The sequence below is a fragment of the Indicator indicator genome, chromosome 29 (genome assembly GCF_027791375.1).
Source record: "Indicator indicator isolate 239-I01 chromosome 29, UM_Iind_1.1, whole genome shotgun sequence".
NCBI classification, from domain to species: Eukaryota; Metazoa; Chordata; class Aves; order Piciformes; family Indicatoridae; genus Indicator; species Indicator indicator.
In genome coordinates, this window is record NC_072038.1 from 3,003,370 (window position 1) to 3,145,142 (window position 141,773).

General features: G+C 50.7%; 1 protein-coding gene across 2 annotated transcripts; it reads left to right on the top strand.

The window, feature by feature from the left end:
- The first annotated feature begins 31,897 nt into the window (after positions 1-31,897).
- On the top strand, positions 31,898-82,861 carry HS3ST3A1 (heparan sulfate-glucosamine 3-sulfotransferase 3A1). Of its 2 annotated transcripts, XM_054393824.1 has the most exons (3): positions 31,898-31,923; positions 37,814-38,365; positions 82,220-82,861. In XM_054393824.1, exons 1-3 carry the CDS (start codon positions 31,898-31,900, stop codon positions 82,836-82,838), a joined length of 1,197 nt encoding a protein of 398 aa, XP_054249799.1. In that variant the 3' UTR covers positions 82,839-82,861. The 2 variants fall into 2 exon arrangements, with proteins under 2 accessions (XP_054249799.1, XP_054249798.1); XM_054393823.1 differs by lacking the exon at positions 31,898-31,923 and having other exon boundaries at positions 37,803-38,365.
- The last annotated feature ends 58,912 nt before the right edge of the window (positions 82,862-141,773 follow it).

A 141,773-nucleotide genomic window follows, 5' to 3' on the forward strand; every position in this document is an offset into this window, starting at 1 on the left:
GCTGGGCTGCTATTTGGACTCAATGACCTTGGAGGCCTTTTCCAACCTCAGTGATTCCATGATTCCATGCTTGGAGATAAAGGCTTTGCTAGCCTGGGCTGTACATGTGCAGCTCACCATGGCCACAGCTCTCATGGGAGTGTCCAGCTGACATCAAGTGGTCCTCAAGCAGCCTAACTGTAGCTGCTTTCTCTAAACATTTACAACCAGCACTATGTCCATGTGTAGGAGCAGCAGCAGGCCAAGGAGAAACCCAGCAGCTGCTGCCTGCATTCCTGCTGGAGCTTGTATACATCCCAGGGCTTTTTAAAGCATCTGTTTACATTTGCATTTTGGATCCCTCTGCACTTCCTGAGCAGACTTGACCAAATCCAACACTGGTGCAAAGAGAGGACATTGACCTGACATCAGCACAGCCATGCTCCTTGCAGCTGGGTGGAAGGATGACCTCTGTTCTTCCCCCATGGCACACACATGGATCTTCTGCTTTGTCCTGATGAAACCAGGTGCTGCTGCAACCCAAGCCATGGTCCATGCTGGAGAACCCCATCTTGTGGACACCCATGGGGCACTGTAGGCTCAGAGAATCATTTTGGTTGGAAGGGACCTTTAAGATCATCCAGTCCAGCCATTAATCCAACACTGCCAGGTCACCACTAAACCATGGCCCTCAGCATCACATCTAGATGGCTTAGCAGTGTGCCCAGATGGCCAAGAAAGCCAATGGCCTCCTGGCTTGGATTAGAAATGCTGTGTCCAGCAGGAGCAGGGAGGTTATGGTCCTCTTGTACTCAGCTCTGGGGAGGCAACACCTCGAGTGTTGTGTCCAATTTTGGACACCTCAATACAGGAGAGATGTGGAGGTGCTGGAGCCAGGGCAGAGGAGGGCAAGGAAGCTGTGAAAGACCTGGAAAACAACTCTGATGTAGGAGCTGGGGATGGTTAGTCTGGAAAAGAGGAGGCTGAGGGGAGACCTCATTGCTGTCTACAACTACCTGAAAGGAGGTTGCAGAGAGGCTGCTGCTGGTCTCTTCCCACAGGTAATTAGTGAGAGAACAAGAGGGAACAGCCTCAAGCTGCTACTGGGTAGGTTTAGACTGGACATTAGGAAAAAAAAATTCACTACAAGAGTGGTCAGGGTTTGGAATGAGCTGCCCAGGGAGGTGGTGGAGTCACCAGCCCTGGATGTGTTTCAAGGTGGTTTGGATGTGGTGCTTGGGGAGATGGTTTAGGGGTGACCCTTGTAGAGGAGGGTTCTGGGTTGGACTTGGTGAGCCTGAGGCTCTTTTCCAACCTGAGTGTTTCTGTGGTTCTGTGAATTCTTCCAGGAATGAGGACTCCAGCACTACCCTGGGCAGCCTGGTCCAGGTTTTGAGAACCCTTTCCAACCAAAACTGTTCTGGAAGGACTTTGAAGGGAAATTCTCCTGAGCCCCAGCCAAGGGATTAAACTCCTTCTGAAAGGCAAAATGGAAAGTTATAGGTGTGGGCCATGAGGAGCCATAGATGTTGTCCACAAGGTGAATGCTTCACTTTTCATAAAGATTAACATGTGAGGATGTGGAGGTTGGTTTTGATGTCCCAGCCCTCTCTCATTTTTGCTGAGAACCTGTCGTGAAGCTTCAGGTCAGGGGAAGAGGGAAAGGACATTCAGCTGCTGTCTGATGCCTCCCCTTTCCCCCCCTGCCCTTTTCTCTGCCCTTGTATGGACAGGATCCCTAAAGCAAAGGGCAGAATTTCTTTCTGGTTCATTCCAGATGTTTTTCCTTGGGTTGGGAAGACCAAAAGCCCTTAGCATATAGCAAGATACTTAATGATTTTATGCATTAAACAAAGTCAGCTGCAAGGAGGTGTATTTAAGGCATTTTTTAAAGCATTGTCCCATGACCAAGAGAGGACTGGAACATCTTGTACAAAGGGTTAAATTATCCAGTAGCTCCTTCTGCACAGGCATAATCCCAGAAGCCCAGGTGTTGCCCTGGTACACCACAAGGACCTGCTCCTCTCTCTCCCAAGCTCCCTCCCATTCACTTTAATTATCTGGTGCACACCACAGCAGGTATCTTGCATGGTTGGTCACCTTTGATGGCTCCTCCACAGCAGAGAGTTAATTAAATTAACAAGTTCAATAACAAATCTGGAAATGAAGAGAAAACAGAGTGTTAAGCATTAAAAAGAAAAAAAGTCTCACTTCACAGTGTCATTAACAAATGATGTTTATGATTTATTTTCCAAATGACCAAACCTGAGCTCTGATGGAGATGTAGGGAATTCCAATGGTTCTCTTTTAATCATTTCACTTTTACAGTCTCACAGCATATCAGAGGTTGGAAGCGACCTCAAGAGATCATCAGTGCCAACCCTCCTGCCAGAGCAGCATCACCCAGGGCAGTCTGCACAGGAATGCATCCAGGTGGGGTTGGAAAGTCTCCAGAGAAGGAGACTCCACAACCCCCCTGGGCAGCCTGCTCCAGGGCTCTGTCACCCTCACTGGAAAGAAGTTTCTCCTCCTGTTGAGGTGAAATCTTCTCTGTTCAAGTTTGAATCCATTGTTCCTTGTCCTATCACTGTGCACCACCCAAAAGAGCCTGGCCCCCCTCCACTTGACCCCCACCCCTCAGCTATTGATAGATATTGATCAGATCCCCTCTCAGTCTTCTCTTCTCCAGGCTAAATCACTTTGCATGATGGAAGATGGGAACTGCTCCCCAGTAGCAGTGTGCTGGGCTGAGGAGGAGATGCAGTTTGTCCTGAAAGATGAATGTGTGTTTTGTCTTGCTGCTGCAGCATCAGTGTGACCAGAGAGTGAGCCAGAGGGAGAGCAAAGTGCAGCAGAGTCTCCATCAGGGAGCAGGTTTTCAAAGAATCATAGAATTGTCAGGGTTGGAAGGGACCTCAAGGCTCAGCCAGTTCCAACCCCCCTGCCATGGGCAGGGACACCTCACACTACAGCAGGTTGCTCACAGCCACATCCAACCTGGCTGCAAAAACCTCCAGGGATGAGGCTTCCACCACCTCCCTGGGCAACCTGTGCCAGTGCCTCAGGTTTTAGTTCACAGGTTCAGAAGAGTCTGCTGGTCAGCCTTGCTGCTGTGTGGCAGTGATGCCAGAGACGAAATAAAGAACCAAATGCTGTACTGAAGGTATTCTTCTGGCCCTGAGCTACACCAGGGGAGGTTTGGGTTGGATGTTAGGAACAATTTCTTTCCTGCAAGAGTGGTTAGGCACTGGAACAGGCTGCCCAGGGAGGTGGTGGAGTCACCATTCAAGAAGTGTGTGGCCATGGCTCTGTGGGACATGGTTTAGAGGTGGTGTTGGGTTGCTGGCTGGACTTGTTGATCTTGGAGGTTTTCTCCAACCAAAACTGTTCTGTGATTCTATGAAATCCACAGTGAAATATTTCTGCCCTCTCGTAGACAACACATTCAGCCCAGACACAGGGCATGGGTGTTGCAAAATCCTCCCAGCCTTTCTCTGAAGGACTTAGCAGAGGATGGGCATTAAAATCCGGGAGCCCATCCCCTCTGATGCTGATGGGAAGCCAGCCACCCAGCTCAGTGGATTACATCTGCACTCAGCTTAGCAGAAGCAGTGTGGGAGTACCAGCAGAGCTCTCTTAATGTGCTATTCTGGTCCTGCTACACTCCATGTGTGGACAGACAAACCCCTCCCTGCCATATAAGGGGCCAGATGGGAGCTGCAGCTCTGCCAGTCTAGCTGTCTGTGTGCTGGCATGGACTGGACACTGTCCTGTCTGTCAGTCACACCAGTCAGGCCAGCAGCAAAAGGCTAATGGGTTCACAGAATCCCAGCATGGTGGGGGTTGGAAGGGACCTCTGGACATCATCCAGTCTAAAGCAGCATCACCCATAGCAGGTTGTCCAGGATCAAAATGCCCAGGAGGGTTTAGAATCTCTTCAGAGAAAGAAACTCCAAATATTTCAGGGCAGCCTGCCCAGGAGGGTTTAGAATCTCTCCAGAGAAAGAGACTCCAAACATTTCAGAGCAGCCTGTCCAGGGCTCCATCACCCTCACAGCAAAGAAGTTTCTTCTCATGAAACCTGCAGTATTCCAGTTTGTGCCCACTGTCCTTTGCTCTGTGGCTGGGCACCACTGGCAAGAGTCTGGCCTCATCCTCTTGCCCTTCACCTATTAGCTATTGATCAGCATTGGGAAGATCCCATGATGTAAGGCTGAAAAACCACAGTCACCTCCCTCTTCTTCATGACAGCTCTGGGGAGAAGAGATTGATTTTGGGAGAGGGCAAAGAGTGCCAAGGGGACCCTTGCTGCTGAAGAGGCCACTAGGCAGCTGAAAGGTACAAAGGGTGACACACAGCAGTGTCCCAGCACCAAATAATCCTAAAGGACTTTGCTTTGGTGTGTAATAAAATCCCCTAGTGCCCTCCAGCCAGGTGATCCATGCAGTTATCTCTGCTCTACATCAGGGAAACTGAGGCACTGCCATGGCAAACCCAGACTGCACATCACACCAGGGAATGGAGCTTGGAGTGGCCCCAGGTGACAGCCCCCAGGTTGTTTAAAATGAAGGAAACAAGGTTAGAGTGTCTGGTTCTCCAAAGCAGAGACATCCACGGTGTGCTCAGGGCTGACAGGAAGCAGGGACAAAGGCACTCCCTCTCTGGAGAGATTCAAAACTCTCCTGGGTTGTGTTCCTGTGTGATCTGCTCTAGGTGATCCTGCTCTGGCAGGGGGAGTTGGACTGGATGAGCTTTCAAGGTCCCTTCCACCCCCTACCATCCTGTGATGCTGTGACACTTGAGTTTCCTTGCTCAGGAACATGCCAGGCAGAGCTTGAAGCTCCCAGAAGGTCCTGAATTCCCTGTGGAGAGGATCATGGCATCTCAGATACTCTATGTTTACCAGGAGGACCTTATGTGATGACCCCTCATGAACACTAAAGAAGAGCAATCAGGATCTAGTGCTTTTCTCCCCCAGCCACCATTACTCTTGCCCCTAGTGGGAGGAAGCCTGTGTCACTGCAGGAGCCACTGGTGAGCTTTGGGTCACAGAGCACTGGAACAGGCTCCTCAGAGGGGTTGTGGAGTCTCCTTCTCTATAGACTTTCAAGCCCCATCTGGATGTGTTCCTGTGTGACCTGTGCTGGATTCTATGGTCCTGCTCTGGCAGGGGGGTTTGGACTTGATGATCTCTGGAGGTCCCTTCCAACCCCTAACATCCTGTGATCCTGTGATTTCTGGGAAGCCCAGCTCAGCTTCCAAGGCAGGGTCACTGTGCTGCCTGCAGTGAGGCTGGCAGAGCTGGCAGCAGCCTGTGCTGTGTGCAGGGCTCAGCCACAGCTGCACCCTTGCTGGCACTGATCACGAGTGGGGCAGCTTCTGCTCTAAGCCTGAGTTTGGTTTAGTTTAGGTTTCAGAGGCAACATATAAACATTCCCAGTGAAGACACTTCTTCCAAGGGGCTCAGCCAAGTGGGGTTTCCTCCTCCTGTTTATGGGAAAGCATTTTGTTTAGCTGGAAAAGCAAACCAGCAGATCCCCACATTCCTCCCCGGCACATCTCAGCCAGCTCAAGGGCCTCTGGGATGGGAGATTTAGCACAAACTTGAGGGAAATTTGCATTAAAAGTCCCTTCCTTAAATCCCAGCACTGTGTCTGTGGGACATGAGGCACCACAGGCTGGCTCAGGAGCTGGGAGAGGGTGGAAGACACCGGTGGTAATGAAGCCTGCAAATCAAGAGTCATCCTGAGGTTCATTACAGCAGATAAATGCTCCTCCTAAGGACTTCTTACTCAATACCACAGCCCACTTCCAGCCCAGGAAGGCTAGAAAATGTGGTATCACTTGTGTTGTACTCTTGGGAGCTGGGAAAGAAGACAGCTTGGGTTTTGCCCTTCTTTTTGGCTTTTTCTTTTCTTTTCTTTTCTTTTCTTTTCTTTTCTTTTCTTTTCTTTTCTTTTCTTTTCTTTTCTTTTCTTTTCTTTTCTTTTCTTTTCTTTTCTTTTCTTTTCTTTTCTTTTCTTTTCTTTTCTTTTCTTTTCTTTTCTTTTCTTTTCTTTTCTTTTCTTTTCTTTTCTTTTCTTTTCTTTTCTTTTCTTCTCTTTTCTTTTCTTTCTTCTTTCTCTTTTCTTCTCTTTTCTTCTCTTTTCTTTCTTTCTTTTCTTTCTTTTCTTTTCTTTTCTTTTCTTTTCTTTTCTTTTCTTTTCTTTCTTTCTTTCTTCTTTTCTTTCTTCTCTTTTATTTCTTCTCTTTTCTTTCTTTCTTTTCTTTCTTTTCTTTTTCTTCTCTTTTCTCTTTTCTTTCTTTCTTTTTCTTTCTTCTCTTTCTTCTTTCTTTTTCTTTCTCTCTTTCTCTTTCTTTCTTTCTTTCTTTCTTTCTTTCTTTCTTTCTTTCTTTCTTTCTTTCTTTCTTTCTTTCTTTCTTTCCTTCTTTCTTCCTTTCCTTCCTTCCTTTCTTCCTTTCCTTTCCTTCTCTTCCTTCCTTCCTTCCTTCCTTCCTTCCTTCCTTCCTTCCTTCCTTCCTTCCTTCCTTCCTTCCTTCCTTCCTTCCTTCCTTCCTTCCTTCCTTCCTTCCTTCCTTCCTTCCTTCCTTCCTTCCTTCCTTCCTTCCTTCCTTCCTTCCTTCCTTCCTTCCCTCCTTCCTTCCTTCCCTCCCTCCCTCCTTCCTTCCTTCCTTCCTTCCTTCCTTCCTTCCTTCCTTCCTTCCTTCCTTCCTTCCTTCCTTCCTTCCTTCCTTCCTTCCTTCCTTCCTTCCTTCCTTCCTTCCTTCCTTTTCTCTCTCTTTCTCTCTCTCTTTCTTTTTCTCTTCCTTTCTTTTCTTTCTTGTTTGCAGCTAGGTTGAAAATTCACTTCTGTATGAACAGCAGCAGAAAGCTTTGCACCCATGAAGTACCACTTGAAATAGGCTTTAAGTGAGAAGTAATTGGCATCTGCACCTCTCAGCAGGGTGAATTTCCCCTGGGCCTGAAGAAGTTCTGCCTGAGCCTTTCATGGGGTTCTTCTTTCTTTCATGAAAGGGGGAGGGAAAGGGATGGAAAGCTCCACTGTGAACAGCTGGCTGACTTTCACTCTTTATAACAAACTGGGGCCAAGATCTGGTTGCTGGCAAGCACAAACCCAACATCTGTAGGAGGAGAAGCCTGTGGCCTCCCCAGCTCGCTGGAATTTTCCAGCTGATGGGAAATAACTCCCAAGTTAAAAAGAGCATCTGTGGAGGCAGGGATGGGGTAGCCAGGTGGACGTCTTTTTGGTACAGAGCTGGACAGCACAGAACAAGAGGCTGAAGAAAAAAACAACCTTGTGCAGAGCTGGGCTCCACAACCACACTCCAAGGGGTCAAGTTTTCCTTCAGGGACTGCTCTGAGGAGCAGGAGCCTCCTACTCTCATGTTGGCCTGGCCCAGCTGGCTCCTTGATTTGGAGGACCAGTTTCTAATATCTAATATCCCTCCCATGTCACCACTGACCTCATAATATCCACTGCCAGTCTCATAAATGCTGACACCATGGTGTCCTCATCCAGAAGATGCCTAAGAGCTTTGCACAGAAGGTCAATAAAAGCTGTTTATCCCTGTGCACCCCTTGGGGAGCTGAGGCCCAGTGCTGCCAAGTGACTTCCCAAGATCATAGAATCATAGAATCATAGAATCAAGAAGGTTGGAAGAGACCTCAAAGATCATCGAGTCCAACCTGTCACCCTACACCTCATGCCTATCTAAACCATGGCACCAAGTGCCACGTCCAATCCCCTCCTGAACACCTCCAGGGATGGTGACTCCACCACCTCCCTGGGCAGCACATTCCAATGGCCAACCACTCTCTCTGTGAAGAACTTTCTCCTCACCTCCAGCCTAAACCTCCCCTGGCACAGCTTGGGACTGTGTCCTCTTGTTCTGGCGCTGGTTACCTGGGAGAAGAGACCAACCCCCACCTGGCTACAACCTCCCTTCAGGTAGTCACCCATCCAGCAGCACCATCAACCTCCATGTCATAGAATCACAGAATGCTTTGGGTTGCAAGGGACCTTTAGAGGTCATCTAGTCCACCCAACCCCTGTGGTCAGCAGAGACATCTGCAGCTAGAACCAGGTTCCTAAGAACCCCAAACAAGTGGATTTGAAACAGCTCCATGTATGGGGCAGCTACATATGGCCTTGCTGTAAAGGCTCTAAACCTTTGTGATTTGATTCCAGATGCTTCCAAAGGTCCTTTTGGGGCTGACCAATGGTTTTAGCATGGACTGAGACAGTGGGATGCAGCCAGGTTACCTGCAGAGCAGTGACTGCATATCCATTGGTACTCAACAGGACTGGCACTCAGGGAGAAGTTGAGGAGTGGAAGCATCAGGACCAGTCTCAGCTCTAATTCTAATCAAGCTAACTGGAAAGGTCCCAGCCTAGCTGCCATCAGCCTTGGTAGCCAACTGCCCTGGAGTGGTGATCCAGCAAGTCCCACTCCCTAAAAACCCTCAAGGTCATCTTCAAAGCTCAAGCAGAAAGCAAAGGGAGCCACTTGCTGCTGGGTGACACGCTGGACACCCACGGGAGGGAGGCAGCTCAGGGGTTAATGCTCCTGGCAGCGTTTGCACCATGCCATAAAACATTTTATGACATTTTTACAACGCTGTGCAATGAGGGTTTGGGACTTGACAAGAAAACATGATGTCAAAGGGAGATGCAGCTGAGTGGAGCCAGCCCAGCAGGTACAATTTTCTCTCCTCTCCTCCCCTCTCTTCCCTTTCAGCCTCGCTGCAGGCAGGAGCAGTCCTCCCCACCCCACGGGCCAGCCCAGCATTCCTGGTGCTCCTCAGCACATCTGTGTTGGGTTTATGTGCATGCCACATACTTCCACAGTGAGCACATATCACATGTTGCTACAAACAGCCCCAATAAACGTGGGAGCCAAGTGCACCCAGATCTTACCACATATTAAACACCTTTCAGCCTGATCCATAACCCTGTAATTGGTAGAAAAATAACAAGGCTTGTCTTTAAATGGGATTCCATGGTTGCTATTGTCCATTTGCTGGGTGACATTATGGCCTTGGGATGCTGGTGGCAGGGCCAGGAGAAGCAAGCGTGCAGCAAGCAGCTAAAATCCTTTAGGTCACTAACTTGGTGGCCCTCCCTGGCCCCCAAACTGATTCAACTGATTTGAGTTGGACTTGATGATCTTATAGATCTTTTCCAGCCTAAACAATTTGATGAGTCTATGAATCAAGGACAAACAGGATCATTTTGATAGGACAGAGCTTGGTGAGATGTAGAAGGCAAGCAGATGTGTGAGAGGAGGCACTGGAGGTTGTCAGAAATAAGGCTTATCCCAGTGGCTCAGCATCTTTATAACCACATGGAGGTCATCAGCATTGCAGAAGACCAAGATCACTTCTGGGCAATCTTTACCCTCCTGGAATAGCTGCAGCAAAGCTGAGCATGGCTGTAACTGGTGGTGAACTGTTAGTCCTTGCAGGAGATGCTGTAAAGTCCATCTGGGGTCCATCTAAGGACTGTCTAAGGTCCATCTAAGGTCCATAGGAGATGATTTGTCTCCTAGCCAGCCACCACTGATGCTGAAAGAGCCACTGTCTAGGGACAGAATATTGGTGAGCTCAGCCTGGTCAGGACCAGCAAGGTCATTCTGATGCCTGTCTATTAGTGCTCCAGAAATGGAGCTCCCTTTTGAACGCACCAGAGAGGTACAAAATATGTCTGCAGTTCCAGGGCAAGATTGAGTAGGGCTGCTCCAGACACTCTGAGATCAGAGGTCCATAAGGAAAAACATTCAGGAGATTTAACACAAATCCCCCAAACTGGGTGGTGGAGGAGAAGTCTTCAGCTCCCCTCTCACATGCTCTTCTTTCCTTGCTTCCACCCTTTCTGGTGACAATGTGGGACAGGAATGTGCTTTTAGAAGGGAGGCAGCCACGAGGTTCTGCTGTAATCACTTTATTCCAGGAACTGAGGCCCTAAGGAAAATCCCAAATATCACAGGACTTGGCACAAAATCATCCAGCTTGGTGACACTAGGTTTGGCAGGAGGCAAAGCTAAGCCAAGCCTAATCCCATCTTCTGCTTTGGAGTTAGCAGCACAGAGGCAGCAGATTGCCTGCAGTGGCTGGGAAAGAAATGTTTCTCCCCGTGTGGGATGTGGCCAGGCTCTCAGCTGAGCAGGGAGGGGGTCTTAGAGGAAGCCCCAGTCTCTGAACCTCTGCAGGAGGAGACATCCAACATCAGGGCTGATTTGTCTGATCAAACAGAGCAAATCCCTCGCTCTGATCCTGCTGATGGCTCGAAATTGCTTTAGCCATTGTTAAATCAACCGCACCATGGATCTTCAATGGAAGCAAGTCTGCTTTTTTTCCCTTTCAAACAGCTCTTCGGCTCTTTGACTTCAGTAGGTGTTTCAGCTCCCTTGGAAGGTACTGCTGAGACACTACATGAAAAGTCACCTGGGCTGGTTTTGCTCTTTTGTTTCCTCCTCTTGACTATTGATATGTTTTTTTCTTACATGGTTCCAGCCATGCCTGGAGCTTCTTTGCACCTGGAGCTTCTTTCTCACCTGAAGGCACCTCTGTTCAGAAGTCTGTAATTACAGAGTAATTAGGCAAGAGGGAGAAGACTGATCCACATGGGGCCAACCACTGAGTTGAGGCTGGACACAAGCTCTCTGGCCCCACCTCAGATGGGAAGCCCTGGCTCTTCCCAGACAGAGTCCCTCTTGGTTGCACTGTGAGAGTCCTTCCACAGAGGGGAGATGCAGAAAGTGCATTGGGAAGAGTTGTCAACCATCCCTTGTCAGTGGTTCCTAGCAACAGGACAGCCCAACAGGCAAAACTGAAACCCAGCAGGTTCCATCTGAACAGGAGGAGAAACTTCCTCACTGGAGCAGGCTGCCCAGAGAGGTTGTGGAGTCTCATTCTCTGGAGAGATTCCAAACCCTCCTGGCCATTGTGCTCCAGGGCAAGCTGCTGGGGGTGCCCCTGCTTTAGCAGGGGAGTTTGGGCTGGATGATCTCCAGAGGTCCCATGCAACCTCCACCACGCTGGAATTCTGTCATCCCACAAGTCCTGGTTGTGTCAGCCCCTGCCTCTCCACGACCCCACCTTTTGGTGCCAAAGAAATTCCATGAATAGAAGCAACTAGAGAAGTTGGGTGTTGAATTGCATTAAACCACCCTCACATTTGCTGATCTACTACTCTGAGAGTTTTCCTCACCCCTTCCAGTGAAGGCCTCCTGTTTCCCTCAGACTTCACATTTCTTGCAGTAATTTTGGAACTGGGTCAAACCTGGTAAAAATCTAGGTAGCAAAAGTTGAAGCCAAACCAGCCCTTGGCACCATCTGGCAATCACAAGCAACCTTTTTGCTGCTGGGAAAGGTATTAGCTGGAAGCCCCAAATTTTCTCACAGTGTGAATTTTTCTAGCCAAGTGGCTCCCAATCCAAAATTGTCATGAAATGTAAAAACAAAAGAAACCAAACCCCAAACCAACAGCAAGAGACACCAGAAGAAATCCTAATTGTACCTGGCTATATCCTCTTTAAAATGCTGAGGAGGAGCTTCTTTAATTTAAAGGTGAGAGAGCCCTGGAGCAGGCTGCCCAGAGGGGTGGTGGAGTCTCCATCCCTGGAGACATTCAAAACCCATCTGGACATGCTCCTGGGTGACCTTCTTTAGGTGAACCTGCCTTGGTAGGGGAGTTGGGCTGGACGATCTCCAGAGGTCCCTTCCAGCCCCTTACCATTCTGTGATTGCTCAGATTTGTAGCAAGTATCTCAGATCAGGAGGAGTTTGCCTGGGAGGTGGTAAGGAGATTTATTTGACACTACAGACTTGCTCCTGGAGCCCATGTGTGAAATCCTGGAGGGATGCTCTGCTGGAAAACACCATCCTCCTCAGCAGGAGTGCTTCCTAAAGTGACACTTCAAGCTGTGGCTCCTCACAAGTCAAAGGACCATTCTTCTGGGGAGCTGATGTTGGGCTGAAGGTGCTTTATGGGGAGTCTGGGCACAGACCTGCTCACACCTAAATATCCTGGGTATTAGTGGGTATCACAGGTGATCCAGTGAGTGAAGGGTCTTAGTGTTCATCCAGCTTTAACATGACCTGTCTCTCAACTTGGTATTTCCCATGGGGTTTGGGGGGAAAAGTCTCCCAGACCTAAACGGAAGGAAGGAAGGAAGGAAGGAAGGAAGGAAGGAAGGAAGGAAGGAAGGAAGGAAGGAAGGAAGGAAGGAAGGAAGGAAGGAAGGAAGGAAGGAAGGAAAGGAAAGGAAGAGAAGGAAAGGAGAGAAGAGAAGGAAAGGAGAGGAAAGGAAGAGAAGAGAAGGAAGAGAGAAGGAAGAGAAGAGAAGGAAGGAAAGAAAGAAAGAAAGGAAAGAAAGAAAGAAAGAAAGAAAGAAAGAAAGAAAGAAAGAAAGAAAGAAAGAAAGAAAGAAAGAAAGAAAGAAAGAAAGAAAGAAAGAAAGAAAGAAAAGAAAGAAAGAAAGAAAGAAAGAAAGAAAGAAAGAAAGAAAGAAAGAAAGAAAGAAAGAAAGAAAGAAAGAAAGAAAGAAAGAAAGAAAGAAAGAAAGAAAGAAAGAAAGAAGAAAGAAAGAAAGAAAGAAAGAAAGAAAGGAGGAAAGAGAAAGAAAATCCATCTTAGTATCCTAGAATCATGTAATTGCTTATGCTGGAAGAGACCTTTTAAGATCATCAGGTCCAACCATTAGCCCAACACTGCCAAGTCACCACTAAAGCTTCAGCACCACATCTACACATCTTGCAGCAGGAGATCCCCCTGGAGTCCTGAGAAGCTTCGGATGGAGAGCAGGAGCTCTGTGAAGGGACAGGCTGTGTGCTGAAGCCCAGCTGCATCAGGCTGCAGCACACTGCTGGGTGGTGAAAGGTGACAACTGTCCTCACCATGAAGAGAGCTCTTCCCTGGGCTGATTTCCTCTGCCTTCAAAGCCCTGTCAAGCCACAAGCCTCAAGGCCCTAAAAACCTTAAAGGAAACAACAGAAAGCCTTGGCTCAGAGGGAAGAAATGGTTTTTGCAAGTGATAGCAGCAGCAAAACTCTTTCTGAAGCAGCTGTGACTCCACCAGTGAGCAAGTCCAAGCTCATAATGAGGGATCTCCACAACAGCTCCCCTTCAGCTCATGTAGGACCAGTGAGTGGAAAACCCTTCCCAGCTGCCTGTGTGTTTCTGCAAGTCCCCCTCCAGCACCTCACAGAGTGCCCACCATCACCTCTTAGTAGTTTTTCTCACTCCAGGTTTTCCTGACACATGAAGCTTCTGGTGGCCCAACTTAGGCTCCCAAAGCACCTGCAAGTCACCTTGAAATCTTCTTTCAGGGACCTTGCAGGATCAGAGGGTGTTAGGGGTTAAAAGAGACCTCCAAAGATCATTGACTCTGACACCCCTGCCAAAGCAGGACCATAGAATCCAGCACAGGTCACACAGGAACACATCCAGATGGGGCTTGAAAGTCTCCAGAGAAGGAGACTCCACAACCTCTCTGGGCAGCCTGTTCCAGTGCTCTGTGAGCCTCACAGTGAAGAATTTCCTCCTCAAGTTGAGCTGGAACCTCCTGTGCTGTAGTTTATATCCATCACCCCTTGTCCCATCACAGGGTGCACAGCATCTCTTGGTGACCCAGGAGAGCTGAGTGTGCCTGGACACCTCCCTGGGCTTCCTGGCTCCTGGGGCAGCTGCTATCGATGGCATCAGACCTTGGATTACATCAATTCTTGTGACATTGCCCAAGTGAAACCCTGCTCCCCCAGGGAGGCTCAGCTTCACTGGCTGTGGTTATTAATATTGCATTGTCAGCAGCCAGATGGGCTGGGGACACTTCTCATGCCTTTTACTGATGTCCTTCACTGGAAAATTATTTCCACTTACCTTTCATCCTCATCTGCTGCAGGTAGAATGAAGTGTTACCAGCAGCACCTTCTACCCACAACAGTCCCCACCAGGAAGGGCCTGGCTGGAGAGCAGACACAGGAAGGTGTCTGTGCTGCTTTAATTAAACAGCTCCCTGGAATGGCTGGGGGGCAGGGTGGGGAGGGGGGTTAGGAGGAGGTGGTTGGGACCTCCCTGCCAAGCCTGGAAAATACTTTGCTGGCTTCCAGCTTTTTTTTTTTTTTATTTCCCTTTTCCTGACTTTTTGAGTGGTACTTGAAGAACTTGCAGCAGTGGGTGTTCGAAACACAAAAGCCCCCAGAGCAGTGGGTTCAAAACACAAAAGCCTCCAGAGCAGTAGGCTCAAAACACAAAAGCCCCCAGAGCAGTGGGTTCAAAACACAAAAGCCTCCAGAGCAGTGGGCTCAAAACACAAAAGCCCCCAGAGCAGTGGGTTCAAAACACAAAAGCCTCCAGAGCAGTGGGTTCAAAACACAAAAGCCTCCAGAGCAGTGGGTTCAAAACACAAAAGCCTCCAGAGCAGTGGGCTCAAAACACAAAAGCCCCCAGAGCAGTGGGTTCAAAACACAAAAGCCCCCAGAGCTATCACAGAAGGTAAAGACTTCACACACGGACAGGCAGGGTCTATCCAAGTCCCTGAGCCCCTCAGAGCCCAAAACTCATGTGCTGAGGAGTGAGAGGAGGAGCATCTCTAACATAGAGTCATAGAATACATTGGGTTGGAAGGGACTTTTAAAGGCCATCTAGTCCAATCTCCCTGCAACAAGCAAGGATTTCCCCAGACCCCCATCAAGCCTGACCCTGAATCTGTCCTTAACACCACAGGCCTGGGTGGAAAAGTGACCACGGTGAGGTGCTTCAGGGAGGTCCTTAACCAAAAGGTTTTCTGTCTCCCAGGGGAGAATGAATGTGAGGAACAGCCAGCTGGGTGCCTCTTCGTAGGTCGTTTCACTTGATCCCAGCTCTAGCTGTTATCTGTTTGCTCCTGCTACACTTGGGATGCAAATGATGGTTGAGATAAACAGAAAGACTCTGGGCTTTGTATTGCCAGAGGAAATTGCCCTGGACCACTCTGTGTGCCCCATGGTGTGCAGGCCTCCCCCCACCTGAGGTCTTCAGAGGTGAACCCAATCCTGGCTCTGACCCCACAGCTCTGGAGGTGTCTGCAGCACATTGATGCTCACATTGATACTCCAGCACCATCCCTACCTCAGACTCTTGCAGCACCATGGGGTCTGCCAAGGCTTGTCCTGCAGGAAAGCATCTCTCCAAGGCATGGTGGTGACAGGGTTATCTGATGACAGGCTAACACCTCCCTCAAAGTGTCACCAGCACGTCAGATTTGGAACACAGACCTCCGTCGTTCACTCCCTTCCTAATGAGCATTGCTGCTGACAGCTCCAGCGTGACCTCAGGGAAGGTTTGAGGGTGGGCTGGAGGCTCAGGGGGGTGTGGATGGGGGCTCAGGAGAAAGTGTGGTGGTAGAAAGAGCTCTGGGGAACAGGCTGCACTCAGACTCTAGAGATGACATAAACACAAGGAGTCTGCTGCTCCTGTGCAAATTACAGCCTGGGCTCAGTCGCTGCTGGCAGCTCACAGCAGGAGGGTGCAGTTTGGGGGTTTTGCAAGGCTTGTACCCAGCCATGTGCCCAACCAGCCTCCCTGCTGGGCAGCCCTTTAGTCCCCTGAGTGTGGCTTTTGGGGCACATCATGCATCCACCCTGCCTCTCCAGCTGGAGAACAGATCCTCTCCACCATCCTCCCCACAACACCTGAGGGTTGGGGCTGGTTCTGGTGGCTTGTGGTCACTTGTGGGCTTTGTAGGAAGGAGAGGGATGGTGAAGTTGAAGGTGTTGGTGTGGCAGAACCATGGGAGGATCCTGGCAGCACAGTTCTGGCCCAGGGGCAGGTCATCTGGTGATGAACAGGCCACCAAAGAATAGGTAGGAAGCCTCTGAAGAGAGACTGGATGTGTAACAACATTGAAAAGCTCTATGGCAAGCCATGGATCCTACTAAGCATTGTTGTACCCTGGGGTACAGCACAGGGCCCCAGAGAGAAATGGGCACTTCTGGATTGGAAGTTTCATCTCAGGCATGGATTTGGGTACAAGTTGCTCCTTGCAGACAGCAGAGGAAGGGCCAGATCAATAAACACTTATTTAGGAGTCACAGGGAGGTGCTTAAAACAAGGTGAGCTCAATCCTCTCCAAGTGAAAGTGCTCAGACATTCGTGATGACAGTTTGGGGACACTGGATGATGCAGGGCATTTTATGATTTGCTACAGAGACTTTCACTCCATGGCCAGCAAGGTGATGTGGCTGAGCTCAGTGGAGGTGCAATACCTCCTTCATGACTGCTCCTTACTCACCTGGTGCTGTGGCATCCCCAGCAAAATGGATCCATTTCCTATGGGCATGGGCTCCAACCACCTTCTCCCCTTGCTGGGCCACTGTACCTGGGAGTGTGAGGCACAGATTGGTGCCAGCAATGTAACTCTCATTCTTGGCCCAAAGGCTTTGGTGCTTGGCCATGATATTTCACTGCCTTGGACAAGATATTTCACTGCCTTGGACAAGATATTTCACTGCCTTAGACAAGCCTCTTACAGCTCACCCTTCAAATATTTGCTTCTGAGATATTTCTCCTCCTACAACGACCATCTGATGAAGATACACATCTCACACAACCAGAAGCAGAGCCAGCCAAGAGCACACTGCTGCTGCAAACAAAACCAGCCCTGAGCTGGACTGAGCCCCAGTGTCCCCAGTGCTTCGTGCTGAGCTTCAGATACATCATTCCAAATGATGCTCCTCCAGCCACACACGGCTGGGCCAGCCTGGGGCCACGCTCTGACCCAGCAGCCAAGACCTGCTCTGGGATGGAGTGGCTGAGCCCCTGGCTTAGTTTCTCTTCCCACTGATGGACCAGGGAGGGCTCACCTGACGCCTGCCCTCCCAGCACCAACATGTGCTCCTCAGGCTGGAGGAACATCAGCAGCAAAATAGCAACCAGATGTCATCCAAGAGCCTTCATCAATATTTCATAGCAGGCTGGGAGCCACCCGCTGAAAGACAGAGAGCTCAGCACCGGCTCTGAGCTTGTTATGAACACAACAAATGCTTCTAATTGGGTTGGTGGCAACGACAATGTCACTGACAGCCACGGAGGGGACAACCTGCTGCTCTTTGTTTGCTTTGCTCTGGGCACCCCTGTTAATAAAATGTAAGTTGAGGGTGAGGGATAAGACCTTGTGGAGAGCTTCTTCTCCGTCTTTATGAGATTAACGCAGAAACTGAAGCGAAGAAGGAGGTGTCAGGGGAGGTGGTGAAGCCTGTGGAGGTGAGCACTGCTCTGAAAAGCTGGGCAGGCATTGGAACAGGCTGCCCAGGGAGGTGGTGGAGTCACTGTCTCTGGGGGTGTCCAAGAAATGTGTGGCACTCTGGGTCATGGTTTAATGGCTGTGGTGGTGTTAGAATCATAGAATTGTTAGGGTTGGAAGGGACCTCAAGGAGCATCCAGTTCCAACCCCTCTGCCATGGGCAGGGACACCTCACACTACAGCAGGTTGCTCACAGCCACATCCAGCCTGGCTGCAAAAGCCTCCAGGGATGAGGCTTCCACCACCTCCCTGGGCAACCTGTGCCAGTGTCTCACCACCCTCATGGTGAAGAATTTCTTCCTAACATCCAGTCTGAATCTACCCACTTCTAGTTTTGTTCCATCCCCCCTAGACCTATCATTACCTGACACCCTAGGCTGAAGGTTGGACTCGATGGTCTTGGAGGTCTTTTCCAACCAAAACAATTCTGTCACTCTATGAGGTGCAGGTAAAAGTGCAAAGGGAGTCACTTGTCTTTAAGGTGTTGGCTGTTTTCATCCAGCTGTACCCAAACAGGAGCCATGGAGTGAGGAAGACAGAGGAATAATTCCCAGAAATCCAACTTGTTTGCTGTTGGAGTGAGGAGCAATCCTGCAACCCCACCGTGCCTGTATTCGTTGGAGGTATACAGTGCCACACATGAACACTGTGAGCAGGGTGTGTTCCCAAAGGGCTCCTACTGCAGCCAGAGCAAAAATCTCATTTCCTCAACCCAGCAATCTCAGAAAATGGGAGAAATAAAATGAAGTTGGAGAGGAGGCAGGACTCAAAAAGGTTTTTTGGCTTCTGCCCCTGTTTCGGCCATGGATTTGCCACATGCTGCTTGTTTCCTGGAAGCTGCAGTGCTGTCCCTGTGTCACTGGGGATGATGTGGCACACAGCAGTGAAGGGGAAAAGGACCTGGGGGTCCTAGCTCATGGAAGGTTAACCATGAGCCAGCAACGTGCTCTGGTGGGCAAAAAGGCCAATGGTATCCTGGGTTGTATTAGAAGGGCTGTGGCTAGTAGGTTGAGAGAGGTTCTCTTCCCTCTCTCCTCTGCCCTGGTGAGGCCACATCTGGAATATTGTGTCTGGTTCTGGGCCCCTCAGGTCAAGAAGGACCTCAGGGAACTGCTTGAGAGAGTCCAGCACAGAGCCACCCAAATGATGAAGGCAGTGGAACATCTCCTTTATGAGGAGAGCCTGAGGGAGCTGAGGGCTCTTCAGCTTGGAGAAGAGGAGCCTGAGAGGTGACCTCATTGTTGTTGATGAAGATGTGCAGGGGCAGTGCCCAGAGGCTGGAGCCAGGCTCTGCTGGGTGATGCCCAATGCCAGCACAAGGGACAGTGGTGGAAATTGAGGCATAGGAAGTTCCATGGAAACATGAGGAAGGATTATTTCCCTGTGAGGGTGACAGAGCCCTGGAACAGGCTGCCCAGGGGGGTTGAGGAGTCTTCCTCTCTGGAAATATTCAAAACCTGCCTGGATGCATTCCTGTGTGACCTGCTCTAGGTGACCCTGGTCTGGCAGGGGAGGTTGGACTGGATGATCTCTCAAGGTCCCTTCCAGCCCCTAACATTCTGTGAATCCCTGATTCTGTGATTTGTGGCTGTTTGCAGAGCATTTTGAGGTCTTTGCTTGAAAAAGGAGCTTTTATTCAAGCTTCTGCCTGCTAAGAACTGCCGAGGAGTAATAAACACAGTTTAAAAAAAGCAATTTGGGGACATGGCAGCAGCTTGGTTGTGTGTGCTGCTGGGTGTGTAATCGTGTGCCTGTGTGCCTCTGTGTGTGTGTAGGAGCACAGGGACCTCACCAATCCTCCTGAGGTCTCCCCTTGACATTTGGAAGCCAAAAAATCCCATGTGAACGTTAAGTCCGTGGCAATATTTTATATGCAAGCATTAATCCTTTGGGGTTTCTTTTCTTGATTTCTTTTTTCTTGATTTTTTTTTTTTTTCTAAGCAGCCCATTTATTAAAACTCGGCAAGTTTCAATTTTTGAAGCTGGTTTCTTGAGCTGTCATTATCCTGCTGCTGGAGCAGATTAGCGGATTGCTGGGAGGATGCAATTTGAGCTCAATTAATTCTGCTTCAAGTCCCAATTCAGTGTCGCTAAATAGCTCTCAAAACCTCTCATCAGGCTTCCCAGCCCTCAGCTGCCTGGTGAAGGCTGCCCTGGGATTGCAGTTCTGCCAGGGCAGCCCTGCCCAGCTCTGCCCACCACCAACCCACCCCCCCACCCCATCACTGGCAGATGCTGGCTGTGTTTGCACCACCACTCCCTCTTTCCTAAGAGGACTTGTCCAAGAATTTGTGCTCAGTTACTCTAAACTGTTTTGTGTCCAAGGAGAAAAACGCTGAGCTGGTTTTGTAACATCACAGAATCACAGAATGGTAGGAAGGGACCTGCAGAGATCATCGAGTCAAGCCCCTCCCTGCTTCTGGCCAGCCTGATCTAGTGGGAGGTGTCCTTGCCCATGGCAGGGGGTTGGAACTAGATGATCCTTGAGGTCCCTTCCAACCCTAAGGATTCTGTGATTCTTTGATTAAACCCCTCCTGAGACACCTGCCTGCATGTTGCTCAGCCAGCCTGTCCCCACCTCATGGACCAGAACTCTTTTTCCCTGTCCACCCCATGTGGCTGTTCATTTACAGAGTCACAGCATGGTGGGGGTTGGAAGGGACCTCTGGAGATCATCTTGTCCAACCCACCTCCTAAAGAAGGGTCACCCATGGCAGCTTGCCCAGGATCAAAATGCCCAGGTGGGTTTGGAGTCTTTCCAGAGAAGGAGACTCCACAACCTCTCTGGGCAGCCTGCTCCAGGACTCTGCCCCCCTCATTCTCCTCATGTTGAGGTGGAACTGGGTTGCAGTTTGTGTTCATTGCCCCTTGCCCTATCACAGGACACCACTGGAAAGAAACCAGCACCATCTTCTTGACATCCAGCCTTCAAACAAATGCCAACCCTGACACTCAGTCCTTCTCTCTTCTTCTGTTAGATCACTGACACCAGTGGAGCAATCATTTGCCTGTCCACTTGAATACAGCACTGAGAGGGAATGGCAGAGCAAAGCACACAAACTATAAAGCAGTGAAATAAAAAGAATCAGTTCACAAGGCAGGGCTTGGGATTGTTTTTCCCTCCAGTAAGTCTTGCCTTGACTGTCACAAGTAGGATTAAACCAGAGACTTCACTTAACCTGCCCTGCCCAGAGCCTTCAAATCCTCACTCATGTGGTTAAGGTTGTGTGGGTGGGAACTGGGCTCCTGGTGTGTGCAAAGTGAGGACTGTGTAAATCACAGCCAGGGCAGAGCCATCCACTGCCTGCTCTTCTTTATGTGCCTTTGCAAAACCAGTAAAAATGGGCCTGGATCCAAGACTATCCAAATCATTACTGATCTTGACCTAGTTTACAAACAGGTATCAAGTCCATTTCCTTCAGTCCTGTCCTTCCTCTCTTCCTTCCTTGCTCTCCCTCTTGTGCTCATAAGCACATACTGCACGTCCTCAGCTAGCAGCACTTACAATCAAGCCACCTGATTTAGGTTTTTTTAGCATAAGCATAGACCTTAGCATCCTCTTTAGCACCCTCCCAGTCTGCTGTATCTGAGGGGAGTTTAGGTACCAGGACATCATCTAAGGTATCAGCAGCAACGTGAAGAGGAAACAGCCTCAGGTTGCACCAGGGAGGGGTTAGGTTGGACATCAGGAGCAATTCCTTTCCCAAAAGGGTTCAAATCAAGCCTGGAACAGGCTGCCCAGGGAAGTGGTGGAGTTACCATCCCTGAAGAGATTTAAAAGCCATGTAGATGGGGTCAGGAGGGACATGGTTTAGTGGTGGATGTGGCAGTGCTGAATTAATGGTTGCACTGACGACCTTAGAGGTGTCTTCCAACCAAAACAGTTCTGTGATTCCATGAAAACAGAGCAGATGACTCACTCTGGTAGCTGCTTCTATTGCAAGACAAGGAGGTCTTCCAAAAGGACATCTGAAAGAGAAAGGACTGGAGCAGGTGAGGGGCTGGAGCTGTTTTCTTGACAAGGAAGATGCAATGCACAGGATGCTTCCAGCAGTTGTGGAGAGGGAGGTAAAAACCTGTCACAGCTGCATCCTCATCACCCACAGCCTCCCCTCTCCAAATGCCTAAGCTGCAACGTGACTAAACAGACTCTGTACTGGCAGGTGAGCCCAGCAACAAAAGCACTTGCCTCAGGCTCTAAGACACCAGTGGAAATGCCCACGTTGCTGTCTACTTCCTGATGAGCTTCTAGATGTCTCAGAGACTTGTTTTTGTGCTGCCATCCCCCTACCCAGATCCTTTGGAGCACCACCCCGGGGCAGTTACACTGAGACAGTTCAGTCCTCTGGCATTGCTGCAAGCACAAAGATGCAAACCAGACCAGACAGTGTCCCATGCCCTGTGCATGAAGCTATCATTCATGCCCAAGTGAGCATGCATGCCAGCCTGTGGAGCTGGCAACGTTTTGCATGGGAGCCAGGGACTGTCCCAGGCACTGGCAGCACAGCTGAGCCTTTCTGCACAAGTCCCTCCAATGAAAGGCAGAAAACGCTGCTCCCTGAGAACTCTCAGCTTCAAAGGGATTCCCCTGGCACATTCCAGACCCTTGGCCCACCAGGCAGCAGCCTGAAAAAATATTTGGTCCCTAAAGGTCAGCAATTATCACAGTGGTAGCCTAGCTGGGGAGTGAAGGGCACAGCTGAGGGATGTGCTGGGAAGGTCGTGCCACTGGCCACAGGTGCCACACCCCAGCAATCCCCCACCAGAACACCTCCATTACCTCTCTTTTCATTGCCCTTTGCATTCAAGATGGGACAGAAAGCCCTGGCCCTGCTCATGCTGTGCACCCACAGCTGCCTGTGGAGCTCCCAATGCAGGAATGTTGATGGCAGAGACCTTGCTCCCTCTCATGGATGGGGAAGGGGAACCTTGGGGAGATGCCACCTCCTTTGCAGCTGGTGTCTGAATGCTGTGGACCTGCTCAACATGGACCAGAACACACAGAGCCACCACCTTCTGTGTTCCATCAGCCCTGGCTGTGACAAGGAGGTGACCTGCATCCCTGCACTGTCCCATCTCACACAGCCAGCAACCAATGCTCTCTTCCAAAGAGTTCTCCTTTCCTGCTATGGAGTTTGTGGGATTGGTGCCAGCTGCCCTCTCACCTGTCCCACATCTTACAGGTGGATTAATTGGCTTTCACAGTGCTCTCCTTCATACATGGTGATATTAAAATGTTGGGTGCTCAGAGAGAGGTATGTCAGGGTGTAGTATCCCAGAGATTTGGTCTGACCCACTGATCCAGCCGTGCCCTGTGGAGATGCTACCCAAGCAGTGAGATCTGCACCACCCTCCATGTCCCACAGCACCAGGGCTGGCTGTGGTGAGTCTGCACAGTCATGGCAGCACTGGGACAGGCAGCTCTGCATGAGGGCAGAGAAGCCAGGCCTGTGCTCCATCTCCTCTGCCCAGACCACCACTTGTGGAGATGCTCCTGGGGCTGCTGAAGGCATCCCTCTGCACTGCCAGCTGCCCTGGCACTGGCAGGTACAAGGGGCTGTCTGTTTTCCCCTGCACTGCCAGTGCCAAAGGGCAGCACATCCACCTCTGCTGGGGCTTTGCTGCAGGTATGGGAGGGTTTGAACCTAGTGCTGCTAACAGAGCACAGAGGAGCAGCAGAGGGCCAGTCCTTCAGCTCTTGTTTGCTCTTCCACTGGTGTGCAGAGTGGAGAAATGCAGCCCTTTGTGTTGCTAAAATGCCCTTTCTCAAAGCCTGTCCCACAGACTGGAGGTCGAGGTGGGCACAAAGTCAGTGCAAGTTGCTCAGGTGAGCCAACTGCATCCAGTTCACCCCCATGGGGCTGAGCCTGAGCCTTGTGGCACATTGTAGCTGGTGGGGCTTTGCTACCCCTCTAAGACAGCATCAGCTCATCCCAGCCCTCTCAATAACACTGAGCAGCTCTTTTCTGCTGCTCCTTGCCCTGGCTGTGGGTGGTTTGTAGCTATTGACTGGAGGGAGCTGGATCGATACACAATCTGTATTGCCTTTGTGGCTGGGAGTTCTCCAAAACACAGTTAAATGCTTGGCCAGGCCCAGAGGAGGATGTTGCAGCTGGGGATCATGACCCCAGCAGATGCCTGCCCCTCTGGGGCCACCCTGCCTTTCCCAAATGTCCTCACGGGGTGATGATTCACAGCCCATGGGAACGGCTGTGAACTGCACAGGGAGGGCTTGGATGCCAGCACATGGCAGTCAGCTTAGCTTACCACCCTGAGGCAGGACAGCCCTGTGCAGAGACCCAGGGGGATGCACCCAGTAACTGCCACCTGCAATAACCTTCATTTTGAAGCATGATTCCAACCTTGAAGCCTTGCAGATGCTCAGGTGGTCCCAGCAGAGCTGAAAGCACCAAGCCACCCAACATTCCCCATGGCAAGGCTGAGCTGCAGGAGCTGCTTGGAGGTCAGAACCTTAACCCAAGAGGCCCTGAGGACTGTGTTGCCTTAAAACTTCTCTTTCCACATGAATCTTCCTGAGAGGACCCCATGGCTTGGAGGCTTAATAAGAGCATCAGCTACAGGGGGAGGCAGATGGATGGTGTGGAGGCACATCAGTGCTGCACTGCCCTGCTGCAGTTTCTAAGGCATTTTTGCCAGCTTAGGTTGACAGCTTGAGTCCTTCATCTGCTGCTGCATCACTCAACCAGCAGCTCATAATGTCCAGTGTGGCTGGAAAGAGAACAAGCAGCTTCTGAAAACCACAGCCTCGATTCCCACCACCAGCTCTGGTGCTGAGAGAAGGGGCAAGAGCTGGGCAGGCCTGGAGAAGGGTCAGGGGATGCAGGGGAAGAGCAGGAGGGGAGGAAGATTCTTCTGGCAAGCATAAAAAGAGCAGGTTAGTGGGGGGATTGTTATGGTTTTATCATGGCAGCTCCCTGTGAATCATAGACTCATAGACCTGTTCTGGTTGGAAGAGACCTTTAAGATCATCAAGTCCAACAACCAACCCAACACCACCATGGCCATTAAACCACATCCCAAAGTGCCCTGAAACAAGGACATATTTTTTAAGGACCTTTCCCAGTGGTGCCATATCACTGGACCTGATCTACCACTACAATTACCATTAGTGACTGACTGAACACAAACCACCCCTGCCCCAAACCCTATTGATACATTGGTGATGGTGATGTTGGAAAACCACCACATCACCTCCAAACCCCTTTTAAATGGGAAGTTCAAAAGAATCACAGAAACACAGAATCAACCAGGTTGAAAGAGACCTCCAAGATCATCAGGATCACCCAACCCTAACTAATCAACCAGACCATGGCACTAATGCCTCATCCAAGCTTTTCTTGAACACCTCCAGGGATGCTGACCCCACCACCTTCCTGGGCAGCCCATTCCAAGGGCAATCTGTCTGGGAAGAACTTCTTGCTAAGATCAAGCCTAAACTTCTCCCTGCACAGCTTGAGACTGTGTCCTCTTGTTCTGGTGCTGGTTGCCTGGGAGCAGAGCCCAACCCCCACCTGGCTGCAACCTCCCTTCAGGTAGTTGTAGACAGCAATGAGGTCTGCCCTGAGCCTCCTCTTCTCCAGGCTAAACAACTCCAGATCCCCCATCCTCTCCCCATAGGGCTATGCTCCAGACCCCTCCCCAGCTTTGTTGCCCTTCTCTGGACATGTTTGAGCAACTCAACATCTTTCTTGAATTAAAGAGCCCAGAACTGGACACAGCACTCAAGGTGTGGTCTAAGCAGTGCTGAGTACAGGGCAGAATGACTTCCCTGCTCCTGATACAGTCCAGGATGCCATGGGCCTTCTTGGCCACCTGGACACACTGCTGGCTCATGTTCAACCTACTGTCAGCCTGTACCCTCAGGTCCCTTTCTGCCTGGCAAAAAGGTTGACACCAGGTGAGGATCATCTCCACATCACCATCCAGAAAGAAAAATCTACCCACGTATCTCCAGAGCAATTAGATCCCCAAAGAAGGTGATTTGTTAACACCCCAGGTCTATCTCTTTTGTGCAGTGCTTGGACATCTGGCAGAAGCATGAGGGGCTGGTGGTGCCCAGGTCTGTCCCTGCTGCTGGCCAGGGAGCTGTGCTCAGTGAAACACTGACCACCATTCTCATGCAAATGGCTGGACTGCCAGAACAGATGTGAAACATTTGGTTCTGTTCTTGTTGGCTTGTAAAGAAATAATGCTGCTGGGAGAAGAGGGGGGTGGGAGGTGGGAAAGGGGGGCAAGCAGAGTTGGGGAGGGTAGGGGGAGAAAGTTTATAACAATGGTTCTCCCTTGGTGGCCCAAAGAGATGGAGTTTATGTCAGGCTGTGCCAAATCTGTATCTCTAAGTGAATGGGACAAGCTTTGAGGTAGGGGTGATACACAAATATTATAAATACAGGGAAATGTAGAAGCTGTGTCACATCCAGCATGGAGCCATCAATCACCTCCTTTCCCATCCTGAGTTTATAAAGTGGTTTCTGATGGTACTTAGACAGTTTACGCCGGCGGTGTGGACCGGCTGGAAAAGCTGACTGCATGCTCCAAGTATGTCGCCTTTGCTCGCAGGGAGCTCTGGTGATGAGGTGCCCTGGCAGGTTTTGTTGATGTTAGCAGATGGAAAGGAAGAAAAAAAGAAAAAGAAAAAGGAAAAAAAAAAAATCCACCAGCTCAAAGGAACAGGCAAGCTGCAAACACAACCCACGGGCCGGGCGCTCCCTGGCTGCGAGGAGCGTGGGGTGTCTGTCACCTCCCTTCCACACGCCCTTGGTCAGCACAAGGGGTTGAGAAATGGGACTGGGTGGGAGAGGAAATCCAGTACTGGCACAGATTCATGATGATGTTCCAGAGGAGGGTGGTGGAACACTGAAATAGGTTGCCCAGGACAGTGGTGGAGGTCCTATCATTGGAGACATTCAAGGTCAGGCTAGATGGGGCTCTGAGCAACCTGCTCGAGAATCGTAGAATCGTTAGGGTTGGAAGGGACCTCAAGGCTCAGCCAGTTCCAACCCCCCTGCCATGGGCAGGGACACCTCACACTACATCAGGTTGCTCACAGCCACATCCAGCCTGGCCTTAGAAACCTCCAGGCATGAGGTTTCTACCACCTCCCTGGGCAACCTGTTCCAGTCTCTCACCACCCTCATGGGGAAGAACTTCTGCCTCGCATCCAGTCTGAATTTACCCACTTCTAGCTTTGCTCCATTCCCCCTTCTAGTTGGGGATGTCCCTGCTGACTGCAGGAGGGTTGGTCTAGATGAGCTTTAAAAGACCCTTCCAACCCAATCCAGTCTGGGCTTCTCTGATTCTCTGCCATTTTTCATCCTGGCTTTGTAGCTCCAGGGTCACTGCTGTCTGTTGGCACGGGACGCCCGTCCCAGACAGAGAAGTCTCTTCCCAAATGGGCATGAGGCCCTTCTCTTCTGTGCAGAGAAACCTATGAAGGCAGCCCTCAGTGACAGACACACATGTTGTGCAGCTGCACAGAGCTGGCACGTTGCAAACATGCAGATGCCTCCCCCCCAACCATGTGCATGTCCACAGGGCTGTCTGCTCTCCTCTGCCATGCAGATGCTGATACTCAGACAAGAGCACCTCTTTGCACACACATACACAGGATGCTGAGCTTGACCTTCTCCTTCTCTGTTTGGATGCCTCTGAACTGGGGGACACAGGCTCACAAATAGAACCATAGAGTGAATGCCTTGAGTTGGGAGGAACATTGAAGGTCATCTAGTCCAACATCCCTGCAGTCAGCAGGGGCATCCCCAAGCAGATCAAGTTGCTCAGAGCCCCATCCAGCATGGCTTTGAATGTCTCCAGGGATGGGTGTTGTGGTGTGGTGGGCTGAAATTCCCCTCCCACACTAACAATAACCACAATGGGCATCAACCTTCTCCCTGGGCAACCTGTTCCTGTGTTCCACCAACCTCATAGGAAGGAACTTCCTCCTAACATCCAATCTAAAGCTCCCCTTCTCTAGTTTAAACCCATTGCCAAAGTAACACTTTGAAGAGGAAACCTCAAGATTGAGTTTTTCTCACTTTCAGTAGTGACTGAGCCCTCCCAGCATTTTGCTGCAGATGCCTCTGACAGCTCCCAGGAGGGAGGGAAGAGCTCATTGGTGACTATGGAGGTGAGGGAGGGAGTCAAGAGAGTGTGATGAGGGAGTCTGAGGCCTGGGGGTGCTAAGAAATGACAGATCTGGTTGGTGGCAGAGAAATGTGAAGGACAAAAAGAACCATTTCTGGCTATCAGTATGTTCAGACTAACCTGACCTCTTCTCAGCCCTTTTCTCTGTGTAGAGGAGATGACCACGACTCCCTGGACATACCAGGCTGGTCAGGTGGACCTGTCTAACCTCCACTGCTTGTCTTAGCCAAGCCTCACACCCAGCTGCATGGAGGGGAAGGTGTCTGCTCATGTTTCATGAAGCACTGGAGCTCATGTTTTGAGAGAGTCGAGCTGTCGAGTGCCTGCACAGCTCCCTGATCACACCCCCAGCACTGTGCTCCACAGGCAAATCAGGACTAAAATGCTATTGGGATGGTGCTCCCAAGTTGGTGAAATCTCCTTCCTGGGTCAGCCTCCAAATCCCTCCTCCAAGCCTGGGATGCACTTGCTGGCTGGGTGTTCACCAAAGGGATGGGGGGGGGGCTGGTCTTTGTGGTCATGAGTTGCACCCTGCTCTGAACATACCCAGGGCTCATCCCAGCAGGGTGATGAACTTATCATAGAGTCATAGAGTCAGTCAGGGTTGGAAGGGACCACAAGGATCAGCCAGTTCCACCTCCCTGCCATGCCCAGGGACACCTCACACTACAGCAGGCTGGCCAGAGCCTCATCCAGCCTGGCTGCAAACACTTCCAGGGATGGGGCCCCAACCACCTCCCTGGACAACCCATTCCAGGCTCTCACCACTCTCATGGGGAAGAACTTCTTCCTCACATCCAGTCGGAATCTCCCCACTTCCAGCTTTATTCCATTCCCCCCGGTGCTATCACTACCTGATAGCCTGAAAAGTCCCTCCCCAGCTTTCTTGTAGCCCCCTTCAGATCCTGGAAGGCCACAAGAAGGTCACCTCAGAGTCTTCTTTTCTCCAGACTGAACAACCCTAAAGCTGTTGTCCACGAGCTGCTGTGTAGGTGAGAATCATGGAATGAGAGAATGGCTTCCATTGGAAGAGAGCTTCAAGACCACCTAGTTCCAACTCCCCTGTCATGGGCAGGGAGCCTCCCACCAGCCCAGGTTGCTCAAATCCTCATCCAGCCTGGTCTTAAACACTTCCACATCCACAACTTCTCTGGACTACCTGTTCCAGTTTCTCACCACCTTTAAAGAACTTCTTCTTAACGTCCAATCTAAATCTACCCTTCTCTAGTTTCAAACCAGTGTCCCTTGTCCTAGCCTCTTGTGCTATCACCACACATCCTTACAAAAAGTCCCTCTCAAGCTTTCCTGTTGGTTCCCTCTCCTGTAGGCCCCTCCAGGGGGTCTGCACCTCAGTGCACGCCAGCAGGTGGGTGCAGACACGCTGCCAAACACACAACAGGGCACCAAACCCCTCTGCGGGGTGTTTGTGGTGGGTTTCACATGGCCATCACCGCTGCTGGGCCACCACCCAGCCCCATCTCAAAGCTTCAGCCAGTCAGCCAGGCGTGACCTCACTCTGTGCTGAGGAACAACCACCCCAGGGCTGGCAGCTGCCTCAGCATCGCCTCGCCCGAGCGCAGGCTGCCCGAGGATGGGATGCTGAGAATACAGGATTCAGCCCAAACTCCTGGGGTGATGCAAGCAGGCCACATTTCCCATACAAGGCAGGAATCTGTGTCTCTCGTTCCCCCTTGCAGCAGGAACTAATGCTCTGTTGTTGCTCTGCTTCCTTTTAAAGAGCTCTCCTCAGCCCAGCAAAGCCAATAAGCAGAGCTGTCACCAGCTCCGCTCAGCCGGCATGGAGCGGGAGCGGCAGCTCAGGGTGCCCCAGGGAGGGGGGCAAAGCCCTTCCCCTCACCACTCCCCAGCGATTTCCCAGCTCTCAGGCTGGGCTTGCTGGTCTGCATCATTGCCCCTTCTCTGCCTGCTGCTTACACCATAGGGCTTTGTTGTTTTCTGGGTGCTACAAACACCCTAGGAGCACCATGGGGCTCCGGGTTTAGGTCCTGTCACCGGACCAGTGGTTTCCAGATGTGGTTTCATCTCTCCTGAGTGGGGGGTGGGATATTTCAAAGGAAAAGAAGGAGTCATGAGGCTCAAATTGGTGCCCTCATGCCTCAGCTTTCAACCTCACATGTACCATCACTGTGGAAAGGACAAATTACCCTTTAAAACCTGCTGTGGAAGGAGAATCTCAAGCACTTTACACCCAACCCTTCACCAGTGGGTATCTGGCTCTTCTGTCCAGCACAGCTGCTCTGTGACAGCCCTTTGGGAGCTTGATTCAGCCTTCAGTGCTCTCCAAACTTTGCCTAATATCCCATAAAGTCAATCAAAAGACTTCCCTTAACTTCAGAGGTGCCCAGCTAAGTCTTTACAGAGAGCCAAGGCTTTGCATGCTCTCTCACGAGGAATGAAGGGAACCAGGACATAGAATCATAGAACTGGTGAGGTTGGGAGAGACCTTTGTGACCAAGTCCAGCCACTCACCCAGAGCTCACAACCCCACCACTACTGCTAAGCCAGTACCACTAAACTATGTCCCTAAGCACCACATCCACACATCTTTTAAATACCTCCAGGCGTGGTGACTCCACCACCTCCCTGGGCAGCCTGGTCCAATGCCTGAGAACCCTTGCTGGGAAGGAATTGTTCCCAATATCCAACCTGAACCTTCCCTGCCATAACTTGAGGCTGTTTCCTGTTGTCTTGTCCCTTGTTGCATGTGAGAAGAGACCAATCCCCCACCTCACTCCAACCTCCTTTCAAGGAGTTGTAGAGGGTAATGATGTTTCCCCTCAGCCTCCTCTTCCGAAGACTAAAGAACCCCAATTCTCTCAGCTGCTCCTCACAAGGCTTGGGTTCAAAACCCTTCCCCAGCTCAGTTGCTCTTCTCTGGACACTTTCCAGACACATGAGCATGGGCAGCTCCCATCTCCACACAGGATGCAACTTGTCTCCAACCCAGTTCTTGGAGTCACTCTCTCCATTTGGCCTGTCCATCCTGGACTGGGCAAACCTTCCCAAGTATACCTTCATCAAAGCCAACCTTTCTGCACCAAACACACCCAAAAGCACATTTTTAACAGCAGCAAAAACGTTTTATCAAGAGTTTGTAACCAGCCTTCCCTGCGTGTTTTATGCAGAACCATAAATGCAGATTTAGGGTTTAATTTCCCCAGGTTTTTCACTCTCTGGCTTGGAATACTTTTAAAAATGGAGAATAATATATATAAAAAAAAAAAACAAAAAACACAAAAACAAAACAAAAAAAAAAACAACTCACAGAAGGTATTTATTGTTGTTCCAGCCTGTAGCCACTCACAACTGTATCCAAGCCAGCACCATGAAGCACAAATAAACCAAGACACAAACAAAGGTAATAAAAGAGACAAATATCTGCTCCAAAAGCACTGGAGGAACAGCAGGAGTGTAACTACTTCATGTTCCAGCTAATATAGCTGTCTGGAGCGATCCTCAGAAAGCTCTAGCAGGGAGCAGTTTATGAGTTTCCCTTGGAGAGCTCGGGTAAATATTTGCCTGTGGTGAGTGAGGAGCACTGGGGAGGTGTCTGGTGTTCAGTGTGCCAGCCCAGCTAACAAACCTGCTGTTTGGGGTGCACCATGGGCTATGAGCATGGAGGTGGAGACAGGACATGACATCATTACCCTCAGGACATGCCCGATGGTGGCTTGCTCCAAGAGTGATTTTTCCATGGGTGAGAGGTGCTGATCATAGAATCACAGAATGGTTTAGTTGGAAGGGACCTTTAAAGCTTATCCAGTCCACCACCCCCCTGCCTGCAGTCAGCAGGGACATCTGCAACTAGAGCAGGATGCTCAGAGCCCCAAACAACCTGACCTGCAATGCTTCCAGCCATGGGATACCTCCCACCTCTCTGGGCTATCTGGGCCAGGGTCCACCACCCTCAGGGGCAAATTTTTTTTCCTTCTCTCCAGTCTGAATCTCCCTCTTTCAGGTTCAAACCACCATTCCTTGTCCTGTCACAATAGGCACTGCTCAAAACTCTGTCCCAGTCTTTCTGCTCAGCCCTTGAAGCACTGAAAGGCCACCAGAAGGTTTCCCTGGAGCCTTCTCTTCTCCAGACTGGACAGCCCCAACTCTCTCAGCCTGGCTTCACAGCAGAGGGCTTTCAGCCCTGCCAGCATTGCTGTCTCTGGCCCCACTCCAGCTCTGTCTGTGCTGTGCTGAGGACTCCAGAGCTGTCCCCAGCACCGCAGGTGGTGTCTCAGCAGAACAGATCAAAGGGACAGAATCCCCTCCCTGCAGAAGGAGCCAGGGTGAGCAGGCACTCAGCTGAGCATCTCAGCAAAGCATCAAGGCTGCCAAATTCACCCTGCTTGACTCCAAGCCTCCCAGCCTGTCCCACCATCACAGCAGCCAGAAGCAGTGGTAGGCTACCGAAACCACAACTTGGAGATGTGGCTTAAGTAAAGAGGGGAGAGGCATGATGAGTCCCATGGGTCCTGGAGGTCTGTAGCCCATGCCAGTCCTTAGGAAACACTGCTGCAGCTGCTTTCATGGGAGGCTGAGCCCTTAAGGAGCTATGGAGGCCCTCCAGATAAATCATCATCCTGTATATCCCCAGGAAGGACAAGCAGAGATCATTTAACCCTCAGCCCTTTTGGCCCCTAGATTATATTGCACATGACAAAGCACCCTGCTCCGGGCTGTGCTCTCCCCTCCTCCATAGCAGAGGCATCACCCTGAGCATGGTGATTGACCACGTTGGGAAGGGCAGGTCCAGAAATCAGGACCCTGCCTGGAGCAGCCAGGCAGCCACTGCTGGCAGCCCTGAGCTGCCCTCATGGCTTTCAATCCTGTTCAGTCTCCTCTTACTGGTTCTTATTAATTCATGCTCCTGATCTGAGGCCTCCCAGATGTCCTGGCATCTTGTGCCAGCTCTCTAATCAACTTGGCCTGGTCTCCATCCTGGCTGAGCAGGAGGGATCAGATAGAAGGTGGACAGAGTGCCACGGCCAGGCAGCAGGCACACAGACACGTAGCCTCCTGCCTCAGCCAAAGCAGCACCAAGAATTCATCTGCTCTCTGCTCACAGCTCTGTTTGCTTTTTGGGTGCAGGCATCACACGTACTGCAAGAGGCCAAGTGATTTTGTCAGGTTAAGGAAGTGCAGCCTGAAAAGGATCCCTCAATTTTTGTATTTATTGGTGGTTTTTTTTTTTTTGTCCTGATCTATATGACATTTCCTGTGGATACTCCTGTCCTTCAAAATCAAAAATATTAAAAACAAAAGGGAAATCCTATCCCTACCTTCTTAGTGTCCATGGCTCAATATTTCAGGATACCTTTTCAACAAACCAGAGACACTACCTGGCTCCCTAAGATGTATTTAATGGCCATGGGGGTCTTAGGTTGAAGGCTGAACTCAGTGATCTTAGAGGTCTTTTCCAAACAAAACAATTCTATGGTCCTATGTCTCCACCACTTGCCCCTACCTGCTCATTCCCCTGGCGATGCTCCATGGGGATGCAGTTCCCATTCCCAGTGCTCACAGGTCTCACCTCCCCACAACCCTGTGCATGCTCAGCATACACTGCACCTAAGGAGAGCTTGGCAGAGCTAATTAAAGAAGGATCACAATTCTTTTTTAAATAATACAGGAGCAGTCTGGTGGAGCCTGGCTGTGCTAGATGTGCATCCACATGGATTCTGCCCCAAAGAATTCCAGTGGAGCCAGCCAGGAGTGAGAGCACACTGGGATGAGCCCAGAAGCTGTGGTCCTCCTGCCACCACTCCCAGCCTGGGGTTGTGGACAGCAGCAGCTCATCCTTGACACCTCAGCCTCACTCCAGGGCACTTCCCAGCAGCCTTCCTCGCTCCACACCTCGCTGGCTCCCAGTCCTGCCAGCTCTCAAGGACAATGCATGTCCCTACAATCCCAAGGCAAAAAGTCCTTGAACTTTCTGTGTGATTTCAAGGGGGGAAAAACCCAGGAGATTACAGAGATCAATAGAGGATTTGGGTCAAACAGGACCTGCCATTGACTCCTTGGGGCTCTCAGCCCCTGTGCTGCTGCTGGCCTGTCCTCAGCAGCTATTGTTCCCATTCACTTTAGATGAAGAGGCTTTTGTTGTAGGATCCCATGCAGGGTCACATTGCCCCTCGGTTATCAATCTGTTCCTCTCTCCTCTGTCCCATACTCCATCTCCCTGCTACAATGGGATGTTTTCTTCTGTAGCAGCTCCCTGACAGGCAGCAGCTCCCTTTGCCTTCAGGCCTTATAATCACTTGTTAAGCTGTGCTAGCCTCAGGCTCCCCAATCCCTTTTCCAGCATACTCCCAGTTTAACCCCTGATCCCATTCATGCTACGGGTCACCGGGAAAGGGGAAAAAAAATCCAGCTGTCCCAACGGGGCTGGGCTGGGCTGTGTGTGCATGAGGCATCTGAGCTGGAAGCTTTCCACATTCCCAATTGTATGGGAGCACCTGGAAATATCAGCTGGTGAAAGCAAAGCCATCAGCTCTTGTTTGCCAAAGCAGCAGAAGATTTGGGCTGCTGAGGTCAAGCCTTGGCAGGCTCGCTTGCCAAAGGGCTCTCCTGGTAAGCAGATCTGTACCTTTGGTGTCCCATGAAGGGATTCCCCAAAGAAAGGCATCCTAAACGTGTCCATTTGGAATGGCAAACCTTGCTAGTGTGGTGGTGGTGGTGGTGGAGGGGGGATTTTGACACCAGGCATGCTGAGAGAAGAGCCCTGCTCGCTCCCATAAGTAGCACCAGCAATAAGTTATACAGGAGAGCACTCCTAGGCGAGCGGAGGCAAGAGGGGGGCAAGCAATAAAATAATAAATAGATAGAAAGAGAAAGGGAAAATGAGCACAGTAAAGAACGAGTGCAAACAGGATCATGGAGCAGAGCCTGCCAGCACCATTCCTGGGCTGAGCCCCATGCCAGCAACAGTGCTGGTGCCAGGGAGCCATGAGTCATGGGCATGACTTGCAGCTCTGCAAGCTGGAATGGCCATGCTTGCCTCTGCCCTGCCAGCCCACCAGGGAGGGTGATGGCATGTTTCCATGCCCACCATGGCACCCAGAGCTCCCCTGGGGATCCCAGCATGCTGAAGCACCTCACTGGGATGGGGAGTGCGTGCTGGTGTCCATGATGGGCTGTAGTGCAAGGCATTGGAATAGGTAGATCCATCCACATGGAGGAAATTTAAGGGGGAAAGAGAGAAGCTGCACTGAAGATGTTAACTCAGTTGTGTTAGAGGCTGAGTAAATAGTAAATGGAAAGCACCTTTTGCTCCAAGCCTCCAAGTCATTAAAACCCCACCACATTCTCCCTCAGAAGGGTTCTTTTTGCAGTGGGGCTAAAGCAGATAAGAGATGTGCAGTCTCAGAACTTGGTGTCATGACGTCAGCCACCCAATTTTTCTGGCTTTATAGTGCATGGCTCACCAAAGGGACTTTGTACCAAACAAAACTCCTCTGAAAATAGGGACAAACCCAGGCTGCTAATGGAATCTCACATCTGCAGCTGTGTGGGCAGAGTCTGCAGCAATGTGGGGTGCAGAGAGGTGAAGCTATTCCCTAGGTGATTTCCCTTTCTAACAGGTAAAACACCTTCGCTCTTGTGGAGCAGTTGCTGACTGTTGGAGCCACCAGAACCTTCAGCTTCAGTAAGCAGAAAACAATGAGTCAGGTTCTGAAAGAAAAAGTCACAAGAAGTGCCTTAAATATTGTAAGGCTATTTTAGATGCAGATAGATTTGGCTTATTGCTTTCCAGATAGACTCTGATCATATTTTCCCTGGGCAACCAGTGACTTTTAAAAAGGCAAGCTGAGATTCTCACCAATATTTCCAGGGGAAAAAAAAAAACCACCAAACAAACCAAAACCAAAAGAAAAGCAGCAAAAGTGATACAACCACAGAGGAGACACACCCCCACCACCCCCTCCCCCCGACCCACCTCGCTCCTGCACTTCACTCCTTTTGTTTTCTCTGCTTGAAGTGACCATTTATTCAAACGGAAAAAGCAGCTTTGTTCTAAGGGTCTAGGAGAAAAGTGTCATAATAACCAGCATAAAGGAGTCAAAGCACTTTGCATTGATCCAGCTCCTTGTGCAGGGCCCACTCCAAAGCCCCATTGATGTCAGCAAAGTCTTTTCTCTGACTTCAATGAGCTGCGGATCACAGCTCAGATTTATAAAAGCATTTAGGTTCCTAATGATGTAAGTAGTTGCCTAGAGGTGTTAGGGGCCTAACCTGCTTATAGCCTTTTGTAAATCACACCAGGCATCTACTTACACATCCAAGCACTGAAATACCTGCAACGCTACAGTATCCTAAAGTCACCAAACAGAGGAGGTTGGAATTGTGCTCCCTGATGTGAGATGAAGTGGTCTGCCTGTGCTGCAGCTGGGGTGGGAAATCCATACGTGCAGGAGAAATTCTGTTGCTTAGAGAGGGGGGAAAAAAAAGTCACTAAGTTGGGAGAAGATCTAATAGAATAATTCATTACAAATAACATTTGTTATTAATTTGGGCCTGTTTACTATTTGGAAACACATTTTTATTAGGCAGCCAGCTCTGCAGATGGCTGATTATTATTCATTGCAATTTCCTTCCCCACCTCCCCCCCCCCCACACACACACACACTCCCTTCTTCTTTTCATTGAATAATTTCTGGATACACCAGCTTTATTTCCAAGGATTTGAAGTTTAATTCCTTAGCTAGGTCCACACCAAACAGAAATGAGAAAAAAAATAAAAATATATCTAAGTCAAGTGTTTCATGTGCAAGTTTGTTTAAAAATTCTATAATCTATGACAAACATTTCAAATTAAAAGGGCATTCCCACAGGCAACGAAATAATGAAGCCCTTAGAATCAGGCAGCCGAGGCATGAAGCTGATAGCTATTTCCACATTTTATGTACTCTCCAAGGAGGAGAGCAAATTTGGAGAGCAACAGTGTGTTGTGTTTGTAGATATTTCCTACCAACTGCTGGCCAGATTCTGCACTCAGCCTCGGGGTGGTTTGTTCAAGTGAGCAGGGAAAAAGTCTGATTTCAGGTCTTTCTGTGCCGTGATCAGCCCAGTGCTTAGTGCAACTGTTGGCTGGAACCCTGCAAGTGTGTCTTACACCCATGTCAGTGGTTTCTCTGGTTGTAAGGGAGACTGTTCTGCCATGTAAAGGCATTTGTGTGTGTCGGGCTGGGCATGGCCGCTGGGCAAGGCAGGAATTTGCTCAGGTGATGGGGAGAGGGGTAGCGCAAAAATCAGAGTGGGTAGACAGAGAGGTGGACCTAGTGTGGTCAGACGTTGTGGTCTCATCACACTGCACACGCTGAACGGAAAAGTCCCGAGGAGCTGCTTGCCAAACGAGCCTGTCTGCTGACAGTGGGGTGGATTTCCCACTGCGGCTTCAGTGGGCAGCTGGAAAGTAAGTCAGTGTCTGCAGAGAAGCTGTGGAGGATCGACACCTCCTCTCTGCCCCATGGGGCGTCCCCGCACCCAACGGGACAGCCTCCGTGGCTCCCCCACATCCCTCTACCTTCCGGGCACCCCTCTAGCCCCGGGATATTCCCCCGGCACAGCCTCATGGGCATCATCGTATCCCTCTGAGCATCTTCGTATCCTGCTGACCCTCGGACACTCTTCTGGACACCCCTCTACCCCCAGGACACCTCCGCACCCCCTAGGGCAATCTCTGGGACACCTCATTATCCTTCTATCCCCTAGTATAACCTATGGGGCATCGCCGCATCCCCGCACCCCCCAGGACATCCTCCAGGGCAGACCTCTATCCTCCAGGAGGACAACTGCCCGGGGCATCCCCGCATTCCCCGGGACAACGCCTGGTGCATCTCCGCATCTTTCTACCTCTCCGGGATAGCCTCCCGGGGCACCCCCTCACCCCGCTCCCCGAGAAGGATCTCGGAAGAGGCTTCCCCACGTCCACCCTCCTTCCCCTACCCGCACCCCTGGGCTCCGCCGGGACCGGTCCAGGGGCGGCTCTGCCCCCCGCCCCCGCCGCGCCATTGGCTCTCCCCGCCCGCCCCGCTCCGCCCCGCTCCCGGCGATGTCTCCGCCGAAGTTTGCGGCGGCGGCCGCCGCACGTGGGAGCCCCGCACCGAGCCCCCGGCACCGGCGGGTTCCCGGCATCGCTTCCCGGATCGGCAACAGGGGAGGAGGCGACGGCGGCTTCCCCCCTTTCCCTACCCGCCCCCCAAAGGGGGATGCCCCCCTGAAGCACCGCCGCGGCCTGGCCCCCGCGCTGGGGATGCGGCAGTACGCAGCCCCCCGCCACCGCGGAGCGCTGCGCGGAGGGGCCGCGCCGGGGGGCGGCCGCGGAGCATGGCCAAGGAGCCCGGCAGCCGCCTCGGGGTAGCATGGCCGTGAGCGCGGCGGCCCCCCCCGCCGCCGAGCCGCTGCCCCGCAGCATCTTCAAGAAGTTCCTGGTGATGCTCTGCTCCCTCCTCATGTCCCTCTACGTCTTTTACTGCCTGGCCGATCGCTGCCAGACCCTGCCCGGACCCATCATCGCCGCCGGTGCCGCCTCGGAGGAGGAGGAGGGTGGCGGCGGTGGGTACCTGGGGGGGTCGGCCGAGTTGCCCCCCTGGCAGGCGGCGGCGGCTCGGCGGAAGCGGCTCCTGCAGCGGCTCAAGCAGCAGCAGCGGCGGCGGCGGCAAGAGGCGGCGCCGGGCGTGGAGATGCCGGCCGGGGGCGGTGGGAACCGGGCCGGCGGCTCAGGCGGGGGTGGCACTGCCGGGACCCTGACGCTGCTGCTGGGCGAGGGCACGAAGCGGCTGCCTCAGGCCATCATCATCGGCGTGAAGAAAGGGGGGACCCGGGCGTTGCTGGAGTTCCTGCGGGTACACCCCGACGTTCGTGCCGTCGGTGCCGAGCCCCACTTCTTCGACCGCAACTACGAGCGGGGACTCGCCTGGTACAGGTACGGGACAGGCTGTGGCGGGCGGCGGCGGAGCCGGGGCCGTGGCCGTGGCCGAGCCGGCAGTGCCCCCCGCTGGCCACCGAGCCCCTTCGCCACCCACCCGCGGATCTCCGATCCCCACACCCTCCTCCTGTCCCCTAAACCCCATGGCTGCTCCTCGAAACCCTGTCCCCGCTCCCCAGCCCCACCCGACGATCTTTTTCTCCCCCAGCCCCGCTGCCCTTGTTTCCCAGTTCCGCATCCCCTGTTCCACATCCCCTCTCTCCACGCGTTCTCCCGTTCCTGCTCCCAAATCCCCCAGTCCCTTTCTCTCTCCCCGCATCCTCCTCACTGCCGCCCTATTCCTTAATCCCCCCACCTCCCATCCTCCTTCCTGCTCCCCACCATCACATCCACTAATTTGTTCCCCCACCCCACATCCCCGCCACCCAGTCCCACTGCCCAGGGCATCCCCCTGCCCCAATGCTGAGAGTCCCCCGAGGGTACCTCCCTGCACCCTGGGGTGCTGCTTGTGGGGAGGGCTGGGGGACGATGGGAAGTGCGGTAGATGCCACATAGCCCTGGGCACTGCACGGGGATGCTGAGGCAAAACTAACCCCTCCTGAGGAGCTCACCCCCGCTAACACCTTGCTACTCCCTGACTCTTTGTGGAGGTGGGGGGAGCTGCAAAACCTGTGGTTCATCTGAGCTCCCAGCCAAGCTCCCCCCATAGCCCGGGGGGGCTTTCCTTTGCCGACTATGGTATCATCACCTCCTGCAGCTCCCAGCCCAGAGATTCAGCATTTAAAAGCAGCTTTTCTGTGTTCGGTGAGGAGAAAACCCTCCGTTATTTCCCATGCAAATGTTTCAGCATCCCTGTAAAGAACAACCCAAAATGTTAGTTCCAGGAGCGCAAGCCACCCGTTCACCTTGCCTAAGCAGCAGCAAAAAGGCAGATGAGGTTCTTCTTGTGATTAATTAGTGTTCCATTGAGCCAAAGAAAAGGGATCCCCTTTTAAAACGAGATGGTGAACTCCAAAGGCAAGGGGCAGGATTCTCGTTGCTGTTGTTTAGGTGTTTTCCTGGTGTGTTTTAAAGTTACCAGAGGAGCATCTTCTGGCAGGCTCTGATGGAAAGGACTGGTTGGGGTGGGGGTGAAACTGCTCCTTTTTGCAGAGTGTGTGTCTGTCTGTGTGGCTTTCTTGAATGAACACGGCAAAAAGGAGAGGATTTCGGGTACCCCTGGAGCTTGCTTTCCTTTCCTGCTAATCCCAGAGCTCGTAGCAGAGAGGAGAGGATGATTTTTTGGCTCAGCTTGCAGTGACAGTATGGAGATGTGGAGTAGGATAGTACTGACAGTCCGAGTGTTTGTGTGAAAGTCCTAACACGTGGAAGCAATGAGCTTCCTTCTGCATCCGCCGGTGTCAGAAGCGCGCCGGGGTTGTTGGGGTGGTTTTTGGTTTTGGTTTTTTTTTTTTTGCAGGCAGCAGAGTGTGGGTTCTCCAAGAAGAAAGATTTCCTTTCGTGTGGGCTGGAGCTGTCTACAGAATTATATTTTTAGCGTGTGCCTATCCAATTTCCACATGCTGACCCCTCTATCAGAAAGGAAACGTTAAAAAAAAGGGATCTGAAAAACCTCAGGAACTTTCATCAAGGCTTGACTATGAAAAATAAACACATGGCTATGGGGTGGCATCGACTGGAATTTATGGTGGCTATGCAGAGAAGCTCATTTATCAGAGATGCTCTCCAAACCTTAGGGAGCAGATGGTGGTGAGGTAGACCCGCTGGCTGGAAAGGGTGCTTGAGTGAGGAGTGCAGACCCAGGCAGAGGAGGAGCCAGGGGCAGTTTGGGCATAGCACAGCCCTCACTGGAGGGGATTTAATTACCCAGGGGTTTGGTCGTGATCTTGCAGCTCTCACTCATTCAAGGTGCTCCCTGCGGGCTGTTTGTGTAATCACCGTGCTTTAGCATTTGCTACATGAGCTCTGCCATTAATTGCTGCAGTTTGTTTCTTCTGGGTATTTGATGTACTGAATTTCATCTCCTTTTTTTTTTTTTTCTTCTTAATTTTTTTTTTATTTATTATTTTTTATTAGCCCAGTGGAGGCTGAGGTACAGTGAATTCTTTGTATGGGATTATTCCTTTGAGACCTAATCTTGCTGCCTTTGCTTGTATGAGTAATTTTTACTACCACACGGAGTCCCGGCGTGATGGCAGAGCTGTGGTGTCAGCCTGTTGGTAACCAGTTACCAGCTGGTTATAAATACTCATTTAAAAATAAAATAGAATAGAATAAAGTAAAATAAAGTAAAACAAAACAAAATAAAGTAAAATGAAATAAAATAAAATAATAAAATAGAATAAAATAATAAATAAAATAAAATAAAATAATAAAATAGAAAAATAAAATAAAATAAAATAATAAAATAGAATAAAAATAAATAAAATAAAATAAAATGAAATAAATAAAATAAAATAAAATAAAATAAAATAAAATAAAATAAAATAAGAGAGAGAGAGCTGTCTCTCTCCATGAGCTTGCTGCAACCTTTGATGAGGGTTCAGTGCTGGGGAAATGGCCAGATGTTTGCCAGGGGTTCTGAGTTCTTATCTTTGGCATCAGAGGCTTGGGTTTCACGTGCATTGCTGTTTCCCAGCAGGCAGACTAAACAGCATCATTACAAGGTATAAACACTTGGGTTCGCTTTCAGCGCCCGCAGGAAGCCCTGGCCAAGGGAACCAGAAGCTGCTGGCTGTTTGCAGCAACCTGGGCTTGCATCAGCCCTCGTGGCTGGTGATGGGCAGTGCTGTTGTCCCTGGAGCACGGAGTTGGGCTGTCACAAGGATGCCACCCCAGGAGTGTGGCAGGGTGGCTGTGGGGTCTTGGGCACGGTGAGGTTTTCCTTCTGGAAACAAAAGAGCAGCTCCAGCAGCTGCTGCTGGTTACAGCGTGAGCATGGATCAATGGGGCTGAGCTGTGGCAGCAGCAGCAGCAGGATGATGCTCCTGGAGCAGCTGCTGAGGTGCTGGTACCTGTGGGGCAGCAGCTTGTGAGGCATGGGCTGGCTAGGTGAAAGCCCTGTCACCTCCTAGGGTGCCAGGTGCCCAAACTGCTGTCTGCTCCGTCGGGTGGAATAGCCATGGGGCTCTTACAGCCTGTGCTGTGCCTGGGTAAAAGGCAGCAGTCCTGCCCAGGGGCTGCTTTCACCAAGCCCCACCCGAGTGGGTTAATTTGGTAAGGGTGACACCTCCCGGCGTTCTCCTGCGTGGGTTGGGTATCGAGGGGGGCTGTGTGCCCAGGACAGCTTTTGCTGTTCCACGTTTCCGAGCCTTCCCTTTGCACGGGGACAAAAGGAGGGAAGGGGCAGCCCACAATGCTGGCATTGACTTCCCAGCACAGGGATCTCAGCTCCAGCCCTGAACAAGGCTATTGAGGCTGCAGAGTTCAATAGCAGGTGATCATGGGCCTTAAAAGAGCTCAACTGCCACCCTCAACCCCCAAAAGGGCTGGAGAGAACCCCTCAGGGACAGGAACTAAGCCACTCAAATGAAAAAAAAAAAAAAGTATAAAAAAAATCTGGATTAAAAACAAACAAAAAACCCCAAACCCACAACTCTCTGTATTTGTGAGTGATGCTGTGAGCCTGGCTGGTTCCCTCTGATCCTTTGTTAGTCTGGTGCTGATTGAGCTGCCTGTTGGAATGTCATTATACTGTCACTCACCCCAGGAACATTTATTTCATATGTTTTAATCTCCCTGCCACTGGAGCACTGATGCCAATGTCACTCGAGCGAAGCCAAGCTAATGTCATTAGATTGCACCCGATCCAGGGGAAGATGAAAGATGATTCAAAGTTACTCCATCAGCTTGGGAGTTTAAGTATCACCCCTCCCAGATGCTTCCAGAGCTGGGGAGTTCTGTCTCCTAATTAATGTCCTCTTGGGATTTTTTTCCAAGGCTGTTGTTTTTTTTTTTTTTCTCCTTTCTTTCTTTCTAATCTAGGCAGCTACTGACGTTCCTGTATCAAAGGGAACGTCTCAGTTGCTGAAGAGGTCTGGAGTGGAAGAAAAGGAGATTTGTTTGGGGAGGGGATGAGCTTACAGCAGCTGTTAGCAGCTGCATCCCACCTTTTCCCATCCTCTGTGCCTCAGCTCACGGTGAAATGGGAGCCCTAGGGATGGAGGAGCTGGGCTGCTCCTGTAGAAGTGGACGGCCTGGAGGTCCTCAGGGTTTTGTGGTCACCACAATTCAGCAACACAGTCTGGGAGTGCTTTGCAAGTGTGGAAATGAGAATGGGAACATAGACATGGGAGGCAAGTGTGCATGGGTGATGCCAGAGGAGACTTCAGTGAAGTGAAAACAATTCGTGGAAGGTGGAGCAGGACCAAATGGCCATCAGGAAGAAAGATCTCATTGCAAAAAAAAAACCTGTGGGTGGGAGATGCTGTGGCAATAGTTGCCTTAAAGTGATCTTCTCTCCCAGCTCTCTTCAGCCATCCTTGCAGCTTCTGCAAGGAACACCAGGTCTTGGTCTGTGTTCTGGATGTGCCCAGCTCAGAACATGGGTTGTGCTGTTGGAGTTTGAGCCACTTTGGGTTTCCTGCTCCCTGCTGTGTGCAGGCCTGGAAGGTCTTGGTTTAGCCACGCCTGTTCCTCACCCTGGGAACATCTAGTCTCCCAAACACATCTGAGTTACTAATAGCATCAAGCTCAGCCTGCAGCAGTTTCTCTGGAAATTGCAGCCTTGGACAACCAGACGTTGAAGAGGATCAAGGTCCTTGTTTATTTATTAGCTGTGTAATCAGACACCTCCCCACACTGAGCTCCTGCTGCCAGGTGCTGTATAAAAAGGGAACAAAAGATGATCTTGGCCCCAAAGTGCAGGAAATTCACTGTGAACAACAGGTGGAGATAGGGTGAGACGGTAGAGAGGGGTGGTTGGTTGGGCAGTGTGGATCTCCTGGTCAAGGATTCATTGGAGATGGAGGATAAGGTGGATTTATGGGTGGTTGAAGGAACATCTCCTTGCAGGGAAGGGCAATGAGGAAAAGGAGCTGGTTGGAAATGCTGATGGGATCATTGATGGGGTCATTGAGTCTGTTATAAAGAGCCAGTAACTGGTTCTGGTGCTCATGTGCTTTGCTGCTGCCTTTGTGCATGATCTGAACTTGGTGTTTCAGTAAAGATTTGAAAGAGTGTGAAGGCTGGCACCCCACTGCTGGGGAAATGTCTTAGTGGGCCTCAGTTTGCCCATCTGTAAGGTGGGAGGGAAGTCCTTGTCCCTGTGCTGCAGGGGTGGACAGCAGGGTTGTGACGTGACAGCGCCGAGGTGAGGTGCTATGTGGAGTCTGAGCTTGGGCTGTGATGTGGGTTAAATAACAACCAAACTGAGTGAAACCCATCACCAAAGCTGATGGCAGAGTTCTTGCAGCCTTGACACAGCTTTGGCTCCTGTCCTCTTGTGGTGGAGTGGAGCTGTGCCATCCGGTGTGTACGCTGGATGGATGGCACCCTCCAGTGATGGCATCATCCTGACACACCCCCCAGCAAGGTCTAACCACAAGGATCTGGGGCTGGGCTCTTTCCTCACTTATTCCTTAAATGAACCCCAAAGGGTTATTATTTTTGGTGGGTCTTTCAAGCATTTTGTATCTACACATATCCTGCCAGTAGAGAGATTCCTATCCAGGGCTGAGCTCCTGACTCAGCATATGAGGACACATCAACCCAGCCCCATTCCCATTAGAAGGCATCAAAATAAGTGCATGAGATTTTATTGGACTCTTCTCTTGGCAGGTCCTGTGGTCTGCATGGGGATATACCAGAGAGGTTCAGAAGTCAATAGACCTCATCCTCCTCCTCAATACTGCTTCATTCTCTTGGGGCACAGGAGCTGGGGGTGGGGTGGGGGTTGTCACCTTCCTCATCCACCCTATGGCTCTGCTTGGGCTGGGGAACTTGGGAACCAGGGCTCAGGAACTGGGGCTCCCCTGCCTCTGCCTGCTGGTGCTGAGCAGTGATGAAAATATGGCCTTGACTGTCCAAGCTCTTGTCAGTTACATCCATGGAGCTGAGTCTTGTGGAAAGCAGCACAAAGCTCCAGCTGCCTGGGGCGAGAGCCCATTTATGGCAAAAGCTTTGATACTCTTTCAGGAGCAGCAGATTCACCCTGCTGAATCCACTTGTCCTCCTTTAAGGTCAGACCTTGCAAATCCCCACCTAGGCATGTAGCCTGCCCTCCTGTCATCAGCTCTGTCAGCTTCAGGAGGGTTCCTGGGAGTGATCACAATGAGTCTGGGGTCCAGGGCTGTGTTCTGGCCACCCCATCACCACCACTATGTCTGTTCACCGCAGCTGAGCTAGGATTTCATCCCGACCTTTTGAAGTCTATAATAAGAGCAGCTAGGTCTGGGGAGGGGGAAGGGATCTGGTGCCTTTCCAAAGAGTTCAGAGCAAACAACAAGTGATCAGAAAGCCTGAGAACAACCCCCCCCTCATCTCCCTGATGTAGGCATTAAACCTCCTGAGCTGCTAATTATGCTTTTCCCTTGGAGAATACGGAGGTAACCCAAACTGCTTTTGCAGAGGCTGGAGAGGGGGAGCAGGGGTGGTTGTGGGGGCCATAAATCTTTGCAAATTCTCATTAGGTGCAGGTATTCTGGAAGTGAAGTGGATTAGGTTGCAGTTAAAAGTTGCTGGGAATGGATGTTTGGCTCTTACCCTGTTACAAAGCCCTATGTGGGTCAGTGGGGCTGTTCACAGAAGGCCTGTAGGACTGGGGCCATCCTGAGGGCTGTGGCAGTGTCTCTGGCTGTCTCCTGCATACCCCATCTCCTGGGAAATGCAGTTGTTCCTGGGTTGGAGTTAAACATGTTAGCCTCCTGAGCCGTGCAATTCCCTGGGGACACAGGAGCAGGCTGGTGCCCGCCGGGAGAATATAAATAGAGTTGCTGGGGGAAGTGAATTATTCTTGGTGTTTCTTTCCTTGGATGATGTGATTCTGCAGGAGGAAATCTTTCAGCAAAAGAAATAGCTGGTTCCTTTCATGCATGGCAAGGCCCATCCTTCTTGCTTCCTGGAAGTGAGGAGATTCATAACGTGCTCTTTCTGTTGCAACACCATCTGTTGCAGAGATATAAAGATCCCTGCTCAAACTCCCCCAGGCTTGAGGCTGCTGCTGCTGCTGACTATGTCTCTGATGGGAGCTAGAGGAGAAACTTCCCAACCCTGCCCCCAGGGGAGCTTTGGAAACCTTGTGTGGTGGTTTTCTCTGCTGTCGAGCAGCCATACCCAAGCATCGCATCAGATCTCACCTGGGTGACTCCAGGCCTCTGGACACCTTCTGTGCACAAAGCTGTGCAGATCCAGCACAGCATCTTCATCAGGATCCTGCCTGACTCCTGCCTGTGAGCAGGAGATGGAGCAGCATCCCCTGCCCCACCAGTGACTGGAAACTGGGATCATAGAATCATAGAACTGTTTGGGTTAGAACAGACCTCTGAGATCATCAAGTCCAACCTTGAGCTCACAACCACTACTGCTAAGCCACTACCATTATGTCCCCAAGCACCACATCCAGGTGGCTTTTCAGGGATGGTAACTCCACCACCTCCCTGGGCAGCCTGGTCCAATGCTGGAGAACCCTTTCTTGGGAAGATACTCTTCCTGATGTCCAACCTGAACCTCCCCTGCCACAACTTGAGGCTGTTTCTTTTTTTCCTGTCACTTGTTGCATGTGAGAAGAGACCAATCCTCACCTTACTCCAACCTCCTTTCAAGGAGTTGTAGAGGGCAATGATGTCTCCCTTCAGCCTCCTCTTCTGAAGACTAAACAACCCCAGTTCCCTCAGCTGCTCCTCACAAGACTTGTGTTCAAAACCCTTCTCCAGCTCAGTTGCTCTTCTCTGGACCTGCTCCAGCACCTCAAGGTCCTTCTCGTAGCGAGGGGCCCAAAACTGAACCCAGGATTCAAGGTGTGGATGTGAAGAGTCGGATCAGCTCTGACCACAACTTCCCTTCCTACACCTTGCCATGGTGAGAGGTGTCCAGGCTCAAGCAGAGCATCGAGATGGGAAGCTGACTATTTATTTACCTCTTTCTCTCTCTCTCGAGCAGGATCTTTTCTTGCTGAAAATTTCAGAAGGGCTGATTTGTTCTGACAGTGCCCGGTGGTAACCAGCTCCCTCCTGCAGCCTCTGCTCTCTGGGGAAGCCTTTTATGGGAAAATATCAAATCCAATTGTTTTGACTTCTGTGTTTATCTGCTGGTTTGTGTGTGGTGCTGCTCATGTGTGCATCTTGGGCCTCTCAACTGCTGCCCTTTGCTGTTAACATTTAATTTCTGCATTCCCAGTGTCACATTATAATGTGGAGTAGCCAATACCAGCAGCTTCCAGTGTTATTTAAACACTTCTGGGCTGTATGAAAAACCTTTTTTTTTTTTTTCTTGGGGGGGTGTGTGTGTGTGAAATTCTCAAGTGTTTGACATCTTCCAACTCAGAGTAAAACAAGTGAGGAAATATCTGGGGAGAACTCTGTCCTAACCTTCTCCAGTGCAGGGTTAGCAAGTGAAAAGAGGGAGGTGCAATGTGGCATGCAGAGAGCATGAGGAGGTAGCCTGGCTCTGCTGAGATGCCCAAAAGCATGCTCCAGGATCAGCAATTCCACAATGCTGATGTGCTCTGAGTCTCTATAAAGCTGGAGATGCCATCTTCTCCATTTTGCATCTGGACTTTCTTTGCTCCAGCATCCTTCCCCAGCTGGAAATTTGCTGCTTAAATCCCTTTGGTCTCAAACATTGCAGGACTCTGGGTTGTGCCTTGCCAAGTTTTGCTTTAAACCTCCAAAAAAAAAAAAAGGTGTTGGGCAGGACCCTGGATCTCCCAGTGCAGCAAGACATGGCTTTCCCCTGCTCCTGCTGGACCTGTGCCCATGGACTTGGGCAGCAGTTGGTTGCCCTGGGTGCAATTACCATTGTGCCACTAACATACTGGGATTTGCATAGGCAAAACTGGTGACATCAGGAGGAGGGTGCATGATGTGCCAAAGCCAGAAGTAGGGGAGATCTCCTTGCTCTGGGACACAAATGCTGGGTCAGTGGTCTCAGCTGTGGTGTTTCTTGCTTTCCAAAATCCTGCTGTTAGGAGGTGTTGGCAGAGCCATGGCACAGTGGCACGCCCCAGATCTGGCAGCTGGTCCCTGGGTTAGTGCAGTGCCATGGCCATCAGCAGCATTGGTGGAATGGAGGATGCTCTGCTCTGCTGGTGGGGAAACAGGCAGAAAGACACCCAGGCAGAAAGCACCCAGAGCAAGGCTTAGCACGGAGGACCTCTTGGCATCTAGGTCCATGCTGCTGTTGATCTCTGACTGTGTTAAGAATGCAGGCCAGGTGGGGCAAGCACCAGTGATAGGTGTTTAGCTTCCCTCTGCATCAGCTACAGCCCCTCCTGGTGCTGCTCTGCTCCTCAACCTGCTCCTTGTGCTGAAGGTCATGGAAAGTTCCCCTGACTCCTCTTACAAGGGCTGAGGGCGCTAATCCCCGTGGCCGGGCTGACTTCCAGCTCAGGTAATTCTAGTCTCTGCCCCTAAAAAGTGATTCTGCAGCTTCAGCTGGCTCCAGGCCTCTTTGTTCCCCATCCACAGACCTGCTGGGCACTGTGCTGCTGGCACAGACCCACCACGGGGCTCAGGGTGTTTGGCTTTGGGTGGCTGGGAAGGTCTGCAGATGATTTAGGTGTTCCCTTGTGCAAAAGCTGTGTGCCACAGCAAGGGCTAAAGCTGGTGTTGTGCAGCACCCCTGCCCTCCTGTGCTGCTGAACTGGTTCACAAGGGTTTGTGTTTGTGCATCATCCACAGAATCCCAGCTTAGATCTGAAGGGACCTCTGGGGATCATGCAGTCCAACCACCATGCTGAAGAAGGGGCACCCAGAGCAGCTTGCCCAGGATCACAATGGCCAGGAGGGTTTGGAATCTCTCTAGAGAAGGAGACTCCACAACATCTCTGGGCAGCCTGCTCCAGGGCTCCAGCACCCTCACAACAAAGAAGTTTCCCCTCATGTTCAGGTGGAACCTCCTGGGTTCCAGTTTGTGCCCATTGCCCCTTGTCCTGTCCCTGGGCACCACTGAGCAGAGTCTGGCCACATCCTTTTGCCCCACCCCCTGCTCCTCGATCCCCCTTTAGCTGTTGCTGAGCATTGCTCAGCTCCCCTCTGGGGCTGCTCTTCTCCAGGCTCAACAGCCCCAGGGCTCTCAGCCTTTCCTCCTCACAGAGCTGCTCCAGGCTCCTCAGCATCTCCCCAGCAGTTCCCTGTCTCTCTTGAACTGGGGAGCCCAGAACTGAACTCAAGACTCCAACTGTGGCCTCCCTGTGGCAGAGTAGAGGGGGAGGAAGATCTCCCTCTACCTGCTGGCCACACACTTTTCCATGCACCCAGCAGAGGAGCTGGGCTCAGGACTCCAGAGCTGCCTTCACAAGGAGTTGTGATGCTGCTCCTCCTGCTTGCTCCTGGCTCTCCACCCTCCCTTCCAGCAGCAGCAAATCCCCTGGAAGAGCTTCGGAAAGTAGGAATTTAGTAGGACACAGAAGCAGTTAGCCTGGGATGCTTCCAAGGGGCCAAGACAGGGGGAAGGGGCTCCCAGCCTGACCCAGATGCAGCCACAGCATTTAATTGAGTTTGACCAACTCCAGTGCCACAGGTCGGGGTCAGCCCTGACAGCAAAGCTCACTGAGGCACTGGAGCAGAGTCATTTGACACTCAGACAGGTTGAACTCTGCCCTGCCCACACGGGGGGTCACAGCCTTCTGTCACATCCTGGGGACCCCCTGCCTCTGTGGCATGGTGTGGCTGGGTCAGTGAGCCAGGCCCTCAGCTGTGGGTCTGCAAGGGACTGAGCTTGGAGTTCAGAGAATCACAGAATGTGAGGGGCTGGAAGGGACCTTGAGAGATCATCCAGTCCAACCCTCCTGCCAGACCAGGGTCACCTACAGCAGGTCACACAGGAACACAGCCAGGCAGGTTTTGAATATCTCCAGAGAGGAAGACTCCACAACCCCCCTGGGCAGCCTGTTCCAGGGCTCTGTCACTTTCACAGGGAAATAATTCTTCCTTCTGTTTCCATGGAACTTCCTATGCCTCAGTTTCCACCCTTGCCCCTTGTGCTGGCATTGGGCATCACCCAGCAGAGCCTGGCTCCAGCCTCTGGGCACTCCCCCTGCACATCTTCATCACCAGCAATGAGGTCACTTCTCAGGTTCCTCCTCTGCAAGCTGAAGAGCCCTCAGCTCCCTCAGGCTCTCCTCATAAGGAAGATGTTCCACTGCCTTCAGCATTTTCTTGGCTCTGTGCTGGATTCTCTCAAGCAGTTCCCTGAGGTCCTTCTTGACCTGAGGGGCCCAGAACTGGACACAATATTCCAGATGTGGCCTCACCAGGGCAGAGGAGAGAGGGAGGAGAACCTGACTTACTGACCACAGCCCTTCTAATACAGCCCAGAATGGCATTGGCCCTCTTGGCCACCAGGGCACAGGCTTCATCTGCTCCTTGCTTCCTAATTGCAGTTGAGTTGTTTTGGCCAAGGGATAGCAAACTGCTGGGTCACAGCTGATGTATGGATGTGTTCCTGTTTCTGCTGCCCCCATCCCTGCAGCCTGGCTATCCAGGAGTCTTTACAGCAGCATTCACAGAATCATAGAACTGCTGAGGTCAGAAGAGCCCTTTGAGATCATCAAAGCCCAGCTGCTTGCACAGAGCTCACAACTCCACCACTACTGCTGAGCCACTGCCACTAAACCACATCCCTCAGCACCACATCCACTCATCTCTTAAATCCCTCCAGGGATGGCCACTCCACCACTTCCCTGGGCAGCCTGTTCCAATGCATGGGAACCTTTCAATTGCCCTCCCTCCCTGCCTGCTCCAAAACACAGGTGGGAGGAAGAAATGGGTGCTTCCCCATCACTGCCTGCCTGCTGGGCTGTGTGGTGGGGCACCAGCTCACCTGCCTAGCTGCCAGATCTGGGTACCAGCTTTGCAGGCAGTTTCCTGCAACAGCTAAGAGGAGAAGCCATGGGTTTGATTTATTCCTCATGACCCACCAGCCTTCTCAGCCCAGATGTAAAACCTCTGGCTTGCTGGTGTACCTCAAGGTTCTTTGGTACATAGGAAATATGCTATTGTAAACCTGGTTTTTTTTGTTAGGTAATTATTTCTTTTTGGACAATCTCAGCATCTCTCCAGCACATGCTTCAGCTGCTATCTCAGCTCTCACCCCAGAGTAATGTCCTAAAACTGCTCTCACTAGGAAGCTGCCTGGGCTTGGTCACATTATAGTCCTGGGAAGAGATGGGAAAGACATCAGGGATGGTGATTGCAGAGGCAAGGAAGGAATTTGGGTGTGTTTCCTCTGGAGTAAATCTGGCTTAAAATTCTGAGAGGCTCTGGATTTCATTAAAGCCTTGCAAGCAGCACTTGGCTTCATTAGCCAGAGCCAGCAGTGCTGTAAAAGCTGCTGTAAGCCCACACCTAAATGTTGGAGGCCAAACCTAGGTGACCTGCTCAGCAGTGGCTGCTCCCAGGAGCTTTCCTGGCTATCACCCTGCTAGGGACATCCTAGGGGGAGTGGGACCAAGGAGTCTGAGCCCATATTGGGGCCCAGTGGTTGCTTTGGCATGGATAAGGACACAGCTCCTCTTCTCCCCTCCATCCTTGAGAGTTTCTGCTGGACAGCCATGGTCAGCCCAGGGTGGGTGGGTCTGGCCTCTGCTCATGGTTACCTTTGTGGTCACTTTGATTGTTGGGAGCCAACTCTTCCCTTAGCTTCCTACAGATCCCCAGTATAAAGCCAGATGTACCAGACCAGTGAGTTTTGCACCTGTTCTGAGCCTGTTCTCACAGAAGTCTGTCTGTCTGTCTGTCTGTTTGATCAGAGCTGTGCCTGGGACTGGCACCCCTGGATCTGCAGGTGGCTGTGCCCAATATGAGGAATGCATTTAGAAGATGTTTGAGCTCTTGGCTTCTCAAAGATGTATCAGCAGAGAACCCATAGACTGTTTTGGGTGGGAAAGGACCCTTTCAGGTCATCTAGTCCAACCTCCCTCCAGTGTGCAGGGACATCTTCAACTAGATCCCAAGGAAGCCCTGCTCTGTCTGATCTCCTAAGCCAGACATTAGCTGCATGGCATGTCCTGGGAAAGGGCTGGGAAGGAAAGGGCCTGGAAGGAAAGGGCACCATGCACTCAAAGCCATCCCATCCCTGCTCTGTCCTCAGGGAGGGGGCACGTTCTCCACCCCTGTACTTAAAAGTGGAGCCCTGAGATAGTCCCACTCCCACCCTGACCAATCTCTCCCAGCCAGTTCCAAGCTCTCAGGTTGCCAGAGCTGTAAAGTGGATTGCAGTGGGATCCTGGGGATGAGGAGAAGGGAGAGAGCCTGGTGCTATCCCTGCAGGCATCCTGGCAGACCTGTTGTGGGCAGAGCTACAGCCAAGAGGCACATCCCTTGCTGGAAGCCATGGGCTGTGAGGCTCTTGGGGTGGGGGGTGGGGGGGAAGAGTCAAGAGGGAACCTTAAGGAGTGATTAATGGCCTCAGTCATGGCAGGGCCACGGGTCAAAGAGGCCCAATTATATCCTGGTGATATTCCTGCTGGAGGGGATGATAAACCTACATGGCTGATATGGGCCCACCTGACCCCCTGGCTTTGGAGCAAAATGAGGGCAGGGACAATGGGGAGAGCCCTGAGCGCTCTCCATGCTCTCCACAGGAGGACTTGGAAGCAGGAACCCATAGGTCACCCCAACACTGCTGACTCAGGCACAGCTCCCCCTCTCTCAGCACAGATTTCTGGGAATTCCATCCTCACCATCTCCTGCTAGGCAAACCACAGCCCTTGTGTGTTTAGGGGGAAAATTGGATTTGCCTTGTAATCTAATCAATGTTAAATAACAGTAATTCTGACTCCCAGGCTCTGTGTTTAAAGTGCTGCTGCTCTCTGGGGATCATTGGAGTTATTTAATCTAATGAAATCACCATTAGTGTCTAATGAGGGTGCACCATGGGGATGGCTTTCCTGGGAAGGAAAGCAATGGTTAAATAATTACCAGGCAGGGCCAAATGTTCAGCAGGAGTAAATGGGCAGAGTGGAGTAAGTTGAAGGGTTCACCTGGTAGGGACCCAAGACCCCTTTGCTTGCTTCTTACTAGAATCATAGAATTGTTTGGGTTGGAAAAGACCTCCAAGATCAACCCAACACCACCATGGCCATTAAACCATGTCCCAGAGTTCCATGTCCATTAGACCATGTCTCAGAGTGCTATGTCCATTAAACCACGTCCCACAGTTCCATGTCCACACATTTCTTGAACACCTCCAAGGATGGTGACTGCACCACCTCCCCTGGGCAACCTGTTCCAATTCCTGACCACTCTTGCAGCAAAGAAATTTTTCTTAATCTCCAACCTGACCCTCCCCTGGCACAATTTCAGGCTGTTTCCTCTCTTTCTGTCACCTGATTCTATGATTCTATGATTTCCCATGTTGGCTCTGCAGCAGCTTCTGAGCCACCAGCCCTTTGCACCCTTCCTGAGGAAGCCCAGCCCTGTTGAGCCAGCTGAACTGATTGTGTTCCAATATGCTGGAGTCAGACCAGCAGCAGGCAGGGGCTCTGCTGCTGCCAGATGCCAGCACTGCTGAACCCCCTGTGTGACAGGGGGGAGTGTTCCTTCCCTGGAGCACGTGCTCTGCTCAGCTGGATGTGAGGAAGAAGTTCTTCCCCATGAGAGTGGTGAGAGCCTGGAATGGGTTGTCCAGGGAGGTGGTTGAGGTCCCATCCCTGGAGGTGTTTGCAGCCAGGCTGGATGAGGCTCTGGCCAGCCTGCTGTAGTGTGAGGTGTCCCTGGGCATGGCAGGGGGGTTGGAACTGGCTGCTCCTTGTGGTCCCTTCCAACTCTGACTGATTCTATGATTCTACTCTGTCTTTAATAGAACTGATACTCACTGTACATCACTCATTTCCTGCTAGAATTGGGGCCATTAGAGCAATAAGTGGCAATTCCCTCCTGAGCAGGGTGGAGCCCAGCACAGTGCCTGCCCAAAGGAGGAGGCTCAAGCCTGCCTTGGAGGAGCAAACACCAGCAGGATACACAAGAGGCAGCAATGTGTGCAAGAGGCTGAGAAGGCCAACAGCATCCTGGTCTGGATAAGGAATAGTGTGGCTAGCAGGACCAGAGAAGTGATTGTGCACCTGTACTGGGCACTGCTGAGGCTACACCTTGAATCCTAGGTTCAGGTTTGGGCCCCTCACTACAGGAGGAACACTGAGGTGCTGGAGCAGGTCCAGAGAAAGGTGGTGAAGCTGCTGAAGGGTCTGGAGAACAGGTCAGGTGAGGAGCAGCTGAGGGAACTGGGGTTGTTTGGTCTGGAGAAGAAGAGGCTGAGGGGAGACCTCATTGTTCTCTACAGCTCCCTGGGAGGAGGTTGGAGTGAGGTAGGGCTTGGGCTCTTCTCCCTAGTATCAGAAACAAGATAGAACAAGAGGAAATGGTCTGAAATTGTACCAGGGGAAGGATAGCTTGGATATTAGGAAAAATTTATTTGCTGCAAGAGTGGTCAGGGATTGGAACAGGCTGCCCAGGGAGGTGGTGGTGGAGTCCCCATCCCTGGAGGTGTTCAGAAAACATGTAAACATGGCACTGTGGGGCATGGTTTAATGGCCATGGTGCTGTTAGGTCACTGGTTGGAGTAGGTGATCTCAGAGGTCTTTTTCCACTGAAACAATTCTGTGATTCTTTGAATGCTGGAGTGGCTTTGTAGGGACTGCTGGGATGGCTCATAGAGGTCCCCAGCATCCTCCAGAGGGAGGATTGCACCCAAGGGTGCTGGGAGAGAACACATCTGGCTGGGAGAAAACACATCTGGCTTGGTGCATGTGGATGTGGGGACCTAGAGGAAAGCTGGAGAAGGACTGCTTGTGGTAATAGAAGGGACAATGATTTTAAACTAGAGCAGGGCAGATTTAGATTGGACATGAAGAAGCAGGGTGGTGAGACACTGGAACAGGTTGCCCAGAGAAGTTGTGGGCACCTCTTCCCTGGAATTGTTTAAGACCAGACTGGTTGAGGCTTTGAGCAACCTGGGCTAGTAGAGGGTGTCCATGGCCATGGCAGGGGGGGTGGAAATGGGGGTTGGAAATGGATGAGCCTTAAAGAAACCATTCTATGACTCCATGATGATGGGGATGAGGCAGGATTGTGGCTCTGTATATGCTGCTCAGTTACCTCAGGCCATATTACCATGCAGCAGTCAGGCTCCTCTGAGCAGCCCATCCCTAAGGAGTGGCTTCTCTTCTGGAAAAAAATAAAATCAATCTCCCTGCTGGGGAAAAAAAAAACCAAAACAACAAAAGGGAACATGTCTGGAAATTTAATCATATTAATTGCTCCTAAACCCACATCTGTCCTGCACAACAGCATGCCAGAGGTCTCAGGAAGAGCAAATGCAGCAGGACTGGATGTGGCACATCAGGACATGGTTTAATGGCCATGGGCCTGTTGGGTTGACAGTTGGACCCGATGATCTTAGAGGTCTTTTCCATCTGGAGTTATTCTGTGATTAGGAGAAGAAAGACCATGGTGGTCTTGGGTTGATGGTTGGACTCAGTGACCTTAGAGGTCTTCTGCAAATGAAATGATTCTATGATCCTATGATTCTATGATTAGGAGCAGAGAGATCATGGTTGTACTGGGTTGATGGTTGGTCTCAATGATCTCAGCCGTCTTTTGCAAATGAAATAATTCTATGATTCTATGATTAGGAACAGAGAGATTGTGGTGGTGTTGGGTTGATGGTTGGCCTCAATGATCTCAGGGGTCTTTTGCAAATGAAATGATTCTGTGATGCTATGATTTTATGATTAGGAACAGAGAGATTGTGGTGGTGTTGGGTTGATGGTTAGGCTTGATGATCTTAGAAGTATTTTCCAACAGTTCTATGATTCTATGATGCTATGATTCTATGATTCTATGGTTCTATGATTCTATGATTCTATGGTTCTATGATTCTATGACTCTATGATTCTATGATTCTATGATTCTATGATTCTATGATGCTATGATTCTATGATGCTATGATTCTATGATTCTATGATGCTATGATTCTATTATTCTATGATTCTATGATTCTATGATTCTATGATACTATGATGCTATGATTCTATGATTCTATGATGCTATAATTCTATGATTCTATGATGCTATGATTCTATGATGCTATGATTCTATGATTCTATGATTCTATGGTTCTATGATTCTATGATTCTATGATGCTATGATTCTATGATGCTATGATTCTATTATTCTATGATTCTATTATTCTATGATTCTATGATTCTATGATGCTATGATTCTATGATGCTATGATTCTATTATTCTATGATTCTATGATGCTATGATTCTATGATTCTATGATGCTATGATTCTATGATGCTATGATTCTATTATTCTATGATTCTATTATTCTATGATTCTGTGATTCTATGATGCTATGATGCTATGATTCTATGATTAGGAGCAAAGAGATGGGGCAAAGGAGGGATTTCAGGAGGAGGAAGGGTGAGACATGCCATCAGGCAGGTCTGATAGCCCCACGCTGCATGAACACAGCTCAGTCACCACAGCCATACGCCAGCCCTTGGGAGCAGCACTCAGCACCAGCCTGGCTGAGTCACAGCTCTCCTCAGCGCTGCGTGGGAGCACAGGCAATGCCCTGTGTGCTAACAAGAAGGCCCAGGAGCTGCTGTTTGGGAAGGAGGGTCCCTGTGGGCAGCCCCTCGGCGACAGCCGGGATGTCTGTGTTCATTATGCACATCCCCTTCACGCCGCCTTCATTATTCGCCTGCTATCTAGTGTCATTAAGATATCAAGTTCATTTAGGTACATCCACATTGGCAGTTTAATTATGTCTGGGTACCACTCCGTATTTTATTCATGGACTATCTGGGGGCGGTTGTCAAACACAAGCCCAGGAGATAAAGGGGTTGGTGGCTGCAGAATGCTAATGCCCTGCTGGTTCCCCTTTTGACAACTCCACGCCGCCGCTTATTACCCAACTGATTATTTCGTTCATTAACACCACATACATCAGCTCCCTTCAGCCACCATTATTGTGGACATTCATCTTTTCATAAACAATTACCTGACATGGTTGGGAAAAGGCAAGGGCCGGGGAATGAATGCTCTGATGGGAAGTTCCTGGCGTGGGTTAGTAACAAGGTGCTGGGCAGGGGGTGTGTGGGATGCCCGGGTAGTGTGAGAGCTTCATTAATCAAATCAGGGACAAGAGCACGTCACATGTGGGCCATGTTTCCCCACAATGCTGCACCCTTCTGTATTGTGCTCCCCATCCAGTTTGTGGTGATGGGGAGAGTGTGAGGGGGAGATGAAATGAAAGCTGGGAGAGCCAGCAGGATGGATGCGGCCAGCCCCGTGTGCTGTGTGTTTCTCATCTGCCCTTTCCTTGGCTTTATCATCATTCTTATTGTTGTGAGGAATCTTTGCATGAGAAGAGGTTCTCTGTTTATGGTTTGTGCTTGCTTAGTTTTTTTTTTTTTCTTTTTTTATTCTTTCCCCAGCTTCCTCATATTGCTGTCCTGGAGCTGTAATCCTCCACGATAACATTAGTGGTGGTGGTGGGAAATGATTAAGACATCATGAGCATGCAACCAGCTGGGGAACAAAACCCCTCTGGCTTTTCTTTTTGTGTTGTTGTTTTGGTCTTTTTTTTTTTTTTTTTGGTTGTTGTTGGTTGGTTGGTTGGGGGTTTTTTTGTTTGTTTCTTATTTCTTTTTTTAACTGTAAAAGGATAGGGATGAAGGGGGACAAAAAAAGTACAGAGACACAAAGAGTGAAGGCTAACCAAATTCATGAGCTAAGTGATTCCTGCAGCTTTCTTGGAGATGGTGGTGAAACCCTCTGCAGAGGGTTCATGATGCTCCTGGCCCAGCTGGGAGGTTGGTCTCAAAGCCTGGACCTGCCATGAGTAGCATCTCCCAACACATTCTGCCTGGAAGGAAGCAGACTTGGAGCTGCTGTCAGTGGTATCTCCTGAGCACAAAGCCCACAGGGTTTCAGTGTGGTGTTGGGGCCTTAGTTATCTCTTTAAACACATTGCCCTGTTTTGTGCTGGGGTTGGTCTCTTCTCCCAAGGAACAATCGATAGGGCAAGAGGAAATGGCCTCAAGTTGCACCAGGAGAGGTTTAGGTTGGACACTAGAAGAAACTTCTTCACTGAAAGGGTTCTCAAACACTGGAACAGGCTGCCCAGGGAGGTGGTTGAATCCCCATCCCTGGAGTTGTTTAACAGACAGAGAGATGTGGTGCTGAGGGACATGGTTTAGCACCAAGTTTGGTGTAGTTAGATAATGGTTGGACTCAATGATCTCAAAGGTCCTTTCCAGTCAAAGTGGTTCTGTGGTTGTACCCTCAGCTCTTTCCACCACCAAGCTCACTCCCTCTGACACAGAGAGGCAGCAGCTGCAGGAGGCCACCAACACAGCCAGAATCACTTCAGCTTCTCACTCTAGCAGACACACTCAGCCAGCAGTGCTTCAGGGTCACACTTCTGCACTGCTCCAGCACAGGACCTGCAAACTAAATAAAGGATCCAAGTGTGCTGGAAGTGCCTAAGTCCCCTTGCCCCCTCTGAGAGAAGCCCCTCTGGAATAGCTAAGAAGCTTTACTGTTGCTGTTGTTAAAGCATTACTCCTCTTTGCTTTCTCCACCAGTCTCTCTGATCACACTTCCAAATCTTCATCTCCAAATGGCTTAAGAGCTGATCTCTCACTGCTTCCTGGGGAGACCTGGGCTCCCAAGACACAGGGACTGTTCAAAGACTCCCCCATAGCTCTCCATATTGGGATGGAAAGATCACACCATGCCAAGGGTCCCAGCCCTGCAAGGTGAGACCCCCAGGCCCCAGCCACAGGGTGATCACAGAATCCCAGCTTGGTGGGGTTGGAAGGGACCTCTGAAGATCATCCAGTCCAACCCCCCTGCTAAAGCACCCACAGCAGATTGCTCAGGATCACAATGTCCAGGCAGGTTTGGAATGTCTTCAGAGAAGGAGACTCCACAACCTCTCTGGGCAGCCTGGTCCGAGGCTCCATCCCTCATGGCATAAAAAGTTTCTCCTCATGTGTAAGGGAAACCCCTTGGGTCCAGTTTGTGCCCATGATGCCCCACTGTGGTTGTGAGCTGTGGTGTCAGGATGGATTTGAAAGCCCTGCTGCTGTTAAGTGTCAGAATGGGCTTGGCCAGGTTTTCTCCTGCATTTTCTTACATTTTCCTGGGGGAGCAGAGTGAAGGAGAGAGCACACTCAGGCTGGGCTTTTTCTGTGGATGCTGAGGAATGAAGCAAGAAGGAGGGTTGGTCTTGCTGAGCAGGGCATTCCTGAAAAACAACAGGCTGGAGATCATCTGAGCCTGGAGGAGAGAAGGCTGCATCCAGGGAGACCTTCTGGTGGCCTTTCAGTACTTCCAGGGCTGAGCAGAAAGCTGGAGGCAGACTTTCGAGCAGGGCCTGTTGTGATAGGACAGTGAGTGATGGTTTGAAACTAAATGAGGCAGATTCAGACTGGAGAGAAGGAAGAGATGTTTGAGGGTGGTGAGAGCCAGTCCCAAGTAGCCCAGAGAGGTGGGAGCTGCCCCGTGGCTGGAAGCATTGCAGGTGAAGTTGTTTGGGGCTGTGAGCAACCTGCTCTGGTTGCAGATGTCCCTGCTGAGTGCAGGGGGGTTGGACTGGATGAGCTTTGAAGGTCCTTTCCATCCCAAACTATTCTGTGATCTTCAGGAGCCAACCTGAAACCCCAGCCCATGCCAGTTTGGTGCTGTGTGAGGAATATGAAGATTTATTGGCCTGACTCCAAATGAATCAAGATGAGTCATGAAGCTGAGGTCACTAATTGTTTGTTGTTGTGGTTGTTGTTGTTTGTGTTGGTGTTCTTTTTTTTTTTTTTTTTTTCATCCTTTCATATTCTGGAGAATGTTCTGGAGAATATTGGAGGTTTTTAAGGCCAGGCTGGATGTGGCTCTGGGCAACCTGATCCAGTGTGAGGTGTCCCTGCCCGTGGCAGGGGGGTTGGAACTGGCTGATCCTTGAGGTCCCTTCCAACCCTGACAATTCTATGATTCTATGATTTTTTTTTTTCTTGTGAATTGTATATTTTACATAAAGAATCTGAATTCAGCCTTAGGAACCTTGGTGTCACACTAATGCCCAAGCCACAGCCTCCTTGTCCCCCTTTCAGTGGCAAGTTTGACTGTGGGACAAACCCAAGGAGCAGCCAGACCTGTGCTAGATACTCCACAATTTTCTCATGAAATTTAGATCTGCTACCAACTAAAACTTCCTGCAGTGTGTCAGGTGGCTCTGTCTGCTGTGGGGTTAAGACAGAGATGCATTCCCAGGGAGGAGGTGGAATAGCTGAGCACAGAGGAAAAAAAAGAAAGCAAGCTCTCAATGAGTGACCTTGTGAGCTGGGGCCAGAATCCCTTCCCAGGCTGGAGGAGGTCAGGGAGTGATTGCTCAGAGCTCTTTCCTCAGCACTAGCCCCTGCCTTGCCCTGAGCTTGCAAATTAGGCAAGGAAGAAGCTTTTTAAGCTTTCTATTTTCTGGAGGCCTTTGCCCTTTTTGCACTTGACTGCTTTGCTGCAGGAATGAAAGTAGGGAGCCCTTTGGAATGAAAGCAGGGAGCCCTTTGGAATGAAAGCAGGGAGCCCTTTGCAATGAAAGTAGGGAGCCCTTTGGAATGAAAGCAGGGAGCCCTTTGGAATGAAAGCAGGGAGCCCTTTGCAATGAAAGTAGGGAGCCCTTTGGAATGAAAGCAGGGAGCCCTTTGGAATGAAAGCAGGGAGCCCTTTCCCAACCATCAACGTTGCGTTGAGCCAAAGGACAAAGGATTGGCACGGGAAGGGTGAAGAATGACTGCAAGGGTAAACTGGTGTGACTCCTTATATTTTAGATCACAGCCTGAGGTCAGGCTCTTGGGTTTTTTATTATACAGATAGAGGATTTTGTGGCCTTGCAGCAGGAGGCAATGTGTAGAGATACATAAAGAAGTTGCTTCTCAGCATAATGTAAGAAAGAAGCTCTGTTCTCGTAAGGGAGGTCCTTTGAGGTGTCTGGCTCTTTGACAAAGCTCTTGTTGATGTCCACACCCTCCCCTCCCCTCCCCTCCCCTCCCCTCCCCTCCCCTCCTCCCCTCCTCTCTCTTCCTCTTTCTCTTCCTCCTCCTCTTCCTCCTCCTCTTCCTCTTCCTCTTCCTCTTCCTCTTCCTCTTCCTCTTCCTCTTCCTCTTCCTCTTCCTCTTCCTCTTCCTCTTCCTCTTCCTCTTCCTCTTCCTCTTCCTCTTCCTCCTCCTCTTCCTCCTCCTCTTCCTCCTCCTCTTCCTCTTCCTCTTCCTCTTCCTCTTCCTCTTCCTCTTCCTCCTCCTCTTCCTCCTCCTCTTCCTCCTCTCCTCTCCTCTCCTCTCCTCTCCTCTCCTCTCCTCTCCTCTCCTCTCCTCTCCTCTCCTCTCCTCTCCTCTCCTCTCCTCTCCTCTCCTCTCCTCTCCTCTCCTCTCCTCTCCTCTCCTCTCCTCTCCTCTCCTCTCCTCTCCTCTCCTCTCCTCTCCTCTCCTCTCCTCTCCTCTCCTCTCCTCTCCTCTCCCCTTCTCTGTCACAGGATTTCCCAAAACTTACTAATTGAGTGGCTGAGGACTCCACAGCAATATGTTGGAGGACAGATCTTTTATCTCTGCAGAGAAGGGAGAGAGTCCATCTCTTTGCTGCCAGCAAACCCCAGCAGCTGGTCCTTCAACCTGCATGGACACAGCCATGGATGAACACCTTTGTTTTGGTCCTGAATCACCTCCATTCAAAGGTTTTCTGTTTCCTTCCAGTTTCTAGACAACATCCAGAGGAGGGCCCCAAAGATGATCAGAGGGTTGGAGCACCTCTCCTATGAGGACAGCCTGGGAGAATTGGGTCTGGAGAAGAAAAGGGTCCAGGGAGACCTTAGAGCAGAATTCCAGTACCTGAAGGAAAGCTGGAGAAGGGCTGCTTGTAAGGGTCTGGGGTGATAGGACCAGAAGGAAGGGACTGAAACTAGAGCAGGGTAGACTTAGATTGGACATTAGGAAGAAGTTCTTTACTATGAGGGTGGTGAGATGCTAGAACAGGCTGTCCAGGGATGTTGTGGAAGTCTCATCCCTGGAAGTGGTTAGGACCTGGCTGGATGAGTCTTTGGGCAATGTGGGCTAGTGGAAGGTGTCCTTGCCCAAGTCAGGGGGGGGTTGGAACTAGATGATCTTTAAGGCCCCTTCCAGCTCAGCCCATTCTGTGCTTCCACGAACATTTAGTTCCCCTTCATCTTGCCTGCAGCTCCTCAACCACTGCCCTCCTCTCCAGTCCAACTTCCCATCCTAACTTCTCTCCCATCCTCCTCTTCTTCCATGAGGAGAAGGCTTGGGCTGCTGTGAGTGTGCATGACCAAACGTGTGCCTGTGTTTGTGCCTAAGAAAAATGAGGCAGACACGGAAAACAAGCAAATCACATTATATAGTGCAGGCAATAATGCAGCTCCCAGGGGACAGAGATAATATAGTGAGAGACAAAGGAACAATAGACTTTGCTGGCCTGAGAGCTCACTTGATTGTGGCTTTGCTGGAATTATTCCTGACTTCCTCTGCGTGAGCGCTGGATCGAGCCTCAGAGCTGATAAGAGATGAGGATGAGGTCCAGGGGATGAGCATCATGTTGAGCAGGAGCCCTTCTTGTACATCTTGAGCTTGGAGGGAGGCTCTTGTTTTGCACAGGAGCCCCTCAGCACGAGGGGTGGGGGTTTGTTTTACTGCTGGCTGTGAGTTTTGTGGCTTGGAAAAGCTCACTGCTGTCTGAGGGACTTTGTCTGGAGCTGTTGGAGCTCCACTCTCCACTCAGGAGAGCCACAAAAGTGATGTGATGGCTGGAACCCCTCTGCTGTGAGGACAAGCTGAGAGACTTGGAGTTGTTCAGGAACACCTCTTTTTTTTAAATTATTTTTCCTGAATCACCTCCATTCACTGGTTTTGTGTGTCCTTCCAGTTTCTGGGCAACATCCAGAGGAGGGCCACAAAGATGATTAGAGGGCTGGAGCACATCTGCAAGGACAGCCTGAGAGAGTTGGGTCTGTTCAGCCTGGAGAAGAGAAGGCTCCAGGGAGATCTGGTGGTGGCCTCTCAGTAAAAGGGGCTGATCAGAAAAATGGGTTCAGACATTTAGCAGGGCTGAGAGTGTGAAACTAAAAGAGGGAGATTCAGACTGGAGAGAAGGAAGAAATGGTTGACCCTAAGGGTTATGAGCTCCTGGCCCAGTTTGGCCAAAGAAATGGTAGATGTCCCATCACTGGAACCATTGCTGGTCAGGTTGTCCAGGTCAGGTTGTTTGGGGTCGTGAGCAACCTGCTCTAGTTGCAGGTGCCCCTGTTGAATGCAGGAGGGTTTGGACTAGATGACTTTTAAAGGTCTCTTCCAACCCAGACCAGTCTGGGGTTCTATGAGTCTGTGGTTGGTGTTCCCATTTTGTGGTGGGTGCTGTAGTTCAAGGCTGGGGTGAGCCCTGAGCATTTTGGGGGGAGGCAACAGAAACTCCCCAAGTTTCAGATGTAGAAAGAGGCATTTTCTCTCCTCTCTCCATTCCTCTCTCCCCTCTCCCCTCTCCCCTCTCTCCCTCCTCCCTCTCCCCTCTCCCTCTCCCTCTCCCCCTCTCTCTCCCCCTCTCCCCTCTCCTCTCTCTCCTCTCCTCCTCTCTCCTCTCTCCTCTCTCCTCTCTCCTCTCCTCTCTCCTCCTCCTCTCTCCTCTCTCCTCTCCCTCTCTCCCCTCTCCCCTCCTCTCCCCTCTCCCCTCTCCTCTCCTCCCCTCCCCTCTCCTCTCCTCTCCTCTCCTCTCCTCTCCTCCTCCTCTCCTCTCCTCTCCTCTCCTCTCCCTCCCTCTCCTCTCCTCCCTTCCTCCTCTCCCTCCTTCCTCTCCTCTCCTCTCCTCTCCTCTCCTCTCCTCTCCTCTCCTCTCCTCTCCTCTCCTCTCCTCTCCTCTCCTCTCCCTTCTTTTCATATCTCTCTTCCTTCTTTCCTTTCTCTTTCCCTTTCTTTCTCTCTTCTGCCTTTTCCTGTCTGTCTGTGTCTTCCCCCCTTTCTCGGACCTCAGCAGATTCCAGGAAGGCATCAGTTGTCTTTAACACCCAAAGGAGAAATCGAAGGGAAGGGTTCAATTACTCGCATGACAAATGAGTCTCCTACCCGAGGTCTATCCATTTGCTAGTTGTGCTTGTTTTAAAACTGAATTATGGAGGCTGCACATTTTTTTTTCCTTTTTTTTTTTTTTTCCTGGAGACAAATGCATTAATTCTTCTCAAAACAGACAAGAGGGAAACAGAGGGAAAATAAGATAATAAGAGTTTCCACAGTGATTTATATGCCTTTGTGACAAATAACGGGGCGGCCGGCAGCCCCGTGGGGGAAGGGGGAAAGGGGTGGTGGTGGTGGTGGTGGTGGCAGGGCTGACTGTGAGGAAAGCTGCCAGGAGCCTAAGTATGAGTGTTGGTTTTAGATGATATAAGATCACTTTCTGTCTCTGGCTGGCTTGGAAAAAAAAAAGAAAAATCCTTCTCCTTCTCTCTCCACACAAGCAAAATATATACCATATGATGCTCTTCGAAGCGGTGTTTATACAGGAAAGGATTGTGTTTCTCACCCACCTCTCCCCAGTCCTCCTTCTTCTGCTGAAGGATAAACTGGGACCTTCAGAAAACAAAGTGGTGGCTACAATTTTTAACAGATTTGCTCTTGCTTCTATTTATCCAAGGTAGGAAAGACCTTTCCCCAGGGCTGGCTGCCTGCGCTCTTAGGCAAAACAAAAACCAGGAGCGGGGAGCAAGGGGGTTGGAGTTGATCTGTTCACTCTGGTTTGATTTATATGCTAAAAGAGATATGGTTTGGTTGTTTTTGTTTTTTGTTTTGTTTTTTTTTTTTTTATTGCAGTGCAGAATAAATTGGGTTTCTTTATTGCTCATGAGAGCTGTTTTCCCAAATTGGACTATTTATGGTGTACACTGATGGCGATGTGTTTCCCACCGTAATGCCTAACTGGGGGGGAATAAAAACAAACAACAAACCAAACCAAAAAACCAACCAACCAAACAAAAAAAACCCACAAAAAAACCAAAACAGAAAGATAAAAAAATACACCAAATTGTGAGTTGTTTGGTTTTTTTTTTTTTAATGAACTATTCTGATAGAAGATGAAAAAGGCAACTTTTTTTTTTTTCTTTCTCTTTTTTTCTCATGGCACTCAGCAGCTCTCAGGAAATCATCTCCTCCTAGCAAGCAAAGAAAGAAATTCCTGACAGGAGAAAGAAATTCTTCCCAGTGAGGGTGGGGAGATGCTGGAACAGGTTGCCCAAGGAGGTGGTGGATGCCCCTCACTGAAGGTGTTCAAGGGTAGGGTGGATGGGGCACTGAGCAGCCTGGGCTGGTGGGAGGTGTCCCTCCTCATGGCAGTGGGGTTGGAACTGATTGATCTTCAAGGTCCCTTCCAACCCAAACCATTCTATGCTTCTAAGCAAAGGCTTGCAGTGGGAACTGGAGGCTCTGGAAGGTTTTGAAGCAGTTCTGTGGTTTGCTTGTTGGCATCATCCCCAGGAAACACATCTGGGAGGCCAAAGGTCAGCAGGGCTGCAGTACCTACACTGATGGTTCTCTCCAATTACTTATAGGGATGATTCAGGGGATTATATCCCCTGTGGGTTTCTGAGTGGCAAACCCTGTGGTGTTCAGGCAGATAGGAGAGCAGAGGGAGGCTGGAAGTGATGCTTTCAAGCACAACCTAAATCTGTTCCAGGGCAGATGGTTAATTGTGTGGGTTCATTTATTTGCCTAATGCAAATCATGTCCTGCTTGCCCAGTGGCAGCAGGGGAACTGGATTCCTATTTGTTTTGCTACCAACTGGGCTGAGAGTTCACTGCATGAGAAGCTCCCCAGCAGTGAGGAGGTTTCGTGGTGTGCAGCAGAGGATCACCACATCTCCAGGGCTGGTGGAGAGGAGAAACATCAGCTCCTGGGGAGAAAGGCTGGGATGGAGACAAGTTGCCAACACCACCTTGGTTTGCAGAATTCAGCCTCCCATCTTCATGGCTCCAGGCCTCTGAAGGTGCTTTAGTGGATGGCAGAATCCCCTCCTCCCATCCCAAACACAGGCACTGAGGTGTGCCTGTGGGTCTGTCCTCTCCAGCCTAGGACTAGGAGGATGCTTCAGGGGTTCCCAACTTCCCAAATGGGCCTAATTGAAGCCTAAAGAGATTTCTCACAGATTCATGGCTTTTCAAAGGAGAAATTTACATATTAATAAGAAGCTGTTCAGACTGATTGGCTTAATGTGTTTGGGGTAAGTATAATTAAATGTCAAGGGAAATATATCATGAAGTAATGAAGCTGAAGCTGATTTATCAAAAAATGAGTCCTAGAGAGGGAGACATTTCCAATAATAAACAGTTCTTTAACCTTCCTCTTTAAGATGATTTGCTTAGTCAGGGCTGAAATATGTGGTCTTGAAGATCCTGGTATGAGAGAGACATGAGATGGTTATTGCTTTGGGGGTGGAGGATTTGCCATGTTCCCTCCAGTGTAAACCCTTCTGCCCTGGGTCTCTAAGCCCCATCAAGGTCTCAGTGGGGGAAGGTGCAGCTCTGGTCCCTCTGAGGCCAGCAGCACCATGGAGGAGGTTGGTTGGGATTGGTGTAAGACTTCAGGGATGCCCTTAGGGGAGAGGCTTGAGGTTTAGTGCTGTCTGCTGCTGGGTCACTTTTGCCCTTTTTTGCCTCTTTCTTCAGTCTTTTCTCTTTACTCTGGAAGCTTTTCAGAGCATTGCCATCTCCTGCTCTGTTTGCATACTCCTGGGGATAAAGATCAGCTCATGCAGGCACATCCTCAACACAAACAAAAGGTGCCCTGCACATTCAGAACAGTGATGGAGGTCCCAAAACTGTGGGGTTTAACCTCCTAATTGAGGAGAGTGAGGGCCAGGCTGAAGGCCACGCCAGTCCCTAGGAAGGCTGTGACTCTTTAGCATCCTTCTGTGTGATGGGAAGAGGGCTTGAGCTCCCTCCCCATGAGCACAGCCATGCAGTGGACAAAGAGCCATGCTCCCCTCAGCAAACCTCTGCTCTGGGCAAGTACTGGGTTCACAGGGTTCATTTCCAGCCATGCACTGCCTGTCCTCTGCTGTCCACCTCCTGGAACTGGGAGCTTTTGATTTCCACTTGGTGCACTTGCAGGGCAGAAAGGCAGGACACAAGGCTGTGAAAGGATCCTGCCCAGTGTCGCAGCTGGAAAATCCTTCTTTACCATGGGAGCAGGAAAATACTGGAACAGCTTGCCTAGGGATGTGGTTGAGGCCCCATCCCTGGAGACATTCAAGATCAGCCTTGGTTGTGGCCCTGGGCAGCCTGCTCTAGTTGGAGGTGTCCCTGCTGCCTGCAGGGGGGTTGGACAAGATGGCCAGCAGGTCAAGGGAGGTGATTCTCCCCCTCTACTCAGCTCTGGTGAGACCCCAATGGGAGTACTGTGTCCAGTTCTGGAGCCTCTGTTACAAGAGGGCTATGGACATGCTGGAAGGTGTCCAGAGAAGGGCCACCAGGATGAGCAGAGGGCTGGAGCACCTCTCCTATGAGGACAGACTGAAAGAGTTGGGGCTGTTCAGTTTGGAGAAGAGAAGGCTCCAAGGTGACCCTCTTGTGGCCTTCCAGTATCTGAAGGGGGCTCCAAGAAAGCTGGGGAGGGACTTTTTAGGATATCAGGTAGTGATAGGACTGGGGGGAATGGAATAAAGCTGGAAGTGGGGAGATTCAGGCTGGATGTGAGGAAGAAGTTCTTCCCCATGAGAGTGGTGAGAGCCTGGAATGGGTTGTGCAGGGAGGTGGTTGAGGTCCCATCCCTGGAGGTGTTTGCAGCCAGGCTGGATGAGGCTCTGGCCAGCCTGCTGTAGTGTGAGGTGTGCCTGCCCATGGCAGGGGGGTTGGAACTGGCTGATCCTTGTGGTCCCTTCCAACCCTGACTGATTCTGTGATTCTAAGATGCCCTTTGAGGGTCCCTCCCAACCCGATGCAGTCTGCGACTCCGTAGCGATAGGCCAAGGGCCAATGGTTTTGAACTGGAGCAGGGTAGCTTTAGGTTGGACATAAGGAAGAAGTTCTCTGCCATAATGTGGCACAGAGGGGAATCAGCAGGTTGCACAATAACAGAGACATCTGTGGAGGGGAGCAGAAGTAGTGTCTGTTCTCATTAAGAGGCACTGCAGTTACAATACAAACCAGCACCAACAGAACCAGCCTCCAGAAGCCTGAATTTACCCAAGCAAATCCATCTGGGAAATGAGGAAACACTTCTCATTTGGGAGCTGGGTTGGAAATATGATAGAAGCACTGTGGGGCTGGTTTGCTCCCTTGCAAGAATTAACTGGTGCTGGCAAACAGCTCATGCCTTTTTGCTTGGAGCTGCTGCAGTTAGGCTCTTGTTGGAGAGGTTACATGGGGGTGGAGATGCCACTGAGAGGTCACATCTAAAAGTGCCAGAGGTGACGAGGGAGCACTCCCCAGTGCATTAAGAGTTTGAAGTTAGATGGAAATTTAGGTCAGAAGAGAGACATCAGCATGGAGACACTGGAACAGGTTGCCCAGGGAGGTTGTGGATGTCCCCTGCCTGGAGATGTTCAAGGCCAGGTTGGATGAGGCCTTGAGCAAGCTGGGCTGGTGGAAGGTGTCCCTGTCCACAGCAGGGAGGTTGGAACTAGGTGAGCTTTGAGGTCCCTTCCAAGCCAAATTATTTCACTGGTGTAATTGGGCAGCACTGTGCAGGGCTGGTGACTGGGAACTGTGGACTGCAAGCACCAGGACTGGAGCATCCTGCAGAGTGCTTCTCCCTGCACTACCCCTGCCTCACTTTGCCCATGTGGGAGCTGGCCTCTTGCTGTGATAGCAGGATGAGGACGGTGGAGGACACGGAGAAAAAAAATCTTTATCTAAAGCATGTGGGAATCTCCACTTAATTACCTTGTAAGGAGCCAAACAAGGAGGAACTGACCAAAGTGTGTCAAATAATGACTGCTGCAGAGAGGCTATGTCATGAACTGGGGTTCAGGAACCCATCCTCAAGCCCAGAGGTGAAAGCTCCTTTAGATAGTGCCTGGTGCTGTCTCTATTCCTGTACAAAGGATGGAGATGTGGCAAAGCAGACTGTGGCCAAGGGGTCCAGAGCTCTTCACAGGCTCACAGGATGTTAGGGGTTGAAAGGGACCTTTGAAGACCATTAAGTCCAACCCCCCTGCCAGAGCAGGACCATAGAATCCAGCACAGGTCACACAGGAACACATCCAGATGGGGCTTGGAAGTCTGCAGAGGAGGAGACTCCACAACCCCTCTGGGGAGCCTGTCCCAGTGCTCTGTGACCCTCCCAGTGAAGAAGTTCCTCCTCACTCCTGTGCTGGAGTTTCTATCCATTGCCCCTTGTCCTATCACAGGCTGCAACTGAGCAGAGCCTCTTCCCTCCCTCTTGACACTCAGATATTTAGAGACATTTATTAAATCCCCTCTCAGTCTTCTCCTCATCTGCTTCTGGTAAGCAGAAGAGAGTTGGGATTTACCAGCAATGCCACTGAGCATGACCCAACATCCTCCCAGACAGATGCAGAAATGCACCACAGTGACTTGGCTTTTGAGCCACTGGAAAGAAAACAACTGCAAAATGCCCTTCCTCCAGCTGGCCAGCCTGGAGGAGGCAGTGGTGCCACCTCAGCCCTGCTGAGTTCCTTGTTCCAGCAAGGAAAATCAATGTCTTGCATGGCTAATGGCACCAGAGAGTTTCTGCTTGTCGATAGCACTTAGGCACTGGCAGTCTCCAGGAGGTGCCCAGATGTGCTTCCCAGGGCAGTGGATTTTTGGGAGCTTCTTGGCACAGTTCCTTCTCCCAGGCTGGTCATAGGATGCCCTGACCACAGCATTGCCTCCTGCCACCAGCATCATCTTTGCTAGCAGCCAGGAGGCCAAGCAGTGCAGGGCTCCCTGCTTACCTGCTGCCCTCAGAGCACAACCTCTGCCCATCAATAATTGATCCACAGCAATTAGGCAGAGGGCTGGCACACAGTAATTAGCTCTGATCAGTGCAGTGGCCCTTCCCAGGGAAGCTGAGGAAGGAGCTGAGCACTGACAACACAGTAGGGGAAGGGGGGACAGAGGTGTGGAGATAATACCCTCATGCAGCCTCTCTTTGCATGCAAATGGTCCCCTGCCCCTTCGAGATGCCCCTGGGCACATTGCTGCAGGGCTTGGGGAGCTGATGCCAGTCCAGGTGTGTGCATGCTCCAACAGGGAGTTCTTGGGAGCAGAATCAAGCCCTGCTCTTGGGGACATTCCTTATCAAGTCCAGGTTCAGCCTGGAGAAAAGAAGGCTGAGGGGAGACCTCATTGCTCTCTACAACTCCCTGAAAGGAGGTTGGAGCCAGGTGGTCTCTTCTCCCAAGGAACAAGGTATAGGACAAGAGGAAATGGCCTCAAGTTGCACCAGGGGAGGTTTAGGTTGGACATGAGGAACAATTTCTTCCCCCAAAGGGTTGCCAAGACCTGGCCCAGGCTGCCCAGGGCAGTGGTGGAATCCCCATCCCTGGAGGGATTTCAGAGCTGTGTAGATGTGGTGCTGAGGGCCATGGGTTAGTGGTGCCCTGGCAGTGCTGGGTCCATGGCTGGGCTCAATGATCTCAAAGATCTCCTCCAACCACAATAATTCCATGACTCTGATTCTATCCTGGGGACATTGCCACTTCCTGCCAGGTCAGCTGAGCCCTAGCTCCATGGGGCAGCAGCTGCCCTGCCCTTGGCCAGGGATTGTTCCTGGTCTTCCTGAGCAAGGTCATGGCCCCAAGATCTGGAAAGAGAGAGTCCACCTGGGGACTTATCAGCAGCAGCAGCCCCTGCACACACACCACTTGCTCTGTGGACTTTTCTTGATGAATTTCCCAGCTCCTCAGGAAGAAGAAGACTTCCTGGCTGTGACCTCAGGCTGAGGTGACACTGGCTGTCATCCCCATGGATGCTATGCTGGGAGCTTAGTGTCCAAGTCCCTCTTTTGGAAGCAGTGAGGTGGCTGGAATGGTTTTCTCTTAAATGCTGCAGTAGTGACAGGGAGCAGAGCTGCCCACAGTGCTTGGCATGCAGCAGCTGGGGGTGCAACTGGGGGGATCTGCTGAGGAACTCCCCCCAAGAGCCTGACACAGACACTTTTGCCAGGATGCCCATGCAGGCACAGCCACCTGCCTTGTCCCTCTCTCTCACAGAACCTGGGCTGGACTTGGGTTGAGGCTGGGACCACCACCAGCTTTGGTTACTGCTGGAGGTTTGGGTGGGGACAAGGCAGACCTCTGGGGGTCCCTGTGGGCTGCAGTACAGGTGGAGGTTGGCACCATGGATGCTGGCTGCATCCCATGTCAGACTGCCAGCTATCTCCTAAGCCTCACTGGAAGGAGAGGAGGGAGGGATGGGAAGGCAGCTCTGATAAGATGCTGCATGACAGATACAGTGTGGGAACAGCTGCTGCTGGCTGCAGATGTGAGGAGATGCACAGCTACCCAGACTTGCTCAAATCAGCACCGTGAGGACAAGCTCAGGACCTCCCCAGGCTGCTGCCTGTGCCTAGCAAGCTCAGAGCAGTCAGTTTTGGGGGGTTGGGGGGGGGGGGGAGGAGGATGTGCCCTGCCTCTGTGAGAGTGTTTTATTTGGGAAGGTCAGACCTACAGCCAGGTCTGGGAGGCTTGGGGGAGTTTCTGTGTGCCTAAAGGTGCTGAGATACCTCCCTGTGCTTTGAGAGCTGCCCTTTCATCCCAGCACAGCTCAGTGCAGCATGTCTGCAGGTCTGCTTTGCTGTTTCAAACTCTCCTGGGCTATTTGGGATAGCTCTGGGAGGGACTTGGCACAAGGAGTGTGCCAAGGTGGCAGGAGGCTCCTCAGCACATCTGGGGGTGTGTGTCGGGGGGTTAGACATCCCAGGGACCATTTACTGCTTGCAGAAATGAAGCAGTTCTGTCAGACACCTTCCTGGCCATGGTGATCCCAGGAGGTGATGTGCTCCTCCTGCATAGTTTGTAACACTTCAGGAGGGACAGAAGAGCAAAAGCAGAAGAAAACCCAAGGCCTGACCCTACCACCATGGCTTCAGGAGGGTGCAGATGACCTCTGGGAGGCAAGAGTTGTGTTCTAAGCCCTCCCCAGCCACACTTAGATTTTTCCCAAGTGTTTTCTTCACCCAGACAAAACGCCTTGGCAGCAGGCTGGGTGGGAATGGGAGGCACCCATGGTCTTTCTTATCCTCTCCCAGAGCTGTTCCTGCCTCTTATTTCATTCCCTGCTCAGCCCAATCCATCCTCTGCTAAAACCAATGGCACGGGTGTCCTTCTGACACTGTCTGTGGCTCTTGATCTTACACCCAGCAACACAAGCAGTGATCTTCTCTTTTCCTCCCAGCCCCCTCTGATCTTTAGCCCCTCTCCTTTCAGCTTCCTCAGTCCCACAGCTTTTCTTGGAGGGTTTGATTCCTTTCTATCAGCTTCCTGAAGCCTGGCTTTCCATTTATCGATTGCACCCAACATCTAAAGGAAGGCAGAGCAGGAGGCTCAGCTAACTCAAACGTGCCCTCATGGCTCATCAAAGGAGATTTAGAGCTTTGCTAGAGCTGGCAGGGCAGCAGAGCCCTGGGCTGAGGCACCAGCCTCCTAGGAGGGACTCATTCATCTCCTTAGGCAGTGGGGTTTAATTAATGTGCACATACACACTGCTGCTTACATCAAGATCTCACTCCTGCCAGAGCATCTTTCTTTCCAATCATCTCCTGCACGTGCTGTAATGGTGCTTCTGGGAGCACAGGCAGGAGGGTGGAGGAAAACCAAGCCCTTGGAATGGCAGCTTGTGATTTGGTTTATAAATGACTGCTGCAGAGTCACTCTTCAGAATGATTTGGAAGAAAAGGAGGAAAAGGGGGGAAAGACACCTGGCTGGTAACCACAGCAGCAGCAGGAGCAAGGCACACAACACTTCAGAGGTGTGAGGCTGCCTCAAGTCACTGTGACTGCTGTGCCTCAGTTTCCCCATAGTCTCCTCTTCAAGGAGGCTCTGTGTTTCCTCCAGGACTGTCAGTGTGTTACTTGCCCATCACAGGGGTGCCAAGAAGGTAAATGATCTCCTGGAGTACATTAAGAAGATCAAGAGAGGTTCTCTTCCCTCTCTACTCTGCCCCAGTGAGGCCACAGATGGAGTCTTGAGCCCAGTTCTGGGCTCCCCAGTTCAAGACACTACTGGAGAGTGTCCTAGGGAGGCTACAGAGATGCTGAGGGGCCTGGAGCAGCTCTGTGAGGAGCAAAGGCTGAGAGCCCTGGGGCTGAGAGCCTGCAGAAGAGCAGCCCCAGAGGGGAGCTGAGCAATGCTCAGCAAGAGCTGAAGGAGCTGTGGGGGGCAAGAGGCTGAGGCCAGACTCTGCTCAGTGGTGCCCAGGGACAGCACAAGGGGCAGTGGGCACAGACTGGAACCCAGGAGGTTCCACCTGAAGAGGAGGAGAAAGTTCTTTGTTGTGAAGGTGCTGGAGGCCTGGAGCAGGCTGCCCAGAGAGGTTGTGGAGTGTCCTTGTCTGGAGAGATTCCAACCCCCCCTGGGCATTGTGCTCCTGGGCAAGCTGCTGTGGGTGCCCTGCTGGAGCAGGGGGGTTGGACTGGATGATCTCCAGAGGTCTCTTCCAACCTCACCATGTGTGTCTGGTCCCTTCTTGGAGACAGAAATTCTGGCAGCATTTCTATAGAAAGGTAAGAAGCAAAATAACCTCCCTCAGACAATTTTCCTTCTCTGCTCTCCCAGCCCTGCCAGAGCTTCCACCACCCTGCCAGTCACTTCACCCTTGGCATGCAGAAGGCAGGACACAAGCAAGGGGGGGCAGAAACTTCTGTCAGGTGGGGGACTAAAGGACACTACAGTGCCAATGCTCATCCCAGTTGCTGCTTGGTTTTCCAGGTGGTTGCTGGAGGGGTTTGCCTCAAGCCTGGAGCACTGCTAGCCCCCAGAGACGCCAGGGATGTGTTTTTTCTCCTCCTCTTCCTCCCATGCACAAAGGTCAGCTCATGTGGCACAAAGAAGCCAGCTGCAGTTCTAACCACACTGTCGCTCCCCGGTGCAAAGGCAGGACTCAGGACAGATGTTTGCTGGTGGGGGAGTGTCTGACCCTCCCCATGACCCCCAGTCACAGTTCTGGCAGTAGATGTGGCCCTTCCTTGCTGGAAAGGCTCTTCTGTGGGACCCAAGATCCCCCAGCTGACTGGGCTCTTTCAAGGAGAGCAGCATCTCTTTGATGAGGCTTTTCCTGTGATGACCTCTTTGGTGGCACTTCCTCACAAAGAGCACTTGCCCCCTCAAGAGACTTCCTTTCCCACCACTGCTGAGGGCTGGGGAGCTCCAAACCCTGGCTGGTGAGTCTGGAGCCAAAGCAAACTGCAGCTGATTCAAGCTGAAGGGGGCAAAAGGTAACAGAGGGCAGGAGTGTCTTGGATGCTGCTCTAAGGTGTTTGAGCTCTCGTTCACTGGCAACTGATCTCCAGTCATGGGAACAAGGAGGCTCCTCAGATGCTCTAATATCTGCCTGGGGGTTTCCTTCCCCACCCTGTCTTTGTGTGTACCCCACTGCTTGGATCAGGAGCTCAGGCTGGTGGCAAAGATGAAAATCAGCCCCAAGTCAGGGGGCAGGGCTGGGCTGGCCACCAGATGAGGGGCTGAGCTTTCTCCTTCACTGCTCCTTCACCCTGGGCTGTTCTCTGCTCTGCCACCAAGGGGCTGCTGCAAGCTGCAAACCCCAGTGGTGGTCCAGACCCATTCTCTGCATCCTCCCCCCCCCCAGTTATGTTGCAGTTGCTGTTCCAGGCAGGGCACAGCTCACTTTGCAGCTGCATGGTGAGCTCTAGGCAGACCTGGTCATAACCTCAGGTGACCTTCTTGTGGACTTTCAGTGCTTAAAGGAGCCAATAAGAGAGCTGGGGAGAGACTTTTGAGCAGGGTCTGTTATGACAGGACAAAGGGTGATGGTTTGAAACCAAAAGAGGGAGACTCAGGCTGGAGAGAAGGAAGAAATGTTTGACAGTGAGGATGGTGAGAGCCTGGCCCAGGTTGCTAGGGAGGTGATAGATGCTCCATGGCTGGAAGCATTGCAGGTCAGGTTGGTTGGGGCTGTGAGCAACCTGCTCCAGTTGCAGATGTCCCTGCTCATGGCAGGGAGTTGGAGTGGAGGCCTTTTGAGGGACATCCCTTCCAAGCCAAACTCTTCTGTGATTCTCTGATTCTAAGCAGTCTGGACTGGAAAGGAACTCATCCTCAGGGGGTAAGAGGAGATGATTGGGGAAGGTTTTGCTAGAAGTCAGAGAGCACCTGAGGCTGATCACTGTAACCACAGCAGCTTTGTCTCTGAGGGTTATGATGGCATAAGACCTGGGGAGGAGCTGCCCTCATCTGCTGCCACCAGCCTGCCTTGGAGAGAGATCTGGGTTAGATTGCTGTGGGAAAGGTTTGCCACAAGTCAATCTGCAGCTGCTTTTGTGCTGTGCACACTGCCAAGGAACTCAGAATGTCCTGAGCAGGACAGGGCTTGGTCCAGCTGGGAGCAAAGCAGCAGTCAGACTTCAAACAGCAAACTCATCTCAAGTTTTCTGGATCCAGTGACCAAAAGCTGCTCCTTCTCTGTGGGAAACAGCAGCATGGGGTTGCTCCTCCTACATGAAACAAGCTCCCAGAAAAAAAAAAAAAAAAAAAATCTCATTTCTGGACCAACCAGTTCTTGTTTTCTCACTAATCACCAGCTCCTCGTGGTGATTTAAGCTGGCCAGACAGCAGCACAGGTCAGCTGAGGCAAACCAGCTGCTTTATCCCATTTCCCAGCCTCTGGTGGAGCTGGAGTGGGTACTGAGCATGGGCTGGAGGCAGACCCTGACACCACCTATCAGTGCATCCTCTCCTCCAAGCTGCATTTCCAGAAACACCACCCTTGGCTGCTCACTCTCGTAAGGAGGGGCCCTGAGATCTTATTCTGCTTTCTTGACCTAAAATGATGCTTCCTTCCCCAGGGCTGTGCTCTTGCTAAGAACAGGGTCTCAAGAGCAGGAGGTGTCTCTGTGGACTCTGATCTCCAGGGCAGGGGGGAGGGGGTCAAGCTCACACCCTGCTTGCCCCGGGGAGCTTCAGATCAAGGTTGTAAAGGCATCACTGCACACTCCATAAAGAGATATCACAGCCACGCAGGCATGACCCCAAAGATCAGTTCCCACACCAGCACTGTCTGAGGGGTGAGACCCTGTTGCTGGGACACCCTCAGGAGACCCCAGCACTAATGTGCCAGTGTCCAGGACTAGCACACCAGGGTGCATCAGGAAGTCCCAGAGCAGCTCCAAGTGTGGCAGTGGGGTCTGTACCAATCTGCTGCTCAGCCCTTGCACAGCACCCACCCCCAAGCCACCCCTCCAAAGCAGCTGAGCCTGCAGCTTCTCCATTCTCACCCTGCCTGGGTGCTGGAGGTTTTGCTGCAGTGGCTTGGAGGGAAGACTGTGGAATTGGGGTTGTTTAGCCTTGGGGTTGTTTGGCCTTCAGCAAAGGAGGCTGAAGGGAGACCTCATCACCCTCTACAACTGTCTGAAAGAAGGTTAGAGCCAGGTGGGGGTTGGTCTTTTCTAGCATGCAACAAGTGACAGGCCAAGGGGAAGTAGCCTCGAGTTGTGCCAAGGGAGGTTCAGCTTGGACATTAGGCAAAATGTCTTCAGAGAAAGGATTCTCAGGCATTGGAACAGGCTGCCCAGGGAGGTGGTGGAGTCATCAGCCCTGGAGGGGGTTACAAGGTGTGTGGATGTAGTGCTGAGGAACTTGGCTTAGTGGCAGCAGTTGAGGGGGGGAGGTTGTGAGCTTTAGGCGAGCAGTTGGACTTGATGGTCTCAAAGGTCTCTTCCAACCTCAACAGTTCTATGGTTCTGTGGTTCTGAAGCCATCTTGTGGCCTTCCAGTATCTGAAGGGGGCTACAAGAAAGCTGGGAAGGGACTTTTCAGGGATAGGACCAGGGGGAATGGAGCAAACCTAGAAATGGGTAGATTCAGGTTGGATGTTAGGAAGAAATTCTTCCCCATGAGGGTGGTGAGAGACTGGCAGAGGTTGCCCAGGGAGGTGGTGGAAGCCTCATCCCTGGAGGCTTTTGCAGCCAGGCTGGATGTGGCTGTGAGCAACCTGCTGTGGTGTGAGGTGTCCCTGCCCATGGCAGGGGGGTTGGAGCTTGAGGTCCCTTCCAACCCTAACGATTCTATGATTCTAAGACAACTCCAAACTGTTGCATTACCAAACTGAGGTCCTGCAAAGTCTGTTGGGGTGGAAAAGGGTCAACAATCTCCACAAACATCAATCCCAGGAGCTACCTCTCAGGGGGCTTTGACCAGACATGGGAACAACCATCTTGGACAGCACTGCTGGGAAGAGAGCCTGGACCTGGACAGGGCCAGATCTGGCTATGCATGCAGAGCTGAAATGCTCCATTTGAGGAAGGCCTTCCTCCCCTATTAAGTAATTAAATAAAGCCCCAAGCTCTCCTAAAATTAAAATAACAGAATCCATTTATTCTGGCAGGGCCCACTGGTGGCTGCTCTTGCCAAAAAACATTTTTGTGGTTCTTGTCTTTTCAAGTGGCTCTTTTGCAATAAAATCCAGATGCCATTAGTCCAGGGAGGCCTCCAGGCAGCTGTTTACAGCCATGAAAGATGCCCTTTGTAATTAATTAATCTCCCCAAAGCTGTGGTAACACATTCCCCCTGGCTCCTGGCATGTCCCTGCCCGCTGGCCCTGGCAGCAGAGGTGTGTCCTCATTCCTGGGTGCTGAAGAAAGCTTTTGTGTTGCAGCCTCACCACGAAGCAAAGGGTTAACCTCCTCCTTGGGAAGGCACAGCTGAGATCTCAGCTCTTCACCAAAACACAAAGGGAACTCAGCTGTCTCCCCACCACCCTCATCCCACTGCTGGTTCAGCAGGTCCTGCTCTTAAAAAAAACAAAACCAAACAAAAAGGTGATTCAGGAGAGTGCCCTGAGTGAAATAACCTCTGAACAGGGGGACAAGTCAGAGCAGAGAGATGCCCAGCACAGTACCTGCTTCCAGATGGTGGCTGGTATCAGGTATCTACAGAAGGCTCTGGGGAGATCTTCTCTGTGGCCTTTCAGTACCTAAAAGCAACAATCAGAAAGCTGGGAACAGACTTTTGAGCAGGGTCTGTTGAGACAGGACAAAGGGTGATGGTTTGGAACTAAATGAGGGAGATTCAGACTAGAGAGAAGGAAGAAATGGTTGGCACTGAGGGTGGTGAGACCCTGGCCCAGGTTGCCCAGAGAGGTGGGAGATGTCCTATCCCTGGAACCATTGCAGGCCAGATTGCTTGGGGCTCTGAGTATCCAACTCCAGCTGCAGATGCCCCCCTGCAGGGGGCTTGATATGGTGAGCTTTAAAGGTCCCTTCCACCTCAAACCATTCTGTGAAAGCTGATGTTTTGTTGGGCTCTTTGTCCTGTGGTCTCCTCCCAGCTTCAGCAGCTGGGGTTAGTGGCTCCCTGTGGCTGAAGTTCTGGGACTGTTGTGCATTGTGATGGTTTGAAACTGTCTTTTTAATTTTTCCTTGCAAAGTTCAGAACAGAGAAAGTGAAAGAATGTAAATAAGTCACTATTGGGTGTAAGAAAGCAAAATACTGATTGTTCTAAACACTTCCATTGGATAGATAGAAATGTTTAAGAACTATTACCCAAAACAAAGTAGGCACTCTGCACATTCTGCGTTCGGCAGTGGGGGCAGTTGCTGGGCTGTCTGGCTGCTGTTCCTTCTTCTCTTCTGGCTGAAGATAACACACTGACCTTGGCAGTTGAGTTAACAACTTTCTGCTTAACTAACTCTGCTTCTCTGTCCAGGGGGGGCTGGGGGGCAAGCTCTTGGGAGAGAGAGAGGCCCCTTTGGGAGGGTCCCCTTGGGGGGAAGCAAAGGGAGATCGGTTGTGCTTTTTCTGTTGATTGTATAGATTTGTGAATGTTGTGAATTTTGTATATTTGTACATATTCATTGCATTTCATTGTAGATTTTAGACTTTGCTTGTAAATACAGCCTTCATTTGCTTCCAGACTGGGCTGGCCTGGTTATTGTCGGTGGGGGGGGAATTTCAGCTCACACCGACACATGCATCTTTGCCACCAGCTCACTCCATCCACCATGAGATCAGCCAGTCTCTTTCTGAACCATTCATACTTTTGGCCTCTGCAGCATCAACTGATGGCAAATCTCACCCCAGAATACTGTCTGCTTGGCAGAGGCCATCCTTGTGTTGCCTTTGAACCCATCTCCATCCTTTGTGTCAGCAGCAATTGTCTCTATGCCTTCACATCCTCCAGGAGAGGCAAGAGCTCTCTCACATCTCTCAGGTGGTTTCTTCTCTAGCCTAAATGCCTCAAATGCACAGAGATTCCCCCAGATAGAAACCTTCATTTAGGGTGTCAGGTAATGATAGGACTGGGGGAATGGGAAAAAAAGAGAAAATAGAATCATAGAATCAGCAAGGTTGGAAAAGAGCTCAGAGATCATCAAGTCCAACCTATCACCTAGCACCTCCTGACAACTAAACCCTGGCTCCAAGTGCCACCTCCAATCCTTTTTTGAACACCTCCAGGGATGGTGACTCCACCACCTCCCTGGGCAGCACATTCCATGGCCAATTACTCTTTCTGGGAAGAACTTTCTCCTCACCTCCAGCCTAAACTTCCCCTGGCACAGCTTGAGACTGTGTCCTCTTGTTCTGGTGCTGGTTGCTGGGAGAAGAGCCCAACCCCCACCTGGCTACAACCTCCCTTCAGGTAGTTGTAGACAGCAATGAGGTCTGCCCTGAGCCTCCTCTTCTCCAGGCTGCACACCCCCAGCTCCCTCAGCCTCTCCTCACAGGGCTGTGCTCCAGACCTCTCCCCAGCCTCATTGCCCTTCTCTGGAAATGGGTAGGTTCAGATTGGATGTTAGGAAGAAGTTCTTCCCCATGAGGGTGGTGAGAGACTGGCAGAGGTTGCCCAGGGAGGTGGTGGAAGCCTCAGCCCTGGAGGTTTTTGCAGCCAGGCTGGATGTGGCTGTGAGCAACCTGCTGTAGTGTGAGGTGTCCCTGCCCATGGCAGGGGGGTTGGAACTGGCTGAGCCTTGAGGTCCCTTCCAACCCTAACAATTCTATGATTCTGTGATTCATCAGAGCCCAGCAAAGCTTTGGCTTCTCTAGCACCTTGTCTTTGCTCAGGCTCTGCTTAACGTGGCTGCAAGCAGACAGAATTGCTTTGGGAAGGGTCAGTCCTGGCTGCCTCCTTTGTAACACAACAGCTCAGCCTGGGGTAGGGTTGTTATTGGTGTTTTTAGCTGTTGTGAGCTTTTCCTTGTTGCTTTTTCTCTTTTCTGTTATTTCTTTTGGGGATCGATGGCTTTCATTCTTGCACAGGTCGGCAAACCAGAGGTTGCTGCTGCAAGACAGCCACAATGAGGCAGGCAGGGACCAGCTCATCACAGCACAGGAGGTTTGCAACCATGGGGAGGTCAAAGACAAAGGCTCAAGGCATGGGGGGATGTGGGTCCCTGCTCCCTGGGACCTGAGGCTGCAGTTGCTATGAGAACCTCTGGTAGCACAGCGAGCTGCAGTCACCTCTCATCCATCCCCCATTCCCCCTGGGAAGGACTTGACCATTGGAAGCTGTGGAAAGGAAAAGTGCTGAGGGGGTGGCAGGAGGGATGGGTCTGTGCACCCAAGTGAGGATGGGGGCAAATCAGTGGGGTTTGGCAGATGCTGGCTCCTGTCTGTGGGAGACAGAGCAGGTGAGGCAGGTGTGAATCACAGAATCAATCACAGAATCAATCACAGAATCAATAAGGTTGGAAAAGACCTCAAGGATCATCAAAGTCTAACCTGTCACCCAAGATCTCATGACTACTAAACCATGGGATGGCAGGCAAAGAGGAATGAGGAAAGGAGCTGGGAGAACTCAGGAGGAGCAGAAAAATGGCTGCTCATGTGGCTCTTGAACCTTTCTAGCTTATCTTCTGTAACATGCAGGAGCTCAGGATATCCTAAAGGTAGTGAAATGAGGATGGTGAGACCCTGGCCCAGCTTGCCCAGAGAGGTGGTAGATGTCTCATCCCCTGGAACCATTGCAGGTCAAGTTGTTTGGGGCTCTGAGCCACCTGCTGTAGGTGCAGATGTCCCTGCTGACTGCAGGGGGTTGCACTAGATGGGCTTTAAAGGTCCCTTCCAGCCCAAACCAGTCTGTGATCCTGAGGCCAAATCCTGCAGTCATTAGCAAATCACATCCCATGCCTGACCCTGGAGGGCTTCTGAATTCTCAAGGAGACCATGGAGAAGGATCATAGCATCACAGAATGGTCTGGGTTGGAAGGGACCTCCAAAGGTCATCCAGTCCAACCCCCCTGCAGTAGGCAGGGACATCCTCAACTAGTTCAGGTTGCCCAGAGCCCTGTCGAGCCTCACTTCAAATATCTCCAGGGCAGGGGTCTCAACCACCTCCCTGGACAACCTGGATGGAATCTAGCTCAAGCCCTAAGCCCCCTCCCACTCCTGGCTGAGAGAGATTCCCAAAGCAGCCTGTGTGTAGGATTTTTTCAGGTGGAAGAAGGAAATTGCTGAGGTCAGGAGGCTGATATTGCACATTTTTACATGACATCAGCTTGCTGCCACCTTGAAAATACCAGAAGATAAAGTCTTACAACCTGGCCCACGAAAATCCCCTGTGCCCTGCAGGAAGGGAGTGCTGTTACCAGAAATTCACTGTTGTTCCAGGGAATTTAAGCCAATCTGCAGGAAACTCTAGCATGGGCAGAGAGGGATTTAAAGGGACAGGACACTAGAATTGTAGAGGTGAGCTCTGTTCTCATTGCAGTGCCATTGCAAGAAGAGAGGTGGAATCCCCCTCAAGTAGTTCTTTCTAGGTTTTGGAGGGGCAAAATGGGTTTAGGTCTAATTCTAGGTAAATAAATAAAGGAAGTGGGAAGTGAGGAGTGTGTGGAGATGCTTTGCTGAATTGGAGCATTATGGTGTTCGGTGCTAGGTTGGACTTGATGATCTTGAAGGTCTTTTCCAACCTGGTTAAATCTGTGATTCTGTGATAATTTGGCCTCCTGACAGTCCAGGCAAGGAGGAAAGGAAGCTGGGCTGGAGGTGGTGAGGCTCAGCACCATCCTGCCCTTTGTACCCAGAACATCACCAGAGCACTGCCAGCTTCCAGCTTCCCCCCATCCAACCCAAGGAAGCTGGGCTGGAGGTGGTGAGGCTCAGCACCATCCTGCCCTTGGTACCCAGAACATCCCCAGAGCACTGCCAGCTCCCAGCTTCCCCCCATCCAACCCAAGGAAGCTGGGCTGGAGGTGGTGAGGCTCAGCACCATCCTGCCCTTTGTACCCAGAACATCACCAGAGCACTGCCAGCTCCCAGCTTCCCCCCATCCAACCCAAGGAAGCTGGGCTGGAGGTGGTGAGGCTCAGCACCATCCTGCCCTTTGTACCCAGAACATCACCAGAGCACTGCCAGCTCCCAGCTTCCCCCCATCCAACCCAAGGAAGCTGGGCTGGAGGTGGTGAGGCTCAGCACCATCCTGCCCTTGGTACCCAGGACATCCCTGGAGCACTGCCAGCTCCCAGCTTCCCCCCATCCAACCCAAGGGCGTTCAGCACTGATGTGTCCCTCCCTTCCTTCTCTCTCAGGGACCTCATGCCCAGGACCCTGGAGGGGCAGATCACCATGGAGAAGACCCCCAGCTACTTCGTCACCAAGGAGGCTCCGGCTCGCATCTCCTCCATGGCCAAGGGCACCAAGCTGATCGTGGTGGTGCGGGACCCGGTGACCAGAGCCATCTCGGACTACACCCAGACGCTCTCCAAGAAGCCTGACATCCCCACCTTTGAGAGCCTGACCTTCAAAAACAGGACTACAGGCCTGATCGACACCTCCTGGAGCGCCATCCAGATTGGCATCTACGCCAAGCACCTGGAGAACTGGCTGCTCCACTTCCCCCTGGGGCAGATCCTCTTCGTCAGCGGGGAGAGGCTGATCAGCGACCCCGCGGGGGAGCTGGGCAGGGTCCAGGACTTTCTGGGCCTCAAGAGGATCATCACTGACAAACACTTCTACTTCAACAAGACCAAGGGGTTCCCGTGCCTGAAGAAGGCGGAAGGCAGCAGCAAACCTCACTGCCTGGGGAAGACAAAAGGCAGGACCCACCCTGACATAGACCAGGAGGTGGTGCAGAGGCTGCGGGACTTCTACCGGCCCTTCAACATGAAGTTCTACCAGATGACAGGGCAGGACTTTGGCTGGGACTGAGGCTGGCAGAAAAAGAGAAAAAAACAAAACAAAAAAGATAATTTAAGAAAAGGAAAATATAATATAATATATATATATTTTTTTTACCTATCAGTAGAGCGGGGGAGGGGGGGGGGAAATACAGGGGAAAAAAATGAATAATAATAGTTGTGCTGAAACTGATTCGTTCTGATTTTTTTTTTTTTTTTTATGGTTTGGTTTCCCTTTTGACATTGCTTTGTTGCCTTGCTCCTCTCAGAGGGGAAGTGATGTAGCCATGCAGAAAAGGAGGTTGTGAACCTGCTCCTCTTGACATCACCTGGAGCTTGGCTGCTTCCTTTGGTGGCCCCAAGGTTTTAGCACTGTCTCTGTAAACCAACAAATGTCCTTGGGGCCACCTCCAGAAGGGGGCTTGTGGGGGGGGGACCTTGGGGTCAGCCAGGTTTTGCCTTGCAAATGCCATTTGAGACCAGATCTCATCCCTTTTGACAATGAAACAAAGGAGGTTTAATCTCTAATTTGGTTTTCAGAACCTGACCTTCAGGGATTTTTTTTTTTTAATTGAATTAAATCTTTGGTGATTTTTTTTTTTTTAATTTAGCTGATTTTTGTTTACTTTTGCACCTCTCCTCCCCCAAAACCTAGCTCTTTTCATCAACCCAACTTCTTTTCTCACCTTACAGAAGCCAAACCCAATAATCCTCTGCTTTGTTTTCAGACCAAACAATTTGGGTAGCCAAAAGTGGAAGAAAACAAATGAGTCTTTTGACTCCTGTGATGGAAACTGCCAGGTAGTCAAAAAGCCTCATTCAGAGGAGCTGGCTCCAAACCAGTGCTCCCCACTGCCAGCAACATGCACCCCTGGTGCTATGCTGACAGCAAAGTGCTTCTCATGGGGGGGGAGGGCATCTGAAGGGGTTTGGGTGATGGGACAAGGAAGTACCACACAGAGATGATGCTGATGGTGATGGTGATGGTGAAGGTGATGCAGGAAACAAATTCACGGTGTCTGGTGGATGCTACTTAAGCCATAATGGAGAATATTTTTAAGTTGGGCAGTCTTGAAAGAGTGGAGAAAGGGTTGTTTGGGGGAAAATGAACAAAACATCTTGTCCAGCAAGGGAAGAGAATGAGAAGAGGATGGAAGCTTTCTTGGCCTTTCCTAAAGGAGAACTGAGGGGGAAGCAGGAACAAGAGCATTAAAAATTGTCAGGCAAAACCAATCTCCAGAGTGCAGTAACCAGGAGCTTTAAATTCTTTGCTTTGATCCTTATCACCTTTTTATTTTTTTTTTTTTTGGCTGGTGGAAATGTCTCAGTGACAGAAATCTATTAGTGAAGCAGGATTTTGTATTACCAGGGGCTCATTCATCTGCTGGCTCTTTATCTTCAGCATTTCCTGGACCACAGGAGCACCTCATTATCCCTTGGTGCTGTATAAGCACAGCACAGTGATGCTCCCTCTCCTGAGTCTAACTTCAGAAAGCCCCAGATGTGGTAAAACAAACTATGGGGGGGATCCCCTGGTAAGCTGGGTAGGAGGAAGGCTGGGGACCAAGTTCTCTGGTTGCCTGGTCTTAATAAAATCACAGCAGAGCAGAGATTTCAAGGAGTCTGAAGAGGATTGTATCTGAAATTACAGGACAGAGTCATTTCCACCTGGGGTTCTCTTGCTTGACAGGTTGGGAGAACAGCTTGGGGCTTGCTCAACTTCATGGAACCAGCTTCCACTGCAAGTGTGGAGCCACATTCCCTCCTGAGCCTCCTCCTCCTCCCTACCCATTCCTGCACACCTCCCACTGTTTCCAAGGATGCAGAGTCCTGGGACCTTCCTATCCCCTGGAGTCACACAGGGCTTTGCATGCAAGGCCCATTTCCCAAGGTAATTAAAATAACTTAATTAGGGTTGCAGGGCCCCAGGACCTTCTCACACTGTTGTATCCCAAAGCCTTCCCTGAGTTCAGGCTTCAGTGCCCTGGCTGGTGAAGCAGCAGTGCTGAGCAGGTGGCACCAAAGTTGGCTATGCTTAGCAGTCGGTCCTGGCATGGCAGGGCTCAGTGCCACCCTTGCAATCTCCACTGATCCTTCATCTCTTTCCCACCATTCCTCTTCTGGTGTGTCCTATCCTAAGGCCCTTTTTGGCAGTGTCCTTTGCCCCCTCTGGGGAAGTGCCTTCTGCAAACACCTTGCAGAAAGGCAGGTGAGGGCTGATGCAGAGCCCCAACAGCCCTTTCTCTTACCTACCTCCCTTCAGCCCCTCAAAGCTCATGCAAGAAATGACATGAGAAGAATCAGAGATGGTCAAGCACCTTTGGCTTCATGGGGTCATGGTCCCTCCCAGTATCTCTGCAACTGATTGCTGGAACTCAAATCTCCCAAATCAGAAAAAGCTGGAAGAGTGTTGGACTTCTGGTAATGGCCCCTCCAAGTGTCACTGGAGATGAGGGGAGCAATCTGCTCCCTGCCCATGCCAGTCAGATCAGAAAGGGGAATAATTACTGGAAAAACCTTTCTACCATCAAGGCTTGTTGGGGCAGGGTTGGGAGATGGCCACCAGCCCTCCCACACTGTGCTCTTCCATCCAAGTGCAAAAGCCTTGGCAGTGAGGAGGAGGCATCACTCACTCAGGGGCACAGCTGAATGAGCATTGCTGAGGGGCACAAAATCTGAGGTTTTCTGAGCTGAGAAGAAGATTTAAGTTGCCATTTCTTTGGTGTTTCAAGGAGACATTAGGTTGGGTCAATCTGTACCTGCCTTTGACAGGTAGAAATATCACTGAAGCCTCTGATTTAAAAAAATCAATCTCATTCCATCCCTGTTGTCTCTCCTACAGTCACATTTAGGCAGGTATAAAGCAGCTTTATAGCACTACAGATTGTTCTCCTGTTGGACCAGCCAAGCACCTTCAGACAGATGAGCTTCCACCACTGCCACCAGATCAGTGTCATTACATCAGCAAAGCTTTGGAGTGCACACAAGCTCAGCTCTCACATGTGCCTTTACAACCTCTTCCCAGCACACTGAACTCGGCCACACAGGCACTCTCACAGGATCACAGAGGGGTGGGCTTGGAAGGGACCTCTGGAGATCATCCAGTCCCAACCCCCTTGCTAAAGCAGGGCACCCCCAGCAGCTTGCCCAGGATCACAATGGCCAGACGGGGTTGGAATCTCTCCAGACAAGGAGACTCCACAACCTCTCTGGGAAGCCTGCTCCAGGCCTCCAGCACCCTCACAACAAAGAACTTTCTTCTCATGTTCAAGTGAAACCTCCTGGGTTCCAGTCTGTGCCCATTGCCCCTTGTGCTGTCCCTGGGCACCACTGAGCAGAGTCTGGCCCCAGCCTCTTGCCCCCCACAGCTCCTTCAGCTCTTGCTGAGCATTGCTCAGCTCCCCTCTGGGGCTGCTCTTCTGCAGGCTCTCAGCCCCAGGGCTCTCAGTTTTTCCTCCTCACAGAGCTGCTCCTGGCCCCTCAGCAGGCTTTGTAGCTTCTGCTTGACTCTCTGCAGTAGTTCCTTGTCCCTCTTCAACTCAGAAGCCCAGAACTGGACATAGGACTGCATCTATGGCCTCACCATGGTAGAGTAAAGGGGGAGAAGAACCTCCCTTGACCTGCTGGCCACACTCTTCTTCATGCACCCCAGGAAACCTTTGGCTTTCTTGGCCACAAGGGCACATTGATGACTCATGAGGAACTTGTCCACCAGCACTCCCAGGTCCTTCTCCAAGGAGCTGCTTTCCAGCAGGCCACCCCTCACCTGTCCTGCTGCAGGGAGTTGCTCCTTCCCAGGAGCAGAACTCCACACTTGTCCTTGTTGGACTTCATGAGGTTTCTTTTCCCTCAAACCCTTCAGCGTTTCACTTCCACCAGTTCCTGAAGGTTTGATTGCCTTGCTGCAGACCCAGTGGATCTGCACTGGGGGCTCAGACTCAAGCTTGATTATTTTTTTTTTTTTATCAGAGCCATGAGTAGTTTGGACAATCCCTCCACATATGAACAATGGCTTTTAAAAGAGGTTGTGCAAGCAGACTGCTTTCAACTCCAGTAACATTTAAGCCTCTGAACCCTTCAGGATCCTTTTAAAGCCCAGACATAAAGTTGAAATTATTTTAACCTCAGAAGAATGGGAAGTGAACTATTGCAGAGCTCATCCCCTCCTAGCCCTTACAGTCCTCATCATATGTGAGGGGACAGCAAATGTGAATAACACAGAAACTATCTTCTGGGGGTTGATTTATTTGGTTTTTTTTTCTTCCTAAAGCAGAAAAATCAACACAGCAATGATGAGAAACTAATTAAGTGCATTTACATTCTTCTGGTTCCAACAATCCAATGTGCCATTAGGCACTGGTGAACCCTAGGCTTATAAACCATGCAACATTTGGATGTGAGAACATTTGGTTTAAGGGGGGGGAGGGAAGAGCCCACACAAAATCAATAACCAAAAAGAGAAAACATACTTTTGAGTGCCAAAATCATCATAAGGAACAAAATTTTTCAGACTGAGAGTGGTGAGACCTTAGCCCAGGCTGTCCATAGAGCTGGGAGATCCCTGGAACCATCCCAGCCAGGCTGGTTGGGGCTCTGAGCAGCCTGCTGTAGTTGCAGATGTCCCTGCTGACTGAAGGGTTGGACCAGCTGAGCTTTAAAGGTCCCTCCCAACCCAACCCATGCTGTGATTCTATGATCTTGGAGCAGACAGACTCATCTCCTTCAGCTCTCCATTTCCAGCACTGCCCAGGTACCCTTGATCCCAGGCAGCAGATCTCTGTGGGTCCTCACAGCACCTTGCTCAGCCCAACCCCACACAAAGAGGGCACCACAGCCTTGGTGCACACCCAGGAGCTTTGGAGCAGGGCTGCTGAGCACAAATATTGTCCCCAAAGCCTTCAGAACTCAGGTTTTACTCCACTGATGGTGACAGCCTTGGAGAGGCCCATTCAGAAAAGCAGCTGAACCTCAGACCTCCCTTCAGCCAGGGAGCAGCCCAAGCCTGATCTCAGGGAGCTTTGCACCTGCCCACACCTGGGAAATTTCAGAGAACTGGGATTTTCTTCACCACTTTGGCAAGACAAAGCCCAGCCCCTCTGCTGCTGCAATTCATCCTGAGTCCTGGAAGGGCAAGCACCAGACTGCTGCAGCCACGTTGTGGTTTGAGCTGATTTTGTGCTGTGGAGGATTTCTCCAACTCCTCAGGAAATGCTGCCACCCAATCATTCATACAGTTACATGGAATAGAAATCCCGAGGTGGCTCCAGGAAGGCTGGAGAAGGACTTTTCATAAGGGTGCCTAGCAAAAGGACAAGGGTGGAATGGTTTGAAGCTGAGGGAGAGAAGGTTTAGACTGAATCTTAGGAAGTTCTTCAGTATCAGGGTGGTGAGATTCTGAAATGGGTTGCTCAGGGAGGTTGTGGATACCTCCTTCCTGGAGCTGTTCAAGACCAGGTTAGATGAAGCCTTAAGCAGCAGAGTATAGTTGAGAGGCATCCATGCCCATGGAAGTGGGATTGGAGGAGACATCCCTTCCAACCTAAGCCATTCCATGATTCTGTGATGATTCTATGAAGAGTATGGGTCCTTCCCTGGGGCTGGAGGAGGCAATCCCTTCCAACCTAAGCCATTCTGTGATGATTCTATGAAGAGTATGGGTCCTTCCCTGGGGTTGGAGGAGGCAATCCCTTCCAACCTAAGCCATTCTGTGATGATTCTAGGAAGAGTATGGGTCCTTCCCTGGGGTTGGAGGAGGCAATCCCTTCCAACCTAAGCCATTCTGTGATGATTCTAGGAAGAGTATGGGTCCTTCCCTGGGGTTGGAGGAGGCAATCCCTTCCAACCTAAGCCATTCCATGATTCTGTGATGATTCTATGAAGAGCAGTGCATGGGTCCTCTATGTGGTATTCAGGGTGGTCTTTGGGGTGCAGCACTAAGTCAGATTTCCAGCAATGATGAGCCAGTCACTCCAAGGACATTGGGGTGGTGGAGTGTGTCCAAAGAAGGGCAATGAATCATAGAATCACAGAATCAGTCAGGGTTGGAAGGGACCACAAGGATCATCTAGTTCCAACCCCCCTGCCATGGGCAGGGACACCTCACACTAGTGAAGGTCACCTCACACTGAAGTGAAAAGTCTGCAGAACAGGTCTGGTGAGGAGCAGCTGAGGGACCTGAGGCTGTTCAGCCTGGAGAAAAGGAGGTTGAGAGGAGACCTTCTGGCTCTCTACAACTCCTTGAAATGAGGTTGGAGCCAGGTGGAGGTTGGTCTCTTCTCCAAAGAACAAGTGATAGGACAAGAGGAAAAAGTCTCAGTGTGCACCAGGGGAGGTTTAGGTTGGACATGAGGAAAAATTTCTTTCCCAAAATGGTTGTCAAGCCCTGGCACACACTGCCCAGTGGTGGATTCCTCATCCCTGGAGGGATTTCAGAGCTGTTGAGGGAGGTGGTTTAGTGGTGGACTCCAATGGTTGGATTTGATGATCTTAAAGAGCTCTTCCAACGAAAACAATTCTGTGATTCTATGATCTGGCCATTCCTACCCTGCTCTGAGTGATTTGGACTAACACTTGGCCTCCTTGCTTCTCCCACAGTCACACAAGCATTCACCATGTTAGATCCCCAGATCAGGAAAGAAAAAAAAACAACTAAAATAAAGAATTACCCATTGCCCATTTCCTTAACCATTAAACCAATTCTTGTTCATGCATAATGGTTTCTGGGTTTTCTCTCCTCCCTCCCTTTCACTTGCTGGTACTGTCACCCCTCTCTCTCCCTTTGGTGCTATTTCAGTATCAACCAGGCTGATTTTCATTTGATTTAAGAATAATAATAAAAAAAGAAAAGCACACATTTAATAAAGTTTACGGGTACTGAGAGGCTGTGCTCTCTTTTTTTTTTTTTTGCTGGCAGCAGCAACCTGGAAAGAGTGGGCTGGTTTCTGAAAAAAAAAAATAAAAATAAAAAGGGTGTGTGGGGGGGAAGGAAACACAGAATTCCTCACTTGTGTCTGATTTTATTCTCCTAAAACTAATGAAGTCAGAGCTGGGGAGGCTCTGCCTGCTATGTGCTCCCCAGCAGCATCTCTGGCATTGGTTCCACCACCTCCTATGTTCTGCTTCATGTTTCTCCAGCAAGCTGAACACCACACTCCTTTCTTTTAGGCTGAAAAAAAAAAAAAAAACCAAAACAAACAAACAAAAAAAAAACCTAAAGAATTCCAGTTTCCACAGCTCCTCCTACCCCATCACCTTTCCTGCTCCTGCCACGTCCACAGCACTTCACCACCAGCTCCGTAAATTCCTGCTCCCTCCCCACCTTGGACAGGGACAGGAACAGACATGGAGCAAAACTAGGAGTGGGTAGATTCAGGCTGGGTGTTGGGAAGAAGTTTTACACCATGAGGGTGGTGAGACACTGGCAGAGGTTGCCCAGGGAGGTGGTGGAAGCCTCATCCCTGGAGGTTTTTGCAGCCAGGCTGGATGTGGCTGAGAGCAACCTGCTGTAGTGTGAGGTGTCCCTGCCCATGGCAGGGGGCTTGGAACTGGCTGAGCCTTGAGCTCCCTTCCAACCCTAACAGTTCTATGATTCCATGATTCTAACAGATCCAACTCACGTGAAACCTGAGGTGAAAGTGAGTGACCAAGAACTACACAGAGCAGAGCAGAGCAAAGCAGAGCAGAGCAAAGCAAAGCAGAGCAGAGCAAAGCAAAGCAAAGCAGAGCAAAGCAAAGCAGAGCAAAGCAGAGCAGAGCAAAGCAGAGCAGAGCAAAGCAGAGCAGAGCAGAGCAGAGCAGAGCAGAGCAGAGCAAAGCAGAGCAGAGCAGAGCAGAGCAGAGCAAAGCAGAGCAGAGCAAAGCAGAGCAGAGCAAAGCAAAGCAGAGCAGAGCAGAGCAAAGCAGAGCAGAGCAAAGCAGAGCAGAGCAGAGCAAAGCAGAGCAGAGCAAAGCAGAGCGAACCAAAGCAGAGCAAAGCAGAGCAAACCAAAGCAGAGCAGAGCAGAGCAAAGCAGAGGAAAACAGAGCAGAGCAAAGCAGAGCAGAGCAAAGCAGAGCAGAGCAGCGCCCCCCTGGCCTGTATCAGGTTTTCTGTGTGGCCAAGTAAAGTGATATCCTCTTTATTTTTTTTCCATGTATAAACAGATTAAGTCCCAGGGAAAACAGGCTCCCAAACTTCATAATATTTTATGAAACCACTGAAGTTTAATAGAATCTTTTGGCTTCCCCAGCAAACAACAACAACAAAAAATAGGCAAAAAAAAAAATTGTTCCATTTCTTTACCGAGCACCTTTTGATTTTATTTTCTTTTAATTACCCTTATCCGGAGCTAACAGTGTGTGTGTGAGGGGGGGGGGGGGGGGGGGGGGGTGTGCTCCACCCAGCCAGGACTCTCCAGATTAGCAGAGGGGAATTTTGCTGAAGCACAGAAATATTGATGCAGGGGAGGGCGGGAGAGGGTGGAGGGAAGAGAAAGTCAGCGGCGCCCGGGCAGAAAAACTCTGGAGGAGCCAAGGTGCAGGACAAATTCCCCTCCACCAGGCAATAACGAGGCTGCATTCCTCAATTCAGAGCATTTATTACCCAAGCCATTGGCCAGCCATGGCTTTTGAACAAAATTATACCTCCTTCATCTTCTGCCTGTCCGCGCTCGGCACTGCCCCGGCTCGCTCCAGCCCGGAGGTAGCTCAGCTCATTGCTCCGTGGGGATTGTTCTCATTAATCCAGGTCCAGCTCTGCCCTGGGGCTCAGGGCTGCACCATGTGAAAGCAGCTTTGGATGCAGTCAGCCACCTGGGTGTGAAGTTACCAGTGAGGGCCAATGCTGTGCTGAGCCTTGGGATCTTCCAACAGTGATGACCAACCCTGCAGGCAGCCTGGCTCGCACTGAGGGCTGCTGAGAGCCAAGCAGAGCTCTTCAAGAAAGGCTTAGCACTTGCATTTCAGCATCATTAAATAGGGATCATCGTGATAATCATCATCTCATGGTTCTCAAGACAATGCTGTAACTTCTGGAGGTCAAATTCCGTGATGGGAGTGCTACCTGGTGAGTAAGGAGCTTCAGACACTGCTACCCAGGCAAAGAACCTCTCCCTTGCCAAACTTCTTGGCTATTTCCCCTCCTGCAACTTGGAACAGTCACAGAATCACAGAATCAACCAGCTTGGAAGAGACCTCCAAGATCATCCTGGTAACAGAGGCTCCTTCTTCCCAGACACTTCAGCATCTGGCCTCTGTGAGTCCCTCCACTAATGCTGGGGCAATGGTGATGCTGTAGACAGGATTAGACCTGCTGAGCCCTGGTCCCTCCAGCTCATTTCTTTTGTTCTTTCACCAGCAGCTGTGATTTAGGGCATGTGAACAACATCTGAAGGAAATGACTAGAGAGGTATTGGCTAGGGAGCACTTACCTTCTGTTGCACAGGGCTTAGGGAACACAATCAATAGATTTCTTTACTGCTGGCTGCTGGAGACCCCCCATGGCTGGGCACAGAGGAGATGGCAATGGAGCGAAAAAAATTCTCCTGAGAAGGACAAGTTTAAGGGGAGAGGACAGCAGCCAAATGCATCACACTGAGTGGGCAAAGGCAGGCATGAATCTCATGACCTGTTTGTGCACTCCTGCAGCTGCACCCTGCCTTGTCTGCAGCTCAGCAGGGCTCAGCTGGTGCAGAACAGCCTCAACAGCTTCTTCAGGGTGGGCAGAAGGGTTTGTGTTTGCCCACGGGCTCCCTGCCAGAACTGGGACAGGCTCCAGCAAGGCACAGGGATGGGAAGGGCTGGTGAAGGCAGAGCAGAGCATCCAGCTGAGGCTCTCCAAGCACATTCAGCAAGTTCAGCAGTACCAAAGATTTTCTGGCTTGCCAGGAACTATTTCCTTACTGTTTTTTCAATCAGCTCTTCTGGCCTGCAGAGCATATCTGCTAAACCCAGACAGGGGCTGTCATCCAAAGTGGAGCCACAGTCCAAGAACCCCAGCCCAAGGGCAGCTCCTATCCCACAGACAGGTCTCTAGCCACCTGCCATGGGAATTATGAAGCTATAACTGATGGCTTCAGTACACCATGATTTAGGAAAAACTTCATTGTGGTTCCCCATAACTCAAAACCAGTACTGGTCTGAGGCCAAACTCATTTTCCACAGTGTGAGGGTTCAAAATTAAATTAAAAAATCATCTGTATCATAGAGTTGGAAGTGACCTTTCAAAGTCATCTAGTCCAAACCCTCATACAGTCAGCTGGGACATCCCCAACCAGAGCAGGTTGCTCAAAGCCCCAAACAACCTGACCTGCAATGCTTCCAGCCATGGGGCAGTTCCCACCTCTCTGGGCAGCCTGGGACAGAGCCTCACCACCCTCAGGGTCAAATATTTCTTCCTTCTCTCCAGTCTCAATCTCCCTCTTTGACTTCCAAACCATCCCCCCTTGTCCTGTCACATCAGGCCCTGCTCAAAGGTATGTCCCCAGCTTTCTGCTCAGCCCTTGAAGCACTGCAAGGCCACCAGAAGGTCTCCCTGGAGCCTTCTCCTCTCCAGGCTGCCCAAGCCCAACTCTCTCAGCCTGGCTCCCAGCAGAGGGCTTCCAGCCCTGCCAGCATTGCTGTGGCCTCCTCTGGCCCTGCTCCACAGGTCCCTGTCTGTGCTGTGCTGAGGGCTCCAGAGCTGCCCCAGCACTGCAGGGGATCTCAGCAGAGCACAGCACAGAAGCACAAACTGCTCCTTGCCCCTGCTGCCCACACTGCTGGGGATCAGCCCAGGACAGGCTGGGGCTGGGCTGAGAGTGCACAGTGCTGGGGAATGTTCAGGTATTCACCCACCCTGTGGGGATGAGTTGCTGGCAGGGCTGGGGCTCAGGACATGGCCAAATTGGATATTCCCCAGGTATGTCTGGGTGACCAAGTGGTGCCATATGAGCCCTCCCTGCCCCACAGCCAGCCTGGTTGGCACAAGCCTGGTCAGCTGGAGGAGACACTCATATAAGAAAATCTGGAAGTTGCTGCTGTAGCAATGGCCATCTGCCATCAGGACCACATCTGAGCTATCACAGCCTCAGAAAACCTTATCTCAGAAAACCTTATCACAGGCTGACCTGTGTCCAGCAGGAGCCCAGCCCTTGCTGCAGCACCCCACAGACCCCTGGTGCAGATCCTGCCTCCATCAAACAAGCCAGGGCTGACTTTCCAGGCAGTGTGACAATGTCAGTCCCAAGTCTCAAGTTTTGACCACCTAAACCCCTCTCAGGTACAACACACCCAGAGCTGAGGAGCTTGTGGGGAGCTCACAGGGAGGGCTTCATGGAGCACATCTGAGCTGAGCTCAGCACCAGCACTCCAAAGGGAAACGCTGCAGAGGAGCCTGGCCTGGACACAACCACTGCCTGGACACAACCACTGCCTGGACACAACCACTGCCCAGCCAGCCAAAGGGGCTGGAGCAATTCATCCTGCTTTGACACCCCATATTTTACCAGCTTTGCTGAAAAGAAAATTGTCATCTGCTTCCACTTTTCGAGAAGCTGAGTTGTCCTTTGCATAGCAGCTGCCAGCAGAAATACACAGGAGAAACAGGTTTGGAGTTCCTGAAAAATGCCTGCAGATTGTAAACAGTCCTCAAGTCATCTGGGGATAAACAGCCAGGATGTTAATATTGTTTATACTTGGAGGGAAAAGATGACAACAACAACAACAACAACAAAAAACAACCCCAACCAACCCTACAGTCTTTGGAATTCAGGCAAGCCAAGAGTTTTGGAGAGATGATTTTTAAACATTTGGTTTCAATTCTCCCAACCCTTCAGCAAAGAAGCCCCATTCATGCTGTACTGAGCTGACCATTCCAAATGAAAAGTATGAGGGACTAGAAAAATAGGGGGATGAAAGGGAAAGGTGGTTCTACCTAAAAAAAAAAAAAAAAAAAAAGAAGTGGACTCAGATATTCACTGAAAGAGTTCACAGAATGTTAGGGGTTGGTAGGGACCTCAGGAGATCTTCAAGTCCAAGCCCTCTGCCAGAGCAGGAGCATAGAATCTATCAGAGGTCACACAGGAATGCATCCAGACAGGGTTTGAAAGTCTCCAGAGAAGGAGACTCCACAATCTCTCTGGGCAGCCTCTTCCAGTGCTCTTGGACCCTCACAGTGAAGAAGTTCTTTCTCATGTTGAGGTGGAACCTCCTGTGTTGGAGTCTCTATCCATTGCCTCTTGTCCTGTCCCAGGGTGCCACTGAGCAGAGGCTGTCCGCTCCCTCTTGACCCCTAGACTTCAGATATTTACAGACATTGATCAGATCCCCTCTCAGTCTTCTCCTCTCCAGACTGAACAGCCCCAGGGCTCTCAGCCTCTCCTCCCCAGGCAGTCTCCAGTCCCTTCAGCAGCCTTGGAGCCCTCCCTTGGACTCTCTCCAGCAGATCCCTGTCCCTCTTGAACTGGGGAGCCCAGAACTGGATGCAATATTCCAGTTCACAAACTGGAATAGGCTCCCCAGGCCAGGGGGTGATTGAGTCCCCATCCCTGGAAATGTTTAAAGGATGCAGAGCTAATGGACAAGGCAACCTGCTCTAGCTGGGGATGTCCTTGCTGACTGGATGATCTTTGGAGGCCCCTTCCAGCCTGGACCATTCTATGATTCTATGACATGGTTTAGCACCAGCTTTGGTAGACTTAGGCAATAGTTGGACTTGATCTGAAAGGTCTTTTCCAACCAAACTGATCCTGGGGACCATCTTGGGTGACCCTTTCAGATAAAGAAACACCAAAAGCTCAAGAAGTTGACCCAGGCTGAGCAGTTCCCACTTGATGTTTCAGTTTGGTCGAATTCGTTGTCTGTTTTGCTTAGCAAACAGAAATATTCTGTCATGACAAAAAAACATCTTAACAAGTACTGTTTGTCAGCCTGAGAGCAGAAATGTTCCTCCTCAGCCTGGTCCTGCACCCAGCAGCTCTCCCTGAGCCTTCCTTCCTCCCTGGCACCAGCCCCCGCTCCCTGCACAGACGCTTTACAACTGGGCAGGGTGGAAACCAGAGTCCTTTAATTTCCTCTTTGCATTAGAGCTCATTAGGAAAAATCCAGAGGCCCCTCATTGAACAAATGTCTGCATTTGAATGTCTTCTGTGCATGTTTAAATTATATTTTCCTGTAAGGATTGGGGTTTTGGGTTGGGTTTGGTTTCCCCCCCCCCCCTCCCCTTTCTTTTTCCTTTCTTGCACCACTGCCCCTGGACTCTTTCTCTCCTCACAATTAATTCCTGAAATATTTTTTTTTCCCATTCCTGTCACTGTCTCTCAGCTGGATGGCTCACAGCAGCATCATTTGCTGGTTCTGTTGTTAGGACATTATCTATTTAAGCTGTTTGTTGGTTTTAGTGATTACCCAGCCAAACTCCATGGCAGTACTCCCACTGCCAGGCTGGAGAAGACATCTCTCAAAGAGAAAGAAGGAGAAAATAGTCACTAATGAATTTTCTCTGGGTGAATTTTGGATGCTTCAGTGCCCCTCCTAAAATACATCAGATGTGGGGCATGTGATCATTTCCTGAAGTGATATTTATTGCTAAAACTTCTTGCAGTCAGCAAATTCTCCTTTGTGGTGGCATTCATGAAAACATTTGCAGACCCAGACTTCTTAAAATGTTTTAAGGCACCTCTGTAACCATTCCTAAGCACAACCACCAAACACTGGGATGAACAACACAAAGAAAGGCCAGGAAGAGCACCAGTAAGAAATGCAACCACCAAACCATGCAGCTGTGGGAGCAGAGGTTGTTGAGCCTGGAGAAAATGAGGCTGAATGGAGACCTTCTTGCTCTCTGCAACTCCCTGAAAGGAGGTTGGAGGCAGGTGGGCTCAATCTCTTCTTCCAAGTATCAAATGATAAGACAAGAGGAAATTGGCTGAAGTTGCACCAGGGCAGGTTTAGGTTGGACATGAGGAACGATTTTTTCCCTAGAAAGCCTCAAGCTTGCTGTCCAGGGCAGTGGTGGAGTCCCTGTCCCTGGAGGGATTGAAAAGCTCTGTAGATGTGGTGCTGAGGCACTTGGTTTAGTGGTGACCTGGCCAGTGCTGGGTGAATGGTTGGACTTGATGATCTTTAAAGATCTTTTCCAACCAAACCAATTCCATGAGTCCATGATTCTATGCAGCAATCCAGACAGAGGTTTCCCACTGTGTGCCTCACATCCACTCAGGCAGCCCATGGCTGTGTTTGCCTGGTGGCACAGGCTCACTGTTGCTGACGGTTTTGTGAGAGCAGAATTCAGAGACCACGAGCAAAATCGAAGCCAAGGTTTTTATGAGCTCATCTTTGGCATCAAATCCTTACCCTCTGAATGCACAGAGAAGGGATCCTGTACTTTTCTTCCTGGAAGTCCCCAAAACCAACCAAACTGGGCACTGGCTGTGCTGCAAACCACCAAGCAAACAGCAAGGGAGCCCTGAGTGAGGCAGTCCCAGCCCTGCTTGGCTAAGGAAGGGTCCAGTAACATTTTCATCATCAGACCATCCTTTGGACAAGAAGAGGAGAGTTAAAGCTCCTCTCCAAGCTTCTGGCCCTTATTAAGGCATTTAACTTCAACACAGAACAAGTGGGAACTCAGTCACCTCTCACTGCCATGTAGGGGGCAAATATGGTCCCAGTTAGGGGAATGGAGCTCTCTGGGCTCAGGAAGCCAACCTGTGGTCTATCCTTGCCCATGATGCCCAACACTGTTGCCCTAAATGGGATGAAATTTAACAAGGCTAAGTGCAGGGTTCTACACTTGGGACACAACAACACCAAGCAGTGCTACAGGCTGGGGACAGAGTGGCTGGAGAGCAGCCAGGCAGAAAGGACCTGGGGGTGATGATTGATAGTAGGCTGAACATGAGCCAGCAGTGTGCCCAGGTGGCCAGGAGAGCCAATGGCATCCTGGCCTGGATCAGGAATAGTGTAGCCAGCAGGACAAGGGAGGTTATTCTGCCCTGTGCTCAGCACTGCTCAGGCCACACCTTGAGTGCTGTGTCCAGTTCTGGGCTCCTCAATTCAAGAGAGATGTTGAGGGACTGGAAGGTGTCCAGAGGAGGGCAACAAAGCTGGGGAGGGGGCTGGAACACAAACCCTGTGAGGAGAGGCTGAGGGAGCTGGGGGTGTTCAGCCTGGAGAAGAGGAGGCTCAGGGCAGACCTCATTGCTGTCTACAACTACCTGAAGGGAGGTTGCAGCCAGGTGGGGGTTGGGCTCTTCTCCCAGGCAACCAGCACCAGAACAAGAGGACACATTCTCAAGATGTGCCAGGGGAGGTATAGGCTGGGTGATAGGAGGAAGTTCTTCCCAGAGAGGGTGATTGCCCATTGGGATGTGCTGCCCAGGGAGGTGGTGGATTCACCATCACTGGAGACGTTCAAGAGAAGCCTGGGTGAGGCACTTGGTGCCATGGTCTGATTGATTGCTTAGGGCTGGGTGAGAGGTTGGACTAGATGATCTTAGAGGTCTCTTCCAACCTGGTTGATTCTATGATTCTAAACATGCTCAAAGTCTTGAACCTCCTTGGCCTTTTCCTTCCTTTCCCATCATCTCTTTTTCCATTTGTTTCCCAGCAGCATCCTGCTTGTCTGACTGAGTATTGAACATGAGGAAGGTTCCTGCTCCTCTCCATCCCTCCAAGGTTCTCCATAGCTTGTATGGGGAAGGTTTGTGCACCTCTATCCCTCCAATGTTCTCCATAGCTCATACACACACCAGGAACACCCACCCTGAACAAGCTGTGACACTGCACAGCCCTTTCTCAATGCTGACTGCTCCATACTGCTCACAGGGAGAGTAGGACTGCTGATTCCCAACCCTTCCAAAGCTGTCCACTGCCCAAGACCATCAAGGATGAAGATGGGAAAGCAAATTAATTGTCAGTCTGATGAACAGCAAAGGAGGCTCATTCCCCCTTGCCTGGACCAGTTTTCTCCTCACAGGACTAGTTGGGTTCATCTTCCTTCAGCTACTAGCTGCAGTTTTAGACTCTTAGGGGAGGATGCAGGAGAAACAGGAGAAGGGAAAAGGACAAGATCCCTGAATCAGTTGTCCCCAGACCATTTTCCCTGAAGCAGCAGCATTGAGGCTGAACAGAGCAACCTACTACTTGTTCTCCTACAAAGAGCTTCAGGGTCTCACAGGCAAGATACTACTTAGGACTATAGCTGTTGTCCTCTGCTCCAGGTCTCCTGGACAGACACAGGTTTGTGTCTGAGCACACACACGGGTGTCCATGTGGGAGACTGGAGCATTCTGAGCTTTGGCAAGCCCTCTGTGCACATCAGAGAGTTCCTGCTCTGAAACACAGGGGAGGCAAGTGGGAAATAAAAGCAAGACTCCCAGATGTTGCACTTGACTTTCTATCAGGCTCTTTGCTACCTGTGTGGCCCTGGCAGAGCTCTGGGGCTTCTTGGACGTGAGCTGCTGTGCTCCTGCTGGATCCATCTTGAGATATGGAGCTGGCTGGTGGTCAGAGGGAAGAAGCCAAGCTGCAGCTATTCCTTCCCTCCCTTCCTCCCTCCCTCCCTCCTCTCTCAGCCTGTGGGCTGTGCTCCAGTATCTCTGCTGGGAGGAGGAAAGGTGGTTTTTATTAATCAGATTAAATAAAGATTGAAGGGATGAAAGGGAAGGTTCAAGGGAGCTGCAGGTGGGGAGACACTGAGTAACCAGAGTGCAGCAGCTGTTTCTATAAGGCTTGCTCTAGCAGAAGTGTTACTTGTCCTTCACACCCCTTCTGTGCTCCGTGCCCAGCTTGGCCTTGGAGCAATGTGGCTTTTCCACCCTCCTTTCCCCAGCCCTTCTCCCCACACCCCCCCCCCCCGGTGTCTCTGGGCACTGGCAAGAAGCAGCCATCACGCTCAGAGCTGCCTACACAACCTGCTCAGTAAGGAGAAGTGAACAATTCTGCCAGATAGAGGGTTTGGAGATAGCCATGCCCAGCCCTTGGCCACCATCCCTGCCTGTGCCAACCACCCAAACCCAGAATTAGGTTCAAATCTTCAAATTACTCTCTGCCTTTACAATCCCAGATCCCATTTATCAGCACAAAAACTACCAGTTTCCCTTGGCTACTCCCTGGTGAAAGCTCCTTTCCTAAGCTCTCCTTCCTTTTCAGCACCACCACACCCATCTCCAAGCAGAAATGACACCAAGAACTCCTGCAACCATCCAGCCACACTGGGTGTAGCTCCATCCTCAAGCTTAGCTTTAAGCACTTTGCTGCATGGTCAATTGGAATCAGAGACACTCAATCATCTTCCCACAAGCACTGAAAGGCAGCCAAGTTTGGGAGGTACTGGTAGCTTGGTGGACAGCTGATCTCTGAAGCAATATGTGAGGCAGCTCAGGAGGATATTGCATTCCAAGGCAACTGAGGCATGTCTCTGATTTTAAATCAAATTCTCTGCTCCCTTTTGGCAGAAGGCTTCACTGTACATGAGGTCTTGTTTGAGGATTCATGCACTTGGCATCCTTCTGCCCAGGTTAGGTGCTGCAGAGCTCTTCAGGTCTGCAAGGGTTTGTATTTGTTCATCATCCACACAATCCCAGCATGGTGGTGATCAGAAGAGGCCTCTGGAAATCATTCAGTCCAACCCCCTTGACAAAGCAGAGGCACCCACAGCAGCTTGCCCAGGATCCCAGTGGCCAGGCAGGTCTGGAATCTCTCTGGAGAAGGAGACTCCACAACCTCTCTGGGCAGCCTGCTCCAGCACCCTCACACCAAACAAGTTTCTCCTTCTGTTCAGATGGAACCTCCTGGGTCCCAGTTTGTGCCCATTGCACCACTGAGCAGAGTCTGGCCCCAGCCTCTTGCCCCCCACTCTTTAGTTCTTGCTGAGCATTGCTCGATCCCCTCTGGGGTTGCTCTTCTCCAGGCTCAACAGCCCCAGGGCTCTCAGCCTTTCCTTCTCTCAGAGATGTTCCAGGCCCCTCAGCATCTTCATAGCCTCTGCTGGGCTCTCTCCAGTAGTTCCCTGTGTTTCCAAAACTGGACCCAGTCTTCCAGCTGTGGCCTCCCTAGAACAGAGCAGAGAGTTCTTCATTATCATCATCAAACTTGCTGAGAGTCCATCCTGTCCCTTCATCCAGGTCACTGGCTCTGATGTTGGACAAGAAACTCAGCAACTGACATCAAGCACATTTAGGTCCTGGTGACTGATGCCCTCTCCATGCTGTCAAGCAAGAGTTGAGCTGCTGGGTCCAGCCAGCCCTTTAGTAGCCAATGGAGCAGGTTCAAGCTGAAAGGTTCAGTCTTCAAAGAGCCAGAGGAGACTGTGGGTGGAGCTGGCTGGGACTCAGGACTGCATTTCCATGTGGAGTCACTTGTAATAGGAAATGACAGCTGGTGAAAGCTGCTATTCATGGACCTCTAAACAGTTTGTTACCCACCTCCCAGGCCCAGCCCCTTGATGAGATTCCCTCTGGCATGAGGCCAAACCCAGAGACCAAAGTTCCTGGAGAACCCACCCCTGCCCATGGCTGACAGAGTCACAGGGCAGGGATTTTCCAGCTGTGCATCACAGCCTGGGCCCTGCCCCCCAGAGTCATGGCCCAGCCCTAGTTCCCCTTCCACACAGCTGAGACAGACCATGCTTCAGATGAGACACTGGCAGTCACCAAGTCCCCATTTGTGCATCCCTGCATGGCACTAGTGCCATGGAACACTGACAGGACATTCACTGCAGAAATACAATCATAGAATCAGAGAATCAGTCAGGGTTGGAAGGGACCACAAGGATCAGCCAGTTCCAACCCCCCTGCCATGGGCAGGGACACCTCACACTACAGCAGGCTGGCCAGAGCCTCATCCAGCCTGGCTGCAAACACCTCCAGGGATGGGGCCTCAACCACCTCCCTGCACAACCCATTCCAGGCTCTCACCACTCTCATGGGGAAGAACTTCTTCCTTATGTCCAGTCTGAATCTCCCCACTTCCAGCTTTATTCCATTCCCCCTGGTCCTGTCACTCCCTGATAGCCTAAAACGTCTCTCCCCAGCTTTCTTGGAGCCCCCTTCAGATCCTGGAAGGCCACAAGAAGGTCTCCTTGGAGCCTTCTCTTCTCCAGACTGAACAGCCCCAACTCTTTCAGTCTGTCCTCAGAGCAGAGGAGCTCCAGCCCTCTGCTCATCCTCATGCCCTCGTGGCACAAATAATTGTGCTCCAGCAATGACCAAGACCTGAGAAGGATGTATCAAATGAGTCCTAAAGCCAAGTGCTAAAACTTTGTCAGCCCCCAACCTGGGAAGAACCAGGAGTATTTAAAGGCACCTTGGGATGACAGCCACAAGGCAGCACCAATTCACTCCCCAGGCCTTCAAGGACTCAACCAAGCTTCCTTTGGTGTCTGCTTGTGGACTAAGGCAAATCCCACACTCATGGCACACACTTATCATGGAATCACAGAATGGCTTAGCTTGGAAGGGAGCTTAGGGATCATCTACTCCTCCAAATTCCCTGCCACGGGCAGGGGTGCCTCTCAACTAGACTTGGCTGTTCAAGGCCTCAGGTTGGAAAAGACCTTCAAGATCATCAAGTCCAAGCATAACCCAACTGCCTTGACCACTAGCACTCTGTCTCCCATCATGGGGTGAGAGGAATGGGGGCCCAAAGAACCATCCCTAGAGTATTAAGCCAAATACTGTCTCATTTCCTTTGTGCCTGCCTGTGTCTATCTCCCACCTACCTTCCCTTCAGCCTTTGGAGGCTGAGAACCTACAGAACCTGGATTTTAGTCATCACTCTTTATTGCCCTCATTGCATAGACCTTCATAGAATCGTTAAGGTTGGAAGGGACCTCAAGGATCCTCCAGTTCCAACATGAGCAGGATGTGGTGCAGCTGAGATTCAGAGAGGCTGGTGGGACCATGAGCTGCTTCTGCCCAGCCTGAGGAGGAAGGAGCAGGAGATTTGTGTCTCCCTGGAAGGATTTCCATTTCCACAGCAGGCTTTCCAAACATCACCAGCCACAGCCTAGGAACCCACCTGCCTCTTTGTGGGTAATCAACCCAGACAGATGCCTCCTGCATGCAAACAGCCAGTGCCTCTGAGACAAGAGGCTCTAAATAAGTAATGGACACCTCCTAGAGCTGAGCATGGTTGCTGTTTGCATCATGAATAAATGAGGAGGCTTTTATTTACTCCTTCTGGGGGCAGAGCACAAGGCAGAGATGCTCCCACGCTAGAAATTGTCATTACTTCAGCACAACCATTGGGTTCCCACCAGCTGTTTGCTCCTCAGGAGACCTGCACAGCTTGCCAGTGAGAAGGGACAACAAACATGAGATCTCCATCGCTGTAGTCAGCTCCCTGCTGGTGAAGTGGGGACAACACAGAGACAGTGCCCAGGGACACAGCTGAGCTACAATTGTCCTGCTATCCATGGAGGTGGAGGATGGAGGCTCCATCACACCAGGAAAGTCTCTAGGTAGAATCAAAGAATTGTTTTGGTTGGAAAAGAAGTCCAAGATCACCAAGTCCAAGATCATCAAGTCCAACCATCAACCTAAGGCCACCATGGCTACTAAACCAGGTCCCAAAGTGCCTTCCACCAAAAGACAGCTACCTTTGTCCACCTTTGAGAGCCCAAATCCATTTCCAAGCTTGAATAACTGGTTGCAGGATTGGTATTGCTCACATAGCTGTGGGAAGACCTTGGGTTTGTGCACCAAGCCTGCTGAGGTGGTCTCATCTCCTGGCTTTGCATAGGAAGCACCATGGCCCACAGGGCTCCAGTGAGAGAAGCCTCTGATTTGGTGCTAGGCTATTGCTACCTCTTTCCTACAGGAACATGAGCTGCTCCAGCACTCTTTGGGCTGGCACCAACCTTCTAATACTGCTCAGAATTAGGGCTGGTAGAAACACATGTCAGAAATTTTATTTTCAAAAGGAAAAGTCATTTTTGGGGTTTTTTTTCCTCTTTTTTTGGTGTTCCTTTTTTTTTTTCTCTCCTTGGTGTGTGTGTTTTTGGTTTTGTTTTTTTTTTTTTTAAAGCAAGTTATTTCCTCTTCCTGCAGCACCACCACTCAATCCTCCCCCACCCCACTGAAATCATGTCTCATCTTGCAGAGGAAATTTTGATTTTTCATTGGGGGGGGGATGAGGAAATAAAAGCCAAACAACCCTGAGTGAATTATTTTGGCATGAAGCCGACAGCTTTCAGCTCCAACATATTGCCCCAACACCTCCATCATCAAATACCCCAACCAGGGAGCAGCAGCTGCCATGAGAAGAGGCAACACAGCCAAAGCAAACTGGTTTGGGTTTTTTTCCAGTCAAACCTGCCACTTTCCAGCTCAAAAAAACAAAGGTTGGCTTCTCTTCTTGTCCCTGCGTGTCAGTGCACAGCCCCTTGCTGCAGAAGATGGGCAGGGCTCCTGCAGAAGCTTCCACAGAAATTGGTGGGGTATGTACTGCCAGGCATGAGCAGATAATTCCCCACAGCATGGTGAAGATCAGCTGCTGGTGGCTCTAGGGGATGGGGTCCTGCCTCTGCCTCTGCATCTCTCACACATGCCTTCAGCCCAGCATAATTTCTCCCATGACATCCTCAGAGGGAAGCTTAGGAAGTGTGGGGCAGATGAATGAGCAGTGAGGTGAGTTGAGAACTGGCTGAAGGACAGAGCTCAGAGGGCTGTGATCAGAGTCTAGTTGGAGGCCTGTTGGTCATGGTGTTGCCCAGGGGTCAGGACTGGGTCCAGGCTTGGTCAACATCTTTGAGAGAGACCTTAGCCAAGGGGCAGAGTGCACCATCAGCCAGGGGGCAAGGTTGGTTGTTTTGGCAGGACCAAAGCTGGGAGGAGTGCCTGCCAGCCTGTCAGGCTATGCTGCCACTCAGTGAGACCTAGACAGAGGAGAACCTCATGAAGTTCAACAAGGGCAAGAGCAGGGAGAAATAAACCCCTGCAGCAGCACAGCTGAGGGGTGACCTGCTGCAAAGCAGCTCCAGTTGAGAGTCCTGGGAGTGCTGGTGGCCAAGCAAGTTCCCCATGAGCCAACAATGTGCCCTCATGGCCACCAGGCAAATAGTCTCCTGGGCTGCATGAAGAAGAGTGTGGCCTCAAGGGAGATTCTCCTCCCCCTCTACTTTGCCCCCTCTACAGTGAGGCCAAGCTGGAAGACTGAGCCCAGGACCCAGTCTTCCAGAATTTTTTCCTCATGCTGAGCTGAAACTTCCCGGATTTCAGTTTGCATCCATTACCTTTTCTCCCATAACAGGACACCATTGAAAAGAGTCTGTTCTGGGTTCAGGTTTGTGCTGTTGCCCCTTGTCCTGCCACAGGACACCACTGAAAAGAGCCTGGCCCCTTCTCCTTGACATCCATCCTTCAGATATTTGTAAACATTATTGAGACCTCTTCTGAATCTTCTCTTTTCCAGGCTAAACAGCCTCAGGTCTCTCAGCCTTTCCTCATAAGAGAGATGCTCCAGTCCTTGGAGCCTTGGAGCCTTCCAGTGGGCTCTCTCCAGTATTTGCCTGTCCCTCTTGAACTGGGGAGCCCAGAACTGGACACAGCACTCCAGGTGTGGTCTCACCAGGGCAGAGCAGAGGAGCAGAAGACCCTCGCTTGACCTGCTGGCCACACTCTTCTTAATGCAGCCCAGGATCAATCTTCTGCAGGGCTCAGAGCTGTTCTTTTGCACACAGTACCTCTAAGCACAGCCCAAGACAGGAAAGAAAACCCTTCCCCAGACTTCTCCAACCAAAAATCTAAACGAGGTGATTAATTACTCTGAAGAAGGCTGTTCATAGTTTGGCCTGCACCAAGCAGAATTCCTGATGCAATGCATTATCTGGGAGGGGGCTGGGTTTCATTTCAGCACAATCAGGACCTAAATCTGTGTCTCCCTCTCTCCCCTCATCCAAGCTGGAAATGGTTTTATGTATTCCAGGGTGCTTTAAATTACACACACAGCACATTCAGAAGGGGACAGGGGCTATCCTGTTGCCAAAACCTGCTCTGGAAGATCATCTATTAAACTGTATTTATTTTTTATGACAAAGAAGAAAAATGACAAAAGAGCTACTGAGGGCCTGCTAATGAGGACCAAATGTCTCCCCAGGCACTGCTCCTGTTACCAACATCCACACAGGAGCTGCCTCTACCTCCTCCCAGCCACTAGTGATGGCTGAAGAAAGGCACAGGGCTGTGCAAACCCCAGTGTCAGCCCCCAGGGGATCATCACAGAAACATTCAGGTTGGAAAAGAGCCTCAGGACCACCAAGTCCAACCCATAACCCTATTCTACAAGGTTCACCCCTAGACCATATCCCCAAGCACCACATCCAAACCACCTTTAAACACATCCAGGGCTGGGGACTCCACCACCTCCTTGGGCAGCTCATTCCAATCCCTGACCACTCTTGTTGGGATTTTTTTTTTCCTAATGTCCAGTCTAAATTACCCAGTAGCTGCTTGAGGCCATTCCCCTCTTGTTCTGTCACTAATTACCTGTGAGAAGAGACCAGCAGCAACCTCTCCACAACCTCCTTTCAGGTAGTTGTAGACAGCAATGAGGTCTCCCCTCAGCCTCCTCTTTTCCAAACTAACCATTCCCAGCTCTCTCAGTCACTCCTCATCAGATTTATTCTCCAGGCCCTTCACAGCTTCCTTGCCCTCCTCTGCCCTAGCTCCAGCACCTCCACATCTCTCCTGTATTGAGGGGCATTATAGATCCTGAAGTCTGCATTTGAGATCAGGTTGGATGGTGCTCACTGGGGTATCAGGGTGAGGCTGGACAGGACTCTGATCTAGTTGAAGAGAGAACACTTGGAGAACAAGTGGTATGAGGAGCAGTTGTATAAGAGAAATGAGGTTGTTCAGTCTGGGGCTGAGGAGGCTGAGGGCAGATCTTCACAATCTCTTCTACAACTCCCTGAAAGGAGGTCTGAGCTGGGGGGGGGGGGGGGGGGGTTGGTCTCTTCTCCCTAGAACCAGGTGATAGAACAGTAGGAAATGACCTCAGGTTGCACCAAGGGAGGTTTAGGTTGGATATAGGAAAAATTTCTTTCCTGCAAGAGTGGGCAGGCATTGGAACAGGCTGCCCAGGAAGGTGGTGGTGGAGTCACCAGCCCTGGAGGTGTTCAAAAAATGTGTAGACCTGGCACTCTGGCTTTCAAACTATTTTATCAACACAGACTTCAGGAAATATTTCCTGACCAGAAAGTCCACCCAGGATGAAATCAAGCCTTGGTCAATACATCTCTTGAGATGCAGACCCTCACCCAGCCAGCAGGATCTTTTGATCTGTAGACCAATCATAAAGACATATTAATTACATAAAATAAAGGCACAGAACAATATCCAACCTGCCTTGGTGGCCTGGAGAAGAGCACTAGAAGCCAGCACCCTGGGAAGCCATGGAGTCAGAGCTGGGTCCAACACACCAAAACACCCTTCAACCCATCATGCTCCAAACCAGTTTTATTTTTCTCTAAAATGTTCTTGGACCTTTCCAGTTGGGAGCAGCCTTCACCTCAACTTCTTCTTAGCAGATGTAAATTGTCCCTCTCCACCTGCTTGCTCCTCCTCCATGCCAGTTCCTTCCTGTCCTCCTAAGGGCCTCAACATCCACCTGCCCAGCACCCCAGCAGCTTTGCATGCAGCCACAGAGAGGAGAAGGGCCATGGCCATCCCCAACAGGGTACTTCATCCTTCCTTCCCCACCCTCAGCTTTGCATGGCAAAGGAGAGAGAGGTAAGTGAATGCAAAGGCAGCGCTCCATCAGTGTGTTCCTCCACAGGTCTCCAGCACCAAAGATGTTGCTCTGATCCAACCATCCTTGACCTCAGGCCTGAAACAGGGTCTGCCCATCAGGGTAGGCTCATGCACACCCATTTCCAATGTCCATAGTTTGTTCCTGGAGATGATGGCAAGAAGAATACCCTCCAGTGACCAGCACGAGCAGGCCTCCAGTAGTGTGGGCTGCGATATGTGTGTGCCAAGCTCTTCAGCTTTGAAGGAAGAAAACCAAATGCTGTAGGGAGAGTAGAAGACCTCTCGGAGAAATCCCTTCATCCTAGAGTTTCATCTTCTCTGCCAGACACTGAAAAAAAGTCCTGGGATTTTCCTTTGGAGGTTTCCCTTAGCTCAATGATTGCTTATTACAGCACTAAGCAACCGTCCTACCTGGCCCTTCGCCACCAGCGCAGCGGTGGCCACGTTCTGCAGTGCTTTGGGTTCCCCCCATTAGAGCAGAGCAGAGCAGAGCAGACCTGCCCATGTTTCCTTGGCAGGAAAGCAGGCTATGACATGAGCTCTGTGGCTAAAATTCACCATAAACCTAAAGCTATTTCAATTTGAGCTCCATTTACACTCCAGGGGCAATGTAGGAAACCCTTCTCCTCCCCATCCTGCTTGCCTTGTGCCATGCCAGTTGCTGGTGAGCACCACAGCAGGTTTTCATGCTGGGCACAGGAACCCACCCCATTACAATCAAGGCCTTATGCACTGGATGAATAGCTAGCCATGAATAATTTAGCCATGGTTTACTCAACATTAAACTCCTGGTTTAATCAAGACCAACTATGTCATCTTCCCCTGCAAGACCCACAGAGCAAGGCTCTGGCTCTGGTTTCTCAGCAGAGGAAGAACACACATGTCCTCAGTGCCACTTCAAACACATTCAGACCTCATTTCTCCATGGCACCAGCAAGGCAAGAGCTGGAGCACATTAACCAACCCTTCTCCTGCTCCACCCAAAAACTCTCTACAGCCTTTCTGCTGGGAACACAGAGGGAGCTGGATGGAAAAGAGGTCATGGAAGAAAAGTCTGTGCCAGTCTGCCAGACCCATCCTGTGCACATGTTTGCACATGTGTGCACATGTGTCTGTCCATGTGCCCCTGTTCATTTGCATGTCCATGGACACCTCTACAACGACCTGAAAGGAGGTTGGTCTCTTTTTACAGGCAACAAGCAACAGGATGAGAGGAAACAGCCTCAAGTTGCACAATGGGAGGCTTAAATTGGGAATTTGGAATTAATTTCTTCACTGAAAAAGTGATTAAGCCCTGGAAGAGGCTGCCCAGGGCACTGGTGAGTCCCCATCCCAAGGATGCCCAGGGAGGTGGTGGTGGTGGAGTCACCAGCCCTGGAGGTGTTCAAAAAATGTGTAGACCTGGCACTCTGGCTTTCAAACTATTTTAGCAGCACAGACTTCAGGAAATATCTCCTAACCAGAAAGTCCACCCAGGGTGAAATCAAGCCCTGGCCCATACATCTCTCAAGAAGCAGATCTTCACCCAGTCAGCAGGATCTGTAGACCAATAATAAAGACATATTAGATACATAAAATAGAAGCATAGAACAATATCCAACCTGCCTTGGTGCCCTGGAGAAGAGCACTAGAAGCCAGCACCCTGGAAAGCCATGGAGTCAGAGGGAAGGGAAGGGCCCATCCCTGGGTCCCCATCCTTGCAGGGATTAAAAAAAAATGTGTAGGTGTGGTGTTGGGGGACATGGTTTAGTGGTGGACATGGCTGTGCTGTGTTAATGGTTGGATGTGATCATCTTGGAGGTCTTTTCCAGCCTTAAGGATTCTGTGGTTCTATGTGTGGCAAACTGTGTCTGCACTGGGGACCTGGGAACATCACCCAGCCTCAGCAGGCAGAGTAACAGAAGAGCCAGGCAGGAGCTTGGTGCTCCTGTGCTAAGCTTGCTGCAAGGAAGGAAACACCACGGAAAATGCCAGGAAAAGGGAAGAGTAACTAAGCTAGTGGCTGAAGAGAGGATAACCACTTGGGCTAGTAGAGGGCACTGGTGTGAGCCATGCAAGAAGCAGGAAAATCACAGCCCTGGCACAATCCCCCAGGCAGTGGGAGACCTGAGAAGCCAAGCACAGTAAAGACCATCCATGGACAAATGCAGAAGGGATCATTAGGGAACAAACATAGGAAGGATCATCCACGAACAGCTGTGAGGGCCCTAGAGTAAGAAAAACGTGGACTGGTAGGAACAGGTCCAGAGAAGGACCAGAAAAATGATGTGAGTGCTGAAACCCCTCTGTTGTTGGGACATGGCGAGAGAGTCAGAGTTGTCCAGCCTGGAGAAGAGAAGGCTCCAAGGAGCCCCTCTGGTGGCCTTTGAGGTCTTGAAGGAGCTGATCAGAAAGCTGAGGACAGACTTTTAAGCAGGGCCTGTTGGGACAGGACAAAGGGTGATGGTTTGAAACCAAAAGAAGGAGACTCAGACTGGAGAGAAGGAAAAAACTTTTGATCCTGAGGGTGGTGAGACCCTGGCCTAGGCTGTCCAGAGAGGTAGTAGATGCCTCATGGCTGGCACCATTGCAGGTCAGGTTGCTTGGGGCTGTGAGCAACCTGCTCTGGTTGCAGCTGTCCCTGCTGACTGCAGGGGGTTGGACTGGATGAGCTTTGAAAGCTCCTTCCAGCCCAAACCCTTCTATGCTTCTGCGCTTTTTGAAGCAGCTACAAGCTCAACCTCAATGGCACCCAGTCGAATCCTCCCTTCTCTAGACCATTCAAGACACTTCCTAAAGCCCTTGTGAAGCCCAGATCTCCCTCCGTCCATGTCCTCTGATTTATTAACTGTTTTCAAGCAGCTTAGGGCTGTTTCTGCAGCCAGAGATCCCTGCGAGCTCTCAGGCTGCACTGCTGGCTCGGAGCTACGCATTTGTTCCTCTCCAAAATTCACAGCCCCACTGACTTTATTCCAAGCAGCTAAGGGCATCCTGCAGTCCAAATGCTTCATTATCTCTGGCTTTCTTTAAAAGGTCAAGAAATGCTCTTTGCTTGGCAGATGGAGGAGCTCAGGAGTCGCAAAGTCTCAGGATCTTGTCGCACAACAAGGTTATTAAACTGCAAACCCTGCCCTCAGCGCAGGCAACACCAGAAGTCTGTCTAAAGTTTTTGAACAAAACAAACCAAAAGAAAAGAGAGAGACAGATTTTGAGAAAATGATTTTTTTGTTGTTGTTGTTTGTGGGGGAAAAAAAATTAAAATCAGAGAAAAGAAAAAAAAAAAAAAGAAGCCAAGTTGGAGCTCAAAGCAAATAACTGCTCTCCAAATAACTCCGTTTCTCATCCTTCCACTGTTTGTTTTCTAACCTGTTGCCCTCAGGCCCTTCCTCCACTTTTTTAAACCTTTTTTTTTTTTTTTTCTTTCGCTCTACTGCAGCTACTGGAGGAAAGAAAAAGACAAGAAAAGAGGAAAACCTCCCTGCTTCCAATAAACAAGCAGTTTGGCAGCTTTTCAATTATTTTGTGTTATCCTGAGGAATTCAAAGCACATAAGCATCAGATTTGACCATGAGCTGCAAGGGTACTGCTGTTCCTGGTGCAGCAAGTGAGCATCTTTTAGCCCAAAGCTGTTCTGGGTTGAGTGGGTGCAGGTCAGCACCCACACTTTGTGTTCACATCCCAGCTGGGTATCGGGAATGGGATTGCACAAGCAGAGATGAACAGCACAGCATTAAAAATCCATCCCCTCTCTTCATCTCCTCAACTGCAGAGTCTTGCTGACCTTTTAAGCTAGAAGAAATCAAATGAAGACAAATGCTCCAAGCACTTAACAACGAGTCCCCAAAAGAGAAAACCCTGGGGAGTTTGCTGTCACAAAGCATGGACCTGGCTGGTGTGAAATCCTGCTGCTTGCCAGCAGCCAGACTCGTTGGCTGGCACACAAGAAGGGTTGTGCCCACTTGGCCCTGAATTCCACATCAACCAGGGTGCTCAGGAGCTGTTCCCTCACAACCCTGAGTCCTCATTACCCTTTGCAGCCCCACAGCTCACCGTGGAGTTTTGGACAGTGTTCATGAATGCCAGCTCCAAATTCCCATCCTGGCAACACTCAGCAGAACTCAGACTTTAAGCTCTACAGACCTTTATGGAGCCCCAAGCTGAGTTTTATTAACTCCAGTAGCTGCCTGGACAAAGCATCCTTTATAAAGCCCATTAAGTTCCTGCTTTTAGCAAATACTTTTTCTGTCAGTGCTGTAATTATCTGCCAACAAAGCAGAAACCTCCAGACTGCCAGGATCCACTCCCAGGGCTGTAAGACCCTTTCCTGTGTCACAGGTACAAGTGTTACAGCAGCAGAACCTGCCTATTTTTGAAGCCATGAGAGGAGCCACAGAGGAAAGCTGAGTGTAGGGAGAGGTTGTGAGCTGGAGGGAGAGGAGCAGGGGAGGAGATGCTCTTTGGGATGATGTTTTCCACTCCAGTCCTGAATTTGTCTGTGCTACTCCCAGCAGCAGAGGCACCAGCTTGCCTAGAGCCTCTGCTTTGCCTGCTCCAAGGGTGAAGACAGTGCCTGCAGATCCCAAAGTGCTTCTGCCAGGCAGAGAAAGGAAGGGATGGGTTAGCCTGGGGGGGAAGTTGCTGTGTGTGGCTCTTCGGGCATTATCAGCCCAGTGCATGTCTGCAAAGGGCATTTGTGCCACAGACCCAGCTGCTATCTCAGCATGGAAATTCAGCTGCAGGCTCCCAGTTCTCAAAGTGATGAGAGTTGGTGAGAGACAGCAGCCATGGCTGGTGCATCTGCACACTAAGAATGTGCAGCTTGCTGAGGTTTGGGGTACATGGGGCTTTGAGTGGCTCCAGGAGTGGAGGCTCCCCCTTGGACCAAGGAATGAAGCTCCTTAGCATGCCTGAACCCCACTGCTCTGCCCTGTAGCCAAGCTCCCTGCATCCACAGGAGGCCAGCCTGTGCCAGGGGAGGATGGATCCCCCCCAGCCCCTCCGAGGCTGGTTCTGTTGGACCAAGGAAGGATGCTCCAAAGGATGCCTGAACCCCACTGCTCTGTCCTATAGCTAAGTTCCCTGCATCCATTAAACCTAACTAACACCAGCGGAGGATGAATTCCCCTCAGATGCTGTGGTTGTGACTCTGCTCTGTGTAATGCCACCCCCCCACCAAGGCACTTGAAGGCCCAGTACAGCTCAGCCCCACAAACCAAACCCTTGTAGCTTTAAGGCTGTGCTCCAGAAAGAAAAGGCCTTTGAGCACAGTGAATAGCATCCCTGCTTCTCCACGCACCATCTGCTTGCCAAGATGAAAAGCTCTGGGCTGCTGGAGGCTTAGTCACTGGGACAAGAATAGGTCCCACTGTACTGACACTTCCCAGCTCCCAAAATAAAACCCATGGCAAGTCATTCACTTCAGTTCCCCTGGAGTGAGCTGGTGTGAGGAAACACCTGACTCAGCTCCTACCTCCTCCTAATGCAGCACCAAATGATGAGCACAGCCTGGCCTCCCTGCTGCTCAAAGGTCCCTCTGAGCAGCCTTGCCAAGCCTGGTTGTTCATCAGAGGGGGAAGGGGAATTGCTGCTTTAGAGCATCCTTACAAACATTCTTAGCCAAATACAAACCTGTATCATCCCACTGAGTGAGTTAAAAAATACAGGACAGATCCCAATGGCCAAGACTCACTGTGTGCTGGGGTGCTCAGGGGTGCCAGCAGGTCCCTCTAAGCTCTTCATGTCCCTAGGGACTGACTTCTGTCCCTATGCCCAGATTTCAGCATTTGACTTCCCTTCTTCTCAACCAGCTCAAGAGATGGTTTTAAAGAGCTCATGGTTCTCCAAACCAGGGTATCTGAGGAGAGAGAGGTGGGTTTGTCTTCTACAAGAGCTTGAAACCTCAGATGCCTCTTGTTTCCCAACCCCAGGGGGTCTGTAACGCTGCTGCCTCACTGGGGGGGCTTAGGCAGGGCTCTGTGATGCAGCCAACCCTCCTCACACCACTTGCCTGTTGCAGGGTTGCCCAAGGACACAGTGCTGTTCCCTACATGCATGGGAAGCCTGGACCACCTCCAGCACCCCACCAGGGCTTGGGATATGGCACAGTTCCACCTCCCCAGTGCTGGAGCAAAGCAGGCATCTGTGCAGTCCCAAAATCTGCTGCACTACACAAAATTTCACTGCTTTTACTCACCCCTTCCAAAGTCTGGCTGGCCAAGAGGAGACAGTGGGTGCAGGGGTGCAGATCATTTCCCACGTGGAAACCAGCTTTCCCCAAAGATCACACAATCCCAGCATGGTGGGGGTGGGAAGGGGCTTCTGGAGATGGGACAGCATGGAATAGGGGCAAAAGTCTGGTTAGCAAAGCCCTGACATCTCCAAGTTCCAGCATCCCAGCACAGTGGCAGTTGGAAGGGACCTCTGAGGATCATCCAGTCCAACCTGCTAAAGGATTGCCCAGGATCACAATGGCCAGGAAGGTTTGGAATCTCTCCAGAGAAGGAGACTCCACAACCTCTCTGGGCAGCCTGCTCCAGGGCTCCAACACCCTCAGGACACTTCCTTACAGTCCTGTTTCACTACCCCTTCAGCCACCCCTGTCTGGTACATGCTGGAAGAGCAGATGGTGCCATCCCAGCAGAGCTGGAAGTAAGTATTGGAGGCCACATCCCTGGAGACATTCAAGGTCAAACTTGATGTGGCCCTGAGCAACCTGATCTAGTTGGAGGTGTCCCTGCAGAGAGGGGGTTAGAAAACACAACCATGGAGCATCCCTTTCAGCCAGCTGCATTCTGTGATTCTTTAACCAGTGGTCCAAGCTAACCAATATATCACAGAATCATAGAATCCTAGAATCAGTCAGGGTTGGAAGGGACCACAAGGATCAGCCAGTTCCAACCCCCCTGCCATGCCCAGGGACACCTCACACTACATCAGGCTGGCCAGAGCCTCATCCAGCCTGGCTGCAAAAACCTCCAGGGATGGAGCCTCAACCACCTCCCTGGACAACCCATTCCAGGCTCTCACCACTCTCATGGGGAAAAACTTCTTCCTCATGTCCAGCCTGAATCTCCCCACTTCCAGCTTCATTCCATTCCCCTCAGTCCTATCACTACCTGATATCCTAAATATCCCTCCCCAGCTTTCCTGGAGCCCCCTTCAGATCCTGGAAGGCCACAATTAGGTCACCTCGGAGCCTTCTTTTCTCCAGACTGGACAGCCTCAACTCTTTCAGTCAATACCATCTTCTTGCTTGCTTCCTCCCTTTCTTTATTTTCATTTTTCTTTCCTTTTTTTTTTTGGTCACCTGCAAATTTAGATTAACAAGGAGGTTTGACAAAGTGCTCCTGTATATGTTAATAACCCCATTAGTGTCGGCTTGCCTGACATATAACCTGCAGAGCCTCCAATGTTTACTAATATGATTGTCACAGCAGAGGAACATTACTTTTTAATGACATTTCATATCACTTCACTTGAAGTAATATCCTGGGACACCATAATCAGAAAGCCATTTAGTCACAAAACCGTGCACTGAAGAGAGGCTGGGGGTGGGGGGGGTGGGGGGATGGGGAGGGTGGGAGGTAGGAGGTGGGGGGGGTGGGATGAGGGCTGCTCATTTTGTCAGAATTAAAACATTTTGTGTTTGCTTCATAAGTTGGAAGCTCACTTGTGGAAGGAGAAACACCTTGTGAAATATTTATTGGCAGCAGCTCGCTGCGGGGAAATGGAGCTTCAAAAATGAAGCGGTGGGGAGAGGCTGTTAGGATCTTTGCTGGCTCTCTTTTTCTTTTTCTTTTTCTTCTTTATGCCATAAGTCAATTGGCATTTCAGATGTAGGCTGTGCTTAATAAACCAAAGAGGGTTTAGAGAAGTTCTTCTCTTTTAAAGCACATTTCTGGAGTGGTGCAAGTGGTCATTACCAGCCCTGCGGAATTTATCGCTCGCTCTCAGAGCAGGGGAAAAGCTGCCAGACAAAAGGAGATGGAGGTTGGCTTTATAGAGCACTCTCTCATGCTCCAGGTGATTCCAAAATGCTTTATAAAGCAATGAGCGTGGTACAAGGAGAGTGGTGGCATGGTGGCTGCAGACAACCCTGCTGCTCTTATTAAAAGCTCTCTGCACAGCTTGCCTGTCCAGGGCATTCTCAGAGCCTCACACCCACCTCAAGATGCAGCTGATGGAGGAGCAGAAGGTGTTCAGCCACAGGGAGAGGGGACTGGGGAACTACCTGACACATTTGGTCAGACATTGAAATAGGTTGCCTAGGGTTGGTGCTGGAGTCACCATCCCTGGAGGTGTTCAAATAGGTTGCCCAGGATTGGTGCTGGAGTCACCATCCCTGGAGGTGTTCAATAGGTTGCCAGGATTGGGTGGAGTCACATCTGGAGGTGTTCAATAGGTTGCCAGGATTGGTGCTGGAGTCACCATCCTGGAGGTGTTCAAATAGGTTGCCCAGGATTGGTGCTGGAGTCACCATCCCTGGAGGTGTTCAAATAGGTTGCCCAGGATTGGTGCTGGAGTCACCATCCCTGGAGGTGTTCAAATAGGTTGCCCAGGATTGGTGCTGGAGTCACCATCCCTGGAGGTGTTCAAATAGGTTGCCCAGGATTGGTGCTGGAGTCACCATCCCTGGAGGTGTTCAAATAGGTTGCCCAGGGCTGGTGCTGGAGTCAACCATCCCTGGAGGTGTTCAAATAGGTTGCCCAGGATTGGTGCTGGAGTCACCATCCCTGGAGGTGTTCAAATAGGTTGCCCAGGATTGGTGCAGGCATCAACCATCCCTGGAGGTGTTCAAATAGGTTGCTGTGTTGGTGTGAGCTGAAATTCCCCCACCACCAACAATAACCAGGCTAGCCCAGTCTGGAAGCAAATGAAGGCTGTATTTACAAGCAGATGAAATACAATGAATATGTACAAATATACAAAATTCACAACACTTACAAATATATACAATCAACAGAAAAACACACCCAAGCTCCCTTTGCTTCCCCCCCAAGGGGACCCTCCCAAAGGGGGCCTCCCTCTCCCAGGAGCTTCCCCCCCCCCGACCCCCTTGGGCAGAGAAGCAGAGTTTAGTTAGAGCAGAAAGTTGTTAACTTAGCTGCCAAGGTCAGTGTGTGTTATCTTCAGCCAGAAGAGAAGAAGAAACAGCAGCCAGACAGCCCAGCAACTGCCCCCACTGCCGAACGCAGAATGTGCAGAGTGCCTACTTTGTTTTGGGTAATAGTTCTTAAACATTTCTATCTATCCAATGGAAGTGTTTAGAACAATCAGTATTTTGCTTTCTTACACCCAATAGTGACTTATTTACACTCTTTCACTTTCTCTGTTCTGAACTTTGCAAGGAAAAATTAAAAAGACAGTTTCAAACCATCACAGTTGCCCAGGATTGGTGCAGGCATCAACCATCCCTGGAGGTGTTCAAACAGGTTGCCCAGGGTTGGTGCTGGAGTCAGCATCCCTGGAGGTGTTCAAATAGGTTACCCAGGGTTGGTGCTGGAGTCACCATCCCTGGAGGTGTTCAAGAAATATGTGGACATGGCACTCTGGGACATGGTTCAGTGGCTGTGGTGGTCTTGGTTTGATGGTTGGACTCAATGATCTTAGAGGTCTTTTTCAACTGGAATAATTTCATGCCTCTATGATCCACCCCCTCCAGGGCCTCAGAGCTGCACTGGGGTAATTCAATAAAGCAAAGAAATTCTCCTGAGGCAGATAAAGATGCTGAAATTAATCCTAAACTGATAATTTCTCTCTTTTTTTTTTTTTTTGGCAATAAAGCATCAAGAGGATCCCCACTGTCAATCTGGTCAGAACAACCTTCCTGCTAGAAGCTAGCAATTGATTCAGGGAGAGTCTCCCATCAGATGGTGGATGGAGCTGATTAAAGCTGTGCCTGCACTATTAATAGGAGCAGGGTGCTGTTCTGTCATTATTATTAATTATGCTACTGTGATTACTATCTGTTCAGCCATCCCCTCCCATCCTCCCCTTCTGTAATCCCAGCCCTGGCCAAGCACGGATGAATACCAATTCTGACTCTCTTTCTTTTTTTCCTCCCAGTTTGCCAGGGGAGGGGGGAAAACAAAAACCAAACCAAAACAAAAAACTACCAAAAGAAAAAAAGAAAGAAGACCAAAAAACTTAATTTACAGAATTTCTTATTAGTGTGTGAGGAAATGAGTGAGTGGATGGTGGGGGATGAGTGAGTGGATGGTGGGGGATGAGTGAGTGGATGGTGGGAGATGAGTGAGTGGATGGTGGGGGATGAGTGAGTGGATGGTGGGGGATGAGTGAGTGGATGGTGGGAGATGAGTGAGTGGATGGTGGGGGATGAGTGAGTGGATGGTGGGGGATGAGTGAGTGGATGGTGGGAGATGAGTGAGAGGATGGTGGGAGATGAGTGAGTGGATGGTGGGAGATGAGTGAGTGGATGGTGGGAGATGAGTGAGAGGATGGTGGGAGATGAGTGAGAGGATGGTGGGAGATGAGTGAGTGGATGGTGGGAGATGAGTGAGTGGATGGTGGGAGATGAGTGAGTGGATGGTGGGAGATGAGTGAGTGGATGGTGGGGGATGAGTGAGTGGATGGTGGGAGATGAGTGAGTGGATGGTGGGGGATGAGTGAGTGGATGGTGGGAGATGAGTGAGTGGATGGTGGGAGATGAGTGAGTGGATGGTGGGAGATGATGAGTGGATGGTGGGAGATGAGTGAGTGGATGGTGGGGGATGAGTGAGTGGATGGTGGGAGATGAGTGAGTGGATGGTGGGGGATGAGTGAGTGGATGGTGGGGGATGAGTGAGTGGATGGTGGGGGATGAGTGAGTGGATGGTGGGGATGAGTGAGTGGATGGTGGGAGATGAGTGAGTGGATGGTGGGAGATGAGTGAGTGGATGGTGGGGGATGAGTGAGTGGATGGTGGGAGATGAGTGAGTGGATGGTGGGAGATGAGTGAGTGGATGGTGGGGGATGAGTGAGTGGATGGTGGGGGATGAGTGAGTGGATGGTGGGGGATGAGTGAGAGGATGGTGGGGGATGAGTGAGAGGATGGTGGGAGATGAGTGAGTGGATGGTGGGAGATGAGTGAGTGGATGGTGGGGGATGAGTGAGTGGATGGTGGGGGATGAGTGAGTGGATGGTGGGAGATGAGTGAGTGGATGGTGGGGGATGAGTGAGTGGATGGTGGGGGATGAGTGAGTGGATGGTGGGAGATGAGTGAGTGGATGGTGGGGGATGAGTGAGTGGATGGTGGGAGATGAGTGAGTGGATGGTGGGAGATGAGTGAGTGGATGGTGGGAGATGAGTGAGTGGATGGTGGGGATGAGTGAGTGGATGGTGGGGGATGAGTGAGTGGATGGTGGGAGTGATGAGTGAGTGGATGGTGGGGGATGAGTGAGTGGATGGTGGTGGATGAGTGAGTGGATGGTGGGGATGAGTGAGAGGATGGTGGGGATGAGTGAGTGGATGGTGGGAGATGAGTGAGTGGATGGTGGGGGATGAGTGAGTGGATGGTGGGGGATGAGTGAGTGGATGGTGGGAGATGAGTGAGTGGATGGTGGGAGATGAGTGAGTGGATGGTGGGGGATGAGTGAGTGGATGGTGGGGGATGAGTGAGTGGATGGTGGGGATGAGTGAGTGGATGGTGGGAGATGAGTGAGTGGATGGTGGGAGATGAGTGAGTGGATGGTGGGGGATGAGTGAGTGGATGGTGGGGGATGAGTGGATGGTGGGATGAGTGAGTGGATGGTGGGGATGAGTGAGTGGATGGTGGGAGATGAGTGAGTGGATGGTGGGAGATGAGTGAGTGGATGGTGGGAGATGAGTGAGTGGATGGTGGGAGATGAGTGAGTGGATGGTGGGGGATGAGTGAGTGGATGGTGGGAGATGAGTGAGAGATGGTGGGGGATGAGTGAGTGGATGGTGGTGAGTGGATGGTGGGAGATGAGTGAGTGGATGGTGGGAGATGAGTGAGTGGATGGTGGGGATGAGTGAGTGGATGGTGGGAGATGAGTGAGTGGATGGTGGGGGATGAGTGAGTGGATGGTGGGAGATGAGTGAGTGGATGGTGGGGATGAGTGAGTGGATGGTGGGAGATGAGTGAGTGGATGGTGGGGGATGAGTGAGTGGATGGTGGGGGATGAGTGAGTGGATGGTGGGGGATGAGTGAGTGGATGGTGGGGGATGAGTGAGGGATGGTGGGGATGAGTGAGAGGATGGTGGGGATGAGTGAGTGGATGGTGGGATGAGTGAGTGGATGGTGGGGGATGAGTGAGTGGATGGTGGGGATGAGTGAGTGGATGGTGGAGTGGATGGTGGGGGATGAGTGAGTGGATGGTGGGGGATGAGTGAGTGGATGGTGGGAGATGAGTGAGTGGATGGTGGGAGATGAGTGAGTGGATGGTGGGGATGAGTGAGTGGATGGTGGGGATGAGTGAGTGGATGGTGGGGGATGAGTGAGTGGATGGTGGAGATGAGTGGATGGTGGAGATGAGTGAGTGGATGGTGGGAGATGAGTGAGTGGATGGTGGGGGATGAGTGAGTGGATGGTGGGGGATGAGTGAGTGGATGGTGGGAGATGAGTGAGTGGATGGTGGGAGATGAGTGAGTGGATGGTGGGAGATGAGTGAGTGGATGGTGGGAGATGAGTGAGTGGATGGTGGGAGATGAGTGAGTGGATGGTGGGAGATGAGTGAGTGGATGGTGGGAGATGAGTGAGTGGATGGTGGGAGATGAGTAGGTGTGAGGTATGTGGAAGAATTTTCCCATGAAAAAGGCACAAAGGGAAAAAGTTAAGCCCAAAAGAGAAAGAGAGACTTTGTGTTTCATGTTGAACCCACCAGACTCCCACTCCATCCTCCCCTTCCACAGGAGCAGGCTCACAGATGGGGTCAGACCCCCCTGGGAACCTCTCTCCCACACTCACAAGCATGTCCCTACCTGGAAGCCAGATTCTCCTGAACTCTTGGCCACTGGCCCCAGGAGAGTCAGAATTTTTTTCCTTCACCAAATAATTAGAGTGTGATAAGAGGAAACAAATAGGCCCTTGGAGCAGTGAGGGCTGCAATAAGAGATGAATTATTAGTCCAAGATGGAAATCTCTTTTGATAAATGGCTGGCCCCAAGCAAGGAGGGATTCAGCAAAACACAACAATGTCCTTGTTGTGACACGAGGAAGGGGAAGGGACAACCATATAAGGGGCAACAAAGCCTCTGTGCTACCACCCTGACCAATTGATTAATCAAGGGTGTCCCTCAGCATCAATGTGTTTCCCTCTTTGCATTAGTTACAGCATGGAAATGGGGAGGACAACGATGATGTGCTCAGTTCAGGACCTGTTCTGGGACCAGGGCTGACAAACACTACCATCAGGAATGAGGGTAGAGCAGAGCAGAGCCTACACATCCCAAGGAGCAGTGGCAAAAGCCAGTTGATCCATGCAGTGCTTCAAAGCCAACACAAACCAGCAGAGAGCCACTGTGATCTGGGAAGAGAGAAAAGAAAAGGAGAGGGAGCCAGGTTTTCCCTTTTCTGCAAGGAGCCTGGCTCAGCATGTGAGGAGATGCCTCATGCTGCCATTGATTACCACTGGCCCCATTCCTGATGTTTTAAAGCCTAGTTCAGAGGAGGGAAAAATATCCATTGGTGTCACTGGAAATAAACCTGACAATGAGGCAAGGCATTGAGGTCAGCAGGTTTTATCAGCACAGCTTCTCCTGGACCTTGATGGTGGAGGGTCAGCCTGGGTAACTCCAAGTGAGGCAGAAGAATGGTTTGGCTTGGAAGGAACTTGAGAGCTCATCTAGCTCCAACCCCCCTGCCATGGACAGGGTCACCTCCCACTAGAACAAGTGGCTCAAGGCCTCATCCAGCCTGGCCTTGAACACCTTTGTGGACAACCTGTTCCAGTGTCTCCCCACTCTCATTGGAAAGAATTTCTTCCTAATCTCCAGTCTAAACCTTCCTTCCTCCAGCTCAAAGCCACCACCCCTTATCCTCTCACTACAGGCCCTTGTAAAAAAGTCCCTCCCCAGCTTTCCTCTAGGCACCCTTCAGGTACTGGAAGGAGCCCAGGACCTCTGTGGATTGGTACTGAGCCACCAGCAAGGTCACTACTGGAGTTTCTAAGTCCCTGTAGCCTGGAATGTAGTGGTGTCTGGGGACTGGTAACTGGGGCTTCAGGTAGCACTATTTTTAGTGGGAGTTTTAAGTAGCAGCAGTTAGCAGAAATGTACATCCAGCTATCTATATATCTGTGCATATATATAGATATATACACACACACACACTTCTAAAGGGTGTGACAGAAATGGCTTGAGCTGGAACTGCTGAATGTATTTCTGTCTTTGGCCTCCCCCAGGAACCTCTACCAAAACACACCTCTCCATCTAATGAGGTCAGCAAGGTACCATGCTAGATCTTGATTAGTTAAAGCTGACCATAGTGCAGAACTTGGCCTGAATTGGAAATGAGCTGCCTGCCAGAGTGAGGAGGGAGCCAGCTCACAGATTTCTTCCAAACAGGTCTCTGCTCTTTGCTTTGGGGAATATCCTTTCTTCTTGTTAACTCCCTGAAAGCTGGTAGCCAAAGTTTGCCTCCCCTTGCCCTCCCTGAAGCTGCTCCCAACTCACACCAGCTTTCTGCAGGCTTCATTCCACTAGTGGTGAGATGATTTCCATGAACACAAGGTCAGGGAGAAGCAAACTCCTGGACTCTGCTGGTTCACAGCTGGGTTTAGCATTGAGGACATTCATATAGGGCAGTTCCTGCCTTCTCTGCTTTCCTTGACTGGCAGCTGGAAGAGACTAAAATAGCAAATATTAATAGTGCAGCCTGGATGTTGGAATCAGCAGGAGTTACTTTGACAGCCATCTCCTGCCCTCAGAGAAGTCACTTTGATCCCAGCATTTTATATGGTAAAATGGGGGCAGGGACAGACAAGTGGGGAAGATAATTTCCCTTATGAGCCAACCCTCACGTGTGGTGGCTGATTGGAAGTCTTCCCTGAGCTCTGCACATTCCTTTCCCAGGTCATACCCAGAACCTCCTCTTAAAGGTCTCAGGAGAAGCAGTCCATGCCTTGAGGGAAGGAAGAGAGGCTGAAGCATGGGACATGGAGGAACACTGTGCTGCAGACAAGTTTCTTGTTTTGGAGTAGAAATGGGAAGCATAAGCAGGTCTGGTTTCCATCAGCCTGTTATTTATAGCATTGGTTTCACACCATGGATTGTACACACTCATCCTTGTTCTTCCAGACTCTCCCAGTGCTTCCCTTCTCACCTGAGCAATGAATCTGTGTGTTCTACCCTGTCATGGTCAGGCTGTTCATGTCTCATCTAGTTGTGCCTCTGCTAAACACACTCCACAGAGCTCATGAAACAGGAGTCTGCAGGCAGAGTATCTCCAAAACATTTCTGCGCCTTGGGCTATAAGGTGGTGAAGATAGACTAGCTTATCAACAGTGCCCAAGGGAGACATCTCCTGGAGCTTTTGATTCACAGGTCCCAGAGGACTACCTACCTCTCTACAGCTGAATCAATTGAAAACACCTTTGGCACAAAGAAAAATATGGTCTCATGAAACAGCAAATTACTCTTGCTCAGCTGCAGCACTCTCACAGCTGCATGGTGGCAAGCACTTGATATGAAGTCCCACCTTGGCCAACTCATTGGAGACTGCACCAAGGACCTCCCCTGCTACCATCCATTGCTGAACAGCAGAGCTCTCCAGCTGGGCCTGAAGCAAGTTCCTGCACAGCACAGTTGAGAGGGAAATCTGCAGCCCATCCACTTGCTGAGTACCCAGACAGAGCAGAGGGAGGGTGATAGGTCCCATCTGGTCCATTTGGAGCCATCCAATGTTGTGAGGCTAAACAATGGCTGTTTGGGTTCTGCTGTTGATTGAATGACATTTGTTGTCCATAAAAAAACCCCAAAACTTCTGGCACATCATCAGTCATTGTATGCAAACCCAAATCATAGAATTGTCAGAGTTGGAAGGGACCTCAAGGCTCAGCCAGTTCCAACCCCCTGCCATGGGCAGGGACACCTCACACTACAGCAGGTTGCTCACAGCCACATCCAGCCTGGCTGCAAAAACCTCCAGGGATGAGGCTTCCACCACCTCCCTGGGCAACCTCTGCCAGTCTCTCACCACCCTCATGGGGAAGAATTTCTTCCTAACATCCCATTTCTAGTTTTCCTCCATTCCCTCCAGTCCTATCATTGCCTGAGATCTTAAGAAGTCCCTCCCTAGCTTTTGAATTTACCCATTTCTATTTTTGCTCCATTCTTCCCAGTTCTATCACTACCTGACACCCTAACAGTCCCTCTCCAGCTATCTTGTAGGCCCTCTTAAGCTACTGGAAGGCCACAATGAGCCTTCTCTTCTCCAGACTGAACAGCCCCAACTCAGTCACACTAAGAAAAGCCAAGATACTCTCAACCAACTCCAAGACATCATTAAAACAGAGACACATTTCAGCACAGTCACAGAGCCACGAGAAAACTGATGGTGCCCTTCAGGTTCCACTCAGAGGTGAGGGTGGAGAACATGGCTGAGGGCTCTCCTTGAAAGTTCCCCACACAACAACACAGAGCCTGGGGCAGTTTCTACACAGACACAAAGCTCTGCCCCTGAGGCCATAACAGTCAGCATCAACAACCTAACCCTGCTGAATTTTACTGCCAAAGCAGGGCATGGGTGTGCAGTGTGAGCAAAGCATCCTCCTCCACAACCTGCAGAAGGATCACAGTGCATTAGAGGTTGGAAGGGACCTCAAGAGATATCCAGTCCAACCCCCCTGTCAAAGCAGGATCACTCAGGGTAGTCTGCACAGGAATGCATCCAGGTGGGGTTGGAAAGCCTCCAGAGAAGGAGACTCCACAACCCCCCTGGGCAGCCTGTTCCAGGGCTCTGTCACCCCCACTGGAAAGAAAGTTCTTCTCATGTTGAGCTGAAACCTTCTATGTTCAAGCTTGAACCTGTTGTTTCTTGTCCTATCACTGTGCACCACCCAGCAGAGCCTGGCCCCCTCCACTTGACCCCCACCCCTCAGCTATTGATAGACATTGATCAGATCCCCTCTCAGCCTTCTCTTCTCCAGACTAAACAGCCCCAGGGCTCTCAGTCTCTCTTCATAGGAGAGATGCTCAAGTCCCCTAAGCATCCTCCTGGCTCTCTGTTGGATTCTCTCCAGCACTTCTCTGTCTCTCTTGAAAGAGTAGAATTGACAGTAGCCTAGGTGGTCTCCTTTGGAGGCATGACCTTGCCAAGCTGCCCTCCAGTAGGACCTCACAGTCATACCAGGGGCTCCAGAGCTGCTGTGATGGGCAGCAGAACAGGCACATTGTGTCAGAGTCACCTTCTGGGCACCTGCAGCTTAGTGACCAGAAAAGCACAGAAGCACTTTTGGCTAAGCAAGACGTACTCAGGAAGCAGGGCAGTAGGTTCAGTCCTGCTGCTAAATCTGGGGGTGGTTCAAGTTAGATGAGATGAGTCTTGCACCCTTCTTCTGCAATGTGAGGGCTTGATTCAGGTGCCTGAATGCAGATGCCTGCATCTAGTGCCACTGCAGATGTGGCCAGGGCCACACAGATGTCTCAAAGGGCACAATAAGCTTATCAGGAATGGTACCTGAGCAGGAGCTCAGGAAGGAACTGCAATTCCAGCCTGAGGGCTGTGGGGTGTTGCATTGGATCTGCTCTCACTGAGGTATTTAGGGTGCTTAATAACTCAGCTTATCAAAAAGAAGAGGAAGAAGTACTTTATTGACAAGGAAGAGCACTTACTGAAGAAGAGATCTCTTCTAGCAGAAGTCTCTTTAATCCAACAAAGCCATATCAACATCCAATGGCTGGAAGCCAAAATTAGACAAGTTCAAACTGCAGGGATGATGCCAGTTTGTAATTGAAAGAGTAATGAGCCATTGGAATTACTCACCCCAGGCTGTGATGGATTCTCCACCATCTGAGTGGATGCTGTTCTATAGAAGAGCCACATTGCAGGCACACATTTCTGTGTTTGGGAATTATTGGTGAAGGCTTTCCAGCTTGCAGGAGTTGTTTGAGCTCTAAAAAAAAAAAAAAAAAAACAAAAACCCAAACAAACAAACAAAAGAAGTATTGTGCTGCTCAGTTGAAGATGGAGCAGGGAGGCAGAGCGACTTTAAGCAGGCAGTGACAGCGTTAGGGACAGGACTCTGATCATTCCAACACTCCCATTGACTGCTCTGGAGCTGCCCACAGCCCCCAGGCAGCCTGGCAGCACCATCAGCTGGGTGACACCAGCAAGTAAACTCAGAGTTACAAGGCCAGGTCCAGCTGAGAGCCAGTGAACAGAACATAGATAGCATCCTACTGGGAACACCTCCAAAGCTGCTTCTTACAAGAAATCTGAGAGGAACAGGTGGAGCATGGTTTTGCTGAGCTTTCTGTGCTCCCAGTGAGAGCCTTTCCCAGTACCAATCTGCCAGGACTCATCTCTCTCCGTGCCTTTTGTCCAACACAGGGGAGCTCAAGAGCCCTTGAGCATACACCCAGGTACTATGGATGGGTGCTCTGCAGATGATCTCTGCTCTTGGGAGACCCCATCTGGAGTATTACATCCAGCTCTGGAGCCCCCAGCACAAGAAGGGCATGGATCTGCTGGAGAGGGTCCAGAGGAGGTGCCAGGGGAGGTTTAGGCTGGAGGTGAGGAGAAAGTTCTTCACAGAGAGAGTGGTTGGCCATTGGAATGTGCTGCCCAGGGAGGTGGTGGAGTCACCATCCCTGGAGGTGTTCAAGAGGGGACTGGACGTGGCACTTGGTGCCATGGTTTAGATAGGCATGAGGTGTAGGGTGACAGGTTGACTTGATGATCTTCGAGGTCTCTTCCAACCTTCTTGATTCTGTGATATGATCAGAGGACTGGGACACCTCTCCTACAAGGACAGGCTAAGAGAGTTGGGGCTGTTCTGCCTGGAGAAGAGCAGGCTCCAGGGAGACCTTAGAGCAGATTCCCAGTACCTGAAGTGGACTATGGAGAAATGGGGAGGAACTTTTTATACAGGCCTGTGATGATAGGACAGGGGGCAATTGCATGACACTAGAGCAGGGTAGATTTAGATTAGAGATTAGGAGGAAGTTCTCTACTGTGAGGGTGATGAGACACTGGAATGAGTTGCCTAAAGAAGTTGTGGATGCCTCACCCCTAGAAGTGTTTAAGACCAGGCTGGATGAGGCTTTGAGCAACCTGCTCTAGTGGGAGGTGTCCCTGCCCATGGCAGAGGGGTTGGAACTGGATAATCTTGAATGTCCCTTCCAACTCAAGCCATTCTATGCTGCCTTTCTCTTCCCATCTCTTGCATATGACAGAACAAAGTACATGAGAGGTATATTTTCCTCTCATTTCCAGCAGGCAGGAAAAAGAGGAAACCACAGGGGAAACTGCCATCTGCCAAGACACCTCTGTGCTGGACCCTTTGTATGGGAAACCCTGCTGCCAATCATCATGACAGAGCTATAAACACCCAGGCTCAGATACTCCCTCAGTCAGAAAGTCTCTTTTGGTGACTCCAAGAGCATGCAATAAAAATTAGCAGGAAGGGCAAAGAGAGGTAAAAGCATTGAAGGTTAGACTGACTTGCTGCTGGGCCCTGGGAAAGAGGTAAAGCCCAAAACTAGGGGAAATAAATAAGTCCTTTGCTCCTCTGCTAAATGATTTCAGATTACCCTGAGCACACACAAAAAAGCAAAGAACAAACTCACCTCACTCAAAATAAAAACAGGTTTTAAAGAAGCTTAGACAGCAAGTAACATTTTTCACCACTTTTGTCTAGTTTTTCACCTGGGGGCTCTGAAAAAGGCTTTTGAGAAATGAAATGTAGGTAAGACACCTGTTTGGGAACAGCCAGGAGAAATATGCCAGCTTGGAATGACAAAATGGAACCTTTTGAGTTAGGAGCATTTTCTTGGCTGGAAAGATGTTATAGATCTGGAACTATAATGTGCTCTTGTGGCCAAGAGAGCCAATGGGATCCTGGGGTGCATCAAGAAAGGTGTCCAGCAGGTCTAGGGCAGTTCTTCTACCTCTCTGTTCTGCCCTGCTGAGACCACACCTGGAATACTGCATCCAGTTTTGGGCTCCCCAGTTCAAGAGAGGCAGAGACCTGCCGGAGAGAGTCCAACAGAGAGCCAGGAGGATGCTTAGGGGACTTGAGCATCTCCTCTGGGAAGAGAGACTGAGAGCCCTGGGGCTGTTTAGTCTGGAGAAGAGGAGACCGAGCGGGATCTGATCAATGTCTATCAATATCTGAGGGGTGGGGGTCAAGGGGAGGGGGCTAAGCTCTTTTTGGTGGTGCACAATAATAAGACAAGAAACAACAAGTTCAAACTTGAACATAGAAGGTTTCAGCTCAACAAGAAGGAGAAACTTCTTTCCAGTGAGGGTGACAGAGCCCTGGAACAGGCTGCCCAGGGAGGTTGTGGAGTCTCCTTCTCTGGAGGCTTTCCAACCCCACCTGGATGCATTCCTGTGCAGACTACCCTGAGTGATCCTGCTCTGGCAGGTGGGTTGGACTTGATGATCTCTTGAGGTCCCTTCCAGCCTCTGGTATACTTTAATACTACCAATGCCCTGCAGCTACATTGGCAAGATTTCATCTAGACCATAACCAGAAAGGACTCTGCAGCACACCAGCTTGGAACAGCCCAGACAGAGAAACTCTGTTCCTCCTCCTTTCCTCAGCCTTTGCTGGCAAACACATCACCACAGCTCACACACAAAACACCATTCATTATCCTCAGGATCCAGCAGCGCAAAGTCAGCTCTTACACCAAGGCTGGGATCAAAACAGAGCAGAAAACTTAAAAAGCAAGGATGAAGTCTTGAGGCCTCTGGAAGTTCAAACAGAGAGAAGTGTTGCTGCTTCTCAGGCAAAGGTGAAGCTATTACCCAAGGATCTTTAGCTTTATTGATTTGACTTGAGTCATTCCCACCCAGCCAGGGTGCTCTAGGTTTACATGGGTTCGGATGGCTTGGGGCAAAACCCAGCCCTTAGTGACAATAGTTTGGATTCACAGCACCACTGTGTGCCCAACTGCCTGGGCTCAAAGCAGCCAGCACTGACCAATCTTCAGCCTTGTATGATGGGCAGCAAGACTTTGGTTCAAGAATTGAGTTGCCTGAGGTCTGTATGTGACTCCTGAAGATCTACAGGGCTGCTAGAAGTGCTTCATGATCCTAGTATAAGTTATCATGGATAGCTCTGGCTACAAGGAAATATCTTAATGACTCAGAAGCTACTGGGAATGGCCAGACATTTGTTGAGACACAGCTATGCATCAAGCTGTTGGGGACATGAGATTGACTGCTCTTACAGTAGCACTGCTTTTCAGATGGGACCTAACCACAGGGAGACTGCAACAACCCATGCAAAGACACATTGGATGTCAATACATCCTGAGAAAGAGAAAAAAAAGAAATCACAGAGGTTGGAAGGGACCTCCAGAGATCATCAGTTCCAACCCCCCTGTCAAAGCAGCATCACCCAGGGTAATCTGCACAGGAATGCATCCAGGTGGGGTTTGAAAAGCCTCCAAAGAAGGAGACTCCACTCTCTGGGCAGCCTGCACCAGAGCTCTGTCACCTTCACTGGAAAGAAGTTTCTCCTCATGTTGAGCTGAAATCTTCTCTGTTCAAGCTTGCATCCATTGTTCCTTGGCTTATTATTGTGCACCACCAAAAAGAACTTGGTCCCCTCCGCTTGACCCCACCCGTCAGATTCTGATAGACATTGATCAGATCCCTCTCAGTCTTCTCTTCTCCAGCCTAAACAGCCCCAGGGCTCTCAGTCTCTCTTCAAACCAGGTTTATCCAAGGTAAGCCCAGTGGCTTGCTCTTCCTTGTGGTGGTCAACAGAAAACTTCAGCAGGTGACACAGGGCTAAACAGTTTGGCTGGACAGGTCTGAGAAGTGTAACATGGAGGCTGAACTTCAGGGAGAACCTCCTCCATGCAAGTCTGATTGAACAACCCCCTAAAGGAACCATCTAACCAAGGGTATTTCCCTCACTAAAGACACTTTGTGCAACCCTTTGCATGGGGTGGTAGATGGGCCCCATCCATTCCTGGGCTGAGCAGGTATCTTCCATGTCTCACTATGAAGCTTTTGTGTTTCTGCAGAGCAGGTGCAACACCCTTAGCCAAACTAAGCCTATGCTGCAGCCTTTAGCTTTTCAGCCTCATGGGCCTGGCCCAGCTGAAGAAGTTATGGTCTTCACTAGGCAGGAGGAAGACAGCCACAGGAGCTTCTGCACATCTTTTTCTTGCAAAAACACAGTTGGTTTCATGAGTACCTGCAAGAAATCTGAGCCCCTGGATCTTTACTGGCAAGACTGACTTTGGCTTCTCTGCTAAGAAGAGCAGCAAGAACTACTAAGAACTGCCTCCTGAACAGGAACAATCTGGGATTCAGACTGGAACAAAATATTTGGAGATAATAGTCACTGGTCTGTGGATCCTTCCTGCTCCCAGACTTCAAGGTTGGCTGTTCTCTGAAATGTCTGCCCAGGTTTGGATGAGCTCAGGGATCCTGGAGGCTGAAGACACACAGCTACAGATACCCCTTCTCTTGGAGTAGCCAGTGTAACACTGCATAAACCACTGGGAAAGCAGGATGGATGAGAAATTCTTCCCTCACAACGGGAAACAGAGCAGTCAGGATACTGAGAGGGTGGTCTGCCTGTTAATTCAGGAGACAGAATTCAAACTGAAAGCTCCATGTGGAGCAAATTAGCAGAAACTAATTCTAATCCGTCCCATGCTGGCACAGAGGCACATCAGCCCTGCTGAAAATTGCACCTCCCTTCAGATCTGGGCTGCCCCTTGTCTTATATGGAGAGAAGAAAGGATTGGGGAGAGGCTGCAATTGCAGTTTGTGTGCAGATGGTCCACATTATTGAACCTCTGTAGAGCATCAGCCACTTGCCCCTGTGCCCCATGATAAATCGCAGCCTCCTTCAAAGTTCTCAGGGAAGAGCAGCCTTGTCCCAGGCTCTGATTGGGTTTAAACTCTGACTAGTTAAGGAGATGTAAATACTGAGCCCCTATCAGCCTGTAATCGTCATCATCATCATCATCATCCTGTTTAAGGAACTGTTCCCATCTCTGAGCAGCTCCTCCGTGTCTCCTCCACCCCAGGAGAAGGTCTGGACCACATTTCCGGCAGCGAGCTGCTTTCCTTTAGTTGACACAAGCAGAGTTTGTCAGCTTGTGCATCCTCGCTTTCTGCCTGGCTTAAAGCTGCTGCAGAGCCTTTGGGAGCAGCTGGAAACAGAGAACTCACAACCCTCCCTCCACAAAGGTGCCCATTCAGCAGCCAGCAGGTCCTACCCAACAAGAGCATCCTCTGTGCGGTGGCCTTTGGGACAACGTCCTCAGTCCTTGCCTGAGAGAGGGGAAGTGACACTTCCAGTGGCTCTCGTGGAAGGCAGAGCCAACATGTGTGCATTCACTTTCTTCTGCAGGCAGAAAACTGGAGAAACAGCCTGCTGGGCCAAAATAAATACATTTGGCATCTTTCCTGCTCCTGCACCGGCACGTTCGTGGCGCTGAGACTGAAAACAGCCCTGAACCTTATTTACACTAAAGTCTCTTTCCATCACTTTGGCAGTAGGAAAGGGCTCAGGCTCTGTGCATGTTCTATTTTCTTTCCAGAGTGTGTAAACGAGGCTCAAGCTTTTGCAGGCCTTAAAATAGATGTAAATGACCCTTTGTGCTGGCAGAGAGGTGTCGAGAGGCCTTCCTGCAATAAAAAAAATAAAATAATAAAGATTCAGCCTCATTCTGCTTTCATATCATGCTCCAGGCACTTAGTTGTAGTTTCCCAAATCCGGGCAGTTCCTCTTGGCAATCTGTGCAGAGATTTTACACATCTGGGACTGAACCCAGGGGCTGAAGAAGGTGTGTGAGCTCAGGCAAGAATACATAGAATGGTCCAGGCTGGAAGGGACCTCCAAAGGTCACCCAGTCTGACCTCCCTCTGCAGCCAGCAGGGACATTCCCAACTAGATCAGGTTGCCCAGGGCTTTGTCCAGCCTTACCTTGAATATCTCCAGGGATGGGGCCTCAACCACCTCCCTGGGCAACCTGTTCCAGTGTTCCACCACCCTCATAGTGAAGAACTTGTTGCTAACACCCAATCTAAATCTGCCCTTCTCTAGTTTGAAGCCATTGTCCCTCATCCTGTCACTGCAGACCTTTGTAAACAGTCTCTCTCCATTCACCATGTGGGTCCCCTTCAGGTACTGGAAGGCTGCTATTAGGTCGAAGAACATCAAAACCTTCCATCTCAATGGGACTTGCAGACTCAGCTGGAAGGCTCCTCATTCCCCATGGCTTCTAGACCATCTGTGATGGATTTATTATTTATATTAGTTGTTTTAAAGGTTGTTTGGGTTTTTTTTCTGTATATTCCACAGTATTGGCCTTGATGATCTTAGAGGTCTTTTCCAACTGAAACAATTCTATGATTCCAAGTCCTCTTGACGAAACCATGAAAGGGAGAAAATAGAGGCAGAGAACAAAAATAGCAAGACATGCTGGACTGCCATCAGGGTTTTGATGCCTCACAGATGGACTTGCCATGCCTCCTGCTCAGGCCCAAGGGAAGTCACCATGACATATTTCTGCCCAAGGCACTGCCTTTGCTCAGTTGCCAGTTTGCTCTGTGCACACTGAAGGAGAGCCTCCTGAGAGAGGAGCTGGCATTCCTTGGGCTTCTACTACTAAATATACACTGAGGTTGGTCAGACAGTGGCCCAGCTTGCCCAGAGAGGTGGTAGATGTCCCATTCCTGGAATCATTCTAGGGAAGGTTGCCTGAGGCTCTGAACAGTCTGCTCTAGTTGCAGATGTCCCTGCTGACTGCAGGGGGTTGGACTAGATGATCTTTAAAGGTCCTTTCTAACCCAACCCAGTCTGGGATTCTACAAAATGCATTAGTATTCCTTGAAGAGGTCCCTGAGCACTGACCACACAGGCAGATGGACAAATAGCTCTATGAGCTACCCAAGATTCCAGTGGTGAAGGTTGATGAGGTGATCCCCATCCCTTCTGTTTGATTAATACAGAGGAGACTCATTAACCAGCAAGAGCTGACCAAGGAGCAAGCTAGGTCCAGACAATCCAGCAGCCCAGGGGAGGATCTCTCTGGCTAAGGCAGTCTCTGCCCTTAGGCTCAGAACTCTGAGATGCAGAACCCTGCTTTGCAACCTTCCTGGTGCTCTGTACAGCAAGTAAGTAAAGGACTGGAGCCCTTAAGAGAAAGTGATGTATTTCCACATCAGTGTCTTTTGCCAGCAAGTAAGCTGGAGAGCCAAGAAGGGCTTGGCTGTTACCTTGATTAATTTCTCCTGGTGCTCCTTGCTGCCCAAACTGCCTTCTCCCCTTGCAGCTCCTACTTGTGCTGTGGGCTACTGAAAGGGAAAGGCTTTCATTCCACCCTCTGGGCTGCTAAATCCAGATCCCATCCACACACATGCAGCCCCCAACCTCTTTCATTCTGCCAATTAAGCTCCTTTGGAGACACTAGCACACGCAGAGGCACCCTGACAGGTCATCAATACCATCCACCCCTAGGAGCTGGAGCAAGTGATACTCAACCCAGCTCTGAGTTACTGGAATCTGCCGAAGCTGTGGCAGCCCAGCCCATCCCCAGAGCCACTCTGCGGGCACTGCCTGGCCCAGCACAGCAGCAAGGCCTCAGGATAAGCCAGCTGAAGGGCAGAACATTTACAGTAACCATCATTTTCTTTCCCTTTCAGAGGATGCATGAGGGATTCCCAACACTTCCCTCCCTCCCTCCTCTTTCCCTCTGTTAAACGACCCTCTCTCCAGCTGCGCCAGCTGAACACTGCTCCACAGCTTTTCTCCAGGAGCACTTGCAGTTGGAAACACCCAGACAAATCTCATCCAAGAGTTTATGAGGGAGGGGAAAAAAAAAGCCCCAAAAAAACCCCCCACAAAAACACAACCCAAAACTCAGAGGCACCCTGAAAGCTGCACCACGCTGCCCGAAGTGCTGCAGATTGTTAGGAGTTTTTCAAATCTCAGCGTAGTTCTGGGTAAGGTTTTAATTGGGCATTGTATTTCAAAGCCAGGGAGTAGGATCTATGCAAAGCACTGGAGAGTTTCTGCATTAATTGACCATCAAATCCTTCCCCTTTGCATCTGCATTCTATTATTAGAGAATGTAAAGCAGTTTATAGGGCTTTTAACCTCCTCAAGCAAACACTCCGTGGAAGTTACGCTGCTGCAGGGACCGTATTAGCTTTATAGACTTCGTGTTGAATCTGAGGAGAGAGGGGGGAAATGGAGAAGAGACAGAGCAAATGAATGATTTCTGATGGTGTAAGTTCAGCTGGTGTAAATCAGCACAACTCCATTAACTTTGCTAGAGTTATGCTGATTTATGCCAGCAAAAAGATCAAACGCTCGATCCGCAATGAGGTCCTCGTTCCCAGAAGACCAAACTGGTACCAGACAAATCTTCACAGACCATTTCTCAGCTACATTCTTCCCTGCTGCATGGAAAAGCCCTGATGGGATGCCAGGGAGCCATCTGGCAACCTGGGTACCACAGCAAGCACGCACACTGTGTGCTCAGTCACTTGGAGGAAAACCACCTTCCAGCAAGTCACTTTGGTGACCTTTGTGACCACCAGCCTAGGCCCAGGACTCCCATGATGATAGATGTCAGAGAAAGGCAGAACCATGCTGTGGTCTGGGAGCGTAAATGCAGTCTTTCAGTCTTAACTAAAGCTGTTAAGCTTCACTTTCTTCAAGGTCTTGTCATCAGACTCTTCAGGGAGAAAGCACCACTCACAGGTCAAGAAAAGCAAGCTGGAGAAAGCCCAAATTGTCATGGGCTCCTGTGTGCAAGGACAATGTGGAGGTCAGGTGCTATCACCAAGGGAGGAAAACAAGCACAAGGAAGCATTGTGGTGGCCTGGGCTGACAGCCCCTCCCACACATAGGGCATTGGTTCCAAGCAGCACCAGACCAAGCCTGTGGGTCTCATGGGACCTGCAGCAACTCACCCTGATGGCCCAACCAGGCTGGGTAGCCACAGCTTCCAGTTAAAATAGCATGAATGCTCAGTATCTCACCCTCTTCCAGGATGTCAATAGCCTCCTTTTCAACTCAATCTAAGCTCAGAAGGATGACCAAACTGTCCCATTGAAGGTCTGCTTTGCTCATCATCCTTTATCCAATGAAGAGCCTAGAGAAAGCAACATCAGCATCATACATATCATGGAACTGTAGAGTGGTTTGGGCTGGAAGGGACATTCAAAGCCCAGTCCAAGTCCCCTGCAGTCAGCAGGGACATTTGCAACAAGAGCAGGTTGATCAGAGCCCTGTCCAACCTCACCTGAAATGTTTCCAGGGATGGGGTTTCTACCACCTCTCTGGGCCAGGATCTCATCACTCTCAGTGTCAAACATTTCTTCCTTTTCTCCACTCTTAGTTTCAGACCATCACCTCTTGTCCTGTCACAACAGCCCCAGCTCAAAAGTCTGTCCTCACCTTTCTTATCAACCCCTTAAGCATTGAATAAGGTCTCCCTAGAGCCTTTTCTTATCCTTCCAAAGAACTGCATTGTCCTAACAGATGAGCTTGACACCCTCAGACTTCAGTAACTGTTGTAGAAAGAGCAGGAAGCATGTCTGCAGGAGAGAAAATAGGTAGTAGTTTGTCATCTCCTTCAGAAGAGTCATCTAAAGAGTCAGGATGAAATCTATAAGGAGAGGCTGAGGGAGCTGGGGGTGTTCAGCCTGGAGAAGAGGAGGCTCAGGAGAGACCTTATTGCTCTCTACAACTACTTGAAGGGAGGCTGCAGCCAGGTGGGAGTTGGTCTCTTCTCCCAGGTAACCAGCAACAGAACAAGAGAACACAGTCTCAAGGTGTGTAGGGGGAAATTTAGGCTTGATCTTAAAAAGAAGCTCTTCCCAGATAGAGAGGTTGCCCCTTGGAATGGGCTGCCCAGGGAGGTGGTGGGGTCAGTGTCCCTGGGGGTGTTTAAGAAAAGCCTGGATGAAACCCTTAGTGCCATGGTCTGGTTGATTAGTTAGGGTTGAGTGATCAGTTGGACTTGATGATCTTGGAGATCTCCTCCAACCTGGCTGACTCTGTGTGAAAGCCAACAAGACAAGCAGTGTTTGATCTCCTAGCCCTGTGCAGCAGGATGAGAAGGGAAGCTCACCACCTTGCTTGCTGCCTCTGCCTCTTTTCTTCACGCAACAGTTCCACCTCCCCTCAGCAGGCAGGATTCCCGTTTTGCGATCCCTTCCCTATTTGTTTGTCTCTTGGTAACCCCAAATGTCACCAGACAGAGCCCAGGACAGTGATCATGAGCATGCAAACAGCAGTGTGAGGGCCAGTGCAATTATCTTGTTCCTAAGCACTCCACAGTGCTTCCAAGTATCTTGTATTTAGTTACTTGGTAAGGTCCTGAGCGTCTGGCTCTCAGGCACTACGGCTTTATTGCTGCAGAACGAGCCAAAAACCATTCAAAGGCTTTAAAAGGTCTTTCATTTTTATTTTTTTTTTCTTTTTAAATAGTCAGAATGAATTTAAAGTGTTGGCTGCCTGGCAAAGGCAGCAGGCATTTCAAGTGGAAAGGAACAGTCCTTTATTGCTTCTGCTGCTGGCATTTAGGGCACCCTGATCGCTAACAACTCCTCGGCTCCGGTGCTTGGGATCCTGCAGGCTGCTGGCTGGGCAGAGCCAAAGGGGAGCAACAGGCTGAGAAGAAAGGGTCTGGTTGAAAGACAAGCCCAGCTTTAGAGCTGCTTGGAAAATTTCATTACAGCTCATCAGAAAATGATCAGTTTTCACTGGGAGGGCTGCAGAAACACCTTGGTCTCAACCACCTGCTGGTGAAACATAAGCTGAGCGCCACCAGCAACCCTCTGCCTGCCCAAACCATGTCCCTCCTGCCTCTCTGTGTGCCACCTCACCACAGGTGTCCAGACCCTCAACCAGACAAGACACCACACAGAGGAGCTCAGACCCAGTAAGGAGGGCCAGCCAGTACCCATGGAAGATATTGGGGGGATTATCAAGTCTCTTCCTAACTCACTGGGGGGCCACTAGGCCTTTGTCCACCATCACCTAGTGTGCACCATGAGGACTCACCAGTGAGGAGAGCAGGATCTCTCAGCCCAGATGGGCTCAGCTTGGAGCTTCTGCCTTTCCTGGAGGGCATTAAAAAGGGGAGTAGGTGGAGAGAGTAAAGTGGCCACACCTGGGGTGGGAGGAGACTCCAACAGAGCCCAGGTGCTCTGTTGAGAGTTGAGGGGGAAAATCGGGTGGTTGGGGTGGAAAAGGGGCAGATATGGTGGGAAAGGGAAGGTGGTGAAAGGAGGAGATTTTAAAATAACTTTATTTTCCATAAATCTTTCATAATGCACAACTGCAGTTCATGGTTTGCTTTGCCTTCATGCAAAAAGAACAATACTTCATAAAATAAAGCACAATTCGAGGCTGCACCTTCAATATTTGGTTCAGTTTCAGGCCCTTCAATATCCAAGAAGGATATTGTGTTGCTTGAGTGTGTCCAGAGAAGGGTGGCAAGCTGGTGAAGGGTCTGGAGGGCAGGGCTGGTGAGGAGCAGCTGAGGGAGCTGGGGGTGTTAAGCCTGGAGAGAGGGAGGCTGGGGGAAGACCTCATTGCTCCCTGCAGCTCCCTGATGGGAGGATGGGGTGAGGTGTGGGTTGGTCTCTTCCCTCTAGTATCAGGTGATAGAATGAGAAGCAATGCCCTGGAGTTGTGCCAGGGGAGGTTTGGGTTGGAGATTAAGAAAGAGTTCTTTGCTGCAGGAGTGGTCAGGCACTGGGGGAGGCTTTCCAGGGAGGGGGTGGGGTCCTCATCATTCCTGGAGGGGTTCAATAAAGGTGTGGCCATGGCACTTGAGAACAGGGTTTAATGGCCATAGAGGTGTTGGGTTGATGGTTGGACTGGATGATCCTGGAAGTCTTTTCCAACAGATTCTATGATTTGGCACCTTGGACTTCATAGAAATCAGGGCATTTGACAAACTGCTCTGGAGTTGACTTCTGAATAGTGCTGATGTCCTTCAGCAGCACTGTGAAGCTCAGACAGACCTTGAACCATGTGCAGCCCTCCCTCCACCCAAGTTCATGGCTATTGACACTGCATCTCAGCCACTTCTTAACACTATCATCATTAACCCAGCTGGTGGGAAGCCATTTAGCCTCAGGCAGCCTGGGACAAGGGAAGAACAGCAGATGTCTTTTTGATGGTCTGAAAAGCCCAGAAGGGTTTGCCATTTCTGGTGACTGGGACAGATGAGAGGGACACAGGAGCAAGGGGTTCCTAGGCCAGTTTGCATCTGGGTTAAAAAGCCATTAGATGAGCAGCTGGAACAGCCTCTGTGTGTGAGGAGGTGTACAGAGATTCTTATGTATCTGGGGGTTACAGGAAAGGACTGCTCCAAATTCTCCTGCTCCATTTTGGCTAAGAAGGAAGCTCACAGTACCCTTCACCATTCCCACCCTCCCATTCCCCTGGCTCTGCACCTACAAGTGCTCCTCCACCCAAACCTGCAGATTCCACCCATCCCAAGTCCCAAAGAAGTCTTTTCATTCTCATGTGCCTGCACAATGCCCAACCTTGGCAATTTGAGCTCCTAGATCCTTCTGCACGATGGAAGCACAGCAAAGTTCAACTATGTGGGGAATCCTCCATCACCTTCTACTCCATTTAGCCTCTTTTCTCTGTGAGTAAATGTGAGGCATGGACTGACTTACATCAGGAGCTGTCTCCAGTCTCCCATCTCAGACTAGATATTTCCTGACTTGGTCAGTTACTGGTGTTCTGGGGTCTTTATCTCCCCAGGCTGGGACCAATCAAAATTAAGTCTTTTCCTCACCACTTTGGTAAAGGCTGCTTAGGAAAAATGTGTAAAAACCAGACCCAGCTCCTCTGCTCTTCCTTAGTATAGCTTCTAGAAAATGCAAGGTTCCTTGGGACACTGAAGGAAGGCAATTAGCAAAGAAGATAGTCAGGAAAACATTTGAGAAAGGCTGAGTAGAGTAAGGCAAAGGTAGCATTATTAATGATGCAATTACACTACTAGAAAGCTCAGGGGTTTTCCACTCAGGATTGAAAAAGGAAGAGGAACAAAACAAGGCAACCTCTAGGAGAATGCAAGAGAAGCAGAAATGAGCTGTGGAAATCAAACAAGATCAGCCTCACAACAACCAAGCCAAGTTCTTCAGTAAACTAGTAGAGGTCTCCTGGAGTTCAGGGGCTGGGGAAGAACCAAAGCTACCTCCCCCTGACCAGGGCGGAGGATATTAAAGCTGAGCTTTTCAAAGACATTTTGGGAAGTCAGCTCAAAGTCACCACAATTAAATGAGCCAAGGAATTCCCCTGAGGCTGTGCAAGAACTTCTGCTCCATTCTGCAGGGCCACTGTCCAGGCAGTCACCAAATCAAGTGCCACCCACCCCTCACACCCCAGCGTGCACTTTCCCATGGGCTGTCAAGCTGTCAGCTTGGGACACTTCCTGAGGACCATGCAAAGGCCACCAAGGCCACCAGTCATTAATTCTCAGGAAGTATCCTACTGCCTCATTGCTAATTACTTAACTAAACTTCCCTTCCATGGTGTCTGAGCCAAGGTCTTTCTTTCTGGCACGTCCCAACAGCGTTTTATTGAAGGTAAGATACCATGAGGGCTGTGCACACGAGCTGGGCTGCACCTGACTAAACATAGGGCTCATCAGCGATGTCTAGATGGCTCCAGCAGGATTTCACCACCCTGCTCCCCTCTCCTCTCCTCCCGTGGCCAGCACAGCCCCTTCCAGCTCACAGCAGAGCAGCCTGTGTGTGATTTCCCCTTCTCCACACAGCGCAGATCCTTCATGCAAATCTGTCTCATAAATCATTGCATCCCAGGTGCGCCGTGGAGTAATTTGCTAGGAAAATACTGTTCCAACCAAAGGAGCCAGCATACCACAGTGCTCTTTATGAGGGGTAATATTCAGGATAGGGGTGACTTGGAAACCTGCCAGGCTCCAAAAATGATTCGTCCTGCCTGACCTTAAATCTCGGATCCTGACTGTTGCAGCCGGCGCTGCCTCCACAGGCAGGAAGCATCAGTCACGGCCACGTTCACATCCCCTCCCTGCCCCTGGCTGCAAGGCCTCAGGGGGACACAGAGGCAGAGAATGCTTTGGGTTGGAAGAGACCTTAAACATCACCCAGTTCCAACCCCTCTGCCATGGGCAGGGACACCTTCCTCTAGATCAGGTTGCTCAACTTGGGAGGGGGCACCTACAACTTTCCTGGGCAACCTGTTGCAGTGTCTCCCCACCCTCACTGGAAAGAATTTCTTCATAATCTCCCCTCTTCCAGCTTAAAGCCATTGCCCCTCACCCTATCACTACAAGCCTTTGCAAAAAGACAACAAACATGAGAACCTCCAGCCTGAGAACCTGAGGTCTGGGTGATGAACTACCCCAAAATAACCCAAATGAGGGTCTCCAGAAGTGTCATTTAGCAATGTATGCTGAACCAGCCCTAGCATTTTGCTTTCTGCTCTTCACTAAAAGCTGCAGCCTGTGTCTATCTCACCTAGAATAGAACAGAATCCTAGAATCAGTCAGGGTTGGAAGGGACCACAAGGATCAGCTAGTTCCAACCCCCCTGCCATGCCACCTCACACTAGATCAGGCTGCCCAGAGCCTCAGAACCTGCATGGTTCTAAGAAAGATCTTACTGGTCTCAGTGATTTATGCTTCTATCAGCTGAGATCTGGGTCCAAACACTCCAAGAATTTCTGATATTTTAGCACTTGTGGTGTCTCAAGTGATCATTGTATCTCTGGTGCAGAATTCTACCCAGACATCTCAGTTTGCTGCACTGAACAATAATCTCCAGTTCCCACATTTTACAGTGCCCAGTATATTCCCAAACAACTTATTCCTATGTACTCTTGTGGCCAAGAAGGGCAATGGTCTCCCATGACCAGCAGGTCAACAGAGGTTCTCTTCCCTCTCTGCTGCTCCCTCTCATAATGAGGCCACAACTGGAGTCCTGGGCTCAGTTCTGGGCTCCCCAGTGCAGGACAGACAGGGAGCTACTGCAGAAAGCTCAAAGAAAGCTGTGAAGATGCTGAGGGACCTGGAGCAGGTCTGTGAGGAGGAAAGGCTGAGAGCCCCTGGGGCTGTTGAGCCTGGAGAAGAGCAGCCCCAGAGGGGAGCTGAGCAATGCTCAGCAACAGCTAAAGGGTGGGGGGCAAGGGAATGGGGCCAGACTCTTGTCAGTGGTGCCCAGGGACAGGACAAGGGGGAACAGACACAAACTGGGACCCAGGACGTTCCATCTGAACAGGAACAGAAACTTGTTTGGTGTGAGGGTGCTGGAGGCCTGGAGCAGGCTGCCCAGAGAGGTTGTGGAGTCTCCTTGTGTGGAGAGATTTCAAACCCTCCTGGACATTGTGATCCTGGGCAATTTGCTGAGAGTGATCCTGCTTTAGCAGGGGCACTGGACTGGAAGATCTCCAGAGGTCCCTTCCAACCTCCACCATGCAGGGATTCTGGGATTTGCAGATGTCAGGACTTTTCTAACCAGCCCTTTGCCTCTCTTCTGTGTTGACCCATGGGATACTCTAGAGCTGTTTGCAAGCCTAGGACTTGTTTTTCAGAGCAAGCAGCATTAAGTTACCAAAGTAAAGATCCATTTAAGTCAGAAGTTTAATGGTTTTGCTATAGCAAGGGAAAATCTCAGGACATCAAAGAGTCAAGGGAGGAATATTGTACTCAGCTGAGAAAATGGACAAGCAGTCAGACACAAAAGCCTTTCTGCAGCTGTGACAAAGAAACAATAAACTCAAGCTCCTGTAGAGCTTAGCTTAAACCCAAAGGATAGAAAAAGGAGATAAAATATGGAATTAAGATATTTCCCCTCTATTGATATTAACTACACTAATGGGGTGACATACAATGGTAGGAAAAACCTGAATGTTCATCAGGAAAAAAGAAACTAGAAAAAAACGGACAGGCTGGGGGACTCATAACATCCCAGACATGGACATTTTACATCATTTAGACCACACCACAGGCAACCAAGACTCTATCCACACTCACCACAACCACTACAAGCTGTCAGGCACCAGCAGCAGGTATCAGGAGCCCAGAGCTGGGCTGGGTAGGTCTCTGACCCCACAGCACTGCCCACAGTTATTCATAACCCTGAGGATAAAGGTGCAGGGAGA

Bases quoted from the DNA above. Each gene is read 5' to 3' on its own strand.
- HS3ST3A1 (XM_054393824.1), top strand. From the start codon at position 31,898: ATGAGTCCCATGGGTCCTGGAGGTCT. The intron at 31,924-37,813 runs GTAGCCCATGCC...CATGGCCGTGAG, and splicing joins CCCATGGGTCCTGGAGGTCT to CGCGGCGGCCCCCCCCGCCG. The intron at 38,366-82,219 runs GTACGGGACAGG...CTTCTCTCTCAG, and splicing joins CGGGGACTCGCCTGGTACAG to GGACCTCATGCCCAGGACCC.